Genomic DNA, 121,896 nt, shown 5'->3' with positions numbered 1-121,896 from the left:
AACAATTCATATACCTGTGACTGGACTTTCTGCTCTTAAAGTATCTCTGACAGTCAGCCTCTGCTATGCAGATGCAGATACAGATGCAGCTGATGTGTTTGAACAGCAATGTCTATATCTGAGTGACAACTCCCTGACAGCCCTAAAAAAACGTCCTTATCACCACTGGCAATGACAGGCTTGACACAAAACACAATGTACCCACCCACTCCAATGTTAACTCCTGGCCGTGCCCCAGTGTCGGTGAATGGACTCACTGATTTAAGTGATATTTGAAGGCATCTAAAGATAAAAACTACATTACTGAACTGCACATGAACGTGGTGTCACAACGCTGAAGTTGGCAGCCTCTGATTCGGTTAGGGGGAAAGTTAAGGGAAACTTAACTTACTCTGCTGAGCGGCTGATCCCATGCTTGTTTGTCACCTCTTACTGCTTTGACTGTGCATTTTAGGACTTTAAAATAAACTTTATTGTGTCTAAACCCCTGCCCCGACCCCCATCACTTTTATTTTATTTGTGATATTGGAAACAAAAAATGGACATTCCACTGCTTTTTGATAGATTTTGCTTTCTAATTAGTGAAACATTGGCCTCTTTGTCACCTACATTAGCTGATGGGTGTGATGTGGAAACAGGTGTCACAAACCACTTCTGTTTGGCCCATTTATTACCAACCACACGTTATGCAGATGAGCAGGAAAACCACCGTGACATCAAATGGTTTGAATTTACTGATTGAAAACAAGAAAATCAGAGAGACAAGTCTGTTCATGTCCTGGAGAAAGCGCGCGCGCACGCACATAAACCAGAGTTCTTGTGATTATAATTAACTCCAGTGAGAGTGGGAGGAGGGACACGTGACGAACGGGCCATCCCGCCTCTATGACCACTTACGATCACTGAATACCTTCAACAGTCCTTCGTGGCTCTGCTTACAACCACAGTCACACTCACAGTTAGACCCACGGCAACGCTTCCGTCCGCGTTGGTAACGACTTGGCGAAGTGGTGGTGACTTTTTACGCATGGAAACCAGAGTGACGTTCCACGGCTGAAGACTGGACACACTGGAGCCCAGAGCGCACTACGCACAGCCACATCTCTACACAGCTGTTTCCTAACTGTTTTCAGGTAAACGAAATCTTGTTTTTATGTTGTAACAGAGCAAAAAGTATCAATTTTTCTAACTTTCTAAGTATTTTATTCGACAGTGCCTGTGAACATACTAGAATATGGTCCGTTTTATGAAAACGTTATTTTTCTTCACTTTATTAGTATTTATTTTCACTTTATTTTGATTTTAAAGTCATAATAAGAGTCATGACCAACTGATGTCACTGTACAAGCACGCGCGCAACGTCCCTACTATTTGGGATAAGTGGGCTGCCGGGAAATGCGCACTTTGGCAACACGTGTGTGTGTGGGTTGGGGTTGCTTCCCCCCCCCCCCTCTAATATTTTCCACTGATCCAAATTTCTGACAAAGTTCAGTTAAAGTTTTATGGTGAACAGACACTAGAGGTATTTAATAGAGCTGCAACTAAAGATTATTTTCTTGATCGATTAATCTGTCAATTTTTTTCTCGATTTCTCGATTAATCATTTGGTTCATAAAATATCAGACAACCTTAAAAAATGTTGATCGGTGTTTGTCAAACCTGGAAATGATGATGTTCTCAAATGTCTAAATAAATATGACAGTGTGGGCTGTCATGTAGGTCATTATTGTTTGATATTTATTGCTGTTAATCATGTATATGCATATATTTTGTTACATACAGAGACAAAAGTTACATTTCCTGGTCTGGCTGCACAATAAGACTCGATTCTATTCTCTTCTATTCTATTCTATTCTAATACAAAACATTTCCTCACACATACCCAATAAATAGTGAAATGTTAATGTAATCTGTTTGTAACTTGATGTATACTTACCTCACCACGGCATATTCAAGCTTTTAGATTTCATGTTTGAGGTGAAGAGCAGTAATGTCCCTGCTGCCGTTACAACAGCTCTTCAATTATTTAGACCCACATGACTCCCACACGCTGACTGAAACCATGTCAAGTCGAGAGGAGTTTGTGTGATGTCGTCCAGGTTGAGGAAGAGATGGCGTCGTTGAGTTCACTCGTTCACCACGTGCCTGGATTTTATTATGTTTGTTTGTGCTTTTTTGGCCTCTTTTGTTTTGCAAATGTTGAATTCCTTTTCTTTTCTTTTTTTCTTTTTTAAATCTAACATCCCTAAACCGTGAAGGGATCGAGTTTCTCCCCCCCCTTTTCACCTTCTCTTCCCTCACGGCACAAATCCTCTTTTACGCCTGATTACTTGAAATATTTATGCAAAGGAAGCTGAGCCACCAGAGTCAGAGTGTGTGTGTGTGTGTGTGTGTGTGTGTAATCACATTAATTGTTGGCACATATAACATGTAGGGGAACTTCCTTAGAGCATCATGACTCATGGCTTGCAGTTGGTTGCAGGACACTGAGGTTTGGGGTTACATGGTGTTTTCTCTCTCTCTCTCTCTCTCTCTCTTTCTCTCACTCACACACACACACACACACACAGTAAAATAGGGGTTCAAATAAATCACTAATCATCCATAGTGTTTTATAGTTCCAGTAAAAGCATGTCTCTACTTTCCAGGGGATAAAAATAAGCTCAAACGGAAGCCTCACAAGTCTCCCCCTCTCTCTCTCTTTCTTTCTCTTTCGTACTTTCCAGCTATCTGTCGTTCTCACTGACTGAAGCCATGTTTTGCAAGGCCACCGCCCACTTTGTCCAACACATCGAACCAGACGGAAGCCTCATCCACGTGTCGGGACCAAATGACTCGCGCAAGCTGATCCTCATGGCGCTCGTCGTGAAGCGCAACCGATTTTGGTTCTGGCAAAGGCCCAAGTACCAGCCGACAGATTTCACCCTCAGCGACTTGTTGCTGGGCGACAAGGAGCTCACTCCTGGTATGTAGGTGCACAAATCTGTGACTGTAATCCCAAATGTCTGATTGAATGAAAGTCCATTGGAAAATGAGTCTGCTTCTCACTTTTTAAGTGTAAGTAAAGTTTTCCAGAGGAGGTACTGGTCTCAAATGTTTTTCTTCAGTAGCACATGATGTCAATTTAGTCAATTATGTGAGAGGATGATATACGGCACATATGTGTGGGCACCACTGTGATTGACAGCTGGTCTCATCCAATATGGGGCCTAGTTGCAGGTGATCTCTGTGACTTTATGGTTTATTTTAATGCCAGTGTCCTTTTTGTATTTAAAATTGTTAAATATCTTTTCTCAAACATCTCCGACGGGCGTCAGAGGTTCGTGAGACAGACTTCTTGACCTACGAGGGAACATTTGGAGGCACTTTCTCTGGGAGTTTCAACACCCACAGGGGCCCTTTCAATGTAGAACTCAGGGGTCGGGGCACCTCCGAGCTCCAGTCGTGTTTCGGCAACCTGAAGAAAGAAGAGCTGGACGTGAGCATGCTCTCGGAGTTATGTGACTCCGGCAACAGGTCAGGTGTTAAACAATTTGTTAAAAAATAAATAAACACTGCAGCTTCTCCTGAAGAAGGTGCTGACAAGGTGTCACAATTAGGATTGTATTGTACTGTATTGACTTTTTTTTCTACCCAGACTGGTGAACATGCAGCACAAGCTGATGCAGCAGTTGGAAAAGAAAACTGCGGTGCTGACACTAGTGAAGGAGCGGATCCTCACCACCAGCTCCTGCTCTGTCACTCAGACGAAAGAGGAGCAGTGCACATTTCAGGGGGTCTTTGGTCTGTTGGCCATGTTGGGGAGCGCCATCAAAGTGAGTGTGGTTTTAAGAGGTCCTGAATTACTGACAGTGATGATGAGATTGCAGCGTGTAACAAATTGATGACCCCTAACCCCCTTTTTTTATACCAAGAATGTCAGGCAAATCCGTTGGCCTTTACATACAAGCAACTCATGACTCTTCACAGCTCTCTTCAGTCTTACACTCTTCTACTCTTCCAAAGCTTTCTTTCTGCAGAAGAAATATAGCCTCTGTAAAGCAAGATCCTTGTCACTCAATGAACCGTAAAAAGATCATAATAAAATATTGTTTGGTGGAATGTCTGTGAGTGCAGCCCTTAAAACTTAAGTCATTTCTTATTGTTTCCCCTATTTGTTTGTTTGTGTAGGACAGAAACAAGATCAAGGCGGAGGTTAATGTTTGTGTGAGGATTCCCTCTGACACGGTCATTGCGTACAGCGTCCTGGAACTGAGGATCAATAATAACGGACATTTTGGTAAGTGTGTGTGTGTGTGTGTGAGACACCCTCTAGATAAACCGTGCATGGAGAAATCTTTACTTAACCTATGTGCTCCAATGATGTATTTTGATTGTGTCATTTCTAATGTGCGTCCACTTTACCACGGCTCTCTGTGTTGATCTGAGGTGTTTTGTGTATTTCCAGATTTATGCCTGCAACCTGGCACAATTGGGGGCTTTGAGGCAGTCCACGAGTCCAGCGCCGATGTGGTGGATGCTAAGTATAATTGGGCGACCGCTTCAGAGGAAGTCTCGGCTGAACAGCTAAATGGTTCTTCTCCTTTCATATACACATGCAAATAGTAATCCAACCCTTTATTATCCATGTTTCCTGAGGAAGTAAAGCGATTGAGGAGAAGTGAAGTGACTTTCCCTTTCTCCCTCACACAGATCGTTTGTTCTACAGTATTACCATTGATTTTATCTGCCTCGGTGTTGATAACTATCCAATGAAAATGAATGTGGAATTATTGCCTAAAGTACAAAAGCTGAACCTAAATAAAAGACTTATGCAAAAGCTACAAAAACTTTATTTTAAAGCGAGTATACACTTATACAAACATACTAATGGGTATGTTAATATATGGGAAAAATGCTCATTTTTATATGTTGAGACTAAATTTGGAGACAGAAGAAGTCTGGTGCCCTACTTTAAAATGCCATTTTAAGTCGTTTTCAGGCCGGATGTCCTCTTATGCATCCACCGTGTCATAGGAGGATGGCAGACACTCATACCAGCTCACACCGTGGTAGCTTCAGTTCAAGATTTGATGCAGTGTCTCTTTGTCTCGTAAAGGATCACAGGACATGGATCTGTCTCTACTGGCAGATCTCCCCCAGTCAACTCAACAAGTCTTGTTCCAGACGCTCAGAGAGATGATGCAGAACAGAGCTGCTCTGTCATATCTGCAGTGTGAGGTGAGTGACAGAGGCAATATCCTGACATTAGTGCACCACTTCTTATCGTCAGTGTTTGGCCTGAATGAGCTCATCCCTACAGGACAATTGTGTTGTAAGTAAACTGGGGTCATTTCCCTAATTCAACCAAGACGTACAGTTTGGTACTTTATGCAATATTTAATTCGATTGTCAGAAGTTGTGAAGGGTACTAAAATAAACAGTTTATATCATGCCACTATTTACCACCGTCCCTTCTGTTGGAGTTCCTAACACCGTGGTCCGGTACCTAAAGGGTGGAGCTACTGTAGATTGTAGTCCACTGGTAGGTCAATGGAGAACGGTCATTTCTGCATGACTATAGGAATGGAATGGGAAAAACACAACATCAGAGACCACGGGGAAAGAACACAAATTGCTGGATGGCATCCACTGTTACCCTGTGTCTGAGTCATGCCACTAAAGTTGTTGTTGATATGGCAGCACACAGAGGGGCGGGGGGGGGGGTTAACAAGAGGATGACTGTGATCGGATAGCAATTGGATCTTGATGTGGACACCGGAGACACATGTTAAAACCACGTGTAAATGCATGTGGTGATCCGATTGCTGGAAAATGCGTTCTAATGCCAGGTGTGAAGGGGTCTAGACTGGTATGATATTACATATACGTATCTATACAACCCACAATGGAAATGCAATCCAGATCAGGGTATACTGTTCCAAACTGAACTGTGGCAACCTGAAGTGCTTAGTTCTATAGTGTCTCAAACCCAAAGACAAATACTCTGTGTTGTTCTGAACTTCCTCCTCTGATTGTACATTGTCAGCTGGAGGAATTGTGTAGTGCTGAAACACCCATGAAAGAGGAGCTGGTGAAAGGTCCGAGGTCAGTGTCAGCTCACCTGAACCAACCCAGCTTGGACTCACTCGGTCTTACTGAGTGCAACCATTCACCCAGTGCTGCTCACCTGAACGCAGTTCACCTGTTGGTCAGCGCTATGGAAGGTGAGAGGAAACATTTTGCTCATAGTATAAAAAGCCGTGCTCTGTAAAATCAGTGTTCAATCACTTCAATCTTGTTTTGTGAGTGTGTTGTTTTTTTTCTTTTCCAGAATTGCCTGATGAAACACTGAACCTCCTCAGCAAGAGTTCAGTTGATTTTCTTGGGGCCTTCAACACACTGGTTTGTTAACTTCTTTATTTATTGTATTGTTCAATTATTACCTCACTTATTTGTCACAGGGAAACAAATCTGTTGTTAAGAAATGTTACAAATTCAATTCAAATTCATGACCAGCTAAACTTACAGATACCACCTTTAAATTCACGACTTTCTGACAAAGTGCCTCATATCTATATGCTCACCGATGTGTTTCTGCAGCTGTGCAAGTTAAAGGAGAGCAGCGGGCCTCTCCCTGTCCAGTGTCTTCCCGTCCTGCTGCAGGACGTCCAAGCTTTCCAGCCGGCGGAGCAGCTACTCGGCTCCATCAACGTGACCCTGAAGAGAAACACGGACAGTCTGTGGATAGAGAAACGAGATGAAGTTCTCCCTCTGCTTCTCAGCCTCAGCACAAAAGGCCTGTTCCTGCTGTGCCATGGGCTGAACTAGAAGCCTTTTCTATCGTTTCTTTAACTATATTCTGTCCATTTCTTTCTTTATTTACTGAATCTAAGCTGAACCAAAGTCTGTTACACATATTATAACTGTTTTTAATATTGCTTTATATTTGTATTCATATTTATACAGAGAATGTTGTCATGTCCCCTACATATATTCATTTATTTTTATAGCTTAAAGCTAGAATTTAAATGCTTAATTAATTATATACATGCTATATATGCTTTATTCATGTTTTATACGTGATAAGGCCTTTGAGAGAAATCTATCCTGCCTGTTATAATTGTATCATGATCAGTTGTTCTCAGTGCAGTGATTAAGCCTAAAGCACTTTTGTTTACCTTGCTCAAGTATTTGAATGTCAGATATTTCACATTTTTAAATGAACAACATGAAATTGTAATGCATGCCAAGAGTACGCACACATCTGTTGACATTTTATGGTACTATGAAGTGCAACTCACCGACTCTTGCCACGAGTTTGACGCTGCCTTTTTTTTTTTCTTTCTTGAAATTCACTGTTACGTAACAGAGATAGATATTTAACATTCCCTTTAATACTGCCACCGAATATTACAAATGCTGCTTTATATGAAGATGAAGAACTCTTTTTTTTAATGCATGTTACAGGACACATGTATGTAAGCTGTAGTGTAATGTTTAAAATGCCACCGGCCCTTGGAACGGTCATTATTTGTTAGGTATCATCATAATGTATTGTTTGAAAACAAAAAGCTTTATTAATCGTGAAATATTTGCATGTTTACAGTCCACATGTTATACGTATATATTTTTATTGCTTTTTTTTTTTACACATCAATTTCTCAATTGAATGTTTGCTCCTCTATTTTGCACACTCTTCTTTCTTGACTGTTCCTGACTGTGATGACTGCTCAATGAGCTAAGGAACTCAACAATGAGTTTAAATAAAGCTTTTGTAATATTATTGAATTGAACAGAATTATTTGTGTTTATACTAATTAAAAAGAGGACTATTTTAAAAACCTATTTATCTTTAAAAAAGATTCTCCTATGTCAATAATACTACAGTGTAAATGTAATATAAATGCTATATTTAATTGAAAATACTGCTAAAGACAGTCCTTTATTAGTCTCACGGTGGGGACATTTACAATTGTCACAGCAACAAAGACAGTAAAGATAAAGGTAATAAATAATCCACATGCAGTTCCACATAATGTGAAAGTACACTATAGAAAAATATACACTATAAAAGGTCAAATAGAATGTACATTGTATACATTAAGTTACCAGAATATATACAGTATGGGCTTAATATTTACAGTATAAATAGAACTGAACATGAGATATTGTATAAATATGATACCTAATAACGTGTGGAGTAAATTAATGAATGAATGAGTTAGACTTTTAAAATGCAAGTATACTTCACTGCCGCTTGGGGTCGCTGTTGTCGCTCACTGATGACGTCACTATTCTGCGACCCGAGTGTGTGAGCCTCGTCGAACGACAACAACAGCACGAGAGCGGATTAGAAACAAAAACTCAGAAACTCTCGCTTCCACAGGGACGACGCTGAGAGAAAAATGACCATATGTAACTTTTTTCTTCAAGGTCGTTGTCGATACGGCGATAAGTGTTGGAATGAGCACCCGACAGGAGGAGGAGGAGGAGGAAACAGAGGTGGTGGTGGTGGAGGAGGATATAACAACCGCTCCACAAATCAACAGCAGTCCAGAGGAGGTGGAGGTAACATTTAGTTTCATATATGTAAAATGACCTTCTAGGACCAGAACTCTTTTCTCTTTCCCCATACACTGAATAACTGTAGGTTTTTATTAGCTAACACACGTGGTACTTAACTTAATAAAAGATAGAAGAACATAATAACCGCAAAATATTAAATTGACAATATGAGAACAGCAAGCATTGTCTGTAAACAATGATACCAAAAGAAGCACTACCAGTGAAAATAGAGCCAAAATAATACATTTTGACATACAACAGTTTGCTGTTATTTTACTCACACATACTGTATAATTTGTTCAGATTTGGCTGTATTGGTCAGAGATGTGTGCACTTTGAAACACAAAAAACAAAACTACAGTTTACCATTACTCTCAGTTTATAGTTTGAAACAAGGACAACGAAAACTGAACAGCTTATGTCTTGGGGCAATTTACAGTTTGTACAACCTTTCTCTCACAGTTCAAAAGAGAACACACGCTAAAACTCTTCATTTTGCTTTTGAAAAGGATGGTCAGGCATGTTGTTTATTGTCCTAAACAAAGAAGTTACAGGAGTGCAATTGGTGTTTTTTGTTTAACATTGGTGAGAACTGGTTTTCATGTGTTTCAGGGTTTGCTAACAGAGTTTGGGTGAATCCTGACCACCAAAAAGCAAGCTACATCAAGGCTTCATCCTTCTCATCTCACGGTGGCGATGACTGGGGCCAAGGAGGACAAGGAGGGGCTGACTGGGGCAGAGGAGGTGGAGGGAATGACTGGGGCAGAGGAGGCGGAGGGAATGACTGGAACCGAGGAGGAGGAGGAGGAGGAGGAGGAGGAGGAAGAGGAAGAGATAATGTAAAAAGCTACGAATTTGGCTATTCCTCTCAGAACAGATTTTCAGCACTTGATACTCCCACCACATTTGACAGAGGAGGAGGAAGAAGAGAAGCAGGAAAACCTGTCAATGAAGAGGATGACAAACAAGTGTGAGTTGCTCTTTGTTTTAATTTAGACATTTAAAATGAATAATCTGCCATTGTGAAAAGTTACTTTATGAAATGTCTGTTTTGTGATCACCCAGGGACATCATTCAGAAGGACATGGAGGCTTGGGAGAGTTCGAGTCAGTGGTGCCTCTCTTGTTACTCGAACTCCTTGGCACCTTTATCTGGTCCGTATCACGTTTTTGCACATTCATGGTTTCTTTTGTTATTTGTAGCGATGTTACTTGCAGTAGTCTTACTGATTAATCGATTACATCAATCACCAAGACCTTTGATTTTTGTTTTGCTCAGGTTTCACTGATGTCTCTCCAGAAGAGCTCAGGCTGGAGTTTTACTCCACAAGAGCCTCAGGAGATGTGCAGGGCTATGTCAGTGAACTTTTACTCTTTTGCTCATGAATGTCTGTCTTCAGTTGGAAAGTCAATATTTTTATTATTTTTGTCACATGATCTTTAAATAATATAGTCTCATCTTTTTAGATTAACGGTGTCAATCAGTTGCTTAACCAGTGGAGAAGCAGAATCCAGGAACTGAAGGTTATGAATCCAGCCACACGCACAGCATTGGTGAGAAACACACGCACACAGATACATCAATAAGGAGAGTGTGGAAGGTGGAGAAAGCACATTTTCATCCTTTGTGTTATGTGAAGGCCACCATAGTTGCTTAATGCACCAGGGAAAGGGAGTGGTGAGAGAAGGAGTTGTTGTTACAAGATGCAGTCTCAGATGACACTAATTCATACACACTGGTCCTTTAAATGATGGGAACCTGTTTTGATATTATGTGTGTTTACTTTCTTTACAGCTTGCAGAGTTAAAAAACCCAGCACCTCAGGCATCTTCAAGTGGCTTTGGTACAATGCCAGCAACTGGTTTTGGATCCACGACATCAGACTTTGGAAGCAAAGGTAACTTGGACTAAGTTGACTAGAACAGATAAATAAAAATCAACATTTTAGGAAATGCTCTTAATTTCCATAGTTGCAAAGTAAAACATATAGATATGGTTTCTGCTTCAAAGGAAGACACATTTTTTTTGCAGATTAAAAAGTCAAAGCCATGATGTACAATGCTGGGCACTTAAATGCATCTCTGTTTGCAAATGTATAAAACTAAATGCACTTTACTAGCCCATTATTGTCCTGTCTGATTTTACTGATCAGATAATCAAACTCACATTGACCCCTCTGTTTTTATATCTCTGATCTAGGCTTTGGTTCTGCAGCACCAGTGCAGGCCAGCAGTTTTAGCTTTGCTGCTGCAAGTGGTGGATTTGGTGCGCCATCATCTTCAGCAGGTTTTGGTAGTGCCACAGCAGCTCCTGCACAACCTCCTTCGGGATTTGGTTCCACCTCCGCGTCGTCAGCTTCAACGTTCTCCTTCTCTGCGGACACCAACAAACCAGCAGCCACCTCAGGATTCGGCTCGGCCTCTGGGTTCAGCTTCTCCTCTTCAGCGAATACTGGTGGAGGATTTGGGAGTGGTTTTGGGTCTGATGCGCCTGCAGCAGCAGCAGCAGCAGGAGGTAGCAGCATTTTTGCACAGAAGAGCGGGGGATTTGGAACACCAGCTGCAGCAGCGAGCAGTGAGGCATTGGACAGTCTGTTTTCACTCGAAAGCAATCTGACTCCAGAGGAGCTGAGTCAGTTCAAGGCTAAAAAGTTCACACTCGGTCAGATTCCTTTAAAACCACCTCCAGCTAACATGCTGATAATATGATACAACTCAACTAAAGAGATGTAGTTTATACAGACGTGATGTGTTATTGAATATAGTTTTTGTTATTCTAATTATTTTTTTTAAATACAGCAGAGAGAGAACAGCTATACTATACACTATATATGTTTTTGTATTTTGTGAAGTATTTCTTTTGTTACAAAATTCTATTCCGGGGTTTTATAATGGCCTGGATACTTTAAACCTAATTCAGCAAAAGTTGTGTATGTTCATGAGTGTTTTAGGATAAAGGTCATGACATAAACCATCATGACAACAATTCATTAAATGCTTTTTTGTATTATGTTGGAAACCTTGACTTGTTCAAAATCCATACTCTAATCTACAAATGTATTTCATAACTGACTATGTTTGACTATCAAGGTTTGCTTGACTAATTAATTGTTTGTTCATCACTTGCTATCTTAACTGTCACACAGGGTTTAAAAGTTGGTTAAAAAGTTATGTCAAGGGTTTTCTAAAACGTGTAACTGCACATCACAGCCACATGAGGGTGCCAAATACAAGCCCCAAAATGATAAGCTGTCTTACACACGTGTGAATGAATGTACTAAAGCTCTCACATGAAACAAAATGCTATGTTTCTCAATGACGTTTATTATTCTGCCTCTAGTGAAATTGCAGGGTTAGGGTTAGCGTCCACACCAGCTTGTTGGTCCTCATGCAGTAAAAGAGACCAAAGTGTGTAGATTATAATGACAAAGTGAGCCATTCAACATGTATTCATTAGGAAAACAGCAGCAGGGAGACACCAATAAGCCATTCTGCTGCTATAGGGGCAACAGCTCTGCTGACTGGAGCATATTTTTCAGCTGACAGTGAGGTTGTGATATCAGCAAGAGGAGTGACAGTGCTGTGTGTGAGACAAATCCTCCAAAATCCATTTTCATGTTCAGGTTAGATGCAGTGTTCACATAATCCATACATTTTTCTTGACATACCTATACACTTAAATTGATTGCAGAGCATTTAATGCCAGTGATGGTGTGAAACATTGCAACATTTCCTCCTAGAGTTTAGAAAGCTCCCACCGCTTCCTTCTGCTCTCAGATAATCTATTAATTATTCAACATATTAATGAAGGATTAAAATAGAAAATGAAAAATCATCACATTCATTTCAGTAAAAATAAAATATCTGGCTTAAATACATGATTAATAGTGATGTTTTTTTTTTTTTTGTCCAGCAGTCTGCCTGTGTGTGTTATGTGTTACAGATCAGAGCAATATTAAATATGAGAGATCAGTCTTTGGATGCCGGCGCATAACACAACCAAAGAGAATGTGTTACTGATAATATTTAATCACACTGCAGCACATTAAGACCTCAGAGAAAGTATGGAATTTTACCAATTTTGTGTTTTGGTGTTGAGCTGAGAAAATTAAAAGTTTTCTCTCCAACCTCCTCAGGATTGCTCAGAATTCTGAGTTATTATTTACTGTGGTTTGCTTGAACCTTAGGGATTGATTTAATGAACGGGAACAACAACTAGTGGATATAGTGGATTTTATTAAGGCAAAAAAGAAGCAGATTTTAGTGGTTGAATTAGGACAGTGTCATGAATGAACATGAATGTCTGTGTAAGGCTGGTTGTATACATAATGTATCTCACAGACTGTACTTAAATGCAAAATGTAATGTGACCAGCAACATCAACAGATGCTTCTTTCACCGCTTCAATCTCCATCTCTGTACAGAATGCCAATGAGCTGATTTGGATTCAGTGCTGGTATTAATGTTTGATGGAAGCTGATTCCACTCGACCCTCCATATACTGTTGCAACAGAGAACCAGGCTTAGTAATTGGAACAATGAATCCTGGGGTAGAATTGATTGTGTTGTGCCACGGTGCTTTGCCCATGGGAAACAGGGCATTGATCCAAGACGTCTGATTTATGCCTATTTGAGTGGTTTGCCCCATGGGTGGCTGAGTGGCACATATTTCACCTGTAATGTTAAGGACCTGGGTTTGTTTGCTGTGCCTTAATAGGTTCACATTAGGATCAAGGCACCACGCCCTCCCAACACTCTGACAGTAATAACACTAACTGTAGTGAGTTTACACTGTCAGGAGAGAGAATATAGCAATATGTCCTTGTACATTCATTACATTCATTTTATTACTGTGTATGCAATAAGTAAATAAGGGAAATCACCAGGCCTTGTTCTCAGTTAACATTTTATACATTTTAGACATTATTTTATCATGTAAGTCTGGACAGTGAGTCATATCCATGGAGCGCCTTCATCATTCAGCTGATTACTTACACCTGTGTGTTTCCAGCCATGATGTAACTTAACTGACATTACTCAAATGTACAGATACGTACATGGAAAAACGCATACAGAAATTTGTAAAGGCTATAAAACAAACATTTTTCTAGCCACCACAGACCCTGACCAAAGTCTTCATTTCGACAGTTAATTAAAGCTAAAATAAACACATTTTGGCTCAAACATTTAATATATTACGATGTTAACTGATGCAGCAGGTGGTTAGCTTAGCTTGCATGAAAATGGCTCCATACAAAGGTAAGTAAAAAAATATATATACCTTCACATAAATGTTACTATAAGCATTTATATTTATATTTAATATATGTTTGTTTTGTTTTGTACACTTGTGGTTTCACTGTGTGCTGTTTGCCTGACCATTTCTCGACTTATAAATGTGAAGCTAACCTAATTAACGGTTAGCCGTTTACAGTAAAGGAGTGGATTTGAGTCCCTAGAAAGATTTTATCTGCCAGCCTTGTCCTTAAGTTGTGTGTTTTTGTGTAAAATAACTTCCATAAAATGATTTGCATTAGGCATTATGGTAATACCATCTTATATCCAATGCTATATCCATAATATTAAGTTAAAATGCACCCCAAACACATTTTCTATTGTCATTACTTGGAGTTGAAATAACTGAAATAAAAATGGTTTAACTATACTATTACCATATTATACACACTGTAGTGTAACGTAATTCATGTGCGTCAAATGCATTTTTGGAGGCATTAAATCGCACTTAATTAATTATTAAAAAAATGATGCTATTGGCCACTTGAAAAAAAAAAAATGAAATTAGAAAAATAAATGAACACAATGAGGAGCCTCTTCTGACCACAGGGGAAAAGACAGATGCATGAGCACTTCTGGCGTTTATGTGTCTAACGTTCATGTTTGACAGTAACACAGGATGTCATGTATGTGCAACTACTGACACTCGCCACACGTTGTCGCTGTTTGCCACACCGCTGCAAACACAGCCCTCTCCTCTCCTCCCTTCCTTCTCCTCTCTCCACAGTAGCAGCAGAAGCAGCAGCAGTAGCAGCAGCACAGTGTTCCTCGGATGCAGTGAGAGCAGAAGCAGCAGCAGCAGCAGAAGTAGCAGCAGCAGAAACACGGAGCAGCGTTCGCACAGCAACACAGCAACAATAAGACCCAAACGATGACATTGTCACAGAGACGACAGCAGCAAACAGTTATTTGACAACTTGACTTGACCAGTCTCACACCTCGCCTCCGCCGCTCCTCGCTGTAAGTGGTGAGTTTCTATGATTCCTCTTTAATTGCAAATCTCTCTCTGTCTTTCTCTACATCCGCACAGTGACAGCGACAGTGCACATTGATATTCAGATTAATGCAATTAATTGCAGGGCAGATTTTCAGTGAGATTCGAGCAGCAGGGCTTTGAAAGTGGGTGCAATCTGCAGAATTGGAGCTGTATTGTTTCAATGCACGGGGTCGATCTGGTGGTGGTGAGCACATCAGATCATGTCTGTCAGCTGGGAGACTTCTTCCAAATCAGAGGTTCTTCATTTTATTTCTCAACCAAGAGAGAAAAATATTCCAGAGACTCCTCTGTGTATTTTCCTTGGAATCAGTTAATAATTTAGTGATAAATTGCTTGCTTAAAACGTGTGTGTATATATATATATATATATATATATGTGTATATATATACATATATTTGTAAAACGCTAAACTTGACTTGAAGGATTTAAAGATTAAAGGTTTATGTGTCCTGTTCTAATCCAATTACATGCTATATAGGGACTGCCGTGGGATGAAGATACACTCTGTGTCTGGACCTTATCATGATTCTTCTCAAATCAGTCAGTGTTGATAATTATCATGATTGACTTTTGTTTCTCTCGAATTTGAAGTTGAAGAAAGTAATGGACAAATTGGAAAACAGCAAACTACTGCTATATACTGTATATATTAAACCTTTTAAGACATTAGTCAGTTATTTAATTATTGCCCAGCCCTTTTTTCCCCGCTCAACATGGTTTAAGTTCTCAGTTTTTGACCAATGTTGTGTAAAAAATAGAGGCCATGTAAGATGTCCGCTGTGCTAGTGATGTGTTAGAGGCTGGTGCAGGGTCAGGGGTGTGAAAAGGGTGCATCAGGATAAAGTGGCAGTGCCTGGCTGCCACCATGCTTCTGCTTTGTTTTTGTTTGTGTGAGTGCAGGTGGGAGACAGTGAAGGGACTGTGGGCGAGAGAAGGAGCATATTTTGAAATATCTGTGCCCTCTGCGAGCACTCAGGTCAGGCCAAGTGCACGCTGAGGTGTGAGAATCTATCATATGGCTGCTCACACTTGTTTGCAAACAGACACAAGCACAACAATGCAGGGGTCTGAAGCTCAAACTGTGACCCTCACATATATGTGTTAGAAACAGAGAACGGTGACCATGCTCCAGAGGCTCTTTGGAAGGAAAAAAAAGAGATTTTACAGTGAATTTTGCATTTGTCAGAATGACAGATGATGTGTGAAAAATAAAAAAAAAACATCCAGCAAAGGGCCATGAGTGATAATCAAGATGACTTGTGTGTAATTTTCCATCTACAGAGTGTAATTTAGAGTGTCTAGCCCACTACAACCAGCACTTAAAGAGTGGGGGTGCACTTTTTTGCCTCTTTTTAGAAAGAAAGAGAACAGTTATCCATGTGCTTAACTTGCCTGTCACACTTGCAAATAATCCATTGAGACATCCTTGAGATGGTTAAAACTGGAAAATGGCTTAAGTGAAAGGCATGTTTCTGGATCTCTATTTGTTCCCATCTCCAATATTTAAATGTGCAAGACATTTTTCTGTCATCTCATTTTAAATCCTCCAACACATGTGTTTATGTGAAGTATTCATGTACTAGTTTAGGTCCTCATTTACGTGGGCATGGCTGATGAACAGCTTTGAGAGGGGGTGGTGGTCAAAGTTCAGAGGTCAGGTGGATTCAGTCATTTCTGAAATTTTCACAAGGACTACGTTTGTGTGCGTGTGCCTGTACTGAATGTGTTTGAGTCTGAGTAGTCGAGAGACATGAGTCAGGTAGTATCAGATAAGCTGGCTACTCAAAGGCCAACCAGACCTTTATGCAGTGTATCATCTTCTATCAAAGAGCATCTACACACACAGACACACATACACACACACTACAAACAACTGCTAACTGAAAAGGGCAACGGCAAAGTCCAGTGAAACACAGACGCACAAACAGGTTCGCACAGGTGTCCTCTGAAGGACTCGCATTGACTTCCATTCATTTGGACGACCTAAACAAAGCATTATCCCCAACCTTAACCTTAACCAGTTAATGTCTAACCCTGAACTTAACCTAACCACAATCTACACTTCAACCCTAAACTGGACCAGTTCCACAGAAATTAGCTTTTGCCTCATTCGGACCAGATTTTGGTCTCTGTGAGGACTACTGGTCCTGACAAAGTCAGTGTTTATGCCAGAAAAGGTCCTAAAGAGTTAACAAATACAAGAACACACACACACACACACACACTCTCTCTCCCAGAGATACATTTAACCACACTTCAGATCTGTAGCTGGTCGTGGTTGTCTTTGAAATGAAAATGAAATGAAAACAACTAAGGGGCAGAGCAGACACTTATCATAGTAATGAGCAGGCTTCAGTGTGTGTGTGTGTGTGTGTGTGTGGCTGCATCTTTTTACATGTGTGCATTTGTATAGTTTACTGGCCAGCTGGATTGTGATTGTGAATGAACATGTGAAAATGAATGTGGTTTTCTATGAATGGCTGACTGGAGTCCCCTTTCCAACTGTTCTTGCTAATGTGAGACACAACGGTCTTTTATTTTTAACGTTTGCATTTTTCACTACACAGTGTTGGGGAATGCCAGCGTACTTTAACTGAGCAATACTGATCTCTGCAATAAATATAATAAATCTATTCTACTCCATACCTGATACATGTTTCCAGGCTGCTGCTGCAGCAGCACAGGTGACCTCTATTATACAGTATACATGAGGGACTCTTACACACTAAAACACCAATAGTCTGCAAAGCGTCCTGCTAAATGAAGCTTCTCAGCACAATATGTTTGTAGTTTTTTTATATATATATTGTTTTGAGTCTCTGAAAATCATGCCTCAATTGACTTACAAGTATGTTATATTTATGAAATGTAATGTGCCAGGAATCTGACGCATCATTGATTCTAATGGTGAGCTCAATGGGGTCAATTTTAATGTTTCAAATTCACTTCACTGGAAATGGTGTCTTGCCAGACAGAGCATTACTTTAAATTGGAAAAAAAAAAATGTTAAATGTTATTTTGCCAATTAACATTTCTTGCTAAACTACCAGAATATCTCACCTGTCTTTTTAACAGTTTTATGCTGCAAAAGTTGACACAAGATTATCTGAATAATTCTCAGTTAAAAACCCTTTAAATTGTCCTGGAGCAGTGTGAATGTAAATGATTTCTTTGACACTTTACTTGGTGGATTTATGTTTTGTTTAATCTGTGTGAACTGTGTCCCCCCCCCCCCCCCCCTGTTTTTATGTGTAAATTGAAATTCTGTGAGAGAGCTTTTCCATTAATATATTTCAAAGCATATGTAGCTATGTTGAGGTAATTGTCTGTCGGTCTGGTTTATGTTTCTCTAAATTAACTGTGTGGCAGTAATTATATCAAGTATTTCCAGATGAAAAATGAATTAGTCATTACTTAAATTCAGACAAGGTAATTGCAGATTACGTTTCACAGTAATATCGTTTGCACATACACACGCTGGCAAATAATTCAGACTGTCTGCTTTATGCAAAGACCACTTAGGAATCTCACAGATCAGCAAAACACTCAAGCACGCAAGCAAACCAAAAAAAAAAAAACGAGGTCACATATAAAAGCCTATGATAGAAGTTAAAAACACAAGCTGGCAGAGAGATAAATACACAGCTCACATCTTTTCCTCCCGCAGGAACTGACAATGTTCCAATGCACACATTCCTTCCAGAGGTTTAGATGTAAATAAGAGAGAAGGGCATGTGTGGTGGAGCTCCGCCTGTGTCCCGACAAGCTTTTCCCCCTGTAGCTGAATACTATGATCAAGAGGTGGGATCCCTTGTGCTAATCAGTCCTGTGCTGGTTACCAGCATCACAGGTGGGATTGGGAAATGGAGGAGCGGTGAGGGAGATGTCACTGACCACATTAGACACCAGGAAAAAGCAGGCCGTGAGACGCGAAAGCTTCAAGTCTCATCTATCATGCCCCTCTTAACCTACTTTCCTCTCAGCCCAGCCACTGTCGTTTTCATTTCTCTGTCTCCTGCTTGCTCTCCACCTCCCTGCTGCTGACAGAGTAACTTTAATGTCCCTCTTTTGATGGTGATGAAAAGGAGAAACGGGTGAAAAGGGAACGGTTCAGTGGCGGACTGAGCGTTGAAAGACGACGGCGGCGGCAAGAGATTTAGGTTCATTCTTTATCGTGCACCAAGGGAAACAGTTGGGGACGGAACTTTCCTTTCCTAAAAAGGTTTATATTTGAAGAAATTAAATCAAATTGAGTCAAAGGGCGTTTGTTTAGCGAAACAGAGGAATAACAGTGACATGAAATGTGTCATTTTCACACCACATTTCCCATGCCGTGGTCCAGAGAATCTCTCTGAGTTGTTACGACTGCCGAGGGGCGATAAGTGACGATGTGAAAGAGGTCTCACTTCTCCAAAAGGCCTGGATCAGGTATTTGATTTACTGCTGAGATGAAAACACTGTGTTGCTAGCTCAGCTGTGGATGGATTAGTGTGGCGCACAGGGGAAGCTGAGAATGAGTGAATGAACATCTGAAATGATACTCAACAGTATAGTTACTGGAAGGCTCTTGGTATGTGTGGCCTGATGCCAGCGTGTATTTCTTTCATAGACTTGTTATGGCTACAAATGCACTAATACAAATTTGGCAACTACTGACCTGCCAAAAGGGTTTGTATTACCTACATGACTGATTCTATAACTAGTATCCCATGATCAAAAAAAGGGAGAAGGTAAAACAGAATTTTTATTCAGGCACTAGTTTCACTAGTTCTGCAACGGCACTGCTCAAATAAACAAGGGAAAATTGGGGCGAAGGTTACAGCGGGATAATGGTGGAGAAAGCTACGTTAAGAGATGCCCCATCCACGTTCAATACAAAGACTTTCCAATTTGTTCTGTATGATTGTCTTGCAATATATTGATTATCACAGAATTGTTGTATCGTGATATTATCGCGTATCGTGGACCATGTATCGCGTATCGTATCGTGTGATTCCCACCCCTACTGTAACCTTTTGAAAGTCCGTCAGGTTGTTGCTGCTTTAGCATCATCACTGAAATGCCTGGTGGTGAGTGTGCAGAGCAGTCTTTGTCATGGCTGCCAACATCATAATAAGATTTCTATGATGTCTATGCTTTGTTAAAGCAATGGTGACAACTTGTGTCCACCGTTGATGGGTGCACTCAATCAGTGACTCACTGTTCCTTAGTCAGACCCCCCCTCTGTTTGGTGCACTGTTGTGATCATAAACACAATGTGAAAAGCAAGAGACACACAATGCAGCACAGTGTGATGCTGTCCCAGTCAGAATGAGCAGGTAAAACAAGAGTTATTAATACTCATGTTTCACTCATGTGTTAATATCTTTAATTTTTTCCCACTGAATGTGGTGTTTTGAGATTTGAGCTTTGACCCAAATATTGCTCTCTTCAGATGATGATTTTGATTGTTAAGATGCAGAAATGAGACGGGAGTAGAGACGGGACTGACTGTTGTACTTATGATGAAGAAAATGTCTGTTTGTTTACTGCTACATCACTGATCACACATGTGTATTGCACAATTCAGATGGGCATTTTATATAATGTGACCCTGTAAACCACCGCTTCACCGCTGAGGCTCATTCCGCGCGAATCTGTAGCAGTTTGTGTTAAAACATGGCGTAACGAATTGGATTTATGTCCGCTGTCACAAGGTGATGTAGAAAGAGCGACTCAGTGACTCAACTCATTAAAGATTTTATTGGATAGATATGTGATTGGGCCAGTGGGAGACACAAAGCGAAAGCTCCTGATGAACTGTTTTCTGTTCATTTCACAGCTGCTAGCATTTGATTCAGATTTGTGTTCGTGTTTGTCAGGCTTAATATTTCCCCCGAAAAGTGTGTGACATTGGAAATGAGTGAGTATTTAACGGCGCTGTGACTGTACCTGGTCATTTTGCCTCTGATGCGCTGAACTCTCTCGTCGGCGTGATACAGACATCTAATCTGTGTCAGAGCTGAGTGTTTTACACAAGATTTGGATGTTGACTCAAGTCCTCCAGCCAAGACACGATGCGTCAACGCCCTCCGTCATTCAATATTTTGGCTCTTCCTCCTGCCACACTGGCACGTCAGTCCAGTGCAGCATGTGTTTGCACTACGGTGGGTTTCTCTCTGTGTGGGATTTTGTGAGTGCGATCCATTTGGCTCTCACTCATCCCACAACCTGGCACTCTCACTGTCCTTGTTGTGTGTGTGTGTGTGCGCACACAGAGCGCACATAACGCAGGAAGTTCCCATGGTAGCCTCAGCAGGAAGTGCCTTACATCTCCTCTCTGTCCTTGCATACTGCCCTTAGAGTGGATTTCATGAACGTCTACAGTGAGCTGAGTTGTGGCATGTGTGTGTGTTGATGGGTTGAAGTAAAGGGGCCAGATCATGTTTTCACCCGTGTGCTCCACTATGTTATACTGACTGTAGACATTTGCGTGGCATATTAAAAACATCACACACATTTACATGCACAGTTACTCAGAATATTTTACAAACTCTTCTTTTTACTAGATGAATCTGTGGATGTGAAACTCGGGACGAAGCAATAACTTTAGCCTCGCAGAACATTTCACATCCATGTCACTTAGTGGAGAGAACAGAAGTCCTTCTCAGCCACATATACACAACGATAAGGGATCTTATCATTACGAGGAGAAGCGGAATGGATGCATTTCCCAGTTGTCACTGTCAGTGTCCTGTTCTTCTCTTGCTTTCACTCCATTATTTTTCTTCACAGATCAGGCAGCAGCTATCTGCAGTATTTTTCTGTCCATTCATTATGAAGCATCCTCTCCTCCCCCGGTTTTCGCCTTGTCCTCCACTGGCTTTTTTGCCTCAATTGTTTTTCCCTCTGTCCCCATGCTTCTGTCAACGCAGACATCTTATTCTGTTTGTCACTCTTCTTTCTCAGCCTTCTCTGCTTCTCCATCCTCATTTTTCTCCCGCTCTTCTCGCTGTGTTCAAAGTCAAGAGGCCCCCAAGAGAGGAGTGCACATGGGCTTGAATAGAAATGAGCAAAAGAGGTGGATTGAAAGAGGGAAAGAACTAGGGCTGCAACCATTATTCCATGAATTGAATATTTATCGATTAATAAATTAATTACTAAAACTATTTTGATTATCACTAAATCGGTTCAAGTGTTTTTTTTTAATAATTAAAACAAGCTTTCTGCTGTTTCAGCTCTTTAAATTAAATGTTGCTCCATATCACAAAAAAATCATTAAAACTGAATCATTTTGTATTGTGGACGAATTCCAGATTCATTTCCAGGTTAGGGAAACATTTTTCAACACTTTCTGACATTTTATGGACAAGTACTTGATTGACCGAGAGAAAAAATCAACAGATTAATCTATTATGAAACTAATCATGAGTTGCAACCCTAGAAGGAACATAAAGACATGCAAAGGTTCACCTGAATTTTAATTTTCAAGCCCTAACATCGCCCTTTTCTACTCCTTTCTTTGCCCTCACTCTCCTCTTTCACTCACAACAAATGTCACTGCAGCAGTTCTTTACAAAGGCTCTACAGCAATTACTAAGGTTTCATTACAAAAAGCCAATGTGACTTCAGCTTATAGTTCCTCAGTAGCTTTCAATCTGCTGATTATAGTAATATTAAATGCATTGCTTTAAAAAGTCCTTGTTGGGAAATGTTTTGATGCAGGAAGCATAAAAAAAGGATGTGGTGGTGTAGTAGTGACCAAGCAGGGCAATGATGGTAATTCACAGAGACATCTTACAGTGCATTTACATCTGAGTCTTTGATTCCGAAGACATATTGAGGGCAAATTTATTATACTTGTATTATTCATGATTTACATCTAAGGGAGGAGAATGTATGAGGCATTTGTGCACCATTACGTGATCTCTGGCGAAATGCAAGATGTCAAACCAATATCTTTTAAACGTCAGCCTATGAACACGGGCCTGGTTTACATTAAAATGTATTGCACATTTTAGGGCCAGTATGTTTTCAAACAAGGGTATTGTTAAGCAAATACTGGGACATCAGCAGTAGGTAGCACAAAGCAGGTCACCACAGGAGAAGAAGAAGAAGGTGGAACTTGAAAGCAAAAAGTGTTTGTTGCTGCATCTGTTATTCACTAAATCTCTCTCTATGCCATTACAGACTTCAGATTCATCTTTTCACCCTAATTATTTTGTGACGCGTCAAGATATTTTTTTGGAATTCTCTGCATTTCCATTTGTGCTATTTTATGCACAAATCGAAAAAATGCACTCTAAACAGGAATGATGGAAACACACTTAAAAACAACAACAGCTGAAACAAATTGTTGTACATCAAAGATAAATAAAACAAATAAAATATAGAAACATCAGACCTAATAGACCTAAGAACAAATGATACAACCATACTTACAATACGAAAGTATAAAAACAACACAAACAAGTCATACAATAAAAATAATAAAAAATGGGTCGAAAGCCAAAGAGTAAAAATGGGTTTAATGATACGTTTAAAAAGTGGACATCATATCACTGTGATGGGTAGCGACAAGGAAAGGAGTTTTATTTACGTTTTACTTAAGTTTTACTGAAGACATTATGATGTGTCACTAGGACAGTAGAAACAGTCACTTTAAATAATAAAATTGGCAAAGGTTTAAGTCAGTTTAACCGCTTTGGTTTTTGCATGCTGGCTTGCAGATACACCGTCATATCTTAAAGGATATCCAAACAGTTAGGATACGATATATACCTTTTTGTCCCACAACGGTGAAATTCCCAGAATTACAGCAGCAAAAGAAAATCACACAAATTATAAATTATATATGTTTGCACAGCAAACAAGGAACAGCAACAACCGGTGCATGGTGAAGCATAGAATTGTGACATTGGATGAGACCCTAACCTTAAAATGTAGTCATTTACATTATGGGGACTTGCTTCTTATCCCCATAAGGAAGATAAGTCCCCATAATGTGAGTGTGTAAGTAGGTCCCCACAACATTAGTAATACCTGGATCACACACACACACACCAGTGATTTGTTCTGTTGGGTTTATTATATCTGTCAATGTTTAAGGCCAGAAACTGAACATGTTTCCAGAAAAACACACAACACGAAGAGCGGCTGACAAGGTCGGCCTTCAGCAGCAAGCCAACACTGACATTTGTGTTTATATGTGTGGAGGTATTTCTTAACTCACTTCAGCATTCACCTGCCATGTGCACTGTCCTCGCCTGCTGACCTTTATGTTCTTTGTTTACTCTGTTTTTGAATCTATTGGGAATAAAGAGACATTTTTTCATGTCATGCTTCTCCCATTATTTGTCTTGTATTACCATTTCTGCTGCATTTGCAAGTGTTAAAATGATATATCTGGGAAGTTACTGCAGCTGTAAGACAAAAGACCATTATTTCATTTTCTTTTGGATCCTCATTTACAACGGTGCTGAGCGTGAACACAGACATCACAGAACAACATCAAGGCAAAACAGATGGAAACACACATGTTTGCAGGCCAATAATGGGCTGTTGTTTTGATAAAAACCCTTAACATTACTAATTGGTATAAGAAATGTATGTTTTAGATCTATTTGTCTAAGATTCCAGATACCGCTGCACTTATACTGAAAGAAGTCCCACACGAAACTTGTTCTTCAACCTCCAGTCTGCACCCCCATCCCTACATTATTGTCTTGACATCTCATCTTCTTTCCTCAGCCCCGGTCCAACTGCCTGGCCCTCCCAGCCCATTGGCCCTCCAGTCCAGCGGGACCATGATGCTCAGCAGCTCCGTGGAGGTGCCCAGCCCGGGCGGGATCAGCGGCCTCAGCGGGCTGAGTGCGGCGGCCCGGAACGTGGTGCGCTCCTCCAGCATCTCAGGGGCCATGTACAACCTGGACAAGAGTCCCGGGAGTGGAGGCCCGGACTCTGCATCTTTGGCTGGCAACAAGAAGCGGCGCTCCAGCCTGGGTGCTAAGATGGTGGCCATTGTGGGGTTGTCACAGTGGAGCAAGAGCACACAGCAACTCAACCAGCAAGGTCAGTTAACAGTTCAATTCTTTTGTTTCACAAAAATTCTGAAATCGATTTAAGAAAAAACAACAACAAAAAAAGCTCTGCCACTGCATATGTATTTTTTAGGATTTGCTGATTTCTTACATCTCAGTTCACAATATCCATTTTCCTTTCTTCATCACTGTTCAGGTCACTCTTCTTATTCTCTGTCTTCTCTGTCCTCAGCCCCACTCTGTTTTTTATTACTTAATAATTCCACAATATTTATTGATCTGAGGGTGTGTTTCCAGCCTCAGATCAGATCAACTTCCAGTGAAGTTCAGAGAGAGTGAGAGCGAGCGCCCGCTCAGTACCATAACATTTTAACAACCTGCAGATGAAACTCAATCATCTATTTTTACTCGCAACTCTCCCTCCTGCTGCCTTATCCTAGTTTCTAAAATCTAAGAATATCAATCACTCATTTCATAGTTTCAACTTGCAAATCACATTCAATATCCAAATAACAGGTAAGGAATTTTATCATCCTCAAACTTCAGGCTTGGTTTTAATGTTACAAAATATTTCATGTGCCTTTTAATACTATTCTATAATTTCCTGCTGTGTTTAAGCTGTTGAACTGTTTTTTAATACCACTCTAATAGAAGAATGATTGCTTTAGTGCTGTAACGGTAGTATATTATGTTTTGTTTCGGCTATAATACTTATTATGTCAACTCACAGAAGCTTTACCTTTTGTGGGGGATTATCCTTTTTTAAAAGGTTGCGGCAACTGTAGTGAGCATCAGAATGTGGTGCAGTGGGATTATACAGCTATACAGTAGCAGCTCGTATACTTGGTGGCTCTATGGCAATGATAGTGGTGCTACGTTCTAATATGTCCCCTGTGGGGTATAATTACAGATACTGTGCAGCTGCAACAAAAATGATTCTCACTTTGCACCACAAGCACAAACCACTTCGTTCATAGTGGTAAAAAGATGCCACACACTGAGGCTTGGTACGAGCTGAGAGGCAGTGAAATCATTTCTGTCTCTCGGTAACAAACATGTCGTTCATCTTTCCACATGCTTGTAGTGCGCTCTGTTTTTCCTTCCAGTACAATGAACTGTACACTTTTCATAACAGTGCAGGTCAGAGCAGAGCGCACGTCCTTCTGTTTGCCTACGCACTTTGTGGTTTGACTGTGTGTGCGCGCGTTTTTCTTAATTGCGCAAAAACTTCTTACAAGATCTATGGCATTCAGATTTGTATAGTGAGCTGGGTACTATTTGAAAGACAGTTTTTATGAAGTTAAATTGTTAAAATGTGAGCCCAGAAATCAAGTTTTCTCATTTTCTCATGAGTCATTCTCATTATAAGGATAGCTCTCTCTATCTATACTAGAACAATTCTTTTGAAAAAATCCTTAAGTTTAGGTAAAGCATGAACATAATTTGAAATTTTACACTTTTTGTATTTTTTGTATTAAACTGGATTTCTTCAGGGTTTGGGCCGCATCAGAGCTTAATTATTTGTTTATTGCAACATTGGATCACTTGTGATGACCAAAAAGTCAGAGAGTGACACAATGAGCTCCAAGACCTATTTCTATCGTTCTCCTTAATGTAAAAATAGAAACGTCTGAGCAACATTGTACAACAAAACATCAAACATCAACATAAAACATAAAATAGATCCCAAATAAAATCACTTGAACATTCAATAAGATAGAAAATATATATAAAAAGACATTTAGACCTAAACCTTTAAGAAATTGTTAACAGAAATTGAACCCATCAGAAATTATTTGACATTCAGCTCTAGTTCTGGGAGTCTCAGGGTGTTTATAAACACTTACTGTGGGTGAGATTTGATGAACAGATGAATGATGAAAGACGAGTAAATAGAAAAATCCATACATGTTCTCATGTGAGCTCTGACATGATCACAATATAACTAATAGCCTGTGGACACATGAACACACACACAGCCCTTCACGTGTATACACCCTTCTATATCCTGAATCATCATTATTCTGTGTCATTACCTGTTTTTGGCATCCATCAGTTTGAGGTAGCTGTTGCTCCTGTGTACACACACACGCACATACTCCAGCACAGCTGACACTTGTCTGACGCAGGCTGAGCTGTCGATATTTTCACCACAGGTGCTCTCATGTCTGTGTTTGTGGTGATGAGCAGAGCACAATGGAGGAGAGAGAGTGTGGATGAGGAGGCTATGAGGTGCTGAGGATGTAGTGAAGGGGAAGGGGAAAAGAGGGATGTGTCTAAATTTAGATGTTCTCAGCTGTCAGTAGCCGCCTAGAACAAAAAACGCAGTATCTTACCCCGCTGCTCCTCCTTCTCCTTCTTCGAGCATTTATATATCTTCAGCTTTTTCCTGCAAGATAGTTTGCAGCAACAGGTTTTGTTACATAAACCTTCCTCTGATGAGCTGAGGTTTAAAATTAAATATAACTGTCAAGGCAATTAGACCTTATCAATCAGATGTTTTATGAGCACCTAAAGGGTAACTTAACCCCCTCTTCTTATCCTGCCCAATGCCGGATTTTGATAAATGAGGAGGAGGGCGTGGTCTGGTAATTAAATCGGACACAAAGTTGTATCTGTCTAACAAAGTGCTCCGTGAGACAAGCCTCTCAATAGAGCCCCGGTAGCTGATGTCACACAACCAAGGTAATACCACCTGGCAGGATGCGCTGTTCACCTCTATGGACGTGTAAATACTAGACAATACATAAATCAAACAATATGTCACACAACTCGTCTCTTCGCTGGCTGTTTTCATCAAAGTGGAGATTGTACATAGCTATTGTGCTCCGGGGTGCCAAAACAGTCAGAGACAGGCTTAACGGGATAACATTTCACAGGATCCCCACAGATCCAGAGAGACTGCGGAGTTGAGTCACTGCTCCATTGCGGTAGACTCCTGCCAAATTGTGCCCATTTGTCTCCCTCTAGGCTCTTGTAAACCTTCAGTGACTCTCTGGAGTAAAATGAATGGAAGTGAATCAGGAAGTTGAAGATGTTGGGATACTGCAGGTCCAGGTTAATGCCCTCTCCGGCTGTTTCCCAACTCGTATAAAAAAAAATCCACGCCAGGGACATTCTAAGGATCAGATCTGTTCACTCTGTCAAGTTGATCTCCATGGATTTAAAGTGAGCAGTGAACTCTGACGGGTTGAATCCATAACTGGTCAGTTTATTTTTGCCAACATAGCGGTTCATAGGGACTAGGACGTGTAACGTCCGGAGCTTTATACGCAAGTGGTTTAGAGAGAAAGTCAACCAAGTGACCGCTCCAGAAAATGAGACTTGTGCTGATTTAATAAGAAGGTGACAAAAGCTTGTACCTGTGGTGAAAGCATGGACTAAGAAAGCCAATGACATGAATGCAGTAGCTGGTGTTTGACCAGAGAGGCAGTAGGTACATGTATAATTTAATACTTTACACAAAACTGCAAAAATTTGCCTGTGGATCAGCAAATACCATTATTAGATACCCAGATACACTCGTTTTCACCTGGGGAAAAAGTGGTTTATGGCTTTAGATACAATATCAATATTGATAAGAGTATATAAGGGGAAGTTGGATCAGTGCATCAACTACATAGTGTTAGGAAGGTCCAGACAGTCAATATTAAGTGAATCATAATCCAGGTGTTTAGGTTCATTTGTTTTGCCTAAAAATAATGCCAAATTCAATATTTTATGAGGAATTGGCCTTTGCAGTTTTGTCTCAGAACTTGGTTGCTGGAGACAAACAAGGTTGTTTACCCAGTGAGGCCAAAATTGGCTTCTCTAATCTGTTGTTGTACCATATCTCAAAATCAACACAAGCTTGGGGCAGAGAAGGGGGCGCAGATATTCAGAGTGGTGACCCTCACATGCAGAGACAGAAGGTCACACAGAAGCGTGAACATTGTGGCAGAAAAAAATAGTCCGTCTCTGCTTGTTCAAGTTCGATTAGGGTCGTCTCTGTGTTCCTTCCTGCAGGTCATTAAAGACCCAATCTGTCCAGCTATCAGTGCTCCATGTTCCAAGTGACACGTGCATTGATTGGGCGATGGGGTGGGTCAGCTCAGGTGGCTTCACTCTGTTGGCCACCTAATAGTCTCTGGTCCCCAGAGAAGAGGGAGGGGAAGTGATTTGGATGCAGCCGTGGGAAAAAAGGAGTGGACATAATCTTGCAAAACAGCAAATAATCGATCAATGCTGATCCATTATTTGTCTGTGAATGACATTAGAAGCTGTATTTTGCAACGTTTAAGATCTCAAACGTTGCAAAAACCTATAACAGTCTTCCAGTTAGTGAGTAAAACATGTTCCAAAAGATTGATGAAGAAGGACAAAAGTGAAAGATTTGAGGATAGTAGAGAAACTGATAAAGTTGCAAAGATGTACAAAAGACAAAGTGGCCTGAGACAGCGAGTGAATATATCAGCATCTCACCATTAAAGCGCTATTAGGAGGTAATGTGGTTATGGTGTTGTTATTGTGTCAAGAGTTTCTGCAGGGTATGTTCTAGCTGTGCTCCATTTTGTGAATTGGATCTAGTCAATTTGCAACTATCCACAGAATAGAGCTCTTATGCGAGCAAGGATTCTGTTTTTGTTGACTGGTCCGAGTGAGGATTGCTTGTTATTTTCAAAATGACACAATTTCCGAGCTGTAAAAGCCAATTCAATGTTGCATCTTCTGAAAGAGAGGTGCTATAAGTATTTGTAGTTCAGAATGCTGCTGTTTTCTCTCCACATTCACTCTGTAAAAGTCTTTCTCATCTGGGGTTCTCAGTGGGCTCGTAACTTGGAATAACTTGGGCTTGGATTCTTCCCAGTGAATTTGCCTTTTTCAATAATTGTCATCATTAGGGATGTAACAGCACAATCAGCACACAATTTAGTACGATAAACACCACTTGGTTCATCGCTTACTTAATCCTCTTGACTAAGCCATGCTGAGTGAAAGCTGCAGTGAGCTTCCTTCCCTTGTTCGTCATCGTTGGAATTCAGTTGACCCTCTGAAGTGAATTTCATCATCGCCAGGTCAGCCTGGACGAGTACAAGAGTGAGCATCTGTAGGATACATGAGTCTTCCTCCAATTTAAGTACATGGTCCAATGAAATATGTTTTTGTGAATGTACAACTGCTTTAAAATAAAAATAATTTGCTTTTAGAAGCCTTAGAAGATGCCTTTCATATATAGGAAAGGGCCTTGTGTCATGGATACTGCCATCTAGCACAAACCGTGTCTCATCTCTACAGCAATCAGAACAGACAAACCAGCCAGAGTGTGTGTTTCACATTGTGAAGCGTGAGCTCACTAATCTAACAAAGACAAACAACATCCTTTCTGGTATGCGGAGGCCACTGTAGTTCCCTGATGCTCTTGGTAAAGGGAGTCCATTGTTTGCTTCTTTACTTTGCAGTCTCACTATTAGATGTCACACATTTTTCACACATATTTTTAGACAGCAGCTGAGACCTCAGTTTGTTCTAAGTGTTAATGGATGCCAGTTAATGATGTCCTCTGGTCTTAAACAAAATTGTAACTTTAGGAAATTATATTTCTCATCTGCTAAAGATAATGACAAGGTTTTGGTTAATTAAAACTGAATTTTTTTTGTTAAACGCACTCAAGTACCGTTTGTTCCTGTTTTCCATGAATTGAAGTTAAAGATATAAGATTTTTCTCGTGTGCACACAAAAGGCTTATTCCTGTCAACATTGGTTTTCGCTGCTATAAAATGGTTAGATAATTTCATTTGTTCTGTACACTTTCACAAAACTGGTCTTGTTATATAAGGCTTTCTTCGAGGTTTAGAGCCTTCTCCTTGATGAAGGCTGCACTCATGCATTCTTACGCACATAATACATTTTTTCTTTCATAATTCATCTCACTTTTCCCTCATGTTATCCCATTCACTCTCATTGTCACTGTCTCATTATTGTAGGTTTTGTAACAGGCGAGTTTTGAGGGTGGCATTTTGGCTCTGCCTTTGTTGTATTTATAACTGGCTATTATTAGTACTAGAGGCTAAAACACGCACATACACACACACACATGCAAACAGTTTCCCAGGTTTAATGGATGAGTCACTCCTCCGCTGAACAGTCTTATCTCCTGAGCAGGTTTATGCATGAATGTGATAACAGAAAGCAGAGCAGCTCCCAGTACACTGTCAGTCTGCACCGAGGGATGTTTCTTACACAGAAACAAGCAGCATTGATGAGACGCAGCGCACAGGAGAGCTGGATGAAAGCAAACCAGGCGTAGATGTGTCTGTTTTTTGTTAGTGTCCCAGTGAAAGGCTGCAGCACTAAACGACCCCCCCCCCCCCCCCCCCCCCCCATATAAACTGTATACACTCCACACACAATATATCCAGTGTGTGTTTGGCTGCTGCTCCTTCACACTCAATCACCTCACTCTTTTCAGCTCCATTTAGCTCTCTCAACCCACTCAACACCCATCCTCATCTTTTTCTCAGCCTCACTCTTTTAGTTCCTTGAAACATTCTTTATTTAAATGTTCCCTCTGCGTGTTTATTCCTGTGACTGCCGGAGTCACACCAGACACACAAAGGAGACACCGGGAAGAGAGAAGGATAAATTGCATGCCGTTCTTATCAACTTTCTTCTTAAAACATTCCAACTGTGCTCTGTGAGCGACAGTAACCACCTTTTCTGTATTGTGCTGCTGTTGGAGAAATTACCCCGAGTTGGTAGACACTTACTCCTGCCAGCGAGTGAAGATATGTGAAGAGGCTTTCATTATTGTGTTATGTTAGGAAACCAATTTTCCATAGTTGCCATAGTCAGGTTGTTTCTCAATAACATCACACCAGGTGTAACTATGTCATTTGTCAAGTGTGAATATGTGACACACACTACCTTACTGGGCTGTGTCTCTGTGAAGGTAAAATTGATTGTTGTAAGCAAGTCGAGTGAGAGTTGCATGGCATGTACAGTGTTTACAGTGTATAAACTGTAAACACTGTACATGTTCAAAATGGTCATATTTAGATCAAAGGTACCATGTTTACATAGTAACTGCTATATCGGTCGCAGTGAGTCACAACACTCTTGTGATGTGTTACATAAGATGCAACATAGGAGTAGTATGACGCAGTAAGGCTGATTTTCTTATACAATATCTCGAGCCATGTGTCTAAGAAAAAGGTAAACTGACAAAACTACACAAGGATTAATCAAACGTGAAGCTGAAGGAGTCATTTGAAGTCGATATGTGGATTTTACTGTCGTTAGTGTGTCCATGCCTCTGTCTCGTCTGATAAATACCTCTATAGTTTATGTTTTTGCTGCTATGCTAAGGCCTTTGCACATCAACAAGGACATGAATAAACAACACCAAGTTGTTATTTAAACACACCCTCACTATTTACATCGAGCACGGCATGATTGAGTGAATAAATTATATAAGGAGTAGAAGAAAAATTTGCTGAAAGAGGTGATGTCAGCATCTAGTGATGATCAGCTGATGCTCAGAAGAAAGAGACCAAAAAAAAACTGACTATAGCCACTTAACGATATCTGTGGGATAGTTTGAAGATTTGATAACGGCCTAGTTTGTTTGTAAAAAAAAAAAGTCCCAGTTGTCCACATTTGCTTATTTTAAGTATGTTATGATTGTAGTGTTTCTTAGCTTCTGATTAAACAGTTAAGGGCAGTTCTGATGCTGCCTATGTTTTACAGTTGATAAGACAATGTTTAGCTAAAGGTTTACTTTGATCAGTTCCATTAGTTTCCTAAATGTTGTCTCTGCATGACAGGCTGATGGGATGCAGAGTGACGATAGCTATGGATAACATTTTCGGTGGATGTCTGTTTTGTCACTTTTGTCAGTATAAGAACACATTGCCTGGTTATCTGCTGTAGACACAGTCTACCAGCAACTCCAAACATAATTTGTCTTCATAGTGCCACCATTTCATGTTGTGTACAGATTACTCCCTTATTCATTCAACACAAATGTCCTTTTCCATTTTTTTTATTCCTCTGTAGTGCAATATAAGTCCCACTGTAACAGGATCTGTTTGCAGCTCTTACGGTGTGAGGTGGATTTTATGATTTTTCGATGGAAAGCAGAGTCATCAGGGATGTTTGGCAGGATATGAAAACCCAACAATAACACAACAAAAGGCCACAGACGAACTACTACTACTGCTGCTGCTACAGTATGTCCTCTATGTGCAGCAGTCAGCCTCTGCATGTGTTTTTGACCGTGTGTGAAAGTGGACCGGTGAGTAGACCTGGCATTTTAGTAGTGAGGGTGTTTTTTAGGTGACTCACTCATGCCCTACTTCTTGCTCTGTGTCTGAGTCACAGCTCAGGAAACGCACTCAAGGAATTTTGGCGGAGATGTTTTGGAAAGTGTACGGTGATCAGATCCTTCAAAAAGTCAACCCTGAAGAGAAAGACTTGCATATGGAAAACTGAGCAGCAGCAGCAGCAGCAGATATAAACAATTATAACACAGTGAGAGATGTTGAACTGAAAAGAGCCCGATTAATTATAGCTATTTATAACGATGAATATTATAGAAGGCTACTGTATTCATATGACCAATGTGTTTTATGCTGCTGCAGGCGAGACTGCTGTGTGTCTGTCTCCCTCGCCTCACCCCCTGCTCTTTTTTCTTAAGTCGCTAGCTCATCTGACACATACTGTACAAACTGAAACCTTACTCATGTCCCTAAAAGCTCTCTCTTCTCCACCAGTGCTTTTAGAGGCCACCAAACACCAGCTAAGCTGATTGGCGATCACTTTCCTCTCCTCTCTGTTTCTTATCTCACCACTTGTTATACTCCCTCATCGGCCTCTTTTGTGTTTCCCCTCGGCTCACTGACATCTTAATTTTCCCTCTCTATCTCTCCTCCCTTCATCTCCTTCTCTTTCACTTTTTTCACTCAGATCATGTTTTTTCAATCTCACCCACCGACTGCTCTATTCTTAGCCAGACCAATTGGTGAACTGTTCAGCTGTGAATATTTGTTTCTTTGCGCCTGTATACGCCCATTATGTAGGTACGGTATGTGTGAATGTCGCGTCTGTCTCTCAGCCAGATGCGACAGCTAGACATTTATTTGCGTTATCGGTGAAAGATTGATGAAATAAAGCCACTCAGTGACTTCAGCACAAAGAGTGGAGGCAGGTGGAAATGAGAGCACAACACTGTTCAATGTTCAATGTTTTTTTTTTTTTTTTACAACTTTAACCACAACTGATGTAAGTGAATGTCGACAGTGCTGACCTTTGTGGGATCACTAGAATCTAAATTAAAATGACAGATAAAAAAAGTCTGTTTTCACTGTTGCGTCGAGGAGCAATGCGACCACAATACGTGAGCTTATTGTTTAATTAGCAATCAAGCTAATAAGCTTGTGTTACAGTTCAATAAACTCTTATTTTATTATTTAACATGATTACTCAGTGTACGAGTGGTGTAAATCACCTCAACTTAATATCATGCAGAAAGCAAATAAAATCATTCCCCATAGACTGTATATAAAAATGCGCATGTTGCAAAAATCTAACATCATCAAACATTTTCCTGAAAGAGTGAATTGGCTCACTTGGTAGTTTTTAAGTCCTCTTCAATATCACCTCATGTCAAATTTGTTCTCATGTTCCCATTTAGAAGAAAATAGATAAAGTACGGCACATGTGAACACCAGGGTGATTGATAACTAGCACTGTCCAATGGTCCAATTTTTGGTTTCATTATTGGTTGGACATGTTGGATGTTTTGCAGCCCATTTTAACATAGATATGAAATTAATTTATTCTCCATCAGTCCACACTCTATAACGCCAAATATTTCAAGGTCTCAGATTCCATATTCCAGGTCGAAAATGAGCAAGGGCACCCCAGCAAGGCTTAAACAGACAGTAAACTGCAGTGTGTCACTGAGCTCAGTGTGTGAGGTGAGTCACTTTGTTGTGTTTGTGTATAACTGTCTGTCTGTAAAAGGCCCGTAATTAGGGTATCATTTCCCCTCCTTTTTGACACAAAGTGCTGTAAACACACTCATACAGTATGTACACAGGCCTGCTGCCGTCTGCCGCATGGTGCAGCAGCAGCAGAAGAAGAAGAAGAAGAAGGAGTGAACCTGAGAGCAGATATTGGTGCATTACAGTGAACCACACACACAAATACACTTACACCTCATTCTCAGCCAGTGGGGAAAATACAGTCCGAGTTTAAGTCTGATTCATGCACACATAAGACACCGCTTTAGTACAGAATGAGTTTATTTTTTAATACAGTTGAACGTAATGTTCTCGTAGCACAAATGTGCCAAAATAATAGATAACGAGGTAATTTCCTTTCTGCTCAAAATACAAATAAGTCAACAAATTTGTCGAAAGATTTTGTTTTTTTAACACGGTCATAATTGTCTTCACACAAACGATCAATAGCAGTGTTTTGGTGTTGACATTTTGTTCATATCATAACAAGCGTCTTCTTCTCATTGATATGCGAGTTGATAATGAGCTTTACCACGTGAACTGTTCCACTCGGCTGCTTTTTGTCCCGTATAAATGGTTTGGCCATTTTGCATCATTTGACCGACGGCTGCAGAGTTAAGTAATCAGGAGGAAATTTCATTTGAATTAGATTACTCTTTTCCTCATTGTAATGAATTGTCATTATGCAGGAAGCCGTGTGGCACATTAACTCACTGTCAGACATCCTGCCATACGTGAAGCTCGGTGATTTAAAGAAATAATTTCCTATGGGCCACGGTGCTGTGAAAGGCTAATTGCTTCCAATTGACCACTCCCTGCCTTGTGCCTGAGCTGTTAATGTGATTCTCTCACACACTGATAGCACAGTCACAGATACAGACTCACACATACACATTTGTCTTCATGTTTCTGAGGACATTCATTGACATATTGCATTCTCAAGCCTCCTAACCTAACCCTGCATTGAATTCCACTCATTTGGACGACCTGAACAAAGCGTTGTCTCTCACCTTAACCACAACCAGTTAATGCGTAAACCCGACCTCAACCTTAACCACAAATTCTCAGCCCTAAACTTCGCCAGTTCCTCAGAAATGAGGTTCTGCTTCATTAGAACGTTGGTTTTAGTCTTCATGAGGACTACTGGTCCTGACAAGATCACCGGTCCTCACAAACGCACGCGCAGATAGATTTACGACACAGAGATTGTGACAGTGACAGTGGCCCACTTATTTACTACACTTGGCTCTCTGCACATGCACTTGTATTTGCGGGCTTGGTTAGAGTTCGAGCTGGCAGAGTCTCGTAAATTGTTGAATTATAGTGTAAATGGTGTTAGGAATTACACAAAAACACACACCCACTAGAGGCAGGAAGGAAAGACAAAACGCAGGCAAATTATTTCAGACGTGCACAAACACACACATAAATATAACTAAAGAGGAAAAACCCACACAATAAGCCACACTGAAGGTTTTAAGCGACAAACTGCATGGACTGGTGTATGGATGATTCTCCTGGGACTGCTAAAGTGTCTTTGTAGGGCAATGAATGTCATTTTTACACCATGCGTATTCACTGTTTTAGTGAGAGATCTACATTATGCTTTTCCCATTCCCATAACAGGAAATGTAGGGGTTTACTTAGCTGAACATTAAGACAGGACACAGTCTAGCACTGCCTTAAAGGCTTGTATCACACATATATGTTAGTTATGGAGATTAACTTACATATATTAACTTGTTTTCATAGTTAAAAACCTCCTAGTCGCTGCAAACAAGCTGATCAAAATATCTCCTTACTGACGCTCTCGTCAGCCGCGCTGTTTCAGACCAAAATCATACCCCCAGAACGTGGACTGTGTTGTGATTGGCCAGCCAACGAGAGCTTTCCCACTGTCCTGTGATTGGCCAGGTACCTGGAAGTGACGTAATTGGTAGGCCAGCTCTCAGATACACAGCATACACGGTGGATGCTCTGCATCTCAGCAGCTACAACGAGAGCAGTTCTTCTTCTGTGGTTGAATGTACGCAACCGGATGTGCCCGGACTAGTGCCCGCACCAGGAGGCGCTACGGTGGTGAGAGGAGTGGTGAGGTATACTGATGACATCATCAACATACGGTAGTGCCGATCCGCTTCGCAGAGCCCAGGAAAACAATAAAACCCTATTTTTGCAGCAGTGGCTGAACTGTTTGTTCTGAAACTTTAGGGTTTCATAAACGAGGTAATGACGCAGATACACACACAAACGCAGCGTTAATTGGAGCTTCCGGTCTATGTCGCCTTTAAGTCATTAAAATATGCATAATAAGCACCTCTATGGTTTGATCAGGAACACTTCACACACACACCACTGTGGGTTTGCTTTGTAAGAAAAATTAATTATTGACAAAATGTTGAAGTATACCCTTTAACGCTTAAAAGTTTCAACCAACCATATAAGATCCTGATTAGCAGATTTAGCTCAATCCCAGCTGGAGCATGGGGATATATGACATAATTTTCTACTAATTAAGTACTAATAAGTGTTCCTATTCTAACCTTGGACAAAAAAATAGTGAGTTAGTGTAAGACCCATCACACAAAATAAGAAACCAATTAACAAACACTTTTGCACCCTTTGGCTTTTTTATTCTTTAGGCCAAATTGTTGCCATAACTTTGTAATTTAATTGCCTGCCCTTGAAAGCAATAGTCTGTTAAAGTTAAAGGCTTTTGAATTGCACTATTATTACCATTATAGTCTGCCTTTATGTCTATGCATGTACAATTGCACTTACACTATATAGACAATGTTAACCACAGAAGCAATCTTACATCACTGAATGACACACAAAAACATATATAATCTCTTGTCGTAAGCTTCTACCTGAAGTCTTCAGTTTGCCCAAATTTAGCAGGGGCCTGACTGTGAAGATACCACAACAGATCTTTCATCTCCAACACCCATGCCTGGTTACTGTTGCTATGCATGGTGGACCGTTGCCGTCACCGGTGCATCCAATAGGCATGTCAGTGGAGCTGGGGAGTCTAAAAATGGCATTGTGTATTACAGCATATAATGAGAAAGGCTTCATCAGTGTTCTCTCCAAATGTCAGAGCAGCTTTAATGATCTACTGAGCACATACACACACACACACACACACACACGCACAGAACACACAGGCGCTGTAGTTTATGTGTGTGTGAAGTCACAGTGTGTGGCTCTTTTCTGCATTGCTGGCGTTTTCACTAATCCCACCTTTCTTTATTTCCCTCTATGCTATTAATTCTCTCCACTGAAGCTATTAATTCTTTCCATCCGAACCATTTCACCCAAACCCCCCCCCCCCCCCCCATCCTCATCTTCCAACCTGTGACTCAATCTTGCCTTATCATCATGATGATCAAACATGTGGCTTTCATTCTGCGAATACCTTCATTTCTACACACACAGAAAATCTTGAGTGTGCCAGTGTGTCTGTGGGCTGAGTGTGTCTTCAGGGACAGAAGTATTACTCATCATACTGGAGCACAACAGGAGACGCTATAACTTGAACCCCTCTTCTGTAGAACAGGGAAGAATAACAACTTATGTAATGCTGTTATCTTAGCTGCTCAAACTGCATATATGTCAGGCTAACTCTAATTACCTCTTTCGGGATGTGTGTGTGTGTGTGTGTATTTGAGGCTAGCTGTATATTACAAAGTTAGTTCTGCAGAATAAGGAGAGGGGAAAAAAAAAAACGCTGAATAATTTAGTCCGGGATGGACCAGGAGGAGATATTGGAGTTGTGTTATGAAGATGGACAGAAGCCAAGGAACTAGAAAACTGTGAGATGATACAATGAATGTGTGGGTGCAAGGGAGACCAAGCAAACCAAAAGAGGAATCAGTGTACGAGGAGTATATGTACAGAACGGAAGCTGGAAAATAGTGCGCAGATTAAGAGATGGAGATAAAGAACAGCAATAGAAGGAAGACGAGTTGGGCGATTAAGAAGTGCGACTTGGGGAAAGGACAGTGTGACTGAAAAAAGACACGGAGATGGAGAGACAGAGAGGGGGAAAGGCTTCTGAGCTGGGCTCTTGGTGCAATGCAGACAGCATTGCCATGGAAACGAATGAGGGAAAGCGCAGGCGAGGAGGAGGGGATTAAATAGGAAGGAAGAGATCACTGCTTCGCACCGTGGGAGGGGTGGGTGGGGACTGTTTTGATGAGAAAGGAGGGGCAGCAAATGAGCAACAAGTTAAATTAATCGCTAGTTGATAGTTGAAAGATGGTTTTAAACCTGGAGATGTCCCACTTGGGTGTTTCCAAACTCACTCTTAAAGCTGTTTGCACAGATTCAACATCATAATACAATCATTTGACCTGCTGGTGTGCACATCATGCACACTTGTTGCCTTATTGTGGTTAAATTGCATTGAAATATATATTTTAAGCAGCACAGCTTTACAGTTAAGTTGCAAGTAACGACGGAGGTCAGGCTCCTGTTCCTGTGGTGTCATTAGTTCTGTTTTTTACCTTGAAGTGCACAAGTTTTTTTGTGAAATGCTGCCACGGTAAATTAATTTCAAAGAAAGTGATGGAGCATGAGCCTGTCGCCATGGCGCCAGTTGTCTCAGGTGGCATTGTCTGGGTCCAGATCCTGGGGCAGGGGTTGCCATGGCAGCAGAAGTGCTTGGAGTTTGTCTGGGTGTGATGCTGCAGACATAAACACACACACACATACACACTGTCGGAAATATTCTTGACTGCAGGATTATAAATAGAAAGCAGCAGAAGGCAGCATCCCGCTCCTCGTCTTCCGTGCTCATGGGACCCCATCATTCTCCTTCTCCTCCTCCTCCTCTTCACTCATCTCTCCCTACATATAACATCTTCTTTTGTGGCAGCCTTTCAAAGGTCTCTGTCCTCCTGTTAAATCTCCCTTTTTTTCAGCCCCCCCAAGTCTCATCAAGTGGTTTTGTTTGCGATCCGTTTATCTCCATAGAGATAGCCATGATGCAGGGTGTCTGCGGTTGTCATGGCGATGATATGGGAACAGTGTGGACATTAATGAGCTTAGAGTTGCTCAGGCTAATAAAGTGGCATGGCTATACCTCTGTGTGCGCTCAACTAACAACAAGGAGCAACTGCTTGTTAAAAGTCTCCTCCGGTGACTTTGGTGCACAATTCAACTATCCAGACTCCTATCAGGAAGAGATATGAGTTTCTACAGTAAACACAACTGCACCCATAATAAAAGCAAACATAAAGGACAGGAGCTTAATCAGATTGTTCCTCTTGTTATTGCTTTGTTAACTAGTTATTTACTTCCAAATGAACACGTTAATTGAAGGGGGACATTTCTGTAAATATCTGTAAAAGGTTTAAATTGCCAGTTCAAGACGTTTTTTTGAGGTTGTATAATGCACTGATACAAACTGTACTGCAAGAACCAGACAGGCATGATCACTCTCTATGAAAGCACGTCTGCCAAACAAGACACAAGAAGGAACAGATTTTAGCCTCTGAATAAAAGACTCACCTCATATGACATATGCCGGCTTCAGTCGCTTAAGAATCTTAAGAATGGATTTGCCACTTTATCTTGCCCTTAAACAGCCTTTCCTGACTGTATATAAGCTGCTCACTTTCCTGCTACAAAGTCCATTGAGAAAATCTGCGTTTTTAGCTCGCAGGAAACATAAAGTGCTGCCTTATTTGGTAAGTTTGTATCACTTTGGTATACATAATAACACATTTGCAATTAATGATGGAGGCAATAATTGACCAACAACCCCTGTGTACTGTGATATAAAATTGTTGATATTCTTTATGGACTTTTTGCAGTTTAAAACGAGACACAAAATTATGTTTAAAGTCAGAAAAGTTTGTCTTGAGTCTTTTTTTTTGTTTGGCTAAAAATGTTTTTCCTTGCTTCCCTGAACAGTCTTATCCTTGTTTTAGGCACAGCTCAAAAAACCTGAAGTATAACTTAGACATTTTTAAGATTTTCAATCCCTATTTTAGGATTTGAATTTAGGGTTTTATCTGCTTAATTAAAATGCCCCCAGTCAAAAGAAAGACCCATAAATTAGTCTTGGTTTGTCTTTTTAAATCTATCTTTGCTTACACAACAGCACACAGCAGCGTTTTCATCCACGGCGTCTGACTGAACTGTCAACCTGTGTGTGAAGGTACAAACACTTGCACTACCTTGGGTCACTGCGATAGTCATGATGACGAAGATAACGGTGCAATGCAAAGAAATGTCACTTTGTCAGCGTGCATGCTCACACCTGTGAGCATGCACGTGGTGGTGATGATGGTGACCTGCACTGACGTGACGGCTCTTTGCACCCTGGGAACTGTTGCAAAAATGAGAGCAAGGAAAAAGTGAGCGCACAACCTGGCGTGTAACATCACAAAGTCAAATCACCTGTGAACTCTGAATGCCACATGTTAAGACACCGTGCCGTGTGTCACTCCAGCGTGTTGCTGCCCTGAAAGCTTCATGTGGTGTTAGCAGCTTTCCTGCTCGCTCTGTTCCCCCAGTGTCAGCAGAGATGTAAAGCCTTAATACCTCGCCCGCCTCCTCCCGCTCCGGGCTCTACTCAATCATCAAGCTGCAAGTTCGGGATATTTCTATCTCTCAAGTCAGACTCAAAGGTCCCCCCCTAATAGCATGTTGTAAAATGGGTTTTCTGTGTCTAAAATGCAGTGTAGTAATAGCCGCTAAATAAGGAGGCTTTCTAAAAGTGCAGGGACGTCCCTGTGGATATTAGGTGTGATTGCCTTCTTGCCTCAGTGAGCTTGCTTCAAAACAAATAGTGGAAAGAGAGTTGCTTTCAAGGCCACCCTGAATTTCTCCTCATTTATAGTTTAATACATTTATTTTTCCTTGGTATTCTTTTATTTTTTTACAAACCCCATTACCCGTAACGCAATTCTAGGACTCGGAACTGACTCAATTTTCAATGTTGAGAAAAAAATGGGTTAATTTTAAAGGTTCACTGTGTAAGAAATAGTGACATCTAATGATGAGACTGCAAATCATTATAAACACACGACTCCTGCGCTCTCTCCCAATTGCAGCAGGCAACTACGGTGGCCTTTGAATACCAGAAAGGATGGTAGCACGCTTTCAAAACCCTCCCCCTTCTCACACTCTCTTACTCTCCCTCCCCTATTATTATATACTTACTTTTATGAAACATACTTATGGTTAGTGCAAAGTATATTCCATTTACGCCAATAAGCTGTAAATGTTACTCACTGGACCTTTTTAAAGTGAATTAAATATACAGTACGCTTTTTGAAAAATGAAGCAGTTTCCTGCACAGTTCTTGTAAAGCTCATCTTAGGACATAAAAAAATGCTTGTTGGAAATCATCCACCATCTGAGAACCTCAGTACATTTTATCTGTGAAATTATATTTATACATGTCTTGATATGAAGAGGGTAATATCTTTTCTGATTACTAATCTGTGCCTTAATATCCAGACAGCAGGTCTGTATAAATATTACCTGACCTCCTCTGACATGTGTGAGTTTTTTTTTCAGACGGTGGGACGAAGAAGCTTCGCAGCACCATCCGACGGAGCACCGAGACTGGCATCGCCGTGGAGATGAGGAACAGGGTGACACGGCAGGGGAGCAAAGACTCCACCGACGGTAGCACCAACTCAAACAGCTCCGATGGAACGTGAGTATTTCATTTCTACTCACACAGCTATATACAAACACGCGGCGTGTCCACTCATCTGATGGTAGCGGCACTCTGCTCTTACTCTCCCTCTCTCAGGTTCGTCTTCCCGACTACGCGCCTGGGGCCCGAGAGCCAGTTCAGTGACTTTCTGGACGGACTGGGCCCGGCTCAGATTGTAGGCCGGCAGACATTAGCTACACCCCCCATGGGTAAGCCAAGAGTGGTGTAGATCATTTCACTCGGGTCGTCTTGACAAGTGATTTATGTGCTTTCTTTGTTCAGATGCATTTAATTGCGTTTATCGTCGCGCAGGAACAACATCGGGCTGTAAAACATCAATTAAACATTGACAAACAGCGCACCAATCCACACTCATTTCATTACATCAAGCAGCAGTTGCAACTCAATAAATCTCTTGTACCAGAGTATGTGAATATTTTTCCCCCCCTGAATGATTAGAATCAAATTCACATTGATACGGCCACGTTAGAGGGACTGCATGCAAGTGTATCGGCTCAGCATGGATGAAGTTATTCTTGCATGAGACATAAATGTTTGATGCAAAGGTCACTGCATGTGAGAAACAGGAAGAAACAACAGGAGGGAGCAGTGAGATCCACTGCTCCTGTAAGGGAATATTGGATTTACAGCTCTGTGTCGCCCTCTGCTGTCAGATACTCACTACTGCGATCTTAAAGAGGTTAAGCTCGTAGTGCAGTAGGGTACACTGAACAGCAACTGCAAACACAGTCTCAGATTATGATGGGATGGTGTGTTTTTTGTCCTCTATAGGGGACGTCCATGTCGGCATGGTGGACAGAGGAGGGCAACTGGAGGTGGCGGTCAACCAGGCCAGAGGGTTGACCCCTAAACCCGGCTCCAAGAACATACCAGGTACTCTGACCCGGGTTCATCTGTTGGAAAATATCCCACTGACCTTTGAGGCCCATGCAGGAGTGTCACACCACTGTTGTTGTCGTTTGTTTCTGTATCTGCAGCCACTTACGTGAAGGTGTACGTCCTGGAGAATGGAGTGTGCTTGGCTAAGAAGAAAACCAAAGTAGTGAAGAAGAATTTGGACCCCACCTACCAGCAGGCTCTGTTGTTTGATGAGAGTCCTCAGGGCAAAGTCCTACAGGTAAGTGATACCCTGTCTCTTCCTTTTTTATCTATGTGTTTTACAATTTTCTGTCTTTTATTCTTTTGTCCCTCGTGATCAATACAATCAGTTTAATGATATAATAGCAATTGAACATTCATGGTATCTTCAAGAACATAATTTATGACTTCCCCTATGCTCTAATACACTCACAAATGTGTAGGTGGTTAAACTTTGAGAAGAAAGTTAATCTGCCGCTTTAAAAATGCAAATACAATGTTTCAACACAAAAGGTGACGCTTGCTGTTTAAAGCTGCTATATCTACATAAAATATGCATAAAATTCCATATACTTAATCTCGTCAAGTCATTTTAAGTTGAGTTGACGGATTTATTCAGTATCTGTAATATTAATTGTACCTTTCTTAAAGATCACACCGAATAATATAGAGCACATAATGTTAGTCCACTTCACTGAAGCTTTAATGTCTTATTTAACATAACATTTGTGCTTTATCTTGTCTATAGGTAATAGTGTGGGGGGATTACGGGCGTATGGACCACAAGTGCTTCATGGGAATGGCCCAGATCCTTCTGGATGACTTGGACCTGTCTGCCACAGTCAGCGGCTGGTTCAAGCTGTTCCCTACCTCCTCTCTGGCAGACCCCAGCATCGGACCCCTCACCAGACGCCTCTCTCAGTCCTCCCTGGAGAGCGCCACCAGCCCCTCATGCACCTAGGACTCACCTCACTCTCCTCCCCCCTCCCCCCTCCATCCCTCCCGTAGACACACACATGCACAGGCGCAGGTAGAGTCATGCAGACACGGACACACGTACTGTACATACACGACTACTGTATCTGAAGTAGGTAGGCATACACAGACACACACACACAATCACACGCGTACGTACACCTGTGCAGGAAAACAAGTGACATAATCATCAGACATGAACACTCACTTTACTGACGCGCCGCCATATCTCCTAGTGGACGTTATGCTCTTATTTTCTCCCTCACTCGATTTAGTGTTTTCGTTTGACATCATCTGAGCAAATCCCCGACGTATTTTACCAGAACATGTAGCATTTTTCCCACCATCAACTGCCCACCGTGACACGACACTCGCAGCACTGCGTGCCATGCTCTGCATTCCAAGACACCAGATCTCCGTGGCATGACTTACAACCAGGGCCATCGACATGCCAGTTTCTATACTCTCTATGCCAAACTAACACAAAAAAAACTTTATTTTTTAAAAACCAAAGCAATTGTTATTGTTGTTATAATTACTATAAGTAGTAGGTGAACTAGTATACGATATTTAAAAGTATGGATATGTAGCAGAGTCGATGACTTAGATGTATAATGCAAAAAAAAATGGAAAAACATTCTACACACACACACACACACACACACACACACGAGCTGAGAACAGTAGGCCAAACACATAAACTTACTTGGATGTGCACATAATGGCTATTATGTGAGGTAGCAACACGGCTATTCTTTAATTTTCACAGGGCAGAGTTTATATATATATATTCATATACATATATATAAATAGATAGTTATATACTTATTTGTGTTTATGTACGTATCGGCTGCATTCTGCATGTTTGCTTGCGATCCTCGTAGAGACGATTTTAAAAAGCGCTTTGCTCCTTTTTTATTCTTCTTAATTTAGCTCGACCTTGACCAATGCAACGGGAGTTTTAGTGCCAGATTTACTTTGCCGTCCGTCCTGAAAAAGTGCACTGCACTGAGTTAGGGAGAAGGACGGGGGGCTTCAGCGACAGGGAGAGCGCGTCCGTCACCATCCGCAAAAAGAAGAGAACAAATCACACAGCTGCACATTTGCAGAGGAACACGTTTCTGATCTTGCCTTCATGTCGAGGAGGAGGGACTGACTGACACTCGGCACAAAAGCTCTGTTCTAGGGTTTTCTTGTGTTCTACATCCAGGGGGTGCCACAGTGTCCTTCTCTCTCTCTCTCTCTCTTTCTCTGTATACCAGCACCTAGACTTGTTTGAACTTCCTTGTGGTATCCCCTGTTTTATGTTGTGGTTGTTCCTGGACTCTTCCTGGTTGGTGAAAGTAGGCGGGGAGGTTGCGAATGTGCCTCTGGTCTCTTTTTGAAGTCTCGTCACATCACCGCAGGTAAACGTGCACACAGATTTTTACCAGCTTCGACCTTTAAGTCTCCTACTGTCTCTCTGGTCACTCCTCTTCTTCCTCTCTGTCACACTGACTGTAACAAAGATTTTTCTCTTTTTTATTTGTTGCAAAACGTGTCAACGCGTGTTTTTTCTTTTTGATATCCGACTATTTACGCTAGACTAATTTGCTAGCAGGGTGATTGTTCACCTGCCATATTTATATGGTACTTCAACTTGTTTCAGGTGCAGTATGTCAAGTCGAATCAATCTTATTTCCTATTTGCTGTCAGGCAAGCGTGTTTGTGTTCAAGATGGCACTTTATTGATCAATATGTCTGATGTTTTTTTCTAAACCTGTGGTGGTTGACCACAATTTAGTTTATTATTATTATTATTGTTATTATTTTGAATTTGGTCTCACAACAGTGATCATGGAATGGTAACCAGAGTCTATTATGAACTGAAATGTAAGGGCCAAATGAAACCACTGAAACAGGTCAGTCTTGCCTTTTGCATCTGAATTTACGATGTTAAAATCTAATGTTATTTACAAACAAATTCACATGTTTCTATTCCTTTTGGGAAACATTTTGAGACATGCAGATGCTTTGAACTGAATCACGATATTTATGTTTAATGGATTTAAAGAAAGGTAATACTAATCCATCAGCTGTTTTTACTTAAATGAGGGGTTGAGTCTTCACTGACAGCTGCTGGCATTTCCTGTTTTCTTTTAAGTTTAACAAAAGTGTATTCATGTCAAGTGTTCTCTGTCTCTGTCTCGGGGGACAACGCCGAACTTTGTATATAGAGAAAGACAGAAAAGACTGTTGTATTTCCGTGGTGTTGCAAGCGCTGACAGGCCCAAGCTACAGTCTATTATAAGCCTGTCTGTGTTTATGAGCTTGCATTTGGTTTAAACACCACCATATATATGTATGTATACATATACTGTATATATATTTATATATATATATATATCTATATACATATGTGTGTGTGTGTGTATTCCTTTGTCTCCCAAGAACTGTCTTTCCTTTTTCTTCCTTGTTCTACAAAAAGGGAACATCTGAGGCATTTTGACCTCTCAGCACCTCAGGCCAACAAATCACACTATCATTCTTGAATTTTTGGGAAGGGTGCTATGTTGTTGTTTTTTTGAACCCTCCTCCCATCATGAATACAAAGGTTGTATTGTTGCACACCTGCTCAGCTCACTTGAAGAGAGTCACAGTGGCAATGGGTGCAGCAGTATCGGAGTAGTTTTACAAATACGAGTACTTAATACGACCCCTTTCAAATGAATTTTCAAGGTTCTGGTTCCAGTATTCTTATATCCCTGCTGGGCCTGTAGTCGTATGGTCTTGTATACGATGTGATTTTATGTACCTTGTTTGATTTGTATGTTTTATTCGCGGACAGCCGGCATGATGTAAAAAAAACAAAAAACGAAGACTTATACTCCCGGCATTTGCACACGTTCTCTTCAGTGCACACAGAAAAAAAAAGCCTGATTGACGATAGAGAAATGTCATGGATAGAACTTTATAGGGAATTTCTAAACCTGTTAAAACATCCCCGCTCAATGTTCCGTCCTTGGTAAACTATAAAAGTGTCATGTGATTTCCAGTGTTCTGAAGCTTGTATGAGACTTTGTCCCTTTGCTGTATTTAAGTATAAACCCAAAACACTCACAGTATAGGAGGGGAAAAAAAGACAACTCAAAGTGATGTATAATTATTCTGTCAATGGTGTATTTATAGAGAGCTGATAGCGTTTGCCAAAATTTGTCCAAATTCCGTTTTTGCACCGGCAGCCAAAAGGAAAAGCTGTAATGTAATGCCTTCCTTCAGCGTGTAGTGTGGGTGTACGTCTTTTTTAACGACAATGAGGTGCATTTTATTGTACTGTGTGATGCATCATGGGTGATGAGCCAAAAAACATGTGCGCCAGAGAAGTGAGAATTTATGAGGAAAAAGCCACATTAAGAGTGGACCTCAAGATTTCAGATCATCATCAGAATTTATCGTCGTATTTCACATTTCTATTCCTACAGCATTCTTTTGTTTGGACACGCACTATTGTTTTAAATGGCTGAGATAGAAAAATTAGCTTTTCTTTGTTTTTTTTTTAAATATAAAGGTGAATGCACACGTTTGCTGGGTAAATAGCGGATCATAGATGTTTTGGAGGAGTAAAAACGAGAAGATAGTCTCAGTTTGTGTGTCTCTGTGTTCCGACACGAGGCCGAGTGGAGATGTGAATGTAAAGCTCCAACGATGCTTGGAATGTAAACCCCGCACACACTCTTGCTTGTTTTGCTGTAAAAAAAAAACAAAAAAAAAATCCACATTTATTTAGCATTTTCCTTCCTGTCCTTAATGCTAAACTCTTTTCTATCGCTTCCGCCAATCAACCCGAACTGTCTCTTGTGCGCTTCGTTGAAAATGCATTTTATTTTTGTAAGAGAGGAATTATTCAGAGAAGAAAACGAGAGTGAGGGCACTAAGGGCAAAACAAAGTTGCCTTTAGACTTAAGTGAAAATGAGGGCTTGTTCTGTTTACAATGGCCTTATTTTGTGTAGGAGACATGGCTTCACGACGGCCGACAACATATTTTGCTTGAAATATTGTACTGACGTTATATATGTGTATATGTATAGTTTTATGAATGTATTTCTTAATCCTTACTGTCATTTTTGTCATCTTGTCTCTTTTAAAGACTTTCCAGGGACTTCACCTGCACTAGTTGAGCCCCCCCCCGCTGTTCCTCTCCTGTACTGTTCACTTCTCTGTGTATTCTTTAAAAGAACAGCTCTGGGGGTCAAAACGAGCTTGGATTCCGTGGGGCGAGAATTTCATCTTTATTTATTTAGAAATGCCATGATGGGTTTCACTCACGAGGATTGCTGCCCCCCCCCCACCCCCCCACCGCACACGATAACTTACTGATTAAGCTGTCGAGAGGATGGAGTTGTTATGATTTTTTGTACTTTTAAACGAGGAAAAATGTTTTGCCGCATGGTTACGCAGATGAATTCCTTGTATTTAATCCGTCTGATGGTATGATAATAACGATGATGAAGCCAGTTTGACCCAGTTCTTGAGAATTTAAGTGAGTTGCAAAAGAATATACTGTATTTAAAAGTAGCATGGACTTGACCTTTTTTTGAATACTAATTCTTTTGGCAATAAGAATTGTCCGGGCCTTCAACATGGCGTCACTATGACAGTAGCTGAAAGACCACAGTGACACACATGAGTTGAATCACATTTGCAAGCACTAGAAGCAACTAAAAAGCATGTAATGCATTGTGAATAACTGTTATTCCTACGATTATCCCTCCCCCTTTTCTATTGTTTCCAATGAAGCATGTTCTATTTGCCAGTGTAGTGGGTGTCGGCGAGAACTAAACACACGTCACTGTGGACGTAAAAGGACAGAGTTGTCTTCATACACGTGTGTGACAATGTTAGTAATAACAGCACAAGTTTCCTCAGTAGCCATTTTCTTCTTTTTTTTAAGTGTCTGTCAGTCGATATGAAGACCACGCTAGCTTCCCCTCCCCCCACTGACAAGACGACCTGTTTCTTATCAAGGCCAGCAAAACTCAAACCCTTACAAAACTAGTGGCTCCATGTGATGGTTTTGGTATTGAATCGACCACAATTGCAGTGTATTTCCGAGCACACGTGAGTGTTTGATGCCTCGGAATCAAATGTCAAGATGGATTTGCTGGTGTTGGTAGATGACTTGTTGTCTTGTCTTAGCCGTCCCACTGATGAGTGCATTTCACAGGGCAAAGCATAGCAGGACCGTCTGAGCAGAGGATGCAGTTTATGGCAAAAGACGTTAGAAAAGGGAGCTGTAATTTTATACCTGTGCTTTGTAAATGTTTTCTATGTGCAGTATTTGATAATGTAAAACTGGTATTTTTGTGGTTTGTACGCTGCAGAATTGACTACTTAAAGGTGCACGTAGTTTTCTAAGAAAATACAACCAAACTGAGGAAAAAAAAGAAAAAAAAAAAGTTTTCCGATTCAGAAGCCTGTATCTGCATGCCCTTTGACATCTGGACGCAAAGTCAATAAAGTTTATTTGAATCACTGAAGCCTCTCTAATGTCTGTTATAACATTTAATGGGGCTTTATGTAAATGCTGTATGTCAATCTGTGGCCATAAGTGTCCAAAAAGGGTACTGCAGTACAAATAAACAAACGGTTTCCGCCTCCTCCCCAGATTCAAGGTTCTCATGGGTTGCCAGATCGGTGTCCTCGGTGAAGTCAATCAGGAATTGAGAGCATATTGAATAGCTACCAAAAACAACTCCTTGTGAATGTTAATCTTTGGTAAAAATGAGCTTACTTCTCTCTTTATCTGAGGAGTTAATGCTCTCAGTCTCTAGTTCAGGGCCATTTTTTTAAATAGAACATGAGGGAAAATAGATAATAAAGTACAGCACATGCTGTATGAGCAGACAACAATGTGATTGACAGTTGGTTGCCTCTCAACTTCTCGTTTCAAAACATCCAAAACAGTCAAGTTGCCAATTTGCACGCTGTAAAAGCAGAAAGGAAGTTTCTCCAAAGAGCTGCTAAGTCAAGCGATGAATCTCAGGATCAGAGACACCTTAGACAATCCACTTCTATCCACTGTTATTATAGAAAAACACTTTTTTTTCCAGGAAACACAATAAATCAGCACACGTCAGTAATGCAATTAGTTATAATGTAATGTTTAGAGTTGTTTTAGTCAGTTTGGCTCAAAACAGACGTTCACCCTGTCACCCATGACTTCATAATAGTCAAAACATTGGAGTGAACACTTCTTTACCTCTGGTGAGGGAGGGTTAAATCCCTCGAGTAGGTGCATAACAACTTTAAGTCAACACAACATAATCAAAACGATATTTATTCAGCATGTTTTCACCAGGACAAACATGTTACATATCAGCCGTTGTATTTTTATGATTTTACGTGACATAAAATCAAAAGAAAAAAAAAAAAAAGATGTAGATGACTTAATAATGTAGAACATGTTATTAATTAAATCTTCTTTAGGAAACATAATATACAAATAGGGTGTGATAAGGAAGATTGTACACAATATCTTTATTGACAAGAATACATTCCTTTATTTGCGTTAAGTGTCACAAAAAAATGCAACAGACGACAAGTTGTTGAAAAGTTAAAAGAAGCCTTGTTGCCCACGGCGATGGGAGTTTTACTCCCTTTTTCCAGTCATTTCTAAACCACATGTGTGCTGTTACAAAGCAGAGTTATCCTTATTCTCATGATAATATTGAGAGTTTGACGCTGCTGCTGTTGACCCCAAGTTTAAAGGAATACATCCCCGATTTGCATTTAGCGTTGTATTACTAGAATAGGGGTTTTGTATAATTGTGCTTCCCAACCTCAGTTTTCCCTGAGTCAAGAAATATCTTTATTCTTTTTTTGTGTTACGTGCTCACCAGTGACACTTGGTCCGTGCCTTGAAACTGCAACGCTAATTCCACACTTTTTAGACCCACTCGTAGGGGGGCGGGACCTCATTCCCAGAATGTAAACAGTGTCCGCCATCTTTGCTAACAGCTACGCTAACAGGGCCAAGTGTCACCGGTGGGCACGTAACAAAGAAAAGAAGGAAGATATTTCTCTACTCAGGGGAAACTGAGGTTAGGAAGCACAATTATGCTAAAGTACTACCCCTATTATAGTAATACAAAGCTAAATGCAAATTGGTAAAGTACTCCTTTAAAGGACAAACTTGTACGGTGTAGAAAAAGAGTTTCTGATTTACAGGCAGCAGGAAAAATGGATTTCATTCATTTCTTTCTCTCCTTTGAAGTCCTCACCCCTCACTTCAGGTTTTTACAGAAAAAAAGATGAAACAACTGATATTTATAGTCATAGCTTCATGCAGACAAAAGAGAGAAACCAGTCGGTCTGTGGAGGTTGAACTAAAACACTGAGGTTTGGCCAAAATGACCTGAACGCGCTGTTTGTTAGCCTCGGTCACAGTTTGCTCAGACATTCAGAATAAAAACCCGACGGGAAAACATGAACGCCGCTGACCACAGAACATTCAAAAGACACACAAGTACACACGCGGCTCGACAAAAACTGACGACATGAACTCAGGTGTTCAAAACAAAACAAAAAAAAATACATTCATCAAGATTGTTTTGTGTGTCCGACCCTGATGGACGTGTAAAGTACAGAGAGACACATTCATATATCGTCATAAACAAACGGCGTACGTACAATCACAGCTGGGTAAACATTCTTCATGCAGTTCAGTGGAAGCATCTGACACATGACTCATCCGTGATCTTCCAAGCTTTTCTCTCTAGTCTCTGTCCCGATTTTTAAATCTATTAAATTTATTTTCTTATTTACAGACATTCAGACATTATTGAGGCCTCTATTGTACAAGGTAGATTCTGGACTTGAGGTGTGTGAGTGTTTATAGGATAACGTTGCATGCAGAGTGACTGTGTCCCGCCGCGGCAGAGGAGATAGCACAGTGAGTTACAGAAAGAAAGAAAGAAAGAGAGAATAACCTGTAAGGACATTAAAGGAACTGCAAAACTGATCACGACTTAAAGGTAAAGCAATATTGAGAACGCTGTGCAACGATAACAAAGCTAGCGTTAATCTTTGGTCTACCAAAATCCAGCGAAGGATTTCTGACATAAAGTTATTGATTTTTCAAATGTAAGAATCTCAGCGACAAATGAGTGGATTTCTTACATTTTAATATCATTGCGTAGGTGGGACGACTTCATTTAAGTGTTAAGGAAGTGATATAATTGTTTTGGATACATGTTAAGTAAAGACATGTGTTGTTTCTTATAGTGCAGTTTGAATGTGTGAGGTTAAAAGCACAGCCTGTGAATCTCGCTTACTTAAAGCCTTTGTTTTCCTAAATGTATAGTGTTTTAAAAGAAATAAACACGTAGGCTTTGCAAGTTACTGTATATGATATACTGTACACATTTATGCTCCCTTTTTTATTCACAAAGGGGTGATTAAAATATTTGGACACATCTTTTATCTACTATGTCTAACTCTTAGTAAAATCAGGGGCCCATTGATTTGAAAAGGAAATATTGAAATTCTCTTTAAAAAAAACAACAAAAACAACTCTTTCAAGGAGGTTGACATCCATTTTTTAGCCAACAATAACTTTCTCGCTCACAGGAAGATGTGGCCTCTGAACCCTGTTCTCTGGCTCGTCAAACCAAAAATGTTCTGAAGGCAAGTATGGAAATCTGCAAAAACATGGCCGTAGGAGAGTAGAAGAAGAAGACGAAGAAGAGGAAGCGTGAGCGGAGAGCAGAGAGAAAGAGAGGTAGCAGTGGTTCCCCCCCCCCCCCCACCCCAACTATCCTTCTTCACACGGTCTCCCTCTCATCCTGTGCTTCCCTGTACATGAGACAACGTCTCGTGGAGAGTCGAATCCACAGATTCCTACAACTCAACGTGTCCTTGGTGGAAACTTGTCACTTATCGGACAGATAAGTTCATTTCCAGATGTGCGCTGACATGTGCACTGAGCTGGGAGCAGCTGCACCTCCCATGTGTTGACCGCTGAAGCCCACTGTGCCGTTGGTGTTGTGGAGGTTCATGCCGGCCATGTGCTGAGTCATCTGAGAGACAGAAAACGCACATTACTCGAGGTAAAATCTAGTATTTTTTTAACTTTTTTGTTGTTGTTGATGTGATCATGCTCCAGTGAACAGAAACAGAAATGGTGTATAATTGCGATTATTTTACAGGAATTGCGATTGCATTTTTACATCATTATTCTCAATTTAATTCTAAAAAACACATTTAAAAGGATTACTGTGTGATATTTGTGCATATCTGTGAGAAACAAAGATTTAGATGTGTATAGGTCAGGACAAGAATTCATCTAAAATGATATTTTGACACACATTTTGGCTTATATATTATATATAACAAATATTGCACAGGCTGTATTGCAATTTCCATAACATTTCGAATCATTTATCAAAAGAGTGGGATTTTCCCGCAGCAGTAGTCACTTCTGAAACCTTTCATGAGTTCTCAGTGTTTTCAGTCGCACTTTGAATCTGTCTTGACCTATTAACGTTTCACTTCCTGTGTGCAGTGTGGGGAATGCCGGCCGGGCAACACGAGAGGGCTAAACACCGCTACACTGAAGGAGTCATGTCTCTGTGTCTCTTAATGGCCGTTCATCGGCGCTGTGTGAACTCATCTGACAACGAATGTCATAAAGTTACGCACTACAGCTTTAAATCCGTCACTAACTCTCGGTAGTGTAGGTTTTGCTTGCGACTCACCTGAGAAAGGTTCCACTGTGGCTGCTGGGCCTGCTGCGCTCCATAAACCTGCGGATGTGGTAATGTGGGTAAGCCTCCGACCTGCTGCTGTCCCATCATGCCACTCTGCTGCTGTCCCATCATGCCCTGGGTCATTCCCGTCATGTACGCTGGCGCCACAACACCGCCAGGCTGAGCCATGACACCCTGTGCGCCCTGCTGTCCCATAACGCCAGTCTGTTGAACTCCCATCATGCCACTCTGTTGCTGTCCCATCATGGCCATCTGTGATGTCGCCATGGCACCTCCCATTCCACCCATCTGGGCTAAGGAATGGTATGACCCGTACGGGTGTGTCGGGTATCCCATTTGGTTCATGTACAACCCTGAGGAAAAAAAGAAAGACAAGAAAGCATAATAGCAGTTAATATTTAGATGGTATCTCATGTAGTGATGCTCCATCTTGTTTTAAGCCCATTATTACAATAGCAAGATGCATAAAAAACATGATTGCAATCATGTATTTTACCCAGATTGTTCAGCCCTAAGTGCCGTGGAACAGCCGATAAGAGCTCCTGCTCGCTCTCTGCGCTGCCCTGTGATCTGATTGGTCAAAAAAACCGCATCATGCCACAGATCTATTTGTGAGGCTGTAAACTGAGCCCAGAGGAGGTGCAGAAGTGTTTCTCTGTCTCAGACAGAACACTTGATTTACATTATGCTGAAAGGTTATTATAAAAAAAAAATGGGGGGAAAAAAAACAAAAACTCCAGCAATAATCACAACAACCCTTCATTAATGCAGCTTTAAGGGAAAATGACTGTACATCTTATGTAAATGAATGTAATCTGACCATGAGTCGCCATACTGCTCGCGTGCACCGAGGGAGCGGACGCATACAGGGACAGAATGGAGTCCTTGGACAGTTTCTTGACAGTGCCCTCCTCTGCTTTGGGTGCAGGATCCAAGAACAGACTGAGGTTTTCAGGCACAGAGGCAGTCACTCTGCTCTGAGGCAGAGAGTTAGAAACAGCCTGTGAGAGAGAAGAGATGATGTCAGGATACAGTGAAAAAGGTAAATCATAAAACAAAAACATCACTACTTTAGGTGTCGCTTTTCCATAAAATAATAGCACAGTGTGTGCTGAGTTCTGTCTCTTACTGTGGTTTTAGAGGAGGACACAGAGGCGGGTGCTGGCAGAGAGCTGAAGAGATCCAGGGCGGAGTGTGCCAGAGGTGGCACCACTGAGCTCTCATTACTGTCTGGAACACTTCCTCCACCATTAGACACTGCAGGACTTGGAGCAGGAGCGTCTAATGTGGAGGGGAGATCAGATCATAGCGTGGCTATTATTATTGTTATAATAGTTGTTTCAGGAATAAACCAACCCTTTTCAAGATTGAGATACAGCGATCGTCATTGGACCTGTGTGGAAATGTTTACGTGTGTGTGTGTGTGTCTTGTGAGGACATTTTGGCTGGTCCTCACAACTTTAACCCCTCGGTTACCTTCTCATTACTGTAACTCCTAGAACGTTTGTGATATGTAGAAAATTCAAAAAACTATGGACTGGCGATCTGTCCAGGGTGTGACCCCGTCTTTCGCCCCTTCTATGTCTGCTGAGATTGGCGCAGGATAAAGCGGTAGAAGATGGATGGGTGGATGGCAGCAGAGAAATAGAGCTTTGCGCCAAGTATGGAACGAGCGTCCAATCACAGACGAGATTTACCAGGCGTCACACGTTTGAACGGTTGAATAACAGTTGAAAAAAGGGGCAGAAACACTCCACTCGTTGAACATTTTTTGACAATTCCACATCTAAAAAATCTAAATAAATCCAGACGGTCTTAATATCATGAGGTTTAAAACTTGGTTTTAGTGTAAGAAGTGGGTTTAGGTTTGGACTAGGCATTTAGTTGTGATGGTTAAGGTATGCTGTGTGTGTGTGTGCGTTTGAAGCAGAATACCTAGTTCGAGCAGGTCTGTAACAGTCTGAGAGTCTGTCTTGGGGCTGATCTCTTTTTTCTGTCACAACAGACAAAATGGACAGGATTTATAAACCACATCTGCATCGTTAATGTTATCACAAACACCCGTGCTTAACGGACAGGGCGAGGACCACGCAGAGGACGCACTCACCAATTTCATCTTCTCAAACACAACGGGCTCCTTGGGTAAGTTGTCACAGCTCTTTTCTTTCTGAAACAGAGGAAACACTTTGCTTTGCACTCTCTCCCACTGTGTGTTTGTGTGTTTGTGTGCGCCGCAGACTCACTCTGAGCATCTGGATGTCGATGACTTTATCCATGTACTTCTTCTTATCATACTTGTCCCTGATGAAGGTCTCTGTAGACTGGTCCGTCTCGGGACGCTGGAAGCACTCGGGTAAGAAAGCCTCGTAGAGACGCTTGGCTTTGGCGTTTCCCATCTCCTGAACGCACTGCAGACGAAAGAGAGGAAACATTCAACGCACGATTCCCATTGAATATTTAGTGGTTTAAAAAAGAAAGCGGAGGACTCCTGCTGATTAAAAAAGGCGAATGTGCATGAAAAGAAAAGAGTAAATGAAGGAAGCTGACTGTGGGATATTATCACCCAGGGAAGCCCAGTGCAGATGAGACCCAGACGAGACAAGCAGCATACTAATGTGTGTCCAGTCCCTCTACTGTATTTATGTGACACAGTAGAGACAAGTATTGAAGTTACATGCTGCTTTGTTTTCTGCTCAATTATGCCTAGAAAGACACAGTTAGAAAAGTTCTATTCAAAACTACGCACAACAGCTTTAAGTGGAGCCACGTTCTGATAACAAGTACCTAACTAAAAATACTTGACTTTTACTTTTACTCCACTTCATTTCCTCGTTACTCGTTACTACCAAATACAATCAGAAGAAGAAGAGTTGGTAATGGTCTGAATTTATATAGAGCTTTTCTAGACTTGAGCTGCTGAACATTACAGTTTTGTCATTCCCACGCTGCAACATGGGGTTAAGTGTCTTGCTCAAGGACACAGAGACTAGCAGAGGCCGGAATTTAACCCACAACCTTCCAGTTGAAAGACAACTCGCCCTACCACTGAGCTACCGTGCCTCAATCCTATCTCCTCACTTTTTTTAAAAATACATTTACTTCTAAAACTTAAGTACATTTCATATCAGAAAATGACTTTTCATACTTAAGTTAAATAAAAGTCACATACTTTAAGACTTTTACTTCAGTAATATTATAAAAAAGTGACTTCAACTTCTACCAAAGTCATATTCTGGTAAGATACTTGTACTTTTACCCAAGTATCCCTTTGAGGTACTTTATACAAGACTGCCATCTGTACTGAGACCACTGACCTGGACCTGCTCCTGTGTCCACTCATCCAGGTTGACGGATTTGACCTTGGAGATGTGAACGCCCAGGTTTCGATGGATCCCAGCACATCGGATACAGATGAAAATGCCCAGATTCCAGGACGCCCATCTTGGACCTGGTGAAAGGCAAGAGACAAATTGAAGGTGAGTTGGTATTCAGGGGACAGCATCTTTGGAGAGTGCTGATTAAATACCAAGAAAGGGTGAGAGAATGTCCTGGAGAGGCTGAAACACTGTGTAAAAAAAAAACTGATTAATTTTGATCCTATTAAAGCGAGACAAGTCTGAAACCTCAATTATGAGTTTGGATTCAGCTGGGGATACGTCTAATCCCATGTAGGCCATGCACTGTCCTGACACATAATGGGATAGTTAGCCTACATAACTAAAAGTGACACACGCAAGCCTGGATACGTACGGGGATGATTGCTCATTCTGTCGCGAGGCCCGCGCGTGTGTGGGTGCGATGTCGTCATCCACTTTGTCCGTCTTACTGCCACACAGTATGTGTTATAGATGGATGCAGTTGTTTATGTATGTGCCACTTTCAGCCTCCAGCTCTTTTGGGTTTCAGCATAACACAGTGTTGCTCTTGCTTCCTTCTACCCGCAGATCTGTCAGGATCTTTGTCGACACAGGCAACTCTGAGAGCGGGGGAATAGAAACAACGTTCTCAGGGTATTTTTCTGCTCAAATTATGCAACCGTCCTCTTAAGAGAGCACAGTCAGCTTCAAAGAGAATGCCCAAGCTTCTCTCCCATCTTGATCTTACCTCTCTCTTACACTCGTCTCCCTCCCCATCTCTTTCTGCTCCCCCCCCCCCCTTCCTTTGCCTCACTCCAGTTGGCTGAAGTAGTTGCGTGCAACCTTGCTACACTCTGATGTGCTGTGTCTTTTACACCACCAGGTGGAAGAGCATCTTTTGCTCACATGTTTGTCTCCCCTGTCAGCTGAAGTCACTGCGATGCAACAACATTCTATGCAAACGTAAGAGGAAGCCGACTTTCAGAGGAGAAAACGTGCAAAACCTTCCTCTTTGTGCCAGCTGCAGGAAACACTCTTATTCCACTCTGGCTGCAGAGTGGAATAATCGCCCCTTACTTTGGTTGCATCCCGGACTACGCACGCTAACGCAATCCATTAATCTATATGCATTATTAACAGGAACTCAGTGGACTGCAGGTCATTTCTCATGAGCTTCCCATTAGCTATTTTTATGGGCTTCATCTTGACGCTTGAAAATCAAAGTACTGGGAGAAAGAAACCAGCCAACATAAACAGCGTGTCACCACATGGACAATGTCCATCATGCTGACCGTCTGCCTGGAGCATTAGCACGCCGCCTAATAATAGTGGAATTACTCCAGCAAAGCCGGCTTAACTGCTGTAAACATTGGAAGTGGCACAGAGACAGCATAGATTATCAATTGTGTTGAACTCCCTGAACACTAACAATTAGCTTCTCCTCCTCATTTTTATTCTCATGCTGCTCTGTTTCCTGGCCGCCATTTCTAATCTCTCTCATTCATCACTGCTGCCTCCCTTCTCTTATCCTCAGTCCGGCCATATCTCCCTCACCCAGTCCTAATTCTCCTCCCTCCACCCTTTCTCTTTCTGCATGAATTGCTGCATATAGTGTTCAAATATTGTTTGGTTGTCCTGTTGACTTTAGTCAAGTTTGAATTTTGTAGTCTTTTTTAAAAAAAAAACTTTTTAGCATCCACTGAATAAAATATAGATGAGTATAGACATGAGTATAGACATCATTGTGTAGTTTTCACTCAGGCCGAACTGACCCCTTGTGTTCCTATTACACAATCAAGGTTTGGTCACTGCATCTCCGTCTGTATCTCGATTATGCTTATGTTTATAGGCATAAAAAAATACTTCTTCTGAGGCAACATCAGACTTGGACGTAACTTCTTCATGGTTCTGAGAACAAAAGTTAAATATAATCGAATTTTATTTTATCTCTTAAGTCTAATCGGTGAAAATCTTGTGTTTAAAATGATTAAATATGAGTTGCACCTTGAAACAAAATATGTTGACATTGTCAGATGTCAAGAAGTACTTTTGTTCCTTGACTCAACTGTTGTTTAGTCCACCATTACTTTATTACAATATTTTTCGACCGCTTCATCCTCCACATGAGGGTCGCAGGGGGTGCCGTGCCAATCTGACATAGCAAAAATAAAATATATTTCAGCTAAATTCAACGATGCCCACATTATGCATCACACATTCAAAGTGAAAAACCTCGCCTCAAACTCGCCTCATTGGTTCCAACGATAGATGCAGCGTGCCTGTCCAGCAACAGTTCACACTTCAGGTACTTTAAACAGATTTTAGTAGGAAGAGAGTAGGAGGGATAGACATCTAAAAAGGGAAACAGCCTCTTGCAGAGTTTATGTTTCAGTGAATGTTTCTCCATCGCCGAGTTCTGCTTTCCTTTCTGTGATCACATCACATCACAGGCAAACAACATATTCAAGGTTTGACGGAATCAGTCAGCCTTCATTTATTAGGTCAGACCACCAGGGCGAAAAACTGAGTCATCACATCGTGGACGTCAGCTGTCTGACGAGCGGCTGTGATGCACACAGGGTTATTACGAGGTAGAGGCACAAACGTGGCCGTTACAGATACAAATCGGTTGCAAACATTGCGACACCTCATTTACTCAAGTCCTTAAAAGACTAAGAAACAGAAGCAGAAACATCTAAAGGACACACACACACAGAAGAAAAGTAACTCCTGTTAGTTAGTTATTCAGGATATTTGTTAAGAGACTAATCTGTGTGGAGAGAGCACAGCATTGAAATCACCAAGGCAACGTGAACAACAGATCTTGGTTTTTGGCTTGAAGAGGTAATTCAGCTATTAAAGTAAATTGTGCAGCTCTGCTTTGACTGTTCCTGTTCTATTCAAGGTTTAAGTGCTTATCAATGTTTGGTACTTCATATCCATAACCGGGCCCTTGACTGTTTTCTCTCTGTGGAGCCGAGCGAACTCACGCAGCGGCAGCAGACTTCGGCTTACGTGCCCGGGGTCAGACACAGACGTTATTGGAATCTGTTTAAGCCCTGTGGTGCCAGCAATTACAGCTAAATGCTTTTGCATGCTGAAATAATAATAATAACAAGTCACTGCCATTAAGGCTGAACAAACAAATCTGACAGGAAATGCGATATGATGCGCGATATCACAGGGAACTGTGATTTTGACATCATTGTTCTCATTTTCATTCAAAAAAAAAAGTAAAAATATTTAAAATGATTACTGTGTGATTTGTGCAGATCTGTGACAAACACTGTTCCCTTCAGGCTTAAGAATAAGACATCTAAAATGATATTTTGACACACATTTTGGAGGGATTATTACCCTACCACAACAGTCATGATTCATTTTGTTGTTTTGTTCTATGATGACAACTTTGAAATGACATGTGATTATACCCACACCACCATGACTATTTTGTCTGATACACACTTCACAAGTGCACCGAACACATTTGACACACACACACACACACACACACACACGTGCTTGATACAGCTCATTAGCCTACATCCCACAAGGATGCTCTCTCTCGTGCACCTGCTTAATCCCACGGAGGCTCAGTCACCCTCAGTGGATTCTACAGCACCCTCCCACACCACCACCACACAAACATGAGTATACTGTAGAGATGTACCATCCACACGCCCATCAGTCCAAAGACCCAGAGGCCCCCCAGTGACCCAGTCTCAGTCTGAGCTAAACAGATGGACCCGTATGGATAATTTACTAATACACACCCACCATCTGCGTGTTACAATGTGAGCGTCACAACCCATGACTGTGATCCTGCAGGTGAGTCACTGAGGTTGACTGGATAATACATCAAAAAATGAGTGGGACACTGAATCACTGTGTAGGTTTACAGTCTTTTTAAGACATGTTTTTTTTGTTTTAGTGTATAGAGTATGTACCGATATCAGTCCTGAAGCTGTTAACAACACGTTTGTGCCATTTCAACAAAAACATAACCCTCCAGCTGTGTCACAAATATTCTTCTCCCATAACCAAGAAAGAAAAAGCCCACAACATGACTCATCTAAAATGCTGCTGCTGATTTTTATTTACATTTTTACATCCGATCCAGTCATTTCGACCAGATACAGACACCGAGTGTCGTATATCGCCTCCTCCCTACTTCCTTCTATACTGTAGTTCGGTTTATTCTATGACTGATTTTGGGTATTAGGATTATTTCTGTAATGTGTGTGTTTTCTGTTTATTCACTGGTGTATTATAGCACAGCTTTCTACTTCACACACTGCACACACACACAACCACATACAGTGTTAACTTAAATGTAGAGCTATACACTTCCACTTAGTCCTGGGTTATATATCTGTTGGAATGAATATTCAGATTCAGTCCGTTTAGTCCAAAATGTATGGAATAACTCCAGAAACTTCCACCTGGCCTTAAATAAAGTGAGTATCATAAACATGAGTGTAGGAGAGAATCCATAATCTCCTCATAGAACTGCTTTCTAAAATATTGGGATTTGGTTTTTAGGCTGTATAAGACGTTATCACCTTCTGCTCCTGGTGTTTTGTCCACCTCTCGTCTTATTCTGACAAGCGGATACAGTTGGATGTGTGATCCTGTCTCCCTGTTTGCATGTTTTATACGTTATTGTAGACACTTGTGCCCCATTTAAATGCTTCAATATTTCAAGCTGATGCTTTATTATCAATCTGGAATGATACAAATATTCCAGGAATAATGTGCAGAGTGTTTTTTTTTTAAGTGACCAATCAGTTTAATTGGCCCAGGGACCCAGACAGTGTCCACTGTGATATACTGTGCACTGTATCACCGTGGCACCGCGTCTATGGGGTGGCATTGTGTGACTTTGAACTCTGTGCCAAGTAGACGGACGCCAAAAGCCAATTACCTCCTCATTTCAAAATAAAATCCTTCCTGGCTCCTGATTGGAGGACATTATGGGGTGGGAGGGGAGGGGAGGGGAGGGCTGCGGTGGAGGGATAAGGCATGACATCGCCAGGTGATATCTCCACGGTAACCGTGGCCCAGTATGTACGTAAACACAAGTACAATGAAAGGAGACAATAAAAGAAGGCAGGCTTTTATGCAGGCGAGCACACACACACACACACACACACACACATGGACACACAAACACACAGCCCCTTGAGACTAAAGCCAGAGGTGAGAGTGTTGACTACATTATACACTTGCCTCACCCTCTCTCCCGCCCCCATCTGCTCATTAATGCCCGTTGAGTGTTGAGAATTTACAAAGAAAGAAAGCCATGTGGTTCAGAGGACAGTAAAGTGCCGAGATTGTTGTGGTTTTACATTGTGAGTAGAACAACCCCTAATAGCCTTTGTGTGTTTTTGTATTCTCTTTCTTTCTTTCTTTCTTTCTTTCACGAGCTGGTGTAAGAATAGTCTTTACTCCATACATCTCACCACTTCCTCTTCGCTCACCCAGAGGGAGGAAGGTGATAAACGTGCAGCAGGCTCTGTCCGAGCAAACAAGATTAGACCAAACCTCATCATGGACCATATGGCCCAGAAGCTCTGAGACTCTGAGAGATGGAAAGACACATGCATGCACATGCATTTGAGCATGTGTGTGTGTGTGTGTGTGAGTCCATTTGCGGCAATGTGTGTGTGTGTGTGTGTTATTGTGACTGAGATGCACAGAAGCGTAACACTTCAACACATTCAAGAAAAATGTGCTAATCAGGTTGGAGGTGAAGTATCTCCTTTCATACCTTATGCAACACTATTTTTTTTTACAAGGAACAAGGTGGGAAATGAGAGCGTGTTGGTATAAAACCACTGTACGGTAGAATTGTAGTAAAAAAATAAAAAAAATAAAAAAAAGAATTGTAGTAAATGCAGAACAGAGAGTATAAGACATGTTCACATTTAGAAGAAAGTAGATGACAAAGTATAGAGCATATATATGAATGGACACCAGTGTGATTGACAGCTAAACATCAACATGGCGCCGGCCAAATAGTGATTCATGCTACTTGGAACAAGATATTCAGGACTCATTCTTAAAGGCAGTCACACTTCTGTCCTTTCCCTCTGGAACTATGACATTTTATATTTTTAAAAGAAAAAAGAAAACGTGTCTAAAGAGCAAACAAAGAATCTTAATATATGACTGGGCCGGATTAGCAAATGTGTTATTTAATGTTATGTATTCAGGTTTCTGGTCTGGAGAAAAAAGAAGTACCGTCATATTTTCTTGTCTTTTCTTTTTCTAAACAGTACTTGACCTGCTCATTGGCTCGTATGAAATATTTAGTGATGCTCCATCAGCATCGCAGCTCACTTTTTTTCCCCTACATTTGGCAGCTTAAGGACGTGAAAGAGATACAGGAATGCAGACACAGCGAAACAAAGCCGTCAAGAGAGATCAAATAAAGAGAGATGCTGAAAGAACACCTGAATGTTGAAGTGACTCAGATTTATTTTCAGGGCTGTGTGGACAAGAAATGTGATTGTCAAATCGGATTTGTGTCATTTCAGGTTGTCTCGATCTGATATGAGGCCCATGCAACATGAGTGAGAGCAGTTGGAATCAAACAACAACAACGACGACGTAGTGAAGTACTGTCCTCCAAAGCTAAACCTCACACACTATGACTTAGCTGTTTCAGTCTCCCATATCAGTAAAGGTACATGACATATCATCTTCCCTATTTCCCTATGTATCTGTTTCGTCATGAATGAGAATGCAGACGTACAGATTACAAGGTGTGACTGAGATACACTCCAAAATCATCTCTGTCCACCTGTCTGTGTCTCTTTCTCTCTCTGTCTGTGTGTGAGTCATCTTATCTTACATCACATCTCCCTGTTAAACACAGTGATGCTTCTTAATTGTATTCTAATTCTATTATACCTAAGGTTTCCATAAGCTATTATCACGTTATGACAGCTTGTAGGGATTTATGTTCTTTGAGTGCCATCACTGGAGAATGGAAGCTGGTCTGCTACACATGCTGGCATCATATTATGGACTGTAGCGGCGGTAGCTCAGAGGTCAAGCAAGTCGTCTTTCAACTGGAAACAATTGGGGGGTTCGATTCCCCCGGCTCTGCTCGTCTGCATGATTTGGCAAAAACACTTGACCCCACGTTGCTCCTGACGACAGTGTGTGTGTGTGTTTCAATGGGTATGAATGATGTGCTGTGTGAGTGAATGGGTGATTGGCAAAGCAGCTTTGAGCGTTCATCCAGACTAGAAAAGTGCTGTATAAATACAAACCATTTATGTGCACAAAAATATGTGATACAGCAGCGACGGTACTACATTCACTCATTCATTTTTTTTTTTTCTTTCCTTTTTCCTTTATCATACTCCATTCTAGGCCTGTAGGGACAGTCTGTTCAGTGAGGCTGGTGTCTCCCTTTCCACCTCTGAGTCAATTTGTCCATCTCCGGGTCAACCTGTGTGTCCATGTGTTTGTCAACCTGTGTGTCCATCTCTTTTTCAAACTCTGAGTCAACATGTGTTTCTCCAAGTCAACATGGGTGTCCATGTCTTTGTCAGCCTCTGTGTCAACCCATGGGTCCATCTCTGCGACAACCTGTGAGTCCCTCTCTATGTCAACACGTGGGTCCATGTCTGTGTCCACCTTTGTTAATTCCATTGGTTCTGCAAACATATAAGGTCTTGCAAAGTGTCCCAATAATATTTATATTATTATATTAAATTGATCTCTAGATCCTTCTAATAATAATAAGATATTCCTCACTATTGATCAGAGAATGTTGGTGGAGCATGGCATGATGTAGCAGCAGCAGCAGCAAGCCATGCTTCAGCCTTGAGCGGATGCTGTCCCCGGGTCTTATTGCAGCACACTACAATGTAATTGACCGACAACTGATGAATGCCGCATTTTGTAGCGTAGTAAATGAGAAAGAGGGTTCCATTCACACACACACACAAACACAGGCTGTTCTCCACGCACAGACACTGACACAGGACTGAAGAACGACCCACCTTTTGATTCGCAGTCCGCGCAAAATTTATTCTCGTCCAGCGCGAGTAGAGAGTTGAGGACAGCCTGGTATCTGTCAACGTCTTTCACAGATTTGCCCGTCATCATTGCACCGGTCCACCGCCTCCTCCACAGCGCCCACTGTCCGAGCCGAGCCGGCTTTTGGTAAATAGCCTCCTAGATTACAAAATGAAGGCAGTGTGTGTGAGAGAGCGCGTGTGTGTTTGTGTGTGTAGATGCTATGCGCTTTGTCACTCTTCCTCCTTAGTGTGTGTGCGTGTGTGTGTGGAGAGCAGCGTGTTTGTTTCACCACGATGGGATGACTGTCTCTCAGCCAACCAGCAGAGGTGGAGGAAAAGACCACGTGACTGTTCAGAGTGAAAATATGATGTTAACTTTATTGATGAGTCCTACTGCGCGCGCTCTCTCTCTCTCTCTCTCACACACACACACACACTCTCTATAAATAAACATAATGTTAAAGCTACAATAACCTGCTTTATAAAGCCATCCATCCCCTTGTCAATATATAATATATACTGTCATCTTGTGGTCAATTGTGATAAATAAAGCTAATAATAATAATGATGTCTTCTTATGTTTCCCTCCAAGACGCTAGATGGCGACAAGACAAGCTGTCAGTAGTCGAGACACCGGAAAAAAAGAGAAGGGTCTAGCTGCAGACCCGCAGACCACTCAACGAAACGCCCCTTTACTCAACGAAACGCCCCTTCACTCAACGAAACGCCCCTTTACTCAACGAAACGCCTCCTCACACTCAACGAAACACCCCCTCACACTACCCGACACTCTGATTGGCTCTCAAGAGACTGCGTCTGAAACGTGATGAAGTTTACGTTGACCGAGTATGAAGAGAGAACCCGAAAAAGTAACACGGTTAAAACACGGGAAAATAACGGAGGAAAAGGTAAGAATAGATAAAAAACACATTTAGATATTGAACACTGGATGAATAGTCATTATTTGTATCCATTAAATCAATTAAGTGCGGTTTATTAACCAGTAATGTCTGCATGCTGTAACGATAGCGATTGTAACAGCAAGCAAGACGCAGCGATTTTCTCCCTTTTTTTCTTTTTTTTCCTTTTTTTCTTTTATTTATATGTACAGGTTATAACATTGACAATATAACATTGTCTCATTTTCAACCAAGAAACGTATAAGATAAACTATATGATCTCTATATATTAGTATTTATCTGTTTTTTAATCTTTAAATGACTCTGACAAGTTGCACACAGCTTTGCTAATTTGAAAACGTGTGACCTCAGTTGAACAATTGTTAAGATAAAAGATTTAATGATGAATAATATTTTTCATGTTTAGAAATTAGAAGTTCTGTTGAATCACAGTCAACAGTGTCATTTGATTTGATTTATTTCAGTTAGCCTGCATATATTTTAGGACAGGGAAAGTCTTAAAGGCAAATGCAGTCCAGTTCTTTACTACTTGATTCTGGATTAAAAATGTTTCCATGTTAAAAATACAAAATACAATTTTAATTTACATTTTTTCTTATAGAGCAACACTACGTTCAGTAAAGGAGCAGACCCTGAGCTGAGAAGATGCGACTCGGACACTGATCTGCACAAAAAAGGGGAGCTATGCAAAGCTTGTGGCTCATCTGCAGGGACACCAAAGGTCAATGGTGGAGTACGGTGGTAAGTCCTAAATGATCAAATATTTTTTCATTTCAACGCTGAAAGGCTTTAATTTCCCCATGAGCCTTATGTATTATTAAATGTGATGTTATTTCTGTTTGTCCTGACCATGGATAACTGTGACCATCAAACTATTCAACTCATCCATTTGAGTATCAGAAACTCAAAATAAGTAAAGTAAAGTAAACTAATGCTGGAGCCATTTCATCTATGTGTACTGTACTTCATGTGTGTAGAATCTTAAGTCAATGTGTATTTTATTTTCACTCTTGTTGAGAATTTAGATATTGAGAAAAAGTTTCAAGATTCCTGCATTTTTATAGATGCCCCTGATAATAATGATTGTTCTCAGAAGTAATGTAACAATTTGCCTCTCAGACAGGCTTATCTGTATATCCATTTAGGGCAGTGATGTTACTGTGGCCAAACAAGTTGCCAGCCAGGATGACACCTCTTATCAGAGGAAGTGCAAATAATCAGGGAAAGAAAATGTCTTATTCAAAGTTCTTAATCACATGTATTCAGTGTTGCATATTATGTGTAATTTAATTTTAGGAAAGGGCCCAACAAGCCCAACAGAAGCGACGCGAGGCATGTTGTCTGTTAACCAGTGTAATCACAGAGGATCAGGGCATGCTGCAACACCTTAAAGTGAGTGACAATGGCATTTAGTGTGGTGTTTGTGTATTTGTATATGAATACCCAAACTAAAATCCTAAACAATTTTTATAGAACATCATCACAGGCAACACGGTGTCTCCTTGGGCCAAGAAACAGGACAGGGTCATCCTTCTTTTTGAAGATGATGAACAAGTGGACAAAGTCATGCACTTCTTGTCTGAAGTACTCGAACGTACTGAGACAGACAAGAAGTCTGCAGATCCAGTGGCATTCGTAATGGATGTACTTTTGCCAGAGGTGAGATCTCAGACACTGACACTGATTTGTAGACTACATGTTTTATGTGACTGCATATGTCTGTCTCCTTTTAACACATGGTCACTGTCTAACACAATCTTAAATCTTAATCTTCATGCCACAGGCAACAGTATACGCCCTCGGAGCTGTTCACTCCATCTCCCTGGACAAAGCCAAGGAGATGTACATGCGTGGCACAGAGTTTGACTCAAGGTAAGCCGGATAGTTTAGGTTTTCAGTTTATATCTTATTATGTATTTGAGTGTCTTTAACGACTTAATTATTTTGCTATATCATTTTGTCTTGTCAGCGAGATAACCCAGCTTGGGGAACAGCTTCAGAGCCACATTTCCTCAAAAGCGAGGCAGAACCTGGATAGCTTCCTGAGCAATTACAAGAAAGCCTTGGAGTGTGAGGAATTCCTCAGGCGCCTGTAATCCCTGGGTAGTGAATGTGTCTGCTGGATAGTCTGTTGTGTATAAAATAAAGAAAATATATCATTCATCACTTGTATTCATTACATGGATTTGAAAGTTATACAACTTTCTGTGCAGAATCAAGGGTTTCAGTGCATTTGTTTTACTTTCATCAAAAGACCTACTGATGTCCAACTGGCTGGGTTTGATTCAGATACCAATGTTTAACATATCTTCCTGGAAATAGGTAACATCTCCTTAATGACATACTCAGCAGATCTTGTCTACTTAACTTCTGTCTACCACCACCACCTGGACCACACCAGCACAGAATTTTAGGAGGGTTTCTTTCAGGTTAAAAACCTGATCAAGTAGACTTTTATTAGTTCTAATTGTTGTTCTGTCCAGTTGAACAACATGTCAAACTACAGACTAATAAGACATTCAATAAATGTAGGCCTATATTAAACACACCTTTTTGTAACATACAGGTTGCCATGATGTTGGAAGTTTGCAAAAACAAATGAAATTATTCAAAGTGTGTGTTCAAAGTGGAATTTGTGATATTATATTGTATAAACGTGATATTATATTGTATAAACGTGATAATTATATTGTATAAACGTGATAATTATATCACATAAACGTGATATTATATTGTATAAACGTGATAATTATATCACAAAAACGTGATACTATATTGTGTAAACGTGATGTTCAAAGAACTTTTCCAATCGGCATTTATATATTTTAGCAGTTTGGCTATAACATTTCATACTTTACAAAGTGACATTAATTATTCACAAATTTCACAGAAAGTACATTTCTGTGTTCATAAAAGTCAACACGAGTATTTATTCTTCTCTATTCCTGTCGCACACCGGGATAAAAGTCTCTTGTCAACAAGTGTCTGTGAAATACGCGTGTGTAAATAAAGTTTCAATAAAAGAAGACGTTATCACGTTAGTAAACGTCATCACGTTAGTAAACGTCATCACGTTTCAGACGCAGTCTCTTGAGAGCCAATCAGAGTGTCGTGTAGTGTGAAGGGGCGTTTCGTTGAGTAAAGGGGCGTTTCGTTGAGTGAAGGGGCGTTTCGTTGAGTAAAGGGGCGTTTCGTTGAGTGGTCTGCGGGTCTGCAGCTGGACCTACTTGGAAAAAAACGGCAGCTGACTGAAGAACAACATCACGCTAAGGAAAATGTTCTGAGGTTTTTTCCGGAAATAAAATTACCTATCCTTCAAAATAAAACTATCAACATATTTATAGTACAACAAGAAAACGCTGTCAAAGAGCACGATGTTTTTTTCCACAACTTTAAAAGTTGTGTACTATTATCTTTATATCCGTGCTTTGTGTCACCCCTTCGAATCTTCATCTTATTATTTTAACGTACAGCGACACCGGAAGTGAATAGTCTAGCTAACTTGACGTTGGCGGAAGAGAGTGACTGTACCGGCGATTACGGAACTAGCTGGTTAGCCAGAATCAAATAAATAAAGGATTAATATCGAGTCGCCTCCCGTGAAAGTCCGTAACACCGTCCACAATGTCTCGGCAATCCAACCGCACATCTGACAGCAAGAAGATGGTAGGCGGCTCCTGTGGCATTGACACTCGCTCAATCTGGCTAGCCTCATTAGCAACATGCTAAACGTAGCTAGCCTCTCGAACGATGAGCTGTTAGTTTGAGACTTTTTGAACAAGTTAGAATTACAAAGAACACATTTGGAACAGCCGAATAAGTATTTAAGTTGTTGTGCAACAATACTGGCGATGTCTATCTTTTGTAGTTGTTTGTGTATGTACCTGTCAACAACTAAATAATTGCAGACAACAGGCAATTATAACAGAAATGAGAGCTTAACTATGCTGTAGGATTTTCCAAAAATAATTTTTAACACTGTTTAAGGAAACGTTGAAAAGCGACATGAATTATTCATTACCGTCCATGTCATGACAAGAATATCTTTTACTGTGTTAATATGGGGGCAACTTTTTTTGAATAAGCAGTTTCATTAGCTTTGGTCCTATTTTTGCAGTTGCAGTGAGGACATACCTTTGTAATGAAAACCATTACACATCACATATATGGAGTGCATGTAGTTTCAATATTATATTTATAGTTAATTAGTACTTGTAATTTCAGCACCAGGAGCTGTCCATAATGGGATTTAATGGAACCTTTGGCAAAAATCAGAAGTCATATTCAGACGTGAACCCCAGATAATATCTGAGAGATTTACTGCTCACACATGACAAACGCAATGGGAAATGTGTTTACACATCTAATAGGAGTAGGAGGCAGGAATGTTGCCCATTCACTCACTGTGGGTTGTCCAGAGTTTCTCCTGCTGCATTCTCACATGAGCTCAGGCTGACATAATCCAGAGATTAAACTAGGGAGCTGTCAGGAGGAATCTCCCTAGAAACTTGTGCAGACCTTTGAACTCACATGACAATCTACAGAGGATATTGGGAGTTCAATACATATCTGAAAGCAGCTAGAGTATGTTACATACCCAAAGCTGGCAGCACAAGATGTGACGCTGCTAACATATGTGAACCTAGTTGTAATTACTTTAAACCAACAATTATTGTTCACTGTCCACTATCACTATAACTAAGTGTGTTCAGCATGCACATGGCTTGGTTTTGTAAAATGAAAGTTGAGGGCATTTCTTAAATTTTGGGCATTTTTTTTGCTGTTTTGCTTTCAGAACTCTGAGCTGTTCACACTGACTTATGGGGCCCTGGTCACTCAGCTTTGTAAAGACTATGAGAATGACGAGGAAGTCAATAAACAACTGGACAAGATGTAAGTATGTCCTTCAATTGTGTTCCTAAAGGATGTTCCCACTCTCTCTTCAGTCATGTTAATCAGTTTATAATCAGAGGCAATATTGCTTATAGGACAAACCCAGGCCACCTCAGTTAGCAAAAGAAAACTTGATATTTCTCTTAAAAAAGTGCTGACTAATCCTAGGTAAAGCCAAAACCTGGCTCTAACAAAAACAAGTTGAAAAAGAACAACTGAAAAAGTAAGAATTTTTCTATTTTTTTATTTCTTTGATGGTCACAGATTATCTGTTCAGGACATACTTTGGCACAAACAGAAACCCAAGAGATCACAGTAATGAGATTTTAATTCCTGCAGATTTATTTTATTTCGATGCGTCAGAAGTTCTCCAGGACTCATAATTTCCCAGAGCTTGGAGAGTAGAAAACTGATATGTGTGTTTGAGAGAGCAGAAATGCCTCTGGAATGCCATAATAGACACAGTGTTCCAACACAATAAGATTCAAATACACTGATCTGTTGACACGTCAGGTACTTTGGACTGGATGTACTTTGCCTTTTTTCTGGTTGTCCAGCAACATTAAGCTCTGTGAGATGAGGCTTGTCTTACCAGACAAAGGCAGTGAGTCTGCACTGCCCACTCTCCCAGTTGCCAAGCAAGTGAACAGACATAGACCATGTTTGGATCAGGATGGCAGTTAGGATGTGTTGACCTCCAATCATAATTTTCATCATTTTGTAGTGTATGAACCACAATTTACTTGGTTTACTACTGCCATTACTTGTTAATGATGCAGTATCCTGTTAAGATGAAGAAGAGGCAGAATGACTTATATCCCTCTTTTTCTCTCCATCTGTCTTTGTCTGTTTCTTAGGGGTTATAACATCGGAGTACGTCTCATTGAAGACTTCCTGGCACGCTCCACCATCGGCAGGTGTCAGGATTTCCGGGAAACAGCCGATGTCATTGCTAAGGTACTTGATATTTGCAAGGTCCAGACCAATCAGAGTGTGACCATGGATTTCTCTCAAGATTGAAATGACAGAATGAGGCAGGACATAAATGACAGATTATAGAGCTGAATAACACCCAAAAATGATCAGAGAAAGCAGAGAACAATGGTGGTAGTGGGAGGAGGGAAAAATAATGATTGGGGCCAAGCAGATGAGCATTTTCCTAAATGTGAGTCCAAGATCACATTCCTCTTTGTCTTGATATTATTACCATTGTACTCGGCAGGTGAGGATTTGCTTACATGTAGAAGGAATATAATCTCATATTCAGGAATTGTGCTGTGATATCCCTTTTGTGCTTCATCATCTTTGTCCTTTTATTTATGGTCTGAAAACAACAAGACTCATTATGATGGTAATATGTCATACTTCATCTTCCTTATCCGTGGTATGGAAAGATGGAAAAACGCAGGATGCCCAAAGGCTTGATCACGTGTTCAGCACACCAGCTGTTTTCTAGTTGCTGCTGCTGCTCACCTGGTCAGCCATAGCACAGATGTAACCCTAAACTAGCCCACGGAACTGGCTCATGGTCGTGATGTGGAGGGTGATGTCTGTAAATGGCGGAGAACTATGGGAAGACACAATAATGGCTTTGCCTCAGAATATCACATGATCTGTTGCCAAGCTCTGAAATCACCAAATCAGTTATTGTTCTGTGAAATATACACGGAATAGGTCTGTTATTTAATTAAGAACAGATTTTCTAAGGTACCTGGATAGTTTCATGAATTTTCTGTTGTCTTTGTTTCAAAATATTATTTTCTAATTCATCGCTGGAATACTGGGTGAGCAATTCAAAATCTACCCAGTGCCACATCATATTGTAATCGATTGAAGTGGTTTAGCTGGAAGTTATGCTTACGTGCTCGCTTGCTTGCTCAATGCAAATATGATTTCTAACGGCATGATCAACTTTGGCGTCCCTCATGTGACAAAGTGCTGAAGAAAAACAGGAGCAACAGACCACAGTTACCAGAAAGGTGTGTACAGATTATACTGTTTGTATTCTAATATAGACTAAAGGCATCCTGCAACTGCTTCACAAGTAAGGTGATGACCCTTAATGTGAATTAACGTAAGGACGACAGAGCAGATCTGTATTTCCACCCTGAGCCGAAAAATAACGTTTAATTCAGAGGACAAAGAATTATCCTTTAGGTCATTTTAATGTGTTTGAGTAATCGGCAAATCTGTAGCTACTGTTATTTTTTTTAATTATATTAAATATTAGAATGTACATTAAATCGTATTTTTAAAAAGTTGCTGAAGAAATATCTAAAATTGTAGTTGCACTGCACTGTTTTATGTTGTATACACTCCTCTTTATTTTGTGGCATGTGTGTTAGGTTGCCTTTAAGATGTACCTGGGAATCACGCCCAGTGTGACCAACTGGAGTCCGGCAGGAGATGAATTTTCCCTCATCTTAGAGAATAACCCATTGGTAGATTTTGTGGAGCTGCCAGATAACCACAACACGCTGATTTACTCCAACCTGCTGTGTGGAGTTCTCAGAGGAGCTCTGGAGATGGTAAAGTCACTTACACGAACATGAACGGCAATAAATGAGGACAGAAGTTTCTGTGCAAGTTTTTGTCAGTGTTGTTGATGTGGTGATGAATCGGTTTCAGGTCCAGATGGCGGTGGATGTGAGATTTGCCCAGGACACTCTGAGAGGAGACAACGTTACAGAAATCCGCATGAAGTTTATTAAAAGGATTGAAGAGAATCTCCCAGCGGGAGACGAGTAATGGTAATGAAGGAGAAGTTATTCAAGGAACACATTCACTTACAGACTGAAAGGATGAATAAACCAAGCTCAAAACATCAAGCTGAGTGGCACATTTCAACAGTATCTTAACTTGGTTCCTTTTAAAATTCTGCATAGTGTGAGAGTTGTAGCTCTCACATTAAAAGGAAGGAATCAAGTTTGATATTATGACACTCCCCAATTTCAAGTATCTTCATCTCTCATTCTTTCTTTGTTGTTGCAAGAAGAATGCCAGGAGTCAGAAGAGACTATTGAGATTCATCCCAGAGAAACGAAACACTGTACACACAACACAAAATCATAACATGGCTCTACTTTACATATTTTATGGATGACATAATGTTTTTTTTCTGTATCCGTGGTCCAATTTGAGACTTTCTCCCTTATGACAGCAGGCGATGTAGAGGGGTAATAGAATGTTACGGACCATTTATCTGTCACCATCCCACATGGGAAGTCACTTGTTTTTCATTTGATGTTCTAATTTACATCCTGCCGTGTCAAAAGATGGATGTATTCACTTGACCATGTGTCGGCTGTTGTCTGTCTTTGTGGTGGAAAGCCCTAACTTGTAATGTTTGACTTTTTTTTTTTTTCTTCCCCCGTCTTCTTTTTTTAAATGAAATCACAATCTATATCGCTGCCAGTTGTCTGGCATGTTAATTTATGTAGATGCATACGTCAAATAAATTCTTCATATTTGATGTGATACTTTTCCGCTTTGGTTTGTGAAAGTTGTGGACTTAAAAACAATTCCTGTTGGTGGACTACACACACACACACACACACACACACATGCATATACCATGTGTCCTCTGCGCCACCTTGTCAGTTCTACTTCAGTCTGCTGTGTGAGTGTTATCCCTTTGGAGTACTGCAGGCACTCGGCAAAGACAAACATTAACAGACCTAATTTGTCTCTTATGTTTCTTCAGGGTACATTAGATTAATCTGTGTGTGTTTGGGTGTTCTGGTTGTCACACCTGTGAAGGTCTTAACACCGCCCAGATGTAATGGACGCAACTTCTCATTTAGGTTGGCTGTACACAAACCTATATGTAAACATACGTTCCTGGCCCCGTTTAAAAGGCAAACATCTGGATACGAAAGGAACACAAAGCAGTTTCCTGCCCGTGTATCAAAACAGTGTCTAAAATTGTCAGATGGGGATTTCCTTTTGAGAAAATCGGTCAGCTATTAGTTGCTGGAAGCCATCACACTCAAAACATCCTCTTTTATAGCTGCCATTACATCGACCCATTGCTGCTTTTTACAGCATTATATCATGTTCTCCCAGCAGCCACTAGAGGTTGCTGTTTACATTATGTTCTTTAGCTGGAGGCTGCATTTGTTCCCTAGTTCATTATGTGGCTTATACAGAGTTATGTACTTTGTGTCCAAGATGAATATTGTAATAGAAATACGACATCTTATCTGTGAGAGGAGTGACTAGAGATGCTGATAACTTAAATTGAGATTGTTATTTAGGAAGCAACAGACAATTTGCGGTCGCTGAATAATGTATGCCCGATGCAAGTGCAGCTTCTACACTTCTTCAGTTCAGTGGAAAAATTTATTAGGATGAGTTTTCTTAGTATTAGACACTACTTTAAGCCTCTGAATTATTCTGTCTAAGGGAGTGTTCATTTAAAAGGATAACATTTGGGAAGCATCACACAGGCTGTAAGCATACAATGAGCCCAGTGGTTTTTTCCCCAGTGGATTTCCTGACACGTTAAGTTTAAATACGGAATCTATGCACCCTGTAGACCTGTGATTTGGATGGTGGATTTAAAGAGCCTCAGGATTTAGTTTCTGTGCGGAAGAAGCTCAAATGTAGATGACTTGGCAGTTGACGGTGAATGGACAGATGGGTTTGTGCATTTGTGAAAACCTGTATCACTTTGCCATATGTTCACAAGAATTTGACTTGACAGCAGCAACACACGGGTATGCACACATACAATACATGGAAGCCAAAGTGAGGACGACTTTATTACTTACAGAGTACTCAAAAATAGATGTTAATACACACTGGAGGAACCTCGTCCAAACACCCACATACTGTAGGTTATTTTCTGTTTCCCCAAACCTTAAACGTCTCCCAGTATGTCTGCCAACAGTATATGTTGATTGTTTTATCCATTAAAGAAGTATTAAGGCTACAAACAAACCTAATGCTCTGTTAGGATTTCTCATAACCTGCGCATCTGTGATTTCAGTTCCCAAGTTTGCAGATGTTGTTGCAGAATGAAAACATTAGACGAAAAAAAAACACGAGTTCTTGCAGAGGCACCTAAGATTCTCTATGAAGCACGAGGAATTGCTTTTGAAGATGCTGTTTTTGTGTATTGGTTTTTACCTTTTATCTCTTTTCTCTTTGCACTCACTCATATCACATTGTTTAGTGGCAAACCTGCGCCTTGTCTTTTCATTGTCATTTATTTTGACATGATTGTTGTGTTTCCTGTGTAACAGAAAAGGACAAGAGGGAGAGAGTAAGATGGAGGCAGACAAGATTATTCTAATTATTCTAATATCACTTATTGTAGCTAATTGTATATTTTTAGAAAATGGGCAGACCTGGAAAACAAGTAGCAAATGTTGTGGGCCCGAGACAATGCACTCCAATCTGCTTTAAGCCAGCTAAATATTACCATGTGGCCTTTATGGGAAACAAATGTCGAAAGGCAGGCTGTGACAGTAAAGCCCAATGCACAACCTGGTCCTGACCTGCACTTATTGAGTATTGCATCCTTTCCTTCCACCTCCACTTTACTTCATCAACTGTTTCTTAGTTTCTTTCTTTTTCTGTGTTTTATTCACTCCATCTCCGGTAATGTTTGCTGATGTGCTCAAGGCAAGTCTCTAAATCAGAGTCAGATTTTCAACCTGTTGGGAACATCCTCTGTCCGAAGGGAAATATGTTGTCACTCAGGTGAGGTAAGGGCTGACGAAGTCACCCAGGATTTCCAGAGGTTTCCGGAGTGTGTGTGTTTTGTGTCTGGTCAGTGGGAAGAGCAGAGACGACAGAAAGATGGACAGCACTCTTTAAGAAGAGAATGCAGTGAGTCAGCAAAAAAAAAAAGAAAAAGAAAGAGAGAAAAGACTCCTGTTCAGACAGCCAGAAAAATGTTCTCAGGCAGTGGAGCGTTTGGAAGAGGTGCTTGCTTTAATGAGTGTGTCGCTGCAACTGAAAAGATGCTAATATGAACACAATATTTGCTACATAATTGATCGGCTCTACACAGTGAGTTTTGGGGTTTGTTTCTCATGGATTCTTGTGAGTAAACACCTCAGTAAATGAAGGTGGATGTGGATTTTTTTTTTCTTTGTGGTACGTGTGACTTGATTTGGTATTGAGTGACAATGTGTGTACCCGCTTAAATCTGCTTCAGCATCTGCAATCCATTTGGAATATGAATCGTCAACCACTTCCAGACAAACTGTTGAACACTTCCTATAAATATGAAAACTCATGCATTGCTCAGCCATTTAGCACGTATTGCCCGTCCAATAGAAAGTGAGAATGTTTTTAGGCCTCCTGAAGTTATGTGTGGGTCATCATGACGGGTGAAACACACCTCCCCAAGCAAACATAAACACATGGTTTAGATCAAGATAACTCACACAGTAAAATAAAAATAAAATAACATCATAGGTTGTTAACAAAGAAATTCTCTCTCTCTCTCTCTCTCTCTCTCTCTATATATATATGTATGTATATATATATATATATGTGTATATACTGTATATATATATGTATGTATATATATATATATATATATATATATATGTTCAGCTGAAATTGGTTGAAGGCCACATCTCCTTTCTGGTTCCAGGAGGGTTTCAGTCGGAGCCCTGGAGGATGCCGAGCCATTTAATGCCTTGTTTTTAGTTTTTCCCTCCTTTCCTTTCTTCCAGGCTTTTTGGATGGGAGCTGCTAAGCTGCTTTCACTCAGCGTCCAATTTCCTCCTGTACCTTTGTTCTTCCCCTTTTCTTCAGAATCTGTCGAAGAGGAGTTTGTAGACGTTCCTGATGATACCCGTTTCAGATCCTCTTTATCTTTGTGCCTCGTTTTCCCACAATGCATTGTTTTTGTCTTTTTTTTCCCCTCATTACTTTTCCTTTTTTGTTTCTGACCCTGCAGCCACTTGAGTTGCAGTTTTTTGTAATAGCAGCAGAACTTGCCAGCTTGGAATGGCCTCACTTGAAGATGGAGTGAGAAAAATGAGTAGGAGAGAAAGAAAAAGTGGCCAGTCCAGAGGGCAAACGGAGGGCAAACGGCACCGAACCTTGGACTTTCCACCAAATGCACATACGTACGCATATATTTATATTTGTCCTAGACTGTAACAAGTATGTTAATTCCAATTGAAAAGCAGGAATGTGAAAGTCCTGGTTTGCCCTGGACTAAAATCAAACCAGGCTTCCCTTCCAGAGCACTCTGGTGCATAGAGGCTGCACACCAGCTGCACTAGACGGGATATCTCTCCTTACGACTGCCAAGTATGTACTACTGTCTGTGTGTGTCACATTAAAGTCAAAACAAAACACACTATACACTGACACTGTTCCTGATGAAACATGTGTCCCAAACAGGCCATTTAGCGCACTCTTAAAGCATGATCGTATCACAGCATGAATCGAGACACCAGCTCTGAGGCTCCATGTCTTCAACAAGTCTTTTATTATTCTCCCCACTGCAAGCACTTATCACTGACTATGACTGTAAAAGGTCTCCATGTCCAATTATAGAGACTAAACATCTCAGGCCTCAGTAGACTATTCATTGAAAACCCCTGAAGCTGTCATTCTGGAAAAGGAGACTGAATTCTGAAGAGTGAATTGGAGATTACTACAAACCGCCATCATAGGACATCTCTAATGGTGCATTATTAGCTATATTTTTTTATCCTCATTCAATTCTAAACATCCCATCTTAATAAAGGCAAACTCTTCGATTATTTTCTGGTTTCCACATAACCAAGAAATCACGGAAACTGAATAGACATTTACAGTCACATTTTTCAACATTCTCTGACATTTTATGGCCCAAACTTGGGAAAGATTAGATTAATATATTATGAAACTAATTGTTAGTTACAACACTGTTATTATTTTACTTAAGACTATGTGTCGTATTAATGTCTGTACTAGACATGAGGACAAATCATCCAACATTCTGTTAAAAAACCAAAAACATCAACGACTGGTTTCAATTGAGAAAAATGTTAATCCAGAATTGTAGCTGTTGAGATATTTTAGTCTTGACAGTGGTTTGACTTCTACTCATTTTTGTGTATTATTGTTATAGACTACACAAATAAGCCTAAAATCAGCTGCTGAAGACACATTTTGACATTTTTTGGCAAGACAATATTAACAACATGACAGAAAGTTGTTCCGTGTTGGTTAGTGTATTATTTTCATTAGGTGTAGTGTTTCGCATCACAGCATCTGGAATCCTGGTGATATGTTTGTCCAACTTTTTTTTTTTTTATCATTGCTACGTTCAAGAACTCTTGTTCACCTGCTGGGCACAGACACAAAGGCCTCGGGGGGTGATGAGAGATTTATGTAACGGGCCACATTTATCAGTCAGACTAACATGCACAGAGCGTGCGTCTTCACTGATCTACGATGGAAATCAAAGAGGATTATATGCAGAGTGGAATTAAAATTGCTCGTGAAAAGGAGAAGCCATTTTCTCTGATATTTTATAACCTGAAAAGCAAAGAAATGGCAGAAGCTAGATCCTGTGCTTCCTGGTTTGACCGTACACTGCATGAATTGGGAAACAACAACATGAGACAAAACAAGCTGCAAATATATTTGGATATATATATATATATATATATATATATGTTCCTAATGGTAGTATATTCTCTAATGGCAGTGTTCTTTCCAAAGATTTGTAGTTGAATGTTGAACTTTTGCCCTTCCGATTCCCTCGCTGATGTCATGGTACAACTCCTGTTAGATTTTTTACGGTCTCTAAAATTGTGAAGTTTGTATCTGCATGCTTCCATACTGAACTGGATGTGTGTGTCTGCTTCACCTATACAACTCCCTCTGAGATCTTGTTTCTCATTCAGTGTGGAGGTGCTGAAAGCGCTCTCCGCGGGCCTCATAACATACAAACCTTTTTCCAATTAGTCAGCCAGGTTGTGTTCAGTGGCGCTTAAATCTACTGTAAATCTGGCCCAGACAAAACACCCACTGGTTCCAGCTCCAAAGGGACAGTTTGCGAGAGGAGGACGGAGGAAGCTGTCAAAAGCTGTGTAGCATTTTTTGTGAGATGGCTTCAGGGCCCCTAGGTAAGCATCAGGATTAGTTGGACAGGTAAAAGACACATGGTCATATGGGTTGGTTACATGCAGGGTAAAATGTAAAAAGCTGGAGAGATTATGATCTTTGTAACCAATGTACAACCACATACATGGCTACAAACACTCTCCACAAGCAACCGTCAATTGTTTTCTTGCTGGACGGTTCAGACCAGAGGTATGCCTCATGTCAGCAGAACAGGCTTTTGTTTTCAGTGAACAGTAAGTAGCTGATTGTCACAAAGTGAGATTCTCTATGTTTGTTCATCCTTCCAGCCACTGTCATCTGAGCACACTGTGGTTTAAGTTTCACAGTAACTATGAACCAATTTTGTTAATATGTTGGGAGACCATGTAATTATTTACCATTTCCCCTCCTTTATTTCTATGAAAGTGTTTCTTTGATTCAGAAATGTAACCACAATCAGTTAAACCAAAATTGTATTCTGAAAGAAACAAAGGAAAGTGAAACATAATGACAGAAAACAATCTGTTTTCAGAAAACCACATTTGGTTTCCTTTTCACTCGGTATTCAGCACACACCATGGAGACAGTTTTAGTGAACATAAAATTCTGTGAAGCTGACTGAATGAAACCTGGATGTCCTTAGAGATGTGCTTTGGAAGACAAACCCATGATTTCAAAAGTGAGGGAGGATCCAAGATTCACATTTGTTTCTTTACTTTTATCTCCACTTTTTCCCTTCTCTGTTTTATCCGGTTTTTGCAGGTGTGAACAAGTGCAAGAAGATGATGATGATGTGAGAGCGATGACGACATGTATTTTCCGAGATGGAATGGATGACCCTTTCATTTAGGAATTATGTTTATCTGGCATGAGTCACCATTTCATGACTTAGTCCATGAGCAGTGGGTCACTCTTTTTACCACCTATTATTCTTACCACTAACAGAAAAGGACACACCTGATTACATTTTCAAAAGTGTGTTTTTTTTATTATTTATTCCATATAACATCGCAGCTCCACAGTATTGGACAGTTAGTTTGGTCACCACTTAAATCCACACTGAAATGGTTAAAAATCTGTTGGACAGAGTCATTAATGGTTCCCAGAGGAGGAATCATACTGACTCTGTTGATCCCCTAACTTTTCCTGTATCATATGACGTGTGGTACCACGATTCAATTAATTTCTATGTCAAATATCATGTTAATGGTGTTACTAAAAGCTTTTTAACTGCCGAACATCAGAATGTAAACAGGTTAGCTTTCGGCTCCAAACAGTGCTGAAATCTTCAAATGTTGAGCTACTGTTAAAGCAATTAAATTCATATGTTACATGTAACATGACGCTGCTTTAGTTTCTAATATGGGCAGCAATAAGAATCTGATTGAAATGTTGAATCTGCATGAACATGTACGGTCAGAGGCGCCAACCATCCAAATGGCAACGCCTCTTCCATGAATTGTGCAGTCTACCAGGGTGGACCTGGTCGAGGGAACTCAAAGACCGGACTGTTAACAGACAAAACCGCCCTTTCAAACCCAGCTCCAGTACTGCATGGTCTGGTTCAACTTTACAACATGAAGCGGGGGGAGGCGACTCTTAAAAACATGCCCTGTCACTACTCAACCCCCCAAAAATGTCACTGATTTGTACATGAATACATACACACACACACACACACCTGCTTATGTCTCACCAATCTCAACACATGCAGGAAAATAGGTGGGGCCATGATGGACATTTATGACTTCATGACATCATCTGGCCAGGTGATGGAGTGCTGTGTCATGCTTTGTTTGGTTTTCCAGCACTAACCGTATTTGCAATAACACCAGCTTTGGGAAAACATGTCAGTGGTGGATGTGACTGAGATTGACGGAGACCTGTGTGGAGGAAAAAAAAAAAAACCCAAACATAAAATAATAATGAATATGTTCTGAAAAACCTAAGGGTGTAATTATAAGAAGGCGCCGTCAATCACAGTCACAGCTCCTTCGACTAGTACCTCCACTATTCCTTCTCACCTCAGTGACCCCTCAGCCCCCAATACACACTAACACCAACACTGTGCTTCTTGTGACACCTAAGGCACCTCTCAACACCTCCATACTGCCTGATTGACACGTTACATATAACATGCTCACATGTATACCTGCTGGTACATTTGCTCCACAGGTCTGGGTCAGTGGTTATTATATTTGATCTAATTTAAACAAACAAATAGCGTGTGTTATATGGCTTATTGCTAATAGGCTGAGACACCAAAAGCATTATGTTTCTTGAAGTCCAAATAGAGCACACAGTGATTGTGATGGATTATATCAAGTCCCTTTTATAGCTACAGCAATAAATAAGAAACCAGAAGCTGGCAATAAAGTAAAGAATTAATGTGATTTGTAGCTAATGGGCTAAAACACACCCCAAACCACTGGTATGGACCTTGAACAGGAACAGGACTCACAAAAACAACGTAACAGCTTTTGGAAAGAGTGTTAAATGACGGATCACTGAATGTAACTCAAACATTTATTTCAACAGTAATGTTGTCACACGATTGAGGAAAAACACAGTAGACGTTGAGGCAGCGAGCAAAAAAAACCGCAAACATTTATGGCCATGGTGTAAGGTGTGAAAATTTGCATCAGCAAGGAAAGATTGACAAACACAGTAGATGGTTCCATGACGTGTTAGTCATACATTGGCACCTCTTCATTGATATTTGTTTCCAAATTCTAAAATAAGGTGCACTGCACCTTAAAATAGTAATGTGCTTGGAAAACGGCATCTGTTGTTTCCATTTTCACATTTTGTACACTTATGTAAGCATGTAATGTGGTTAAAACTAAAACGATGTGTAGACTTACTGTTGCTACTGGTGCCTTAAAGGCCAAGTGGGACTGAAGCACCAAGCAGCAGCTCCAAGAACATGCATTACTATTTCCATTTCCTGAAACGGCTTGAATCTATTATCATTAATGTCTTCCTTTTGTGTGTATGAGTGAAAAATTGAATCATTTGTATGGGATACCTGTGGAGTCAGTGGCCTGAGTTCTTTTATACATTGGAGTCAATAACAGACATATGTTGGAAGGAAAGTGGGATGGTCACAATGTTTCCTGTCTGATTTTGTGTTTCAGGAACTGAGGTGGGAGGAGTGTCAGTGTCACAGCTGACAGATGAGGTCAGTGTAGGAAAAGGAAGAAGGATGTACTTGTGTGACCTGTGAAGTGGGCACGGGAAATCTGAACCCTCATCTGGGACCAAGTCAGACCAGGTTAGTCTGTCTTCCATGTCTGATAGTAACCTCATGATTAGCATTGATGTTTTTTGATTCCACTGAGTTTAAAATGACAAAGGAAACTAAGAAATGCTGACACAAAAAGTGTATTTTTTTTACAAAGCAAGGTGGTTTAAAAATTGTTTCACAATGTACAATGCACTCATTTGTAAATCACACCAAGATGAAATTGTGTGAAGAATTTTAAAAGGGTGCGCTTGTGACACAAGTTAAAAGATTTAACATGTGTCTGGCCAGTCAAGACTGTTCCAACTCTGCCAGATTTCTCATTTCTGAACTTCTGGCCAGTCGCTGCTCAAAGTGAACACATAAGTCAGTGAGGCCAGGGTCATACTTTCCAAGTTCTGTGTCTGCAGTGAGCTGCTACGCATTTCTGCATGTGCGTACATACATCCGTTTATACGTAGATGAGGTTCCATGCATGGCAATCCAGTTTTATTATCCTAATAACAAATTGGTGATTGGGTTCTCTTGACAATCTCTGTTGGGAACATTTGTCACATATCCTTGCCCCTCTTCCCTCTTGAAATAATTGGCTTCTATAATTGGCCAAACAAAGCTGTGGAGGATGGAATTTATTGGGTTTGATATGAAAGAAGATATAATTTTGCATTATTATTAGGGGTGTTTCACATGGGTGGAGAATCCAAAATACAGAGACAGATATTTGACAGAAGAGTCAAATAGATGAGGTTTGGCCTGAACCTGTGTGTTTTCAAATCCCTATATCCATCAAGTCATTCCTGAGCATAAACCTCTCATTCATGTTCTTCTTTTGTTATTTTACTCCACCCTCCATCCGTGCTCCTTGAACTTTCCCATGCATTATTTTCCCTTCATTATCTTATCATTTTAAACTGATAATTCCAAAATACTGACACAACTTGAATCTCTTTATTTGGTCCACGCCACGGACTTACTGCTACATAGCAGACCAGGTCTAAATGCAGTCATAAAGTGCTTTGTCGTATTTCCCCGACTATTTTGCTTGCATATTTTAGTGAAAAGTAGGTTGGAGAGGGGAGGAATAAAAAACACAAGAAGGTCAGCGAGAGAGAGAGATTTCTTTCTTTCACACCATGTGTTACTGTAAGATATTCATTTCCTCTGCAATTCCTCTCCCTTCCTCCAGCCCTTTGTTTTTCTTCTCCATCACTGTCAGTGAGCACTGGCTGAGGTAGTCCAGGTCGCATCAGCTTCACTCGATCCTGTCTCTATCTTGGATCCCTCCTTCCAAATTGATTTCCCAAATTTTAAACCGTGCAGAGTGCAGCTGTGGTAACTTGAGAGCTTTCTGCTGTAATTCTGAGCCGCCAAAGCCTATTAAAAATGAGCATATTTGACTTCTGAGTCTGCATTTCTGATTGAACTAAATGGACTATCTTATTTATAAAATTACATCTAGATGGTAATCTGTTGACTTTAAGTTAGATCTCTTGTCAAGCCAGTAAAGACCTGGGAGCAGTGCTTTGATTTGTAAGTTGGTGAAATGTTATTATTCTATGGACTCTGGATAATTAATGGACTATTTAGCAATCAAGGAGAGTGGAAAAATTAGATTCCACTTCATAATTTCTGGCTCATTGTACTTTTTGTCTTTGTCTGTTTTTAACCCCGGTCTGTACTGTGTCTCCGCTACGCCTGAAGTTGTTAAGTTATTAGGTTGCAGGATTGTTCAGACGTTGTAATAAAATCTTAAAAACACGACTGTTGTTGTACGCCGTTCTGGCACTCAGAGACCAAGTATATACAGTAAGTCATTCCATGTGGAGGGGAGGGTTCCTACAGCGGAAAGTGTCACATGCATTTGTCGCTGCGCTTTGGTTCTCATGCATAGTGACCAAGGATCCTCATTAAATGGAGCGATTGAGGTCACGTTCAGTTCGCTGTCGCCAAGTCCTCACTTCATCAAAGCCTGTCAAAACGTTTTTTGTCAGGTTGATCCAAATGTGATCCACCCTTGTACCAGATGTACCTTGATAAGCGAATGAGAGGTTACTCGGGGTAACTGTAAGATACTCTGACCTGCTTGGGATTCTCTTTTGGTTGTTGATGTTTCGTGTGGTTGGCGAGGCTCAAATGAACTCACCAGAGCGCTGGAGTTGTCATGAAAAAATCTCTATTGTTCGGGCTCCATCAGTTAAACTACAAATTTTCTCCATCTCATTTTAAGAAACATTCAAAAAATGTAGCTTTGAGGTTCAGTTTTCAGCGCTGGATGTGTGTGTGTTTTTTACAGTCAGTCATAAATGGGCAGTTATTACACAATCCCACATCTGACCATTCACTAAACTCCTTCCCTAAACAGTGTTTACCATTCTTTTTCCAATGTACAAACATGTTAGTGTAATTCATGTCCAAATATTTCCATTGTAACTTTGAATTAGAAATCTATGGGAAATGCTCGTTAACTCACTAAACCATCTGCTTTAAGTTCTCTTTCCTGCTCTCCGACATTTTTGCCAAACGAAGGCTCAAGGTGTAGTGTGTAATTTCTGTTACGGAAGAATTCTGAGGAATTTACAAACACTGCTGGCATCTCAGTGACCTCGCACCACCCCAACCCTCTGTCACCCAGTTGCTTCAAGCATTTATCCAGTCAAACAAAGGATGGAGGTAGAAAAATACATGAGGTTACCAACAGGTCCAAGAGCAGTAATGCGACAGTCACGTCTGCCCTCATGTCGTCCTGTCAGTGCTCCTGATGATGAGGAAAAGCTACATTCATTTATCTGAATTTGTCTGGTCTTTTTTGGATCGTATTCCTTCTAACGTTCAGGTTTTTTTTTTAGGTATAATAATGAGAAAACTAAGATTTTCAAATACTTCTACTGTCATTATCATCATCATCACTGTTGTCTGAGGACAAAGCCTTGCTGGGATAAGAGTTAGCCTGGTGCTGAATGTGCTGGATCGGGAAAGACTTTCATTGACCTGAGTGCTTGATGGAATCTATATCCCTCCACAGGGGACCCTCTTTGGAATCAGAGCAGAAATACGATGGCCTGCATCACGTCCCCTAGAGAGAGAGAGTGAAGAGGAAAGAGCAGGACACAGAGTAAAAAAACGAAGAGGATACTAAACAAATACCCTGTGTCTGACAGTGACATTTAAATCCGGTACAATGTAGTGCAAATCAGGCCCTCTACTTATTCTGCTATTTTCAAATAATTTGGAAGGGAGATATTTACATTTTGGTTCAAAAGAGCAGCATTCTCTTTCACTTCTTGCCTTAAGAATTTAGGGTCAGGCACTCCAACTCTCAGGGCAAATCTTGCCTTGAGAGTAAACCTTTGTGGAAACAAAGGTTTACTCTCAAGGCAAGATTTGCCCTAAGAGTTATGGGCAAATGGGTTATGATCTGTGTCGTCATCCACCCCTGGTGCCTGCAGACCATTTGCGGGTGTACAGTAGCCACTCCACATTTAATGACTGCGTGGACTGTACGCGTTGAACACTTTCCAGTCCAGTTGGTGGCACACTCTTGTTCTTGTCAAAAAATAGACAACAAAGAAGGCATTTGCTCGAGGTCATACAGGGAGGTCTGACAGTATCCAGACCTGTACGACCCATCACTCAAAGAATAAAAGAACACACAAATGGGGCAAACTCCTCGCAAGAAATCACTGCTACTGGAATGGAATGTGAGACTGAGTATGCATGCATTCAATGATCCACTGACGTGGCCCCTTATTTTAGTACGAGTGGAACTGTGGCCATGTACGTGAATGTGGAAATTCTCTGTGTGGACACGGGGAACCTGGAAAGTATGACCCAGCCCTGAGGAGTCTTGGTTCCTGTGTTTTAAGACATATGCTTTATATACAGACTTGGCCCACATAGTGCTTAATTTTTCTTAAAAGAACACCCAGTGGAACATAACGTAGCTGGTTCAAAAACAGACAGAGGCTTTAGCCATGTCCACCAACCCAAGCGCGGTGCCTCACGCCACATGTTCAGCTCGCTCATTGGTTTTCCTGAAAGTGCGAGAGTCTGAGAAATTCAGGAAGGAGAATAGTAAGATTTGGACCTTACCAGAGGGCCACCTCGACGACTTAAGTTACCTCGGCTCATTCTTCTCTCCCCTCTTCCCTCCTTTTTTCCACATGAACAGAAAAACCCTGGCTCGCCCTCCTTTCAGAGTAGTGGTGTGTAACTCAGTGTCTATGAGAGAGAGGTGGGCCTGGCTCGATTTGCTTGGCCTTGGGAAAACCACATATACTGAAGTGTACCCAGCCTTCAACATGCGCCTAACTGTGAAACGAGGGATGTCCATAGCCCCCCATCTAATATTTGCTCCCCTCTTTCATCTCTCCTCAGTCTTTCTTTGTTTCTTTGTAGCTTTGTTTCTTGTTTTTCTTCGGTTTCGCCGAGTTTAGCATTCCTCCTCTCCTTCGTTCTTTTTCAAATGTGCAAACATGTCAGTGGTAATTCATGTTGATAGCAGCCTTTTGTCCAAATATTTCCACTGTAACTTTAACCAAGAAATCAATGGTAAATCCTTTTAACCGAGCTGTTTGCTGAGGTGGCCACAAAGTCCTGCTTTTCTTGGCTAGTTGGCAGCAACCTGTTTAAACATACACCGTTTCTCTGTTGAGAGTGAAGTTTTGGATCGTAGCCCTCGCCCCGCCAGTCATCACACCTGATGGGAACAGATAGGCTGAATCTGCTTAAGCTGTCAGTAACAGTTGGTCTTGGCTGCAAGTGCAGTGTGTGTGGGTGGTGTGTATATGCAATGGATCTACAGTGTGTCTGTGTTTCTGCACTGTACATGATTTTTGAGGTTATGCTATGCATGCAGGCAATGTGTATAGGTCATCATGATTAGAGTGTGAAGTTAATAGTGTGTGTGTGTGAATATGAGTATGCAGTTCACATGTGTATATACTGTGTGTGAGGTTTGTTTGTATTGAGATTTTGGATCTTATGTAAAGCGTGTTTTCCAACAAGACCAATCCAATAGGTTTAGTTCAGGTTGCATTTCATCCAGAAATCCCTCATCATCAAGTCTTTCCACCTGGTTAGGTATTTCATGGTTATGTTTTGGTTAAATGTTACCCAACAACCCAAAAGCATTTGCTCCCGTCATTATTCACACGACCTGAAGAGGTTTTCAGCATCCGAACGTATAAACAAATGCTGCACGTTTCCAAATCAAGACTGTCTTGTGTTTTCACCTTGTTTATTTCAACATTGTGTGAGGACGTCAGTGTTTTAGGATTAATTCTAGTGTTTGAACCTGCCAGCCAGCTGGCCAGGACTCTTCTGTGTGCAGTTTGCATGCTCCAACTGCGTGGGTTTCCACTGCATGCTTGGATTTCCTACAGCTCAGTCACGCAAAAGTATGAATGTTAGGGTTAATGACTTTGTGTCAGCTTTCTACCGACAACATGAAGAGTCAGATACAATTATGTCAGGTCAGACACACTTTTTTCATACAGTACCCACTTTTTAAAGTAACTATCCCAACCCTTGATAAAAGCAAATGTTTACTATTTTTTTTTACTGCTATATAGTGTTTTGAATACACAAACCAGCAGTTTCCATGTGTTTTCATGCATAAACCACAACCTAATCTTTTGCATGTGTTTTTAAATACATTTTAAGTAGTAGGTTGTAAAAAAAATTAAAGAACTTAATTTGGCAAACCCCTGCGACTCATCTGTCCCAACCAGTCACAGGGAATGAATGGTGGGGATGGACAGATGGACAGAGGGACAAGCTTCTATAGGAACATTTGTAAAGTGTAACAAGCTTTGAGGGTTCCTTTGTGCAACATTAAGGCAATAGCCATACTAATCTATTGTTTATGATGCCAGTGATCTAGGCTATATTTGTTTTCCTCAATTATTAAAAACAGAGAAACTTTACCAAAGCTCAGGGGTGATTGGGCCTTTGCCATAGCAGCTCCCAAATTGTGCAATTGGTTTGTTGCGACACACAAGGCAAACCTCATCATTTGCTGTTTTTAAGACTCAACAATGTGCTTTATAAATAAATTGGATTGGATAATCATGCGATGTACTTTGAGAAAGTACATCGCATGTTTTGTTTTCTTCAGTTAGACAGATATCGTGACGTATCGGTCTACGATTGTCTCGCAAAATATTGATTATCACAGAATCGCTGTATCATGATATTATTGGTATCGTGGACCATGTATCGCATATTGTATCGTATGGTGAGGTACCCTGTGATTCCCGCCCCCCTATCGTGTTGCCTGTACTTTTACTTGATCCAGTATGCAGTAGAATTTATACACAAAAACCTGAACTCTTTAAGGCAACATCATGATAATGTTCCTCTTTAAAACATTCTCAAGCTGCCAGAGCAGAACAGAGTGAATCTATTAACTTGTCAATTCATGTGTTGCTTTGACAGGGCAGCCGATGTTCTGAAAATGTGAATACAAAGTAATATTGGCATCACGTGGATACGCACACACGTCCTTTTGCTTTCTTCACACATGTGATACCAATTACAGAATCCTATATTGTGAGCAGGCTTACTTTCCGCAGGGACGAATAACTTTGATTTTAGGGTGTCAATACTGTACTACCTAATGATGACATAGACATAATGCATTTACTAGCTCCTTACCTTAACCATCACACCTAAGTGCCTTATACCCTCACTCTTAACCTGATCCTAACCTAAGCCCAATTCTAACCCAGGGGGGTGTTCAACCCTAACCCTTGTGACATTTATATGCCTAACCAGGTCATCTTAACCCTAGTTATTATCTATGCCTAACACAGTATTGTCTAACCCTAATCATTTTTATGTTTACATGCCTAAACAGGTAATTGTTATCTATACACAAACCCTGACCTCTGCTCTGTACTGTCTAACCCTGACTATAGGCTATATATACTGACAAGGTCGTCCTGCCTGTGCACTGCCTGTGGTTCTCTATTCCAAACTTTACTGTCGACGGACAGTAGAGGGAGTAAAACCAGGCCTCAACCCCCAAAAAGTCCTTGAAAGTTGTCAGGACCAGACGCAATGTCCTCACTCCCCGTTGTTCATACATTTTTGGTCCTCACAAAGAGCACATACACACAAGGAGCACATACACACACACACTAATACAGAGACACACACTAGTATACTAAATTAAATTGGTGTCCACAGAAGGACTAACATGCATTTTACACAAACATAGACCTAAATACTTCTTTAAATAAATCATAACTGACATTACCTTCCCATGCAACCAATCACAGCCACTATCTCACAGTCTAACACACACACACACACACACGCTTGCATGCACCCGCCCACACACACACACACACACACACAGCGCAGTCTATTCTCATCTGCAGCCCGTCCCAGCACACAGATGTTCCCTCTCAGGGTGATCTCCAGGATTTGAGAACTGTTTTGAAGCGTCGGGCCAATGACGCGTTCTAAAGCCCTGGAGATTTCAGTGGCGGGCCCTCAGAAGAGCGTTTTCCCTTCCTTACCTACTGAACCCATCAGAGATGCTGAGCTGGTGCTGAACCAAGGAGCACAAATACATTTGTATTTGAGGAAAAAGATGGTGTTTTTTTTTTTCTTTAACTCTCTCGTGTACCTGGTTGGAGACCTTTTTGCACAGATTACATACGTATGTTTTCTATGCCCCATTTGGAAAGACCCTACATTGATCTTAGTCACACGTTTTCCCCCCAGTAACTGTTTTATAGATTCTGCCTCTTATATACAAGGGCCAACAGGGGGGGAAAAAAGGGGCTAATGATAACTGTTCCCAATGAAAAACCTGAACAATCATATGCATACTTTTTTTATTGCCTCAAACATTTGTTTTGGTTTGTTTGTTTGTTTGGTGGTATTTTTCAAATTTAAATTGCATTTTTCTGATGGCTCGCTTCACATAGTGCAGACTTTTTCTCGACGTATTTTCTGGGATCTTAAAAGGCAGCTTGATTTTTATTTTTCATGCTTGCCCCGAGGGCGGTTGATAAAAATATTTAACAAAGCAAGATCTGTACCATATTGCTAGTTTATTTCTTCTGACATCATGTCAACCCAGCCAACTGGTTTTACTTTGTTAAGTACCAAGCATAAAACAATAAAAATAATAAATAATAAATAAAGAAGTAAACAAGCCCAGACTCATACAGAAAATCTGAGAGCAATTTCGCAATTCATTGCAGCAGATTTTTTTTTTATCAGTTTTTGTCACTATAAAGTATTTTGTCGTCATTGCATGGAAGACAATGGGAAACCATCAAACTTTGTCAAAAGGCCACGCAAGCAGCTGTCTGCTATGAGATGAACGCTGATGTCTTAACCAAACAAAGTCACGTGTATAATTAAGATTTGTCGTTTTTAACATTCTAATTAGCAAATAATGTGGTGTAAACACAAAATACAGCAGAGGCTAGTATATTATATATATAATATATAATATTACACCAACGTGTTGGAGAAACTTACTTAAAAGGACTTATATGTTCTGTTCTGTAGCACAGACTGACAACAGTGATTAAGCCTTATTGATCTCCGGGCATCATGATTAGGTTAAAAAAAAAAAAGAGAACACCCTCTAATACTTGCTGAAGTATTTTAGGATTCAAGCCAAACAAGTACATCACTCACCAGGGGCTAAAAATAAAACAGTGCTAACAAAAGGTCACTTTGGCTCTTAGTACCATTGAATGTTTTGCAGTTAACAGCACTGGTTTTCCACTCATCCTCTGCTCAATGCAAACCTTTCATGATGAATGTTGATGTAAAAATGGGAAATTTTTCACTGTATGGTAAAATCATTTCTGCTCTGGCTGCATGGTTTCTTTTTATTCAGAGGCAGGACGTATTTGCTTGTACACAGACCCACTTTGAGGTTACGCAGTCTACGATCAGCTTGGACTTTTTACCTTTTGAATTTCATCGTGACTAACACGGGACATTTATAATTTGAACATTCCAGCCATTACCATGGCGCTGCAGCGAGAAATGGTTATTGGACTGTGGCTGTGGTCCTTTTCACGACCTCAGTTAAACACTGAAAGCCCAGTGGAAGAAGCAAAATATCAAGGTAGACAATACTGTTGTACATAAATACCAGTCATTTGTAAAAGTTTTCTTAAAGAAATTCAATATATTTATATTCTCATCTGGATTCAAAGCAATGCCATCTCACGACTAGGACGGCTACCTTGTTGCCCCGATTCTGGAGGTTTCGCAACGTTTTGTTATGTAACTTTTTCTGATTCAGCAGTGCTCACTGACGATGAAGAATGTACACAACTAAGAGAGAGCTGGATCCGTACCGAGGTTTCAATATGTTTCCATTTTGATGCTCAGAACCCACACTGGAAACACGCTGCTCCAGCCAAGACCATTTTTTGAAACAAGCGCATATGAGTGACTGTTACAACTTCCAAACACGCTTCCCTTTTTGTAACATACAGAACGGAAAAGGAGAGAGAGTGGTGCGCCGTTAGGACTTAGCTCGTGACGGCGGGTCTTAAATAGATGAACTCACAGGCAGGTCAGGCTTTGATGTCATGAGAACAACACCGGGCGGTCAAATTACTCCATCGTTTTTTTGCAGGTTTTTGTGTGCGACACGTGTTAAGATGCTCGGACAAAATCCCTTTTTAGTTTGTCCATGTTGACATTATACGAATCAAGACCTTTTTACTTCACATTTCTCAGATGAAACTTTTAGTGGACACTTTTTTAACACCACATATTGAAAGTTTTATACAGGATTATCACTCCTCAAAATGGGACGCTGATTGATGTTATTTTTAGGACGTGACCGCGTTGGTGTTTGGCACAATGCGAAGACTCTATACGTCCTATTAGCAATGCTGACCCTACATCAGTTATGGTTGTTCAAGGACTGACATATATACTGTATGAGCACAATTCTACCGAATGGCCTTTGTTTCTGTGGTTCTGTAATTTTCCACTGAGTCAACACTGAGTGGAACCATCTCTCTGGGCCATGGTGCGTGTGCGTCTGTGCACTTTTAAAGGATGAGGATGGGATTCATTGAGGTTTGAAATGGGAAACAGACTAGCACAGACTCTTCCAGGGGTGATTATATCTGTACGACGGTGGGGTCCATCCAAATGTGTGTGTGGTGTCTTTGTCTCTGCCTGGCTCCCTTATGTCCCTCAGTGGTGCAGAGCAGCTTGGGGCTAAGGGGCCGTGCGTTCTACCTGCATTCCCAGTGACTCACTCACCTCTGTGAAACTGACCTTTTCTGTGGAAGCACCAGTGTTCTGGCCTGTCACAGTCCGTCATTTAAACCGATAAAATACCAAGAAAGCGCTCCCATAGAAATTGTAAAATCATGACTTTGGAGGTTATGATAGAAAAATATGGTAAAAAGAAAAAAAAAGAAAAGCCCATTAGTGTTCTAGCAGTATCACAAACATTGTGTTTGTCCACGTGATGCGACTGGTGCCTTTTTGCTTGGAGTTGAGTGGAATGTTTTGTTTTTGTTTCTTTGCAGATCAGAAACAGGCCCAGTGAGAGTTCAGGTCTACTCTGGCCTCTATTAGGAACACATTCAGAGACTACTTCACTTTGTTTGCTTCGAGATGAGAATGTGTGCCTTGTCTGTGTTACCTGTTTATCAGTGGTGCGTTCGGACGGCAGAAACAAAAACAAGGGTTATTTGTGCAGAGGGAGGGAGAGAGGTGTGCCTTCACTGTTTGTTTTTTTTTAATTATAAGAAAGCCATGAGAGCAACCTTTGTGCTGCCCAATCGTCACGATATGACTACACCTGATTAGATGTTGAAACAATGTGTAACTGTGTGTTTATTTCAACACAGATGTTTAGTGACCCCTTGCATGACAGTGGGTAAGTGATTGGCCTACGGTGGCGTAAAGAAGTGCACACTGTCACACGGCGCTGCCAGCAGTGCAGTACACTTATGCCCCCGCAAATACCTCCATCCAGTCATTGCCAATTTTCTTGGATCAGCACACAAGCTTCTCCTTTTAGGATGTTCATGGATTTGAGTCATAATCTGAACTGCATGTTGGAGTCTTGGTTCCATTCTCTACCATCCTCATTCCTTTTCTCTTTCATTCCAACTTCCTCTCACTCTCTCTTCCTGACCCTGCAGCTGTCTGAGGGAATATTTCATTTGTTTCTTCCAATCTCTTTTTGATCAGTGTCCTAATATATTATCCTGTTGTGGAGGTTATGGGATGCTTATCCCCTTTCCTAAAACCTCCGTCTTCATCTTCACCGGTGAGGGAAGGTGGGTATGTGAATGTGTGCATGTGTGTATATTGTGCACTCTACGCAGCACATCTGCGGCGCAGCTGAATGCTCCTTTGGGCAATGTTTGCACTGTTTGGTTTTCAACATCTTGTGTGTGTGTGTGTGTGTTTGTGTATGCTTTACTCTGTACTATAAGATAAGACAACTCTCAACGGGATGAGTAGTTTGGAAAAAAGAATCCATGGATGTCTTTTCTTTCAGCATGTGTGCTTCAATCATAATCACAGTCTGTGTGTGTGTGTGTCTGTATGTGCATTTCCATTTTCCATGCATATGGAAAGTAATAGTGGATGTCTTCCCATTTACGAACCCAATCCCCTCTACTTCTATACATCTTTAGTACACTTTCAAGGGCTTGCAGGGCTAACATTTATGACTAAATAGAGCCAATATGTTGGAAATTGTCATGGCCGTCTTTTTAATTTCAAGCCCGAACAAGACCGAGGTCCACTGACAGCACATTGGCTTTTAGAGAACCATTCATACATGCCGCCGCCGCCGCCTCAGGACTCATGCAAACTTTAAGTCTTTGGCAGTCGCCGGGGCTTTGCGAGCCGTGCCAGGTGACTGTTTTTTTTCCCCCGTGTGTTTCCTCCGTTCACAGGTATAAATATTTATTACATGTAGAAACAGAACAAAGGAGGTTGTTTGTGTTCCCGAACTCCGCACCCCCCAGACGATTTCCCTTTTTCACATGTTAAGGATTTTGCTCGATCATTCAGATTTGTTAATATAACTTGAGCATCGTAGTTGCAGCACAGAACATGCGGACTCTCGGACCGCATAAAGTTGTAAAACTGTCGGAGTCTGTTTCTAAAATCTGGCCGGACTCACATCATTTCCTGCAAGTACAAATTAAGCTATCACTACCTATAGATTCCCCCCTCCTCTCGACAATGTGGAAACAGACACAGCAGTAAGTCTGCAAAGCGCTTTCAGTGACTCAGCAGGTATTAAAGCAGGGCTGGGGAATTTTGTCCCTCTATAGGATGATTTAAATTTTCTCCAAAGCCTGCGAGGGTTGTACTTAATTTCTCAACACATACATCACACTAACCTCTCTAATCCTATGGCTGGGACTACTTCTCTTTCTTGGGCTGTGGTTGTGATGATGATAATGATGGGGTCACAGTGGGCTGACATACACACACATAGTGTTAAAGGTCAGCTGATTCTACATTAAGTGACTTAAATGATGGTCAGTTCATCAATTTACTTTTCATGTCCGACTAAATAGGTTCAAGGTTCAATAAAAAATACAAAAAAAATGTAATTATTTCAATTTCAGTTGTACTTTAACATGTACACGTTCACACGTTTACCTAAAGACTGTTCCACAGAGCACGTCACAGTGAGTTTAAAACTCAAGTTAGAGTTTAGTACGTGCAGCGCATTTATTACCAAGCACACACACATGTTTTCCATCTGCTCTACTGTGTGTGACTTGCCTCGCTCCTAACATGTCATGTTGAATGTTATCCCTAAATCTAGCATTTCTTGCTCCTGTGGCAAAACAAACTAGAGTGAGGGGGCACGAATGAAGCCCAGACAGAGGAACAAGAGAAAGAGCTGAAGGGAAGAGAAAAACAAAAAAAAAACAAAACAGAGTGAGTTTCCTAAAAAATGATCTGCTTCACTTTTTTGCACATGACTCCTGTGATTAATGGGGCCGGGAGCACAGTGATTTGGTGTAATGGTGGTGGCAGGAATGGGTGCTGTATACATTCAAATTGAGATTAATGGAGAGGAGCTTATGTATTCTGCTGAAATGGTGCCCTGGACTACCTCATAGGGTGGGTGAGCTGCTTGCCAAGACTAGGCATGAAATTAAATAATGTGACTGACTGTGTGAGCCTCACCACTGAATGCTTCTGTACCTAACTCTCTTATTTTCACCTTTTTCAAAAATACAGTTTTTTTTTATTTGTTTGGGATACTTCTAAAAGGCCACTTTTCCCATTTACTTGAGCGATTTGAATAACTTGGCCTACACTTTGGTCCATTTTTTATTAAATTTTTCTAAACATATGCCGCATTTCTAAATGGTCCATTTCTCAGATGGAATTCTTTCTCTCTTATCAAATTTGTTTCATCTTTTTAAAAATGTAGGTGATTGTAATAATTGACCTCTAGGGCAGATATATACACATGCTGCAGTTTTTCTCTTATCACCATCTTTGTGCGTTTGTGTTGATAACATGGCGCTGGGGCCAAGACACACACACACACACACAAACACACACCTCTAAACCAGAATCAATCACACTAAAATTAACAATGCGGTTTATTTGCTCTTGCTGTAGTGGTCCGAGCCAGGTGTTAAGATATTTGTTGCCGTGCATGTCACAGATGATAACACGCATTCACAAAACTTTCAACACAGCAAGTGGTCATGACATGGGAACGTAAATCCAAACGAAAAGAGGAATTCTGGCAACAAAAGGGAAAACAAGCCGGCAAAGCAGTAAACTGTAAATCAAGAGTGTGTTCTGACCACTGGATGATGGATGCTGGCTGCCGTGTTTGTGTTTACTGGGATATCGTACGCTGTTTATGAGCACGGGGGTTACCATGGGAGCAGACGGAGCATCTGGGGGTCGCGTAGCGGAGGCCAGGAGAGAACTCTGTCATCAGCGAGTGGAGCTCGCTGCTTTGATTTCCTTTATTAGATCCCTTGTGTTTGCCTCTGTGTCGTGGTATGTGTGTGTGGAGGTCGATTCACTCCACAGGCACTTGTGTCCTTGATGATTAATTGGGTGGAATGTTATCCTTAACACTTGAGTGAAATGTTAGGGTGGCAGAAGTATATATATGTACATATTATTAGTATAATTGTGTGTTTCTTTGACTTTTGATCACACACAAACTCTGTGATGAAGAATGCCACTCATGACACATATACTGCAGAAACACAGTCACTTGTTGATGTGGGTTTTATGGTGTAAGGTATGGTGTATCCAGTTTAGCAACATTTATTGGTACAATTGCATGTTGCGGCAAAATATCTAATATACTGTATAGTGTGGTGGAAAAACCGATGTAGCCTTCAGTTAACATCAAAACTCTAAAGATGATTAATTTGTCTATTGTCAAAAAGGCTCATTCTTGGGTAAAGTCAGGTGATTGTACAATTACAAAAAAATCAAGTATGATTATTTTATTCTCAATTACTACCAAATAAAATAATTTTACACAAGGGTCTTTAAGCAAGGTCAGTATGACTTAGTATTGATTATTTTCGCAACCCGGTTGGAACAAGGGCCTTTCCGTGTGTGTGTGGGTTTTCTCCGGGTTCTCAGGCTTCCTCCCACAGTCCAAAAACATGCAATAAGGGGATTTGGTCAATTGGACGCTCTAAATTGTCCGTAGGTGAGAGTGGTTAGTTGTATGTATGTGTACCTGTGAAAGATGTGAAGCAAACTGTCCAGTGTGTACCCCGCTTATCGCCCTATGTCAGCTGAGATTGGCACAGGTCCCCCCCGTGACCCTCATGTGGAGGATAAAGAAGTAGAAGATGGATGAAAATAATTCAATCACCTGCCCATTAAAATAAAGGTTTAGAGTTACTCTGAAAAGTTCGACCCCTGGTAAATTTTACTACGTCATCTCAAAATATTCCAAAAAAGGCAATTGTGTCAGTTGTGCTTTATGTAAAACTACTTACCCCAAATTACATATTTACATAATCCCCAAATCAGCACCAATCTGTGGCTAAGGCTACAGTACATGTAGAAAAAAGTTGTTTGACAGTAAATGTTGTTGTTAAATCCATCCCTCTTATTTGACAGATATTGCTGTGTGAAGTTCTCTGCCTGCCTAATCTGAATCTCAGATTAGTACAGAAGTTCCTTAAATAATGAGCTCCTCAATAGCAGCAGTGATGCATAAAGCCTTAATCAGAATCAGAATGTTTTATTAATCTGAGGGGGAACATTTATAAAATATTGAGCTGTGGCATTAAGACCCTTAGTTTCCAAATGTTTTAACAGTCACACAGTCTTCACCAAGAACCATATAAATTACATCATTCAAAAACACACATTCCTATGTCACTGGCTGAGGCCTCGGCCAGCTGACAAATGGGCGGACACCAAATGATGTGATTTATCATCGTACTAATATGGGGAGCATGTTAAGGCCACAGAGTCATTTTAATTCAGACATCAATTTAGTTCATCCTTCTACTGTATCTATCATTCACGTGCAGAAGAATCTGGGGGGAAAAAAAAGTAGAAGAAGCTCTCTGTGTTAAGTGAAAACATGCTTCCATGGTTACAGTAAGAGGAAAAGAAAATCTGACCCCACAGTTATATAATTCTGTAATTAGTTCAGGAAAGGCTCACCACACTTGCTATTTTCCAACATCATTAATTATAGGGTCACAAAGGAAAGAACATCTTTTGTTTACATGAATGTGTTTTTAATTTTCTTCCATGTGTTCATTTCAATTTTTTTTTAGCTTCAATGAGACTCCTAAGCTCCACCTGCTGATATATAATCAGTGAAACCATGGTATGCAGGCTTCTATTTGTGCAGACCGGATGTAATCATACGCCCACTTTCACAAACAGGAAGCATTTTACCACGTGTGACAGTGACTTCTGCATTCTGCATTCTTTTGAATATGACGTTAAGATCTCAGCAAAAATCCCCCCCCCCCCCCCAACAGTATTGTATGCAAATAAGTGATTTATTATGATACAATCACTTGGTCCTCAAAGTGATGAAACATGGATAGTTGCCCCCATTAATGTGCTGAAAGCTGATGTTTTTTGTTTACTTTCCTTATCGGATTTGCTAAAAATAAGAGGTCCATTGTTTTTTCTGTGTCAGTAGGCGTATTTCCACCAGCCTGCTTTTATATGCATTTATGTTTTCATCATTTATCCATTTAGTGCAAGAAAAAGACCCTTTTCCACTGCAGAAAACGCGATTTTGAAAAACCTCGACCCCAAACTTTCTCCAAAAGAAGTAGGAGGGACTAGGGACCTTTCAGATTACTAGGTACTTTAAAGGGGCTTGGCCGTTTAAGCCAGTGTGGATGCAACCCACTTTTAAACGGAATTCTTTTCCCCAGGTAAATAAGTTGCTGGTAATTAAAGTTTCTGGAAATGTTGGTGGAAAAGGGGCTAAATATTACTGTAATAATAGGAGGCAGCAATGACATGCCATGGATTGCATGTGCATTGCATTTGCAGGTTTGAGTTTCTGCTCCGCTTTGCACCTTTTGCAGCACAATTGATTTCCTCAGATTGTCTCATCGCACAGTAAAAGCAGGAAGCAGGAAGTGGTTGTTGCCATAGCGCAGTGTGAATGTAATGCTCTGGCAAACACTGCTAAGTGACACTTGGCAAGGAGTGTTGTTACCGTCTGGACCGCCCTACGAATGTGCAGACGCGTGTGCGTGAGTCCGCGTCTGTGCAAGTTTTCCTGCTTCCTTAATGCGTTGCTTCCTCTGTCTATTTGTCTTCTCACAGACGGGTGGCTGACTGTGCACAGGGGGCTCATGGGAGATAAGCTTCAGAGGTTGCAAAGTGCTTATGCAGTACTCCCCTCCATCGACCAGCAAGTCGTTTTCAGACACTCTCTAGACCTTTACGTGAATAAATATCGGCCTAGCAAGTAACATAAATAAAGTTAATATGACATAAAGGCAAGAATAAATAAAATCAATGTAGTGTGTGATCCACACGGCATTACTCAGCTGGAGCTCAGGGGAAAGATGGATTAAGTGTTGGACCTAACCTCTGACTCCCTCTCTCTCAGGAACCGAACTCATGTTTATCTCTGGAAGTTACCTTTGACAGAAGCCCTGTTTGCCCAATTCACATTTGTATTTGTCAAAAGTTCCAGTAAAATGGACCATATGTGCATGAATGTGTGCACTTATGTGTTATTTAACAGCTCTTTGGTCTCTACACCCTCAAGCCCAACACATGGACTGTCTGAAAGTGGCTTTGATTGCGCTGAGCGGGCTTGTGTCATGGACATATGTGAGGCCGACAGTCCAACTACACGCTGGGGAGCACAGACTTCATAACTGACCTGTTGTCACCTGTCACGCCACAATCTTCTCACACGCCCTGAGGTCATGCGAGCATGTGTGTGGCTTTTCAGCCTGAGTAAAGAGACAGATGGGCACAGGGGAAGAAAGACATACTGCCAACTAAATTCATCATCTTAGTCGCATGCAAAATTAATGGTGTGAATTAGAATTAGTTTGCTGTTTCGTGCTAGACACCAGCGTGCAAAGTGCATGCGAGTCTCTGAAAGCATTTGGAATGTATAACTAATGTTAAGGGCGCCGTTTTCTCAGTGTTTGTACATTCCAGACATACAATGATGATGAGGGTCATTTGTCTTATGTGGTCATTTGTGTGACTGCCTGCGTATGTGGGCGGAGCACATAGGATGAGAAACAAAGCACTGTTGGCCAAAGGATTAGGTCTAAATGGGTGTACGGCGAAAGGCAGGGGAAACAAAGTTAAGATCGATAAAGTGAGAGGGTGGAGTGAGCAGGAGGAAAATTAAGGGAAAGTAAATGCGAGGGTAAGAGAAGCGAGTGGAGGCAGAGGAACGAGAGTTTAGTGGAAAATAGGGGAGAAAAGTAAAGAGGGAGGGCTGTGAGGGGAGTGGCAGCGAGGGTCGTTTGAGTTGGAGCAAGAGGAGAACAGGCTTTGGGAGGGGAGAACGAAAGAGGGCCACTGTGAAATGTTGAAAAACCTCACAATTGATGGTGTTTGATTTCCACAGTAATTACCATTCCTCTGGCTCTGTGCATTCCCAATCTGGGCCTATCTTATATCCACGCCGCATTCCGCAAATGATTAGCTGACCCAGTGATTCTCCCTGCTGCCCATGTAGGGAGTCTGTGAGGAAGACAGGGAGAGTTGGAGTTCATATGCTTTTTTTTTTTTTTTTTTTTTTTTTCCGGTGCAACACAGAAGAGGAAAAGTCTGTCATTACACCCAAAAAAATGTCTGTAGCACAAACACTCAGAAGTGTGTTGTGGCAGGCCATGTGAGATCTTTGCCGAGAAAAAGACAGAACAAAATATGGGAAAAAATATGACAGAAAAAGAACATGAGAGTCGCACTGCCAAGCTTATTCGCACACCGCTCCAGCAGCAGCCGTGCTTAGCTGTGTGTGAATAACAGGCTTTTTAGAACACATCTACTTCACTTTGGTGTGCAAGGCCAGAGTGCACGCATCAGAACTCACTGTATGTCAGCGTGGCTTTCTTTTTTTGCATGTCTACATGCGGTGTTTGTGTGCAACTGCAATTATACTTAGTGTGCAAGAGATTGAATTTTGCCACATGCAATGGAGCAGACTGTACATTAGCAGGCAGCACAATCTGGAGCACCTGGAGGTTTGGCGCTCCAGCCGCTTTCCCATCAGCCCCATCATAAGTCATTGTCCAGTTACACAGCGGCGTGCTTCGCTGTGTGTCCCAGACGCCTGTGGAGCGATAAAGTCCCTCTCATATTTTTCAACGTTACACAACTCAGCACGAGAACTGGCCCATACTGTAAGCTTCTGTATGCTGAGCAGCGGGAGACTATAAATTACACAGACACATACAGACTTATGTTTAACATTGATATAATAACTACAAGCAAACGGGACGGTCGTCATGGAGAGCGGTGTTCTACACCCGGAGGCGATTCTGCATCACTGCAGTCTAGACGCGACCCTCTCGGGTGCCCTCTTTTTTTTTTTTGCTCATTTTACATTTCCATTCTGTGTAATCTAAAGTAACCACCTGGGCAATGTTTATTTATTTACTGTCCTCTCATTGGTCCTTTCTGTAGGCAGCACGTGGGCCAAATGCGAGGTTTAGAATGTAAATGTGATGCACATTTCTGGAACAGTGCCTCTATTTTGTCTGTTGACATGCAACTTTTTATGGACCCCGTCTTCATGAAGCAGCAGGTTGTGCTGTAGGAAGAACTTCAGCAGCCTAAATAAAACTTCATTAGTCTGTAATTACACTCTTTTAATGAGCCTTTTAGGCCATAATTGCATTGTCTCGTTAGACTTTTTTTTATTTTATTTAATTGCATTTGAGTGTGTGTGTGTGTGTGTGTGTGTGTGTGTGTGTGTGATAAAACTAAAGTGCTAAAACAGTGATTATGCTGTCTCCTCAGCAAGAGTCTTGACTGCACCTATATATAACCTCATGGGTGTTAAGTTATTTCATTAGTGGGTGCCATTAAAATATTTAAAGGTACCAAGTGGTGTTTTTGACCACTATGGAGCATTTTTTTTTTTATTGGGGAACAACAAAGAATATTTCTAGCACATAAACGTAGAAACAAACAATGCATTTTAATCTTAATCTGAAGCTTTTTGCCCGGTTACAAAAGTCCGAGAATACTGAGGAAACGTTATGTTACATGCTAGCACTGTAAATGGAGTTTGACAGTATAGCTAGTACAGGTTCTGTAGTGTTTCAGCTCACAATTTTGCAGGGTCATTCAGTATTTTCCTTTGCCAAAACTAAAGAAATCCTTGTGGTAGGAAAAATATTCTGGTTGTTTGACCTTGAAGGAGAAGCCATGTGAATTTCTGCATTAAGTAACAAAGGAAACTCATTTCATGAATAGAAATAATGACATACCATTTATAGCAAAGTGTTTCCTGATGCAGCTAAGTTCTTTTTTATCGTTTCTATTTTCTTTGCCAGTCATGCTAACTCACATTACATTGTTTTGTTACATATTTATGTAAGATTGGCTCTACAGCTGGATGGAAACATGATTATGGATCACGTTCTACCATGACTCATTATACATTTCTGCAGTGGCTTGTGTGTTGATAATTTCTGACTGCGGAAAGTGACCAAATATGTTTATTTTACTTAAAAGAATCGCACAATAGATTGTTCCCCAGTATGTTTCAAACAGGCCCCATTCTACCCATAGTTGTGGATTCCTGTATAAATGGGAAATGACGGATGAAAGAGATGGGATTGCTGCTGTTGGAGAACTTTTGGGCACATCATCAATTTTTCTTCTCCGTGAGACATTGAATATTTGGAGAAGTGACAGTTGTGTATTTGAGTAAGGATGAAAAAATGCGTTTAAGCCAAAATAGAGGAGGGAAAATGAAAGTGAGAAAACAAACAGTGAATTCAGTTGCACACTTCAGTTGTGCAACGATTGCAAATGTGAAATACATTTTCCTTCCCTCTGTTGTTCAAGGACAAGCTTGCATTTTCCCCTCTGTTTTAAAATTCTCCTTTTGTTATGCCTCCTGTATAATCTTTACCTCACCTCTTCCCTGGGTTGCTTGGATAAATATTCAGTGTTTTCCTGTGTGCCACTGTATCACAAGCCTTTTTCTGCCAGTTTGACAAAGGTGTGTAGTTACGTTCACAGCTCTGGAAATGTTTTTCATCTATGTAGTTTGTGTGGTCATTATATCCAGAAGAATCTTGGAGTGATGCTGTGGTTTGGTATTGGAACGGATTTTGGAATTAACTGTCGATAGGCAGCGATGGTGAATCGCTCCTCCTCAGCATCAGGTTTTGATCAGGCTTGCTGGGAGAGGATATCAGTGACACAGACCCCAGTAAAAAAAAAAAAAGAGGAGAGGAGGAAGAGTCTTGAAGAGGCTTCTGACAAACTTGGAAACACATTGGCTGGAATCATCCAACGTGCTGTGCCACTCCAAGCATGCTTTAGTCGTTTCTTCAACCAAACTAAAATGACAAGATAAGCTGTGCATTACCGTCCGAAGACAGCTTCATCACGGAGCGAGACAACACTGACTCACCAAGGCCAATATTGTATATTTCATCAAGCAAATGCTGTGTCCTTGTTCTCTTTACAGTCATCATTTCATGTGCCATTGCACATGTATCTCATAATCTCGTCTTTTAAAAATACTATCCATCAACATTTCTTTCCTTCAACATGAACAATGGCAGAAATGTGCCTGTGTGATCCCTTGTCAGGAATTGGATTTCATTTTCCACCGCTCACTCTCCCTTTTTACATTTTTTTTCATTTTCAAAAGAAACAGCAGTGATGAGGTGCATGTCTAGACTTCTGCAGGGGGATACCACTCAAAATAAATCCATGGGCGATGCGATGGACTTTCTGGAGTGGAAAGGTACACGCTGATTGATTATGAATCGCTCTGTTGTGACAGGAACGGGCCATGAGGCAACTGGAATAGTTGGCATTGTTGAGAGAATTCATGGGACTCGGGGACGTTCATCTGTTTTCCTTTTTCTCTGGCAAGTAATCATTCGAATCATTGAAACTGGACCTGCCATCCCTCGAAGATAACTTGTTAAATAATGGCATATGATTGATAGTTAGTCATACTTGCCACCTACAGCATGTAAAGAGAGTGGATTTCAAAGATAATGTACAGAGCAGGAAAACAAAAGGTCAAGAAGAGAGAACAGATGAAACTCATGCAATCTCTTTAGCCATGTTTCCACCAAGTTGAAAGGGTCACTTTAGGTATGATACAGTATGTACTTTTTTGCATTTCCCTTAGGAATAGTACCAAAATAACTGGCCCTAACCGTTCCACTTTTATGTACCCTCATTCTCAGAAATAAAACGAGCTGCTGGATGACCTCCATTGTTGTCTGTTGTGTCAGTGCCGTTGTCATCGTACAGGTACGACACCTCAGGGTCAGGTCACATCCAGGGCAAGGGTCAGATGTGTTTTCGTAAGCTCATGTTGTTCTGACTGAAGTGGAGGAGATATTTGAATAGGGTGGAACAACTTCTATCACTGGATCCTCTCCCAAATCTATTGACCTACAGCTGTCAATCAGAATCACCGGTATTCCAAAAGGCAGGGTCAGTCCAAGTGCAGATGTGGAAACAAAAGGCGAATCCTTTTTTTCCCCCACACCTTCAATTCTGTATCACTTTCTGTTCTACACTTTTACAAAAAGAGATGTTATGTGCACCCGTGTGCTGACTCACTTGCTGTACATACAGAAGCTTCCCCTTCCTTTTTTTCGGTTACATGAGGTGCAATCCTCCACTGTGCTTTGAGCAAGATGCTATCAATGGCAGCAAATACCAGTCTCACCCCCTGCAATCCACTCTGATCCAATCTTTCCAATTCCTCCACATTTTCAGCATTCCTTGCCAGCACTGGCCTCATTAACTCACGCAACTGGTTCCTTTGACACAGACAACAAGGGCAAAAGCCAAAGAACGGTCACCCAAACTTAGGAACCATGAGAGTGATATTCAACAGAAGCACGATTTCTAGGTATATAAACATAATGGCATGTTAAAACTCAGGTTATACAAGGCCCTTGATGCACGGGATCCAGACTTATGAGCCTCAGCCCACAAATAAAATGTAAAAAAATATGGACATTGTTTTAAAATGAGCTAATGCCTCGGATGTAATTTGCTGCCTTTAAGTAGGCAGGTATTCACCATAGAATGGTTCATAGCTTATATTAGCTCAAAGGGACAATAAAAATGTGCTCGAAGGTGTATTATACCTCCTGAGTGAATACACCTGGCAGGGAGTTTGCACATGTGCATGCCATTGTGCGTTTGAAATTTTTCATTTTGCTTGTGCTTGAGCTGCTGGTTGTTTGGCTAAGTCAGGCCGTGGTGTCAGTTTAGTCTCAGTTTTGACATTTTGACATTAATACTAATCACCTCTTAGTGAGACCAGGCTTCTCGCCACACTTCATTAAAAGAGCATTAAAGCAATAAGGAGTCAAAACTCCACTCAAGTGCACGGGGCACAGACATGTTTTTTTTTTAATTTAACCTCTGTGTGGCTGATCTGTATGTTTTAAAAAAAAAATTGGATGTAAAAGTTAAAAATAAATAAATAAATAAATAATGTATTGTATGACTTAAGGGAAGAGTTGCAATATTGAGAGGTAACATCCCAAAATCCATCAAGACATAAGTTGTGGCAGCTAGTTTCTCGGGTTTTGACATTTTCTCAGCATTCTAACATTAATCTTAAACAAATAAATAACCTTAGCATCCACTCTTTTAGCTCCTAGCCACATTTTATGCAGGCCCATGCACAGCCCATACGTAAAGTCACTCAAGGGGCAGATCCTGTCAGTTTCCATTTCAATAAATGAATTATTTCTTTTCGACACGTGTGCTGTTGTGTCTCTGAGCACAGCTTTAACCTTAGTATCACCCCAATTTAAACCATGTGGTGGAGAACTGTATAAGTGTAATATTTTCCTGTTATTCATGTGTGGGAAGTCAAGTTGGATCAACCAGAAAAGGATGTTTATGCTTTGTGGGCCCAAACTTGAACACGCCTGAAGAGGTTTTTTTCACTGGGTATTCACATGGAGTGTGTGCGCGGCTCTCTCTTGCTACATGAAGAACATCAAGTTCTCTTCATACATCTATGAAATATGTCACAATCGCATGTAAGGTGTCCATTTGAAATGACTGCTTGCTTGTCGTTGGGAGAAACTAAGTTCAGTTTAGTTCAGTTGAACTATTTGTCAATCCAAGCTCTTCCCTACAGATATTCAGGGTTAGGCTTTGCGTGCTGACCAATTTACTGTTGTGACCTGTTGTTGTTTTGATATTATTTCTTGTGAGAGTGAATATATTCATTCAGCGTTGCCCTTAAGCAGAGACCTGATATTTGGCATCTTGTTGTTTTTCTTTTTGTTATGAAAGACTCCCACAGAAACAGTGAAAAGGTAAAAGAGTTAAAGAAGTCTGGTGAGTGATCTGTTTTCCTCCGTCGGGGCCGTGGAATGATCAATAAAGCTGTTGTTTGAAACTTTTAAATTGTTTTCAACCTCATCTGTCTTTCTCAGACCTTTCGTCTGAAAACAGGGAACTCGGAATACCATCTGAAGCAATGCATCTGGCATTCAGACCATACCTGTTATACTTTTTAAATGGATGATAGGATTTTCTCTGACCTCACAATGGTTTTTTTGGGTTTTTTTTTTATGCCTGACATATTACAGGGACATGCAGAAGAGAAGAAAGCGTCCCACAACAAAGAACCTATCGTCTGTGGGCTTCTAACTCATATTATAGTGTCAAGTGCCCTCTTGGTGCCTTTTGATCACGGACATTACTTTATACTTTTAGCTCCTCTTTGCACAAATTCCAGTTGGGTGACTCTGACCATGGTGTCTCCTCTAATATTTTCACTGACACAAAGGCACAAATGCTGTCTTTTAGAAGCACTTCAAACGAGAGCGAATATTTACACGTGTGTTTTTGTATCTCATCCGTTTAGTGCTTCTTTTGTTAATTCATCTGCTTATCAGAGCTGATGCATTCTTGCCACTGCATGTAGTATGAAATGCTTCATCCAAGTCGAGTCCAATCTACAACCAATCTTTCCAGCACATAATAACAATCTCTTTTATATTTGACTACAGAAAGAAGACATAAAGGAAAATGTCTTCTTTTATATGAAGGAAAAAGCTGATGCTATAGGTGCAGGCTGTTTTTCCTGCCGAAATATAGAACAGGACCGTTTTGTCTTTCCACTAATGAGGTCTCTACTGATGACAACATGACACTGAAGCTGCTTGAGGAAAAAAATGGTTGTTTTGAATCTTTTTTGGGTCTTGCAGTTGTGTGCTTGTGCCCTCAGCTGAGCTCTATCCATTTATCTGTCTTTGTGTGTGGTCTTTTCAAAGCACCACATGTGGCCGTGCTTAAAAGTGGATTATTTCATTTGTTCAGATATCAGAAAATATCCTCATCCCTCAGCCCTCCCTCCTTTTGTCACCTCTGCAAATGGAGTCTAATGGCATTCTTTGCATTCTTGGTGCATTGAGCTGCTGTTTCCGTATTCCGCGGATCTGAATGGTGTGGCCGAGGCAGCCTGGAATTCCTGGCTGGGAGATCAGAGGTCTTGATTTATCTGGCTGTACTCTCTGTAAGGTGCAAGCATGGTCAGGGTATTGCGGTGAAACACACTCTCATGTTGAATTTAGAAAAAGATCTTTTGGTGCAAAGCTTCTCTCATTGATTCGGTCGTCAAACAAGGGTTCAGTGAGGTTTCTCTCCATTTCACTTTTGGTGACAACAAGAGTACGGAATGTGCACAAAGACGTGTCAGTTCATTTGAAGCATTTTTATAAGTTTCATTTGTTCAAATGTGTGAGACGGCGAAAAGCATTGTTAGTGGGTGCGGTACAGCCTAGTATTTCACGATGTGAAATCACCACAGCTTCTCTCGTCCTGTTCCAAGCACCGTCCCATCTCACCAGTGCAGCTGTTGCCAGAGGAACTCAGTGCAGTTGGATGAGGATGCAGAGAAGTGTTGAGAACTGAAAAAGTGTCAATCTTAACACTTTTTATCTCAACTGGACAACTTCAGAAGCTCAGTGTGAGTAGTGTGAGTGCAATGGTCTGGCTCAATTTTAGCAATAACACAATGTAATGTCAATTAGTAGGGGTGTTGCGTTAACCATTAAAAAAACATGCCAGTGCACATTACGCAGTGTCTAATGCTCATCACATGAAATAATTCCTGCCTTGATAACCTTTCAAATGTATGTCGTGTACTGGTTGGCGTCTCATAACCATGGATCTGTTGCAGAAGCTGGAAATTTCTAGAATGTGTTTTTATTTCTCAGCCGTACCTAAAACAACACACTCCCATCAATGCGGCCCCTTGCATTTTTATATCACCGGACAGAAAAACAAACATGGTGATGGCGTGACTGGAGGCCAACAGTAGTCCTTAGTCTTGTGCTGTATAACACTACACTTCATGGTCTACCGTATCGCTCCACTAATGCAGTGAAGTAGCTGCCATAGCTGGGGCTTTTCCTGCCTTATTACCTGGTGACCTGTCAGTGTTTTTCTTCATGTGACACCACAACCTTGGTGGATTTAGGCGGATTTTGTTCGGTTCCACCCATAAAATACTACACATGCGCTAGTCAGTGTGGTCAGTACGCACAATCTCAATGCCGATAAATTACCACGTGAAATAATAATCATAACTTTAAGTGCTTTGACTGGGTGTATTACTCTCTGCTATAGATGTATTAGTATATGTACTGTATGTGCAGGAAAATGATGTTATTTTAACTGATTACTTCTTCTTCTACAGATGCAGATAAGTGTTTCCAGAGGCACGCTCATTAGAGTTACAAACTATAACACATTATACTGTTTCATATCAGTGTATCTTTTGAATAATAATTGTGTGACCAGTTGAGCGCTGAGATTTCATGAATACATTACTTGTATTTATCAGAGAGTCAAACTGCACCCGGTCTCTTCCGTGTCAAAGCCATTTACTTGAGGACAAGCTCTCAGAATTGCTTTGGTGAGTTGCTGAGGAGGTCTGTTGTTGTTTTTTTGTTTTTTTTAGTGAGAATTTAGAGCTTTTAGAGAGGTTTTTTTTTACTTAGGCCAAGCCAATTTGAACAACACAGTTATGATGCTGGGGCAAAAATTAATCACAGGGTTTTCCACACAGGAAGCCCTCTTTTTAATAGAAGCCATGAGTTAAATGTTGAATAAGTTCAAGCTGATTAACAAGCACCTAACCTTTGAGGACTGACGCAGAAGAAACATTTTGAGGGCTGAGACAACGCACTTTGTTGCCTTTGTTTTCATTTCGAAAACCAGTAACATTAGGGTAAGGTCGCTTGAGCAAAGACATACTTGGTGTGCTGCAACGTTTAATGCTGACATTAAACACATTCTGAATTTGATAGTTTCATCATGGCAAGTATGTTTTTATTCCTCCTCTTCAGTGAGATGGTTTTGAGATGGATGAAACCTTTAACAAAACCTGTTCACCTGTGGTACCAACGTGTCAAGTCGAGCACTTTTACTCAATCATAACCAGCTGCCCACATGCCTGAAAACACACAGTGCGCCACAAAACTTTGTTAAAATAAAGAGTACACTTGCTTTATTTAAGCTGAAATACAGCTCACTCTTTTTGTACTGAAATACTGGAGCCACTCCTGCAACCCCTGCAGCTTTTAGGAGAGAGCACTGATGCATTTTAGTGTGTGCTTACTGTAGCTGGTGCTTTTTGCACATTTTAGTGCCTATAAAGAATAATGTGTTAAATGTATGATATATGCCAAAGCAGCAAGGTTTTCTGCTGAAATGTCAAAGTCTACCAATCCATAAATTATCTTTTTTTATTTCATGCAAATTTAATTAGCCAAGTTGAAACTTAGCTGGAGGCCAAATACTTACCAGGCTCAGTGCAGTTACAGTAGCTTTTGTTCTCAGCAACCTCAAGGCCAGCACCTGCTGCACCATGAAAATATGTCTTACCTGGATACTCAAACTAAGTCATTACTTCAAGTGTGCATGCCTTAAATTCCCCAAGGCTAGGGGCAATGAAAAAGATGCAGGGGTTATATTGCCCTGAGTATCTTTCAAAATCTACTCTGGGTTATCCTGGCTAATGTCAGGGAAACCATCAAAATAGTCAAGGTATGGATAATCCTTCATTCTGTCTTTACAATATGTTTAAAAGTTTGTTGGACCTATCAGCAGCTATCGTCATGATCATTGAAATTAAGTTCCTGTTGTGTTTTTGTCACCACAGACAGAGCCCCTTACTGTATATTACACTGGGAGCAGATCCTCGGAATCTGCCATGTTCTACAGCTATGTTTATACCCTAGCAGTTTATCCTTTGTTAGTATCAAGCTTTATGTCTGATTCAGCTTGTTGAATCATGTTGCTGTCGATCAGTGCAATAGATCGCTATGATTGGCTGTTAAGGTTGAATCAGTAGGTTCCTCATTTAATTTGAACATTTGGACATGACTACAACTGAGACATGTGACAACGACAAGTGTCTGGAAACAGCAGCAACTCTGCCACAAACTGGAAGACCACGTAAAATCACAGAGTGGCGTGCACCGGTGCATGGTGTGTAAAAGTTGCCACCGCTCTGCTGATTCAATAGGCAAAGTGTTCTGAGCTTCCTCTATCATTACTGTAAGCACAAAAGCCATGCAGCAGGACCTGCATGGAATGGGTTTCCATGGTCATGCAGCTGCACACAAGCCTCCCATCACCAAGTCCAATGCCAAGTGTCAAGCTCGCTGATACCGGACTGTGGAGCAGTGGAAATGTGTTCTTTGGAGTGACGAATCATACTTTTCTGTTTGGCAGTCAGATGGGCGAGACTTGGTTTGGCAGATGCTGGGAGAAAGTTACCTACCTGACTGCATTGTGCCAACTGTGAAGTTTAGGTGGAGTAGGGATAATGGTATGGGACTGTTTTTCAGGCTTTGGGCGAGGCCCCTTATTTCTAGTGAAGGGCAAATTTAATGCTCCAACATACCAAGATATTTTGGACAATGTTTCCAGCTTTGTGGCAACAGTTTGAAGAAGCCCCTTTTCTATTCCAACATGATTGTGCCCCAGTGCACAAAGCATATATATAAAGACTGGATGGAAGAACTTGACTGGCCTGCACAGAGCCTTGACCTCAACCCCTTCGAGCACCATTGGGATGCACTGGAACGGAGGTTGCGAGCCAGGCCTTCTTGTCCAAAATCCTGACCTCATAAATGATCTACGTGCACAAATTCCCATAGATACACTCCAAAATCTTGTGGAAAGCCTTTCAAGAGGTGTGGAAGCTGGTATACCTGCAAAAGGGGGATCAACTCCATATTAAAATACTGTATATGTATTTGAATAAATCATTACAGGCCCTGTTGGTGTAATGATCTTGAGTTCAAGTCACAGTCTTACCCAAAAAGTATCAGAGAAACTCAGACTGGGGTGTCAGAAATCAGGCAGTCAGTTATTGAGACAAATATGCACCCACACCCAAAAGTTGAACTCACCAATTAATTCACTGACCTTTGAAAAGCAATTTTACTATCCATAAAGCAAATGGGAATCAATGAGAAAGGTTAAATGAGATTCAAACACATCTAATTCATGGCCTGCTATAGAATATACATGCCAGGGGTCATTTGGGAGAGAACCCACTTTTACATGTGTATCCCAGTGACTTTTCGATAGTTGTAATTACACGTGCATGGCTCTTGTTAAGGCTCCTGACCGTTTATGATTTCCGACTCCGAGGAGACCATTTCTTTAAAAAAGGGGGACTTTAAAAACTGCTGAGGCCTTGTCGCTGAGGGTCAGATGATCAGTATGCTGAAGACCCCGCAATGGAATATTTCCTACCCCTTTCCTCTCTTCTTCTGTTCCCTTCTTTGGTCCTTTTCTGCAGTTTGTCATTTCTCCTGCCAACCAGCAAGGCTCAGCTCCCTGAAAGCTATAAAATGACTCTTTTAACAAAAAACATGCATACTTTCACACTCCTTCAAAGGCGACTTTTCTGGGCAATTCCAAGTATCACCACATCTCCAGACACATGGTGCAAAGAGAAAAGGGATGACAGTGACAATCTATTTAAATAGTACAACACAAAAACATCTCTTGTCTCCATAATTTGGTACCTGAGGTGGCCTTTAAGAGTGAGTGCTCCCAGGACTCTGATGAGTGCTGCACTCTGGCGCTGCGGTTCCCAGGAGGTTGTGCGCTCCAATCTCTCTAATGGGAGAACCTTCCAGGCTAGACATTGTGGGCTCTGGCTCCAGCCTTCAGCCCATGCTGTTCTCACCACAAAGGAACAAGCCAAGTTATTCACTGATTCCTCTCTGACATCCGTGGCCAAAATGTCTCCAATCCTCTCCTTGTACGACTTTCTTTCTAACACTTTCCCTCATTTTCCTTTTCTGTTGTTTGTCTTTGAACTCCTCTTATTTTATCCTGTAAAATGTGGTTGAAGTCTGACTCAGAGAGTTTATACTCTATTACTGAAGAGAGCATGGGACTCATAAATATAAAATATAAGGGTACATATACGGGCAATGTTTCGGCCAACTGTTTCACACATTTACGCTCGTACAGGAGCACTGCTGTGCTTGGCATGTTCAGCAAGTGTCAGTGTTTACACAGCACGTGATAGCGCAGGCTAATAGGAGAGAGGAAACAGTATCTGCAAAAAGGATGGGCAGTTCTAAAGGACGAGGTCCATCTGTGCAAACAGCACCTAGTTAAGGAATTAATAATTACCCCAGGTCAAAAAGTGGGAGGAGGAGAGAGGTGACAAAACCAATGGGAAAGGAGAGCAACAAAAACACATTCTTTGTGTATCGCAAGAAAGAACACAACTGCAGAAAGATAAAAGTGAGCTCAGCAGATTGTATGAACTTTTTATGGCTCCTATATGCTTTCAAGAATGTCTGACAGGATCCTGTCTTGTTTGGTTTCTTTTTATAAAGGAAAGTTAAAGTTCAGATTTTTTTTTTTTTTGTGCTGAGATGCTCTGATTGGACAAAAGCGCTGGGAAAAGCATGTGGTTTTGTTGGATTTAGTCATTTGCGAAATTAAATGAGCTGGTTCCCAGAGTGACCATATTCAGAAAACTATTGTTTTTGAATATTTGACATCAGAGAATATAGTGTGAGTTTGTTTGTTTAATGTATGCATTATCATCCAAAAGCAAATCACTATAAACATCAGTAGACAGTTGAATCTTATTTTATAGTTTAATCCTTTTTTTGTGAGCATGTTGCAGTTTGGGGCCACATGCTTGGTGTAGTGGTTAGAACTCTCGCCTTGGCAGCAAAAAGACCTGGGTTCAAGCCCCGGTCAGAACAAGGGCCTTTGTGCATGGAGTTAGCATGTTCTACCCGTGTGTGTGTGGGTTTTCCCCCAGGTTCTCTGGCTTCCTCTCACAGTCCAAAAACATGCAATATGGGGATTAGGTAAATTGGACACTCTAAATTGAAGGTAGGCATGAGAGTGAATGGTTGAATGGTTGTTTCTCTCTATGTGGCCGTGTGATGGACTGGTGAACTGTCAGCCCTATGTCAACTGAGATTGGCACAGCGCCCCCCGTAACCATCCATGCGGTTAAAAATTGATGTTGCAGGTTGTAAAGTTTGGCTCCACTTATGCAAAATTTGCCTCTCTGCAACTTTAAGGCTGACTATTTACTGTGTTCTATTTCATTTGATGAAACTCTATAAACAGACAGATAGCTTGGTTTATGCCAGACTGCATCTCAACAAACTTTGTAGTTTGTTGTAGTTTTCTAGGAGCGATGACTATGTAGTAGTAATGGCGTCTAACGACGTCTGCTAGGGGGAGCGCCGTGTAAAATGGAAGTGACAACTGACAGCGGTGCTTCAGTGTCCACCATTTTGAATGTATACAAAAGCTGGAAGACGTTACTTCTGTCATCATTGCATTAAGCCAAGGAAAAAAAAACCTGTTTATGATTGGTTCCCCCTTTTTTTTTTTTTTAGGAAATTCTGAAGTTGGCCAAAACACTGTCCTTTCCAGACGTGTCTGCAGAGTGAAATCAAATCACTGGCAGGCTTACTTGGTTTAACCCAGGCTAGGTTTTAGATGGAGTGATGTACCTTTTCTTTCATAAATCCATTTCATCCCTTGTGGACTTTAAGGCCACAATGAGCTCCCTTCATGATTTTGTATTCTTGGCAACACTGAAAGCCTCTTAAAATTTAATTCATTTTGGCTACCTCACCCATCATTGTTCTGCACCAGACTATTTTTGGTCTTCCAGGTTTGCCTGGAGGAGTCCATCTCACTACCATGTTATCCACCTTAGTATGAAATAATCTTCATGCAAAACCAGTCAATCAACACATTTTTTGCTTGTATCTCATGGTGGTATTTCACTGAGGACTTTATAGATACATGAACTGGATGTTCCCTGTCCAAAAAATGTCAAGCTCAACACTCGGTTTTGTGGATGCATTTTATTCTCTTGCTGTTTCATTATTCCTTTCCTCTCCACACTGTAATTACCCTTACCCTCTCCCCCTCCTTACTCCTGCCCAAAACTACCATCAGGAAGTTCTGAGCAAAATGGTGTTTTGAAATAAGAACTGTTTCCACATGCACCGTTCTCTGATGCATGGGTGAGAGAAACTTCTGATTAGCTTGCATGGGCCAACAATAATATTGTCTTTAATCTAGATATCATTAAATGCAAAATGAGCAGGAGAAATTCAAGGGCACCATTGTTTTCCTGGGCCAGTCTCTCTGGGGTCCAGTGATGAAGTGTTTCTCTAAGAAACTCAAACCAGGAGAGATGTGGAGGTGCTACTTACAGGAATTACACACATTAGAGTACACATTTAGAAGAAAGACCTATCAAAATCAGAATGACGGGAGAGGGAAAGGTGAGACATGACTTTTTGTTGCACAAATGTTGTGTTCTTCTGTGCTAAATTAACATTAGCGCCAATGCTTTCTGGCGGGAATCAGTTTAGATGATTAATGGGCAAATATATTGATGGAGGCCTCACAGACTTTTGTTTACACAGTGGTCAGTGGCAAAAAGAGCAGGTTTTATAGATAACACCTTGAGTAGCATGACCAGGTCATGTTATTAATATTAAATATCTACAGTTTATTAAATAAACAGTGACAGTTGTGTTTTCAGCCAGAAAACACAAAACATGTGAGCTAAAATTGAGCTTGGGCCAAAGGTCAGGAGAAGGGACCCTGAAGTGGAAAACCCAGTGCTTCTACTTGGCGGTGGTTTGTCCTCATGGATGAAGAACTGGAATGGAAGCAATCCTCTACCTCCCCATCGCTCATCACCTCCATCTAAGAGGAAGAGTCAGCGCCAAGTGCAGCAGTAGAGAAACAGGAGGAGGAAACAGAGGCAGTGACATTTGCAGGTTCTCCAGATTGAGCCAGAGAGACTGATGGAGAGTTGTTGGAGCTTATTAGGGAGCAAAACAGTTCCAAGCGGAGAAGGGAAAGTAAGAGTAGCATGGCAAGAACCAACTGCCTTTTCATCCCTTTTGGAAAATAATGTAGAAATATTTTAATAGCTGCACAAAATGTGGGAAAAAGGGTTTTCTTTTTTACATTAGAGGTGATTTGTGGGCTAATATAGTGGCAAAGTTTAATATTAACAGCCACATCTGTCATCTCTGCACCTCCATCTGTGTGGCTCTTTGTCAACTTGCAACACATGAAAATTAAACTTATTCAGTGACTCCCAGTGGTAGCATCCAAAAAGACACTCCTAAACCTCATTATCATTTTGTTGATTTTGAAATCAAATTTTATTAAGGTTATGTGACAGAAACAACAGCACCACATTTCCCCAAATTATCAAACAATTGATGTGTCTTTGCTTACACTTAGGTAACTTGTATTACGCTAGCTGTTTAGTAATCACCGTCATGATTGTGGCTTCTTGTGAACATGATACTGCAAATGCGTGCTCCTTCAATCACTCGAGCGCTCTCTGAACAGTTGCATGTCTGTGCCAATAACAGCTGCTGCTGTTTCCTTGACCACACAGCTCCAAGTTTCCTGGATGTAGTCTGGACAAGTAATGCTACGTTAGAATATAGATTTACAATAGATAAGTTGCAAAGTACAATCAGACGTCAGAGGACAGCATTGCCTCTCTCTCTGTGTATGTGTGTGAGAGTGGATGATGTGGATTATAGAGATGTTGCTCATCTCTATATATACCCCAATATTTTGTCAACTCAGTCCACATGGAGCGATAGCTGCATTGGACCCTGTTGTTACCAAAACTTTCCAAAAAGCCCAAAAGGACATTACCAACATCTGATAGTTGGAATACTTTTATGTAATACATTTTATTTAGATTTCTTTCCCACCTGGAATGCATTGCAGACAGTCAGCTCACATCAATTAATCAAATGTTAACCTGTTCAGCCTGGCATGACACCCTCAATGTAGCCACAGAATGACATTTTTATGCACATTTAATCTATTTACATCATATATACAGGATATACATGTATATATATGAACCACATTTGCTCTGTAATTGAAGTCAGAGGCCAAACAAATATCCCATCCTTGATTTTCACCCTGATGTACACAGTAAAGGAAACAATAGGATAAGCTAATGCTCTCAGTCCTCCATTCCCCTTCTTAATAACTCCTCAGAGAGGATGAGAAGAATCGGAAGGAGGAAGAAGTTGAGAGTGCCACGGGATGTGATTAGGCTGGACCTCACGTTTATGATTTCTGTATTACAGGCACTTGGTGCCAGACATTCCCTCCATGGAAGGAATGTCTTCCTAACCGGTTCCATGTGAATGGTTTAGGAGGGAACCACAGCCCACTGGTTAGGTTGAGAGCTCAGCCTTTAAAACACACACCAAGGGAGAAATATGTCGAGGATGCTGGACAAGAGGCAGGAGAGGAGGAGATCAAGAGAACAGGAGAAAGATGATGAACTAAAGGTTAGACATGAGTGGAGTGCAGCAGGATTGTATTTACACACGCACACACAGTCCTTCATCCACTGTGTGCAGTATTCAGTTAACTTTTCCCCCAAACTAATATCAACTCTAGCTGCTATGGACATAAATTAACATGGGGTATTAAGTGGTAGTGGGGAATCAAATAAAGCTGTGATGTGGCTTTAAGTTTCATACAAAACACAGGCTAATATCTTTTCCAGGGTTGCATGACTTCAGTATAAAGGAGGGGGTTGGGTGCAGCATACTGTATTTCCCCAAAATATGTTGACTTTTTATAGACGACATACTTGGTTATATTGTGTATACTCTACATTTGTGTGTTAACGTGCGTATGGGTGTGTTAAAGTGAGTGCAGCATTAACTGTTGCTTGTGATCCAAAGGTCATGGCACATAATCAGAGTACACAAATTCCCCTGACTGCATTTGTGACAATTTCATCCAATTGAAATGTAATTGCAAAACTAACAACTCATTATTATGGCATGTTTTTTTTTTTTTTTGTAAGGTCTTGCTCTGTTATTCACTTTCTGCTTCTCTTCCCATGAGAAAATGGCCCGGAGAGTACAGACCCAGCATCGTATCTAAAGTGTGAACATTTTTTTCTGGTCTGGATTACTCGCAACTTCTGGCTTGGATGACCCGCAATTTTGGCGATGCGTAGCATAATGATATCAATGGTTTTGTCTTCATCCTGTGCAAGGAAAAGCAGCAGGAAAAAAACAAAACCCAACTTCACTGCGTAAAACTGTGGTAATGAGCATTTAATTGACAAACTACATCAGCTAATGTGCTACCAATGTGTCTTATATATTCCCTCCCTCTATTCAGTGCATCAACATGCCCTCTTCTAAACACATATGCCTGTGGACACACACAAGCGTGCACACACACACACACACAAGAACGCCTGGTGTGTATATGTGGCTGGCCTTAGCTCCAAGAGTAATATTTATTTGTCTGTCTCAGGAAAGAAAAGACCCGCCTGCTGCTAGCAGCTAGTCAACGCAGGAAATCTTTTGGCGAAAATGTAGTATCCTGTCCATGTTCAAGCCAACATCTCATGCACATACACATGCAAGACACTTAACCCCCACATTGCTCCTGATGGCAGCGTGTGCAGACCATTTACAGTACTACAGGCAAATAAACTACATTGAAGCTATTCAGAATGAAATCAAACCCCCATGTTTTAAACATACTTATGGTACTCAGTATATTACCTCTTCATAGAGTAACTCTTTTGGTGGAGGCAGCCATTCTCATGCTAGATTATTTGACAAAGCTGGTGGCAGCAGTGCAGGCAGAGAAGATCCAGCTTCATTCAAAGAATTTAACAGGATCAACTGAAGAACAGTAAGATTGACTGGCAACAGGTCACTTACTGCATCAGCACATAAGTAGATGAACTGACAAGGAGGCAGTGGACGTGGCTGGTTCACTGGTGAGGGATCATGATGATACTGGGAGCAGGGAAGCTCAGGTGGTTGTTAATGGGAGACAGGTGAGTGACAGTTGGTTCGAGCTTTCACTATCACAGCTATGACATTGCAAGAGGGAGGAAAGTCTGGGGACATCTGGTGGGCAGATGGAGAAAGACTGAGATATGAACAGTGACAGTGGCTGGTCCAGAGGAGAGAACAAGACCACCCAGAGGAATCGTGACAGATTCTGATTGTCTGCAGAGAGAGTTGTTCACAGGCAATAATGCACGTATATACTGTGGTCTGCTGTTTAGCTTCCTGATGTTGTCTCAGAGCTGTATTTTAAAACTCCCAACTTTTTCTTCTGCTGCTGCTGCCGCCGCCTCGCAGTAAAGATGAAACACAGAATAACTTTTATTACAAGGACCGAAATGCAATATAAGCAGAAAATATATATGTCACAGTGAATAGCACAGACAGCAGTCGTTCATCAAAAATGCTTCAACAAGGCAACAGTCATGTTCTGCCACTAAACTGTAAATCACTTTAATGTTGTCAGGGAATAAACACAAGAGATAGTGAGAGAGAGAGTGAGCTCAGAGGAGAACCAGTGACAGCCAGGTTGTATACATACTGTGTCCTATACTCACACCAGGAAATGCCTTGTGTTTTTTTGTTTTTTTTATCGATAGCAGCCTGATCCAAGAAACTGGTTTTGGTCTTAATCACTCACTTGCCACCACCTCTATGGGTGGCCCTCTCTGCAGTGGTGTTTGTACAGTATATGGGTCTTTCTTTTTTGCTTTTTGTCTGGCATGTCTCTCCATGCTAGCCAGGCCTGCTGCCTGTTTTCTTTCGCAATGCTACATATCTGTTGGCTACTGAGGAGAAACTGGGCATACGTGCAGAAAAACAGCAAAACATGGACACTCTGCTTTTAAATCCAAGTTAAACACTGCTCCCCATAGTATGTGTATGTCAAAGTCGTTGTGTGCCCCACTTTGCTGACATAAACTGTGATTTGCTGGCAGAGGCCTGGCACACATGTTGACAACCTCATTATTTATACTCTCTGTTGACAGCTTGTGTAGTGTAACACACACACACACACACACACACACACATTCCATCCTTGTGCCACTCTGTCGTCTCAGTTTCACAGAAATAAGTCAACTTAATGAATTTTGTTTGAAAAAAATAGGTGTTTCCCCAAAGGATATGTTATGGATTAAACAGTCATTCAGTGACCAACATTTTATGACTTGGAACAAGGTCATATTGTTCCCTGTTTATATTCCCAGAATGATCAAAGCTGGAAAATTATCCCTCCTGACACTTTATATTTCTTAAATGTCTCTCTTAGAGCCAATTCTGTATTATTAAAACTTTTTCCCCTACTGCATTAATCAGGACCACAGACCTAATATAAAAGAAATTGACTTGAGTCTTCCAGTTTCCTCAGTGAAGTCAATCTGGAAGTAGAGTTATGCTGAATAGCCACTAGGGGGGGACTCCACTGGTTTCAAAAAACAAGTGGTTAGATTTAAGTGTATGTGAAAATGAGCCAACTTCCCACTTAAATTAATGGTCTCAATTGCTAGTTTCATATGAGCTATTGTCCAATAGGAGTCTGGTTGCTGGTGCTGCCTCTGAATTTTAGATTCTTATGGGTGATGTCACCACCAAGTGCCACTTGACTTGACATTCAGAATTCAAAATTCATGATGAGGTATCCTTAGTGTGCAATTTCTCCATTTCCATGGGTTGGCGGGTGGTTGGACACAAGGAAACAGCTGTTTAGGGAGGAGGTTCCTGTGAGCATCAAGGTCAGGACACATTCACAGAGCTCGACAGGAAGCCAGGTGGGAACAGACGCCAATTACACTTCATGTGAATGTGAGTTTATGCACATTTCACAGGATGCTTGTGTGCGCGTCGAGTGTGCCCCTTCACGGACAGCACCATTGACAGCGTCACAGCTAGTGCTCCAGCTACTGCTCTTATTTGGCAATAAAGAGGCTACAGGACAAACAGTAGTAGAAAGTTCACCAGGGTCAACAAGTGGTCAAGCAAGTAAGTGACTTTGTTATAATAGCCGAGGCATCTGTAGTGAGAACATAGGAACTACTTAGTGTGAACATAGGGGGTAAAGGTCAGGGAAAGGATTGTTGTCGCCTCAAAAAGGTCATGACCCAGGTTGTTGTAACGCCTGTGAGAGCAGGAGCATAATACAGCAACAGGAAA

The 121,896-nt window shown here is 40.9% G+C and overlaps 6 protein-coding genes and 1 long non-coding RNA gene across 8 annotated transcripts; 6 read left to right on the top strand and 1 right to left on the bottom strand.

Annotated features, from left to right (window-relative positions):
• Positions 1–875: 875 nt before the first annotated feature.
• On the top strand, positions 876–7,765 carry LOC131446941 (gasdermin-E-like). Its single transcript, XM_058618342.1, has 10 exons — positions 876–1,133; positions 2,727–2,965; positions 3,318–3,516; positions 3,638–3,815; positions 4,171–4,279; positions 4,448–4,573; positions 5,099–5,220; positions 6,029–6,206; positions 6,314–6,384; positions 6,583–7,765. Exons 2-10 carry the CDS (start codon positions 2,755–2,757, stop codon positions 6,808–6,810), a joined length of 1,422 nt encoding a protein of 473 aa, XP_058474325.1. The 5' UTR covers positions 876–1,133; positions 2,727–2,754; the 3' UTR covers positions 6,811–7,765.
• A 499-nt stretch (positions 7,766–8,264) lies between these two features.
• On the top strand, positions 8,265–12,424 carry nup42 (nucleoporin 42). Its single transcript, XM_058619117.1, has 7 exons — positions 8,265–8,550; positions 9,160–9,517; positions 9,613–9,701; positions 9,826–9,902; positions 10,014–10,100; positions 10,342–10,444; positions 10,747–12,424. The coding sequence occupies exons 1-7, from the start codon at positions 8,388–8,390 to the stop codon at positions 11,253–11,255; spliced, it is 1,386 nt and encodes a 461-aa protein (XP_058475100.1). The 5' UTR covers positions 8,265–8,387; the 3' UTR covers positions 11,256–12,424.
• Positions 12,425–14,567: 2,143 nt separating this feature from the next.
• Positions 14,568–49,908, top strand: rims3 (regulating synaptic membrane exocytosis 3). 2 transcript variants are annotated; one of them, XM_058619659.1, is made up of 7 exons: positions 14,568–14,801; positions 24,569–24,889; positions 42,393–42,534; positions 42,634–42,746; positions 43,330–43,431; positions 43,536–43,675; positions 44,165–49,908. In XM_058619659.1, exons 2-7 carry the CDS (start codon positions 24,625–24,627, stop codon positions 44,375–44,377), a joined length of 975 nt encoding a protein of 324 aa, XP_058475642.1. In that variant the 5' UTR covers positions 14,568–14,801; positions 24,569–24,624; the 3' UTR covers positions 44,378–49,908. The 2 variants fall into 2 exon arrangements, with proteins under 2 accessions (XP_058475642.1, XP_058475641.1); XM_058619658.1 differs by having other exon boundaries at positions 14,569–14,808.
• Positions 49,909–53,194: 3,286 nt separating this feature from the next.
• Positions 53,195–65,832, bottom strand: smap2 (small ArfGAP2). The gene is made up of 9 exons (XM_058620100.1): positions 65,513–65,832; positions 57,453–57,586; positions 56,382–56,546; positions 56,246–56,305; positions 56,074–56,131; positions 55,268–55,419; positions 54,959–55,139; positions 54,127–54,491; positions 53,195–53,448 (listed from the first exon to the last, which is right to left on the bottom strand). Exons 1-9 carry the CDS (start codon positions 65,616–65,618, stop codon positions 53,323–53,325), a joined length of 1,347 nt encoding a protein of 448 aa, XP_058476083.1. The 5' UTR covers positions 65,619–65,832; the 3' UTR covers positions 53,195–53,322.
• LOC131447971 (uncharacterized) lies at positions 56,126–64,750 on the top strand. The gene is made up of 4 exons (XR_009234110.1): positions 56,126–56,280; positions 56,376–56,491; positions 57,483–57,614; positions 64,034–64,750. It is a non-coding gene; the product is annotated as an uncharacterized LOC131447971 (long non-coding RNA).
• A 366-nt stretch (positions 65,833–66,198) lies between the features above and the next one.
• Positions 66,199–68,613, top strand: LOC131447596 (PWWP domain-containing DNA repair factor 3A-like). The gene is made up of 6 exons (XM_058619480.1): positions 66,199–66,438; positions 67,052–67,191; positions 67,747–67,842; positions 67,924–68,109; positions 68,234–68,322; positions 68,420–68,613. Exons 2-6 carry the CDS (start codon positions 67,135–67,137, stop codon positions 68,544–68,546), a joined length of 555 nt encoding a protein of 184 aa, XP_058475463.1. The 5' UTR covers positions 66,199–66,438; positions 67,052–67,134; the 3' UTR covers positions 68,547–68,613.
• A 1,324-nt stretch (positions 68,614–69,937) lies between these two features.
• trappc3 (trafficking protein particle complex subunit 3) lies at positions 69,938–74,815 on the top strand. Its single transcript, XM_058618400.1, has 5 exons — positions 69,938–70,116; positions 71,246–71,343; positions 72,201–72,300; positions 73,689–73,871; positions 73,972–74,815. Exons 1-5 carry the CDS (start codon positions 70,075–70,077, stop codon positions 74,089–74,091), a joined length of 543 nt encoding a protein of 180 aa, XP_058474383.1. The 5' UTR covers positions 69,938–70,074; the 3' UTR covers positions 74,092–74,815.
• Positions 74,816–121,896: the final 47,081 nt, after the last annotated feature.

Source organism: Solea solea, chromosome 20 (genome assembly GCF_958295425.1).
Source record: "Solea solea chromosome 20, fSolSol10.1, whole genome shotgun sequence".
NCBI lineage: Eukaryota > Metazoa > Chordata > Actinopteri > Pleuronectiformes > Soleidae > Solea > Solea solea.
This window is presented reverse-complemented; position numbering and strand designations above follow the sequence as displayed.

Coding starts and splice junctions, on each gene's coding strand:
- rims3 (XM_058619659.1), top strand. CDS start 24,625: ATGATGCTCAGCAGCTCCGTGGAGGTGCCCAGCCCGGGCGGGATCAGC. Junction 42,535..42,633: donor TCAAACAGCTCCGATGGAAC/GTGAGTATTTCA, acceptor TCCCTCTCTCAG/GTTCGTCTTCCCGACTACGC. Junction 43,432..43,535: donor CGGCTCCAAGAACATACCAG/GTACTCTGACCC, acceptor CTGTATCTGCAG/CCACTTACGTGAAGGTGTAC.
- trappc3 (XM_058618400.1), top strand. CDS start 70,075: ATGTCTCGGCAATCCAACCGCACATCTGACAGCAAGAAGATG. Junction 71,344..72,200: donor AATAAACAACTGGACAAGAT/GTAAGTATGTCC, acceptor TCTGTTTCTTAG/GGGTTATAACATCGGAGTAC. Junction 73,872..73,971: donor TCAGAGGAGCTCTGGAGATG/GTAAAGTCACTT, acceptor AATCGGTTTCAG/GTCCAGATGGCGGTGGATGT.
- smap2 (XM_058620100.1), bottom strand. CDS start 65,618: ATGATGACGGGCAAATCTGTGAAAGACGTTGACAGATACCAGGCTGTC. Junction 56,547..57,452: donor GGACACAGGAGCAGGTCCAG/GTCAGTGGTCTC, acceptor TTTCGTCTGCAG/TGCGTTCAGGAGATGGGAAA. Junction 54,492..54,958: donor GAGCAGTATGGCGACTCATG/GTCAGATTACAT, acceptor TTTTTTCCTCAG/GGTTGTACATGAACCAAATG.
- LOC131446941 (XM_058618342.1), top strand. CDS start 2,755: ATGTTTTGCAAGGCCACCGCCCACTTTGTCCAACACATCGAACCAGAC. Junction 4,280..4,447: donor CAATAATAACGGACATTTTG/GTAAGTGTGTGT, acceptor GTGTATTTCCAG/ATTTATGCCTGCAACCTGGC. Junction 5,221..6,028: donor TGTCATATCTGCAGTGTGAG/GTGAGTGACAGA, acceptor GTACATTGTCAG/CTGGAGGAATTGTGTAGTGC.
- LOC131447596 (XM_058619480.1), top strand. CDS start 67,135: ATGCAAAGCTTGTGGCTCATCTGCAGGGACACCAAAGGTCAATGGTGG. Junction 67,843..67,923: donor GCATGCTGCAACACCTTAAA/GTGAGTGACAAT, acceptor CAATTTTTATAG/AACATCATCACAGGCAACAC. Junction 68,323..68,419: donor GGCACAGAGTTTGACTCAAG/GTAAGCCGGATA, acceptor TTGTCTTGTCAG/CGAGATAACCCAGCTTGGGG.
- nup42 (XM_058619117.1), top strand. CDS start 8,388: ATGACCATATGTAACTTTTTTCTTCAAGGTCGTTGTCGATACGGCGAT. Junction 8,551..9,159: donor GCAGTCCAGAGGAGGTGGAG/GTAACATTTAGT, acceptor CATGTGTTTCAG/GGTTTGCTAACAGAGTTTGG. Junction 9,518..9,612: donor GAAGAGGATGACAAACAAGT/GTGAGTTGCTCT, acceptor GTGATCACCCAG/GGACATCATTCAGAAGGACA.